At 38.2% G+C, this 144,179-nt stretch overlaps 4 protein-coding genes across 9 annotated transcripts; all 4 read left to right on the top strand.

Annotated features, from left to right (window-relative positions):
- The first annotated feature begins 26,526 nt into the window (after positions 1–26,526).
- On the top strand, positions 26,527–36,091 carry LOC127658187 (putative protein TPRXL). 3 transcript variants are annotated; one of them, XM_052147335.1, is made up of 9 exons: positions 26,527–26,600; positions 30,028–30,091; positions 30,291–30,779; positions 30,869–30,906; positions 30,991–31,086; positions 31,221–31,383; positions 32,594–32,661; positions 32,770–32,868; positions 33,291–36,091. In XM_052147335.1, exons 2-9 carry the CDS (start codon positions 30,028–30,030, stop codon positions 33,540–33,542), a joined length of 1,269 nt encoding a protein of 422 aa, XP_052003295.1. In that variant the 5' UTR covers positions 26,527–26,600; the 3' UTR covers positions 33,543–36,091. The 3 variants fall into 3 exon arrangements, with proteins under 3 accessions (XP_052003295.1, XP_052003293.1, XP_052003294.1); XM_052147333.1 differs by having other exon boundaries at positions 30,988–31,086; XM_052147334.1 differs by having other exon boundaries at positions 26,528–26,600; positions 30,988–31,086; positions 31,221–31,380.
- A 1,177-nt stretch (positions 36,092–37,268) lies between these two features.
- Positions 37,269–85,452, top strand: inpp5b (inositol polyphosphate-5-phosphatase B). 3 transcript variants are annotated; one of them, XM_052147117.1, is made up of 23 exons: positions 37,269–37,698; positions 38,435–38,513; positions 39,980–40,077; positions 40,164–40,193; positions 40,310–40,420; positions 51,274–51,420; positions 53,408–53,483; positions 59,590–59,760; positions 64,130–64,231; positions 64,629–64,743; positions 67,884–68,000; positions 68,084–68,271; positions 68,374–68,485; positions 68,570–68,679; positions 68,919–69,054; positions 70,057–70,167; positions 70,464–70,629; positions 75,433–75,668; positions 79,550–79,660; positions 80,057–80,141; positions 84,074–84,201; positions 84,670–84,781; positions 85,051–85,452. In XM_052147117.1, exons 1-23 carry the CDS (start codon positions 37,641–37,643, stop codon positions 85,188–85,190), a joined length of 2,739 nt encoding a protein of 912 aa, XP_052003077.1. In that variant the 5' UTR covers positions 37,269–37,640; the 3' UTR covers positions 85,191–85,452. The 3 variants fall into 3 exon arrangements, with proteins under 3 accessions (XP_052003077.1, XP_052003078.1, XP_052003079.1); XM_052147118.1 differs by lacking the exons at positions 37,269–37,698; positions 38,435–38,513; positions 39,980–40,077; positions 40,164–40,193; positions 40,310–40,420 and adding an exon at positions 47,895–48,204; XM_052147119.1 differs by lacking the exons at positions 37,269–37,698; positions 38,435–38,513; positions 39,980–40,077; positions 40,164–40,193; positions 40,310–40,420 and adding an exon at positions 48,362–48,505.
- A 6,947-nt stretch (positions 85,453–92,399) lies between these two features.
- Positions 92,400–133,787, top strand: mtf1 (metal-regulatory transcription factor 1). 2 transcript variants are annotated; one of them, XM_052147685.1, is made up of 12 exons: positions 92,400–92,464; positions 92,883–92,949; positions 95,675–96,173; positions 114,484–114,722; positions 120,039–120,170; positions 120,444–120,517; positions 121,684–121,790; positions 122,025–122,099; positions 122,802–122,904; positions 125,496–125,980; positions 128,272–128,329; positions 128,449–133,787. In XM_052147685.1, exons 1-12 carry the CDS (start codon positions 92,419–92,421, stop codon positions 128,886–128,888), a joined length of 2,325 nt encoding a protein of 774 aa, XP_052003645.1. In that variant the 5' UTR covers positions 92,400–92,418; the 3' UTR covers positions 128,889–133,787. The 2 variants fall into 2 exon arrangements, with proteins under 2 accessions (XP_052003645.1, XP_052003644.1); XM_052147684.1 differs by having other exon boundaries at positions 121,684–121,811.
- Positions 133,788–135,382: 1,595 nt separating this feature from the next.
- yrdc (yrdC N(6)-threonylcarbamoyltransferase domain containing) lies at positions 135,383–143,237 on the top strand. Its single transcript, XM_052147070.1, has 6 exons — positions 135,383–135,567; positions 136,363–136,558; positions 136,687–136,801; positions 137,096–137,215; positions 137,303–137,433; positions 142,318–143,237. Exons 1-6 carry the CDS (start codon positions 135,495–135,497, stop codon positions 142,385–142,387), a joined length of 705 nt encoding a protein of 234 aa, XP_052003030.1. The 5' UTR covers positions 135,383–135,494; the 3' UTR covers positions 142,388–143,237.
- The last annotated feature ends 942 nt before the right edge of the window (positions 143,238–144,179 follow it).

Genomic DNA, 144,179 nt, shown 5'->3' with positions numbered 1-144,179 from the left:
GGAGAGAGAAAGAGCGGTTATGCCTAACACCTGTTTCTGATTACAGTGAACACGGGGAGAGCGGCATAAAACAGCAACATAGCCAGCAGATCGAGAGTCTGGATCAGAGAGAGAGTTCTGTGAACACTGATTATTTTATAAAGATGAAACCATATGTGTGAAACTGAAGCTGTCATCTAGGGTGAAAGCCCAAATAAAAGACTACTCACTTGAGTTAAAGGAACCTTTTGTCCGCTGTCATTCGTGGAGGCGTTACATACCCATTAACTTAAGACTTCATCTAACAATTAGTCTGACTAGATAAAGACACCATAGAAAGCCTGTTGCATAACCCAAGCTCACAGTTGTCTTTAGTAAGACTAATGTCTAATTCTCATTGCATTTTGGGAAATGTAAGACACTGAAAAGCTTAAAAAAATGTCTAAAAGTGGGCGCTCAGCACCGTTTTCCTTTGCTTAAAATATTTGCCTATTAGAATGCAATGCTCCAAAATTGATTGTAATGAACATATTTAGTGATTTTAACCCAAATAATAAAATAAAACATAAGGAATTGGTTAACACTGAAGAAGTCAAAGTCTTCTACAAAATCTCAACTCAAGCCCCTTTTAGCCCTCAACTGAAGTGCCCACTGGCCCAGCTTACAGTTATTTTCCATGGCAACACAGAATGTTAGCAAAAATTAGCCTAGGTGTCTGCTGTCTTACATTTTGGTCTTAAATTAGACAGATATATGTTTTTATGCAACTGATTGAAAAATTTAAGTTCACAATTTTAGACAACTAACTTGTAAGACTAGTCTAAAACAGTTTATGCAACCAGCCCCATGTCTATTAAAGTTTGTACTGTCACTGATAAAGCAGTGGAAGTGTGTTAGACAGCTGGATGGCTTGCTTTATCACATTGTGAATGATCAACATTGTGGTGAATGTCAAAAGCTGCTCTTACCTTCATGTCTAAAAGAGTGTAAAACCAATGCTTCTGGACAGGCATGTATAATGATGTGGAGCAGTGGCCACAGCCAAGGCCCCTTGAAGTAGTGGCAGTGGAATTTGCTGTGCTTGAACCTGCCTCTGATGTCCAAGAGAATGTGTTAATTGTGACTGCTTTCACAATGTTCACACAGGCCATTCCAAGCAAGGATCAGATGGCTGATACCACTGTCAAGATCCTTCTGAAAGAGTGGTTCATGAAATATGATGTGCCGGAACGATTGCATTATGATCAGGGCAGAAATTTTGAAAGCAAAATGATTGCTGAGCTGTGTAAAATATATGGTGTAAAGAAACCTATTCACACCCTATTGGACTCAAGGTAACGCTCAATCCGAGCGCTTTAACAGAATGCTCCATGATCTATAACAAGCGTTGTCCAATATAATGTAATACCACATGCAACCACTGGATACTCACCACATTACTTGCTGTTTGGAGTCAACCTGCATCTTCCAGTAGATGCAATGCTAGGTCAAGAGCAAATTGTGGACAGAAATTATGATTGATTAGTGATTCACCAAAACAGATGCTCATAAATAAGCCAGTGAATATGCTGATCACAAGGCTGTTGAGAGACTTGCCCCTTTGACCCCTTCTCCCACAACACCACAATCGAGGGGAGAACTTTACTTGTGATCACCATTTTTTACTAATAATACCACAGTTACACTCTGTATACTATGCAAGAAATGTGGTAAATTATCATAAGGGCAAGTATTGTAACGTCTAGATGTGTTTTTTTTTTTCATGTTTTGTTAATGTTCTTTATTTTGAAAAGTTTGTTCATGTTCCATGCCGTTTTGTTCCTGTTTCCTTTTCATATGACCTTCCTGTTTCCCTCCATGTTCATGTGTATTGTTTTCATTGGTTCATTGTTTGATTACTTTGCTATCAGTTCTAGTTTGTCATTGGTTTTAATTTATTGTCTTGTTATCGTGTTTAGAGTTCTGTTTGTTCATGTTTCCTCATATCCATGTATTTAAGCCCTCATGTTTGCCATTGTCTCTAGTCTAGTATTGATGTTTGTGTAAATGCTCACGCCATGTTCATAGTCAAATGAAGTTTATTTTTTAAGTTCATGGTTATGTTTTGATTCACATTTTTAGTCAGGGTTTTTGGATATTACATTTTGGAATAAACTGCACTTAGGTTCTTCAATTCATCGTGTCATCGTCATTGCCATTACCAGCTACATCGTTACAGGATACTAGACCGCCCATTATGGACCCTGCAGTTCGGCTCCTGCATCTTCGTCAAGGGAATCAACCCCTGGAGAATTACGTGGAGGATTTTTGTGCTCTGGCAGACCAAGTGGACTTTAATGAGGTTGCCCTCAAAGATATTTTGAGCCAATCTCCACATTGATGCCTGGCGGTATTATATATTAAGCCAGTCCCCTCAACCTGTCTTAATATATCGACCTCGCCCTATAGATCACTGGTTCCACGTTCACTGTAGGGGAGGCGGACGCCAAGACACAGTCATGGACACCGCCGAGCCAGAGTTTCACATCATGGCTGCCAAGCCAGCCTCCCACGTCATTACCAATGAGCCCATGCCTGCCGTGGCCAACGAGTCAACACCCATGTCTGCCACGGCCAACGAGCCAACGTTGCCAGCCTCGTCTGTCCCAGAGCCTGCACCGCCAACTTCGTCCTCATGGAGGAGGAGGAGGAAGAAAAGGGATTTCATCTCTGAGACTCAGTCCATGCCAGCGACCACAGAGGTCGCTCCCGAGACTCAGTCCATGCCCACGACCACAAAGGTCCCTCCCGAGACTCTACCCATGTTCACGACCATGGAGGTCGTTTCCCAGTTATCCACGGCTCCACCTTCCACGAACTTGCCCCACGTCGCAGCCAAGCCAGAGTCAGCTCCATGCCACGTCGCAGCCAAGCCAGAGTCAGCTCCAGGCCACGTCGCAGCCAAGCCAGAGTCTGCTCCAGGCCAAGTCGCAGCGAAGCCAGAGTCAGCTCAGTCTGCTCCATGCCACGTCACAACTGAAACTCAGTCTGCTCCACGCCATGTCTTTGCCGAACCCCAGACTGCTCCACGCCATGTCTTAGCCGAACCACGGACTGCTCCACACCATGTCACAACTGAACCTCAGTCTGCCCCAAGCCATGTCTTAGCCGAACCCCGGACTGCTAAAGCCATGTTTCAGCCGAACCTTGGACGGCTCCATATCATTTTACAAACAAGCCTCTGCTACACAGTCCAGGCCTGCCTCTGCTCCATGGTCCAGCACCCCCCTCCCCTCAGCTCCTTCACAGTGAAGTTTATGTTTTGGGGCATTAGGGTTAGGGTTACATAGGGTTAGGGTTACATATAGGGTTAGGGTTACATATATCCCTAGAGGGGGGGATATGTAACATCTAGATGTGTTTTTGTTCATGTTTTTTTTGTCCTTTATTTTGAAAAATTTATTTTGTTCCTGTTTCCTTGTCATGTGACCTTCCTGTTTCCCTCCATGTTCATGTGTCTTGTTTTCATTGGTTCATTGTTTGATTTACTTTGTCATTGGTTTTAATTTATTGTCTTGTTATCTTATTTAGAGTTATGTTTGTTCATTGGCCTATGTTTCCCCATATCCATGTATTTAAGCCCTCATGTTTGCCATTGTCTCTGGTCTAGTATTGATGTTTGTGTAAATGTTCATACCATGTTCATAGTCAAGTCAAGTTCATGGTTATGTTTTGTTTTGATTCACATTTTTAGTCAGCGTTTTTGGATTAGAGGTCGACCGATATTGTTTTTTTCAGGCCGATGCCGATCTTTTGAAATCCGGGTCGGCCGATGGCCGATTAATGCTGCCGATTTATTGTGGCCGATATGTGCTTATTTTTAACCTCTTATTTGAACCTTTTATTTGAAAGATAAAATGTAACACAAATAATTACTTAAGATAGACAAAATTTCTCAACAAATACATTTATTGAACACTTGACCAATCTGCACTTGTACACTTAAATTAAAAATGTATAATGTAAAAACATATTGTATATATAATGTATAACAAATATATTAAATAAACGAAGCAGGTGTTACGAACTGCTCCGAGACACCAAGGTTGAGATCCAAATTCAGCTTTAATTAAGGGGCAATCCAGACACGTAATCCAATATTCAGAGCATCCAAGAGAAGCACAGGCATAACTAGGGATGGCTATCGTTAAGGTTTTAATGGTACTACTATCTTATCGATCCTGCTTATCGATCCGGTACTTTAACGGTATTCTTAACAGTTCTTTTTGTTATATATATATATATATATATATATATATATATATATATATATATATATATATATATTAAACAAAGATAAACATTATATAGGCACAGTGATTTAATTTCAGGAAGGTCCACTAACATTACTGTTCAGGTGTGGTCTAAAAAGAAATCTAATAAAGTTATCAATTGTAAAATAACACTGCATAGTTTATCATAGATAGATTAATGCTTATTAAAGCAGAAGTTATTCATTCAAGAGCTGTAAGTGATTTTCTCTTTGCCTTTTGTTGTTTGATTCGCAGTAATGGCTCAATCGTCAGCATGTTCATTAGACTGCTTCCCCTTTAAGACCGAGTCTAATAGGCTCCTGATGCTCCATATTTTCTCCCCAACTATTTCCATAACTACGTCCATTTAAGACATAAACTGTGTTTAAGTGAATCTCCAAGCCGGTCGTTTTGACATATTTTTGTGTATATTTGATCGTTTAGACGCATGAAACCCAAAGTAGCCTATACTTTGCTTGTCTCTTTGCGGTGTGTTTCGGAGCGTGCGCCGCCTTGGGAACGGTATCTCTTGCGCTCTTTTTATTATTAAACGCGTCCCGCAATTTAGCAACAGTAGCTAGACTGCATTTTACAACAATCACCGATCGTGCTGATTCTGACGTTAAGTTTGAGTTTTAGGGAGAAATGTCAGTGCACCGCTGTGAAGGGAAGGAAGTTGTGCTAGACAGAATGCGGCTTATGTATAAATATTATTTTTATAATCTTTGGAAGGCGAAATCTAAAATAAAATCAGACTAATATCACAGATCTAAACCAGGCAACGTTTGAATGTTTAGTTCTGTCACTCATTTAGCAGGGCTGTGTTGTGCTCGGTGGCACCGCGTGAGCGAGATCTCTCTCTCTCTCTCTCTCTCTCTCTCACTGCGAATAGCTAAATTGCATCACAGACAAATGGTTTCATATTATTATACATAGAAATGGCTGGCGAGATAAAATAACTTTCTCTTTATAGCAATAATAAATGTATTTTCTTAATTTCTCCAGTACCGACAGCAGAACCGGTAACGTCCGAGCTTACCAAAGCCAGTCCTTCAATAGCCTATAGCGCGTTGGTATCTTTTTTATTACTTATTTCTCTGCATTGAGTGACAACCCTCTCAAATATAAGACACACAAACAGAACAAATAAAAGTCTCAGATTCACTGTCTGTAATTGCACAATTCTTGCTTAATTATTGTGACATGATAGCAACCCTTCTGCTGTGATAATGCAACTTCAACTACGCTATCAATATCCAAAGTAGCCGAACGTCATGTCGCGTTTTTTCTCGAAGTTGGCAGTAACATATCAAAAGTTTTTAATTAAATACAAAGAAGTTATACAAATTTAATCCTTACCATTTCTCAAAGGAACTTAGCACTGGATGAGGTCTGCTCACTCTGCTGGAAAATGACTCTAGGGGCAGTGTGCGTCGAACACGTGTTCCACAACAACACTAGGCTGCGCACAGATGCGCCTGCCTAATAATCGGCTTGATATACTTGGATATTGGCCGATGCCGATTATGTTAAAAAATGCAAAAAATCGGCCGATTAATCGGTCGACCTCTATTTTGGATATTAAAATTTTGAATAAATTGCACTTGGGTTTTTCAATTCATCGTGTCATTTTCATTACCAGCTACATCATTACAGGTACAAAGGAGAATTTAAAAAGAGCATTACATCCATGGTCACCATGAATTAAGGATGAAGCTATGAGTTTTTCCTCTGTAAATATGTTCAGTTCTAATTAAAAAAAAGTAAATAATTAAGAAATATAGCGTTACATAGATTACTGTTTACCGATTTTATTGTTGTTAATTTCAGTAAATTCACATCTACCTCCCAATCTGATTATGCCGTAATAATAATGATATCTGTATTAGCAATTTAATAATAATATCACTATATACAATATTATCAACATTATCAACAAAATTAACATGTGAAAACATGTTTAATGAGAATTATATTGTTTTAAACTGTTATATATGTGCTTAAAGCTTTTTTTTTTAATGCATGGAATGCTTTGAGTGATTTAAACGTGTTAAATGCACAATATGCTTTGAGTGATTTAAGGAAGTCCTTAAATGCATAAATTGCTGTGAATTATAAAAGCCCTCGATGTTTTTTTTCCTGATTAAAATTGGACACTATAACAATATCAATTAACATTTTCATTATTTTGAAATGTATTTATTTATTAAAAGTTTGTTGCATCAAGGCAACATTATACCTCAATGAACAAATTAAAACGTTTGACATTTTCATGCAGAAAAAATAAATATATTTATTGAAAACATCAATTTCTTTAACACAAACAGATTTATCTAGTTTTTAATGTATTACACATTTCATATTTAATAAAAAGTAACATTTCATATCCAGCTGTTGCTCTCAGGCAACATTGTACCGTCATGGAACACAAGTATTACCAAACCATCATATCATCAAGTTATAATTTCAAAACTTTACAATCAGTTTTGTTTCAAGGTAAAACATTAAAAATCACCATAACCTTACCGGAAGGATTGTCCTTCATTTTTTCCACTCTAAATTCTTAGCTCAGTGTGTATTGCTGCTGGCAAGCCTCTGAAAAAAAAAACTATTTGAGTTGCAAATTACTTGCATTGTAATGAATTTACCAATCATCCTACTCTAATCAAGCCTGCTACTGTACCTCCATTTTCACCATCACCAGGTTCCTCATTCTCACTCTGAACTTCTTCCTGTTGATTTTCTACCAATATGGTACTTATGTCTTCATCCTCATTTCCATCCTCGCTCTAACTCTCTCATTTTTGAATCACCATAGAAAACATGCAGATTCATCTCCTGCATTAAATCATAATATGTATGTATGTGCAGATATAGTATGTGAATGACAATTCTTATAAATGCATTACAAAATCATGCAAAAATGCAAATACATTTAGATAATTCTAACTCTTTTGCTTACAAATAAAATATAATTTTATTCCAACCTAGTATGCCTGGTATGGCCTTATGCGATTCCATTACAGCCCAATGTTGCCTCGAGGCAACATACAGTTTTTTGTTATGTCCTATGATACATTTGATGATATATAATGTAAAGTTTTTGAAAATATTCTTTACTTACCAATGAAGGTGATTCAGATTTTTTTGTAGGCGATTATCTGGATGAAAATTCGTGAAAAATGCACTTTTCATTAGAGAAAATATGGAGCCATGTGACGTGCACATGTGCTGAAAGAGGAAATAAAATGGACCCAAGTCCATCACTACCCATGGAGAGGAGGAGGGAGAAAAAAAAACTATTATGGCCTAGCTATATTCTTTCAATTAACCGTGTTCTATTCAGAAATTGTATTAATAGACAATCCCCTCTTTCTGGATTTAAAAGCTTCTTTAAGGTTAATTGTTGTTCTCCTTTCTTCTGTAATTCATCTGTTAGTTTATTTCTTTCCTCTTTATATCTGTTACACTGTATTAATATATGTTCCACTGTTTCTCTAAGTCCACACCAATCACACAATCCTGTAAGATGTTTTCCTATTATATACATTGTTGAGTTAAATCCTGTATGTCCCAGTCTGAGTCTAGACAAAATACATTCTTCTTTCCTCCTCCCGCCTGAATTCCTTCCTTTTCCTACTAATGGTTGTATTAAATGTAGATGTCTACCCTTTTGTTCATTATCCCAATAAAATTGCCATATTTGATTTAACTCCGTTTTTATTATTGATTTGATTTCTGATTTACTATACATCATATGCATATCTATATTTTCCTTTGCCATTACTTGTTTTGCTAATTTATCTGCTTCCTCATTCCCTGATACTCCATTATGTGCTGGAACCCATAAAAACTGAACTGTCTTATTTGTCTGCTGCATTATATATAATATCTGAAGAATCTCTATCAATATATCTTGTCTAGTTTCAGACTGTTGAGCTTCCAGACATAACAGGGTGGAGCTTGAATCTGAACATATGAGAGTTTTGTTTAATCCCATATCTTTTATTTTGTTAATTGCTAGCAATATTGCTAGTAATTCTCCTGTAAACACCGAAACGTTATCTGATACCCTTTTTCCTTCTGCCACTTTCAATCTTGGGATGATGTATGCTACCCCCACCTGACCGTTCCCTGGCTCTTTAGATGCATCTGTAAAAACCTTTCATACTTAGTCTTATATACTCCCTTGTTGATTCTGCCTCTAATGTATTTTGACCCCTGTCTTGTCTTGCTTCCAATAGGAATAAATCAACATTTGGCTGTGGTAAGATCCATAGAGGTATTGATGGTAATATTACCACTGGGGAACCATCGTACTCGTTTAATTTCATATCCTGCACTAAATCCTTAATAATCCAGCCAAAACTATTAATTTTCACTTTCCCATGTTCCCAACATGCTTCTAGTACCTTTTTTGAAGGGTGATTATCCTTCTGACCTTTTAAGTTTGCCCAGTATGTCAATATCAGTTGCTTCCTTCTTAAGTGGATTGGCATCGCTCCCATCTCCACCTGTAATGCCTCTACTGGAGAAGAAGGATAAGCTCCTCAACAGATTTGTAATACTTGTAACTGGACTCTGGTTTTCCTAATTGTAGTCTATTATTGCTCTTATCATTGCAGAATAAATGGTTTTCAGTGCCATTCTATCAGCCCCCCATTCACGACCTGAAACACACCTCATTACATTTAAAATCTTCTTCCATCTCTCTTCCATCTTATTTATGTGAGTACTCCATGTCATTTTCGAGTCAAACCACATCCCTAGAAATCTTATCACTTTAACTTTTTGTAATTCTTTATTATATAATTTTAGATTTATATCTCTACTTAACTTTTTATTTGTAAATAAAATACATTTAGTTTTCTCCACAGAGAATTTAAATCCCCATTTATAAGACCATTTCCCAACATTATTTGAAGCTGATTGCATTTTATCCACAATATAATCCACATTTCTTCCTCTAAACCAAAGAGCTCCATCATCCGCAAACAACGATTTTCCTATATTAATATCTATTGTTGCAAATACCTCATTAATCATAATAGTAAATAACAATGGACTTATGACACTAACCTGTGGGGTCCCATTCTCAATCAGACCTTTTCCTGATACATATTCTCCAATCTTCACTATTACATTTCTTCCTATTAAAAAATATATAATCTCCCACCTATTCCAATCTGATCTAATTTTATCAGCAAATCTTCTTTCCATAACATATCATAAGCTTTTTCAATATCAAAGAAAACTGCTACTTCTGTTTCTTTATTTATCAAGGCTCTCCTTAAATCTGATTCCAAACTCACTATTGAATCCATTGTTACCCTTCCGCATCTAAATCCACTTTGATATAGAGAAAAGAACATAATTTTTTCCAAATGATACATTAACCGGTCAGTAATCATTTTTTTCCATTAATTTGCATAAATGTGTGGTAAAAGCTATTGGTCAGTCATTTAGAGGTACATTTGGATCTTTACCTGGTTTCTTTATAGGGATAATTAAAGCTTCCTTCCAACTCTGAGGTAAAATCCCTTCTTCCCATATTCTATTATAAAACTTTAATATTACTCCAAGTGATTCTTCACTTAACTTTTTAACATAATATAACTTATTTAATCTTGTCTTGGAGTTGTTACCTTGTTACCTACTAATTCAGGAAATGAAAACGGAACGTCCAATAAACCATCCATTGCCCTCCTCCTTTCCAATATATGTGGATGTTTTCTAAGCAGCTTCTCCCTCATTTCCTTACTCTCCTTTGTCAAGTTATCTAAACTATTTATTTTGAAAAACTCTTTCAGGAACATTTCTGCTTTTTCTTTGTCACTTATTGCATTTTCCTCATTCATACTTAATACTGGATATTCATATTCTTTCCTAATTCCTCTCATCTTTTTAATCATGTTCCACACTTCTTCAACTGGAGTATTTTTACCAATTTCATCACAATATGATCTCCAATACTCTCTCTTTACTTCCCTTATAATTGTCCTGGTTTCTGCTTGAGTTTTCTTATATATAATCATGTTCCCAATTATGTGTTTTCTACAATATTTTAAATGCTTTCCTTTTCTTTCCAACTGCTATTGTACACTTCTCATTCCACCATGGAACTATTTTCTCCACCCTCTTGATAACTTTCATTCCTTCCTCACTCATTATTTTATATTTTCCACAGTTAGCTATCTCAAACTTCCATTTTCCTGTATTTCCTCATTTTTCCCTCCTGATCTCATTATTTAATAATGTACTTATTATGGGAAAATGATCACTACCAACTTTACATTTATTTAATACCTCCCAATGTATTATCCCTCCTAATGTATATGAAACAATTGTTAGATCTATTGCTGATTCCCTTCCTAAATTCACATCCATTTGTGTGGATTTTCCATCATTTAAGCAAACTAAATTTTTCCTTTCCATCAGCTCTTCAATAACCTGACCATTTGTGCCTGTCATTGTTCCTCCCCATTAAGTAGTATGGGCATTCAGATCCCCACACCATATTACCCTTTCACCACTTAGACCTTTTATTTCTTCCATATTTTCCTGTGTTAACCTATTACATGGATTATAAAAGTTTATTATGACATAATTCTTCTTTTTAATCCATATTTCTACTACTATATATTCCATTGTGACCCCTTTCTCCAAAATTCTATAAGACATTCCCTTTTTTTTTAAATGTGACACACCCTCCACCTTTACCTTCCTTCCTATCTCTTCTCACACTTATATATACTTTTAAAACAAAATCTAATCTAGATTTCAACCATGACTCTTGAATGCATATTATGTCTGGCTTTCATTTGGTTTATGTAACCTTTAAATTCTTGACCATTGGCGCAAAGACTTCTGGCATTCCATTGTAAGATGATTAACATAAACAAAACTAACCAACCCAAGTCTCCTGACTTGACTGAGATTCTGTATGAAGACTTTCCCTTATATCTTCCCATTTCAATCCTTTTATCTCTAGAAATCTCTCAGCTGCTTTAACAATTATTTGGATTTTTTCTGATCTTCTTCCATCTGTGCAGTACAGTTGATCACCTCTACCATAAAGAGCACAAAGTTTTTCTTGTATACATCATTGTGTCTTCTGCTAATCTACCCTCTCCATTTACCCTACCTGTTCCTTCAGTTCCTTTACCATACTCCATTCTTTCTTTTCCACTCTGCTTATTCCTAGAATTTACTACTTTCACTGCTTCAGCATACGTTAGGTTATTTTTTTTTTCCTGTTTTACTTCTATTGCCTTTTCCTCACCTCACAACCCCGTATGCCACATTATGACTACCTCCGCAATTGCAACATTTCAATCCTACTCCTTCCTCACACTTCCCAACTCATGCTCCCCTCCACATCTTGCACATCTTATTTTTGATTTACATACTGCTGCAGTATGACCATACCTCTGGCAATTGTAACACCTCAGAGGAGGAGCTACATACCTCCTAATCGGGTAGCTTATAAAACCCATATTGATTCGATCTGGTATTTCTTTCCCTTCCAATTTAAGACGGACAGACAGACTGTCTGGTCTCCTCCCTTCTCTGTTCATTTGTAAACGAACTGCATCCATGATATTTCCTCCCTCTACATTCTTTTTTAATTCCTCCATAGTAACTCCTAATGGAACTCCATTTATCACTCCATAGACCCATGACTTCTGTCCTACAATCTTATAATTCATTACCATCTGTTTGCCCACCATTTTAAGTTTTACTGCTCTATTTTTTTGCTCTTGGTTCCAGCATGCTATCAACAAAGCACCATCTTGTAATACTTTTGCAAATGTAATCTCACCCACTTGTTTCCTTAATTCAAATGTCAACACCACTGGATTTACTCCTGATACTCCATCTCCCTTAAAGTTCAATATTACCCTATTCTCATTCTTATTTTTATCCGTCTCATCCCCTTCTTCCTCACTTGTTATCAAAGTACTTTCCGATCTATCCTCCTTACCTTTTTCCTCTTTTTAGTTACTTTTTTTCCTGTTTTTCCCTCTACCTGTGTCCATCCTACCTCCATCTCATCCTCCTCTTCAACTTCTTCCATTTTTTTAGTCTCTGATCCATTCACAGTTCGATTACCTCGGGATCTTGTCATCGCACTAAAACCAAAACGCGCTCTCCTTTGGGATCCGACCGAGCCGCAACGTGTTGACAACTTGTGATCCTGTTGGTCATGTGACCACTTTTTTGCAATTTCATTGTTAAGTATTTGAGTTCCCTTTCTGTCACTCACTCGATGTTGTGTCAATGTAGTGACACTAGGGGTCACTCTTGAGAACCCCAAAACACCTCAGATCTTTGAGAAAATGCCAATGAGAATTGGCAAGTGGAATTTGCATTCCACTCCCCCGGACATACGCGTATAAAAGGAGCTGGAATGCCCACTCTCATTCAGATTTTTTCTTGAGCCGGTGTGTATCAGCAAGCTGAATCCCACTGCTGTTCCATTCACCTATGAGAGAAGCGTATGCTGTAGGATGTACGGTGCATTCCAGTGGCTTTATCTCCTTCTGCACGATGACTGCAGCTTACGCCCCTAGGCGCTTCGACAGCACTACTAAAAGAGTACATATTCCTCTATTAGAGCAGCACATTGACGTGAACATCTTTTTATTGACGCTTATTTTTAAAGATGCCTATCCGTCTATGTGTGATTCCTAGATGCGGTCATAATCTCTCTGCCTCCGACGGCCATGGGCGCTGCCTCACGTGTCTGGGCCACGATCACAATAATGCAGCATTCATGGAAGGTTCGTGTTCTCATTGCAAGAATTATTTGCCAATTCTCGTTGGCCTTTTCTCAAAGATACAGAAGATACTCTCATAACCTCTGTTCCCTGATGGAGTGTAGTGAGACTGTAACAGAGATTTTCTCCTCCCCAGAGATAGCATTGACCAATTAAATGTATGTCTCATTTTATATAAAAAAAACTATAATAGGCTATGTTGGCAATACAGTGCCATAGAGGGTGATGTATACTGAAGCATTGTAATGATTTTGTGAGGGTAGCAGGACAAGGCAGACAGGGGTGTGGATCCAAATGCGGCTTTTATTGCTGAGAACATAAAGTAAACAAACACTGGAACAAAAGAAAGGTCCACGATGGGAAAAACTAAACTAACACACAGATGAACATAGGTAGGAGAACATCCACGAAGGGCTGGGATAACATGAACGGGTTAACAGGCAGGGAACACGAAGAGCAGGGTAACCTCCAAAGAACAGGGAACAACAGGCAGGGAACATAAACCGAGAGAGAGTGGTCAGAGAAATAGCGCAAACATGAAACGTCACCATGAGACACGAAACGTTCACACACGACAGCGGGAAGGGAAAACAGCGGGGTTTAAATAAAGAGACACGGTAATGACAAAATGACAGACAGGTGCGGACAATAACACACAGACAGGGCCGGAAACAACAGGAAGAAGGGAAGTGTAGTTTTCACAGAGACAGTGAAACACGGGCGGACAACAAGGAAGACATGACAGGGAGCGTGAACGGTAAAACAGAAAACACGGGCGGACGACAAGGGAGCGTGACATGGAAAGTGACTAGTGAGGGGTGAAACAGAAAACACGGTAGGCCTACAGACAACAAGGGATCGTGACACGGAACGTGATAAGTGAAAACGGAAAACACGGGATCGTAACATAGCCCCCCCTCAAAAGGACCGGATTCCAGACGGTCTAAAGAAACCTAAAAACAACAAACACAAAATGTTCCAGGCGAAGGGGGCTAGAAGAGGGGGAGAAAAGACAGACCAAAAGGGGCACAAGGGACACAGAGACAGACCAAGGAGGCACAAGGGGCAATTAGGCAGTCCATGGAGGCACGAGGGACGGACAGGCAGACCAGGGAGGCCGAGAGGGCAGACTGGCAGTCCACGGAGGCGCAAGGGGCCGACAGGCAGACCAGGAAGGCCGAGGGGACAAGCAGGCAGTCCACGGGGGAGTGAGACGGGGCCAGGGTCAGGTGGTCTGGGGAGCGTCCACCGGGCAGGGAGAGGTTTAGGAGGCCAGGGAGGTGGCCACAAGACAAAGACTGGTTCAGGAGGTCTGGGAGGCGGCCACAGGACAGGGATGGGTTTAGGTGGTCTAGGTGGCAGCCACTGGGCAAGGGCCGGTTCGGGTGGCCTGGGAGGAGGAGTGGCAACTGGGGAAGCTGGCGGAGCCAAGGTGGACTTCTGAGGCGGAGCAGTCGTGGCCTTTGGTGGCGGCGCCGAAGGAGGCATAGGCAAGGACGCCGGAGCCCCTGGGGGCGAAGCAGAGACAGGCAGAGCCGTGGCAGACTCAGGCGGTAAGGCCTTGGGCGGGTCAGGAGGCGGAACATTGGTGGGAGTGGAGCCAAGGGAGGTGATGGCATAGAAGGCGGAGCTGGGGAGCCACTGGAGGCGGAGCCGGGGGGGAACAGGAGGTGGAGCTGAAGGAAACTCCGGAGGCGGAACCGAGGGAGGTTCAGGAGGCGGAGCCGAACGTGGCGAGGGCGAAGAAGGCTCTGAAGACGGAGCCGATGGAGGCCTCGGAGGCGGAGCCGGGAGGGGAGCAGAGGGAGGCTCAGTAGGTGGAACCGAGGGAGGTTCAGGAGGCAGGTCCGAAGGGGGCGAGGGTGAAGAAGGCTCTGAAGGCGGAGCCAAGGGAAGTTCAGGAGGCGCAGCAAAGGGTACCTCAGGAGGCAGAGCCGAGGAAGGCCTAGGAGATGGGGTTGAGGAAGGCGGAGCCGAGGATGGCTCGGGAGGCCCAGGAGGCGGAGCTGTGGGAGGCTCTGGAGGCTGATCCGAGGAAGGCTCAGGAGGCGGGGCAGAGGAAGGTGGCGCCGTAGGAGGCTTAAGAGGCAGAGACCTGGAAGGCTTTGGAGGCGGAGCCGAGGGAGGTGGCGCCGTAGGACATTTCAGAGGCGGAGACCTGGAAGGCTCTGAAGGCAGAGCCGAGGGAGGGGGTGCCCTAGAAGGCTCTGGAGTCTCTGGGAGCAGAGCCGTAGGAGGCTCGGGAGGTGGAGCCGTAGGAGGCTCGAGAGGCGGAGCCCTGGAAGGCTCGAGAGACTTGGGAGGCGGAGCCCTGGGAGGCTCGGGAGGAGGAGCCCTGGAAGACTCGAGGGGCAGAGCCCTGGGAGGCTCAGGAGACTTGAGAGGCAGAGCCCTGGGAGGCTCGGGAGGAGGAGCCCTGGAAGACTCGAGAGACTGGAGAGGGGGAGCCCTAGGAGGCTCAGGAGGAGGAGCCCTGGAAGACTCGAGAGACTGGAGAGGCGGAGCCCTGGAAGACTCGAGAGACTTGAGAGGTGGAGCCCTGGAAGGCTCGGGAGGAGGAGCCCTGGGAGGCGCTGGCTGTAGGACGGTCGAGGCTACAGGCGCTGGCTCAGGGACGGTCGAGGCTACAGGCGCTGGCTCAGGGACGGTCGAGGCTACAGGCGCTGGCTCACTGACGGCCGAGGCGACCGGCTCCAGGAAGTCGCGGAGAGTCCAGCCGCACGATGCCGGCGGCAGCCGCTCCTTCAGCCAGCCACTCAGGTTGTCCCTGAAGAAGACCACCAACGCTGAGTCCGGGAAGTCTGTGATGTTCGCCAGACGGCAGAGCCGAGGGAGGGGGCGCCCTAGAAGGCTCTGGAGTCTCTGGGAGCAGAGCCGTAGGAGGCTCGGGAGGTGGAGCCGTAGGAGGCTCGAGAGGCGGAGCCCTGGAAGGCTCGAGAGACTTGAGAGGTGGAGCCCTGGGAGGCTCGGGAGGAGGAGCCCTGGAAGACTCGAGAGACTGGAGAGGGGGAGCCCTAGGAGGCTCGGGAGGAGGAGCCCTGGAAGACTCGAGAGACTGGAGAGGCGGAGCCCTAGGAGGCTCGAGAGACTTGAGAGGCGGAGCCCTGGGAGGCTCGGGAGGAGGAGCCCTGGAAGACTCGAGAGACTGGAGAGGGGGAGCCTTAGGAGGCTCGGGAGGAGGAACCCTGGAAGACTCGAGAGACTGGAGAGGAGGAGCCCTGGGAGGCTCGAGAGACTTGAGAGGCGGAGCCCTGTAAGGCTCGGGAGGAGGAGCCCTGGGAGGCTCGAGAGACTTGAGAGGCGGAGTCCTGGAAGGCTCGAAGAAGGGAAGTGTAGTTTTCACAGAGACAGTGAAACACGGGCAGACAACAAGGAAGACATGACAGGGAGCGTGAACGGTAAAACAGAAAACACAGGCGGACGACAAGGGAGCGTGACATGGAAAGTGACTAGTGAGGGGTGAAACAGAAAACACGGTAGGCCTACAGACAACAAGGGTTCGTGACACGGAACGTGATAAGTGAAAACGGAAAACACGGGACGGACAACACGGGATCGTAACAAGCATATGGGTAGGCTAATACCCTTATTGTGTTTTCATTTGACATTGGCCTCAGCCAGATTTCATAAGTGTCTGTATTGTCTTTATTTAAAAAAATACAATGCAGCCCTATTGACCTCTGATTTGTTTGTTTTTTATAAACAGCCGTCAAAATAAAACCACAAAAAATATTTTTGTATCCTGTGTTGTTTCTTTACAACCCACCAGCTACACTTATAAATATCAATATATATGCCATGTTTTCTCCTAATACTTTATATTAAAAAGATTGGTCAGAAGGAACACAGTCAGTAGAGATGACATAAAAGCAAACAATATTTTGAATTTGATTAATATTTTAAAATGTTTGGGGTCATTTGGTCATTAATGTTGTTGCCCAAATTTAAACACAACAGGAGGCTTAAGTGTGATAAATGTGTACTTGATACAACACTGGTTTGAATGTTTTTATTGGACAACAAGACAAAAACTGGGTAAGAATGTGATTTATTGCAGTGTAATCATTCAAAATCTGGCTGGTGTGTGGATGTGTGTGTATATGAATAAAGTCTCATGTTAAAGTGCTTTTAGCTGTTGACCAGCATTCTCTCTCTCATAGGTTATCACGCTCTCCGAGCATCTGTTCACAGGAACACAAGAGGCCATACAGCCTTCTGAACTCAGATAAAAGTATCTTAATGAGACATACTCATAGGTCACGTGTCCTCATTCACTTCAGTTATGAATTACCTGCATTGTTATGGCAGAGCATTATTTGAAAAAGCAAATAATTATTAAAACACTTTATGGCGTGTATACAGCAGTGCAATAATTATGTTGTGCCTGCCCTGCTGCCATGCTACAGAGATAATACCATTGTACTTTAAAACCATGGTACTGAATGATTACAATATTCATATACCATGTTATTTACATGGTATTCCAAGGTACTTGAAAGAATACTATGGTACCACCCTCTCTGTAAAAAGTGAATACAGGGAGTTGTTATCTTGAGGAGCTATTTTTACCTGATCTGACTCTTGAAAGAATAAAGCTCATTTGTTTAGCAGGTGGTAAATATCTAAAAACTTTTCAAGACAGATGATCTTTGAGGATGTTAATGTGTTCAGGATGATTCTGTCATATTCATATTTTTGACTTGACCATTTTTAGGTTGGCTACTTGACTTTTTTTTTTTACTGTGCATGCTAGCTTTGCTAAGTTTGCATTAGTTATTGATTGATTGATTTATTGAGCAATATTCTGTATTATTAAGTAATATGCCTGTGTCACAGTCATGACCATCTGATTTCATTAGAGCTTTACTGCAGTTCAACAACATACATCTGTCTAGAGTGAAATAGAGTAATTATGAAAATTACTGATGTAATGCAAATGTCCCCTGGCTGTTAAATGGAAATGTAAGCCACATATTTGAGAGTAAAATTATTCAGATTAGAGAGAATTTCTTTATTTCGCTATGTCATCTTGAAATGGAGGGCTTGTATCTGATCACTTCCTCCTATTTTAAATAGTTTTTCTAAATGTTGCTATTTTCATGTTTAATGTTTAATAGATTTTGCCCTTTCTGTAGTCAAGAAAGAGATTTAATTTTATCACTGCTGATGAATAAATCATATTACATAATGTAGAACAGGTGGAAACCAATGTAAAAAACATCCTAAACAAGTTTAAATTATATCTAATGTGAGGAGAGCATGTCATTGTATGGTCACATGGGTTGGGTGCCATATACAGTAATATATTGTTTTGAAAACAAACTGAATTGGGCTGTGCCACACTTTAGTTATTTTGTCCTCTAGTCAAGGTGAAATGAGACAGAAGTTAAATGAATAAGACATGCTAATAATATTTCAGGATGTCTGTTGTCAACTAAAACTAGAAGAAAGCCCCAATAACATAGGGCACTGGAAATGTGACTCCAAAAATGGGATCATTGACATAACAAGCTTTGCTGAAATTAACACGTGTACTTAAAGTATGCAACCAAAATTTTAATGCAGTGAAACAATTTCAAGATGTTGGTATGCAATGATTTGAAACAATAATAATGTTTGTTTTTTTTATGCTGGGTCTGCCTTTGTCAGCGCTTCCTCAGTTTCTTCAAAAACTTTGTCAACCGATAAAATTTCTCAAGTTGACCAATGTTATAGTATTTCCTGTATTTTCTTGCAAAGTTCAAAATCTCTATTAAGAAAAACGTTACATGGTTTTATTCATTGACAGTTCACCAACATGCATAATATACAGTATTTTATGACCTACTCATTGGCTATGCAAATTTTCCTAGAATAAGGGATGGCACAGCATACCAAATGACACATCCTACTCCACCCTCCACTATAAAAATGTGTGTATAAAACATATATGAAAAAATCTCTCATGTAGTTCATGTATTAAGAGCTCAGAGTTCAATGGTTCGTGAACCCTGTTACAGGCCTTCCCAAAATTTGCTTCTCGCAAATTTGCCGCTCATTATTTTTACATGCAAATGAGCTTGTGATTGGCAGCAAATGTTTACATTATCAGCTCTTCACTGGTAGTGGTGAACTCTAGCAAACCTTTAATAACAATAACATGGTGTATTTATAATATGGACAATTTTCTGCAAGTTTTCAGCAAAGCTAGTTTGCATGTGAAAATGATCTGTGGTGCATTTGCTGCAAATTTGCAGTGAATTCTCAATTTTTGTAAGGGTTCTGTATCTTGTTTCATAAATGTCACCAAGTGTTGACGCTCTTAAAAAAATTAAGACTTGTTTGTTTTCTACACTAAATGATAAGGCTTTGGCCAAAATGCACTAGTAGTACACTAGCAGTGTTTGGCTGACTGCTGATCCCTAGGTAATCCCCAACATTGCATTTTAAATTTTATACTCTGTTTTAAGTCCATACCATCTCAATTCATTGTATGCATTCCAGCTAGTTTGCTAACTGGTTTCATAGAAAAACAAATGTTTGCAAGATTATTTGCTCGTTGTACAAATCGTGGCATTTCCTGGCTAAAGCAACAATCACTAATTATCTTTCACACAAATTGTGTTTAAAAGGGCAGATTAACAGTTCATAAAGACTTTTTTTCACCCTGTTCCGCAAACAATCCTATCTTATGGCATCTAAAGAATTTTACTAGTGCATGATTTGTTAGGTGATACCAGAGGTTGTTTCTATGGGGAAGCCTTCAAGGTTAGTAAACCAGAGTGTTATGTGGCGGAACTCACTTAAGGAATTGAGCACCTGTCCACTAATTTTCAACATGCTTTACACTAAACAATTCTTTTGAAATAACCTATGTGCAGAGATTGCTACGATAATGTTGCTGTTTTATAAGAGAAGCCACTGACAATTTTGCGACAGGAAGGTGTCAATTTACAGCTCTCCCCATTCAATTGTATGGTAACCGTAAATGGTTATGTACCGTCATTACTCTCTGAACGCATTTCACTGTTTGTCAGGGCGATTATATGATTGGCTTAGAAGAATCACGTGATCCAAGTTGATCATAATGCTGTCACCAATGGTAGAGTTGCAGAGGTACATTAGCGGCCAAAAGTTTGGAATAATATACAGATTTTGCTCTTATGGAAAGAAATTGTTACTTTTATTCACTAAAGTTGCATTCAACTGATCACAATGTATAGTCAGAACATTAATAAGACAAATTACTATTACAATTTCAAAACATTTTTTAGAACTTATTTAACTACTTCAAAGAGTTCTCAACAAAAAATCCTCCACGTGAAGCAATGGCAGCTTTGCAGATCCTTGGCATTCTAGCTTTCAGTTTGTCAAAATACACAGGTGACATTTCACTCCACGCTTTCTGTAGCACTTACCATAGATGCGGTTGTCTTGTCGGAAACTTCTCGCACACCTTACAGTCTAGCTGATCCCACAAAAGCTCAATGGAGTTCAGATCCATAACACTCTTTTCCAATTATCTGTTTTCCAATGTCTGTGTTTCCTTGCCCACTCTATATTTTTCTTTTTGTTTTTCTGTTTCAAAAGTGTCTTTTTCTTTGCAATTCTTCCCATAAGGCCTGCACACCTGAGTCTTCTCTTTACTGTTGTACATGAAACTGGTGTTGAGTGGGTAGAATTAAATTAAGCTGTCAGCTGAGGACATGTGAGTCAAAAATGACTTTTTCAAATAGTGTTGGTGGTGTTTTTTACATCAGTAATGTTCTGACTATACTTTGTGATCAGTTGAATGCCACTTTGGTGAATTAAAGTAACAATATTCTTCCGAAACAGGAAAATCTGTACATTATTCCAAACTTTTGGCCGCCAGTGTTGGTATCTACAGAGGCAAGCACTCTTCTCTTTCTGGAAGCCTTCATGCAGGGGGTCGGCCGAAATAGCAATGCTCCCTCTCCAGAAAAGTGTGTGTGTGGGGGTTAGTGACAGGCCAGATGGTTCCCAGATGGTTCCTGAGTCGGGGCGTGGCCGAGCAATAAGGATGGATGGCTGGGGAAGAATCATTGCAATCAACCATGAGAGAGATAAAGAGGAGCCAGAGCTGCAATTTAAGAGAGAGAGATGCACAAAGCTGTCTCTGTGTGTGTCTATGTTGAGGGGGTGCTGAAAAACACACCGTTATGTGTGACACTGAAAAGTGTGTGCGTTATTAAAGGTCTTGCATTTGGATGTTTAACAGGCTCTTGCTTCCTCCTCCATAAGAAAGGCAGTGGTCTGCCACAATAACCAACTACATTTACAAGCTTATTCTAGTGCAATAAAACAGTATAGTAGCTTAACTGATAGAGTGTTACATTTGTGATGTAATAACCTGAAGTCCTGAAGAGCATATGCAAGTCCATCTGTGAACCAAGAGTGTCATAGAATAACCACAAAATTATGTAGTAGCTTTAGCAATTGCAAACCTCATCTGTTTAGTAGAAAATGTTGCTCGCTTTTAGACATTTCAACTCTGAATTGTAGAGTAAGTAGCCACACAAGATAATTTATGAAAAATATTGCCAGAGTGTGCCGGTGTTTAGCACTGTCGTCTCACAGTGTGAAGTTTGCATGTTCTACCCATGTTGCCAGGAGTTCAGGAGGTGTGAGTGAGAGTGTAAATATGGTTGTTTGTCTACATGCGTAAGCCCTATGATGGAGTGGCCATTTGTTCAGGGTGTTTCCTTGCCTCTGTTCCAACTCCCGTCATGAGATCAGGATCCTAGTTTGTGTTTGTATATATGCTGCTGATTTTAATTGGGTTTCATGAGCAACTGGATCCCTGGAACATTTATTAACTTGCAGTTTCATTCTAGGTAGGCCTATATGCATGCCAGATTGCATCTTTATGTTACCAGGGCTACATGCCTGAACCATGTAATTCCTGATAATTTTGGAAAACACTGTCATTTTTACCTTTCAGTTGGTTTTTCCGAATGGTAAGGGGTAGTGTAAGACTTCTGAAACATTTAAACAGTGCAGTAAGGTTGAATCCGAGAAGATTCAAAGCTCCAACCCTGACTGGAATGGAGGCAGGTCGGAACCTTCAAACTTGTAACTATTATACAAAAAGGATATTTGACATTGTCTCGGCCCATTGACCAGTATGGGCACAGCCAGTGTGTATTTACTGAAAATGTATGTGCTTCCTAGAAAAAATTTTTAAAGCCCTGAAAAGGAAGGTTTAACCAAGGTCAAATCTATGGTCAGGACCTTATTCTGCCTTGAATGCCAACAATGACCAACCCCGGAACTTGGTGGACTGGCACCTCTCATATTCTTGAAACATGTTCCACCTCAGATGACATGCCTGGCTAATAAAATGCTGCCATACCAACTTATTAGTATGTTCTAGACCTTACTCAGTGCTGCTCGGTAATGCAAAACATTTCAAAAATCCCAATTATTTCTCAGTTATGGTCCACTTGTTAGCAAGAAACTCCAGCTTCATGGAGGAATAATCGGACATGTGGTCAGTTTGGCCGAAGACTGCAGTTTGCATATTCAATTGGTTGCACCTTCCCTACTTGCTCATGGGAAAGCATAGCTAGCATTCACCTCCTGGCAGAGGATGGTTAGCATTCACCTGACAAAACACTAGGATCCTGATCAACCTTCTTCACATCCTGCATGTCTCCAGGAAGAGGGACTGAGTGCTCTGCATTCCTAAACAAGCCACTGGTCAGTCTCCATATTACTAATGTTCAGCCAAGAAACTGAACTGAACATTGGAGCCAGTTGCAGGATGTGTGCATGAAATGGTCCTAGAGCACTAAACCTTCAGGTGGTCTTTGAAGGGACGAAAGTGCCTAAGGGCTGTTGCGCAAAGTGCAACATGACTAGAATGATGTAGTTGGCTGATTCTTTTTATTGGGTAAAGTATTGATGGTTATTAGCATCTTCTGTGGATGCTAATACCTGAGGATGGATTATATGCGTCACGGCCAGGCACAGGGGAGAAGGCTACTAACGTTACATTAGGTAAGACAAAGTTTTGTTTTTACAACTTGCAAATAAACTTGTTAATAGCAATCCGTTGTGAAATCGGTGCTGATCATGTCTGTGCTCCTGGCTGGGTCTGGGTCCCAGCTTTCAAATAATAGATGGGTCCGGTTTGGGTGCGGCATTTCTCGGTTCTGCATGGGTACGGGTCAAAGCTTTCAAATAATAGACGGGTCAGGTTCAGTCTCGTTAGTTCGAGCACACATTTTTGGACCCGTGAAGACCTCTAATTTGCACTGTAATAATAATATTAGTACCAATTAGCGTTAGCCAACACATGTAACCCAGGAGCGAGTGGTGACTTTTTCAACTGCGTATGCTGTGTAACATCCCAATTCAAACCCAGGTTATGTTATGATACATGACATGCCTAGCTATGTTTTGTTTTTGTTTTTTTATTTCCAGATAATGTGTACTTTAAATAAAAAAAAATAAATAAAAATGTGGGTGAATATGTATTCAGTGAATTTTCACAAATTGATTGGTTTGAAGACAACATGAAAATATACAGTTATGGTTTACTTTTTGTTAATTTGATTTAGTTTAGTTAGTTTGGCAACAGCTGCATTTAAGTGATTTGCGGAAATGCGGCAACAGTACCTTGATTTTCAGCTTGGGTGAGCAATTTGGTTACAGCTTTTCTAGCGTATTAAACCTTCTACATGCAAACCAACCAATGAGAATGCGGAAAAATGATGCCGATTCATAGCAACAGAACATAGGCATAAAAGCTACTGTGGATCAGCTGAATCCCTCTTGAACTGAAACAGAGTGCCGAAAACTACCTTTGTTTGGCAGTGGAATAATTTGAGGACAGAGAAATACATATTTTCAACTATTTATTATGTAAATAAGATTTATGTTACACCTTAAATGAAAATGAAATTTATATTAATGTTAATAGTAATAAGCAAATCCTCTCATTTGTTCTCTCGAAGCTTATATAGACCATATATATAGTTTTTATTACATATACACCACCATTTTCACATTGTCTTAAAAACCAAGTAGAAATAATAAAATAGCAGCCAGCCTTTTTATTATTTATTATTATTAGGTTTTTAAAATCAAACAGAAGGGGACATCTTGACAAACATGACTAACAGCTTCACCTAGCGAACTTATCTCATAGCGTTAATAGAGAGTTGAATAAATCATTAAAGCACGCAATCAGCAGACCAATATCATCAGAGTTTCCACTAATTAGGAAACCTTTCCTGTGATGTCACCAGAGTGGAAGGTTAAATAGCAAGAGAGAGAGAGAGAGAGTGAAAAAACATTTAATTAAATCTGGCACAATGGATTATATTACAAACTTAATGAAAGTGGCATAGGAGGTAAAAATATGACCTCATTAAATGTACAATGTACATTGAAAGCAAATGTGGTATCAAAATCAATGGCGTAGCAGCTGCGGGTGACACGTCACCGAACTCTTTAAAAAGGTGATTTTTGTCCCCCGCACTTTTCCAAGCTAAACCCATACCGAGTCCAAATGGTGGATTTGTATACTGCATTCTCTGTGTTTTGTTACTTTGGGCTGATTGGGCGACCATCCAACCAATCACAGGCGATGAGCATAAACACCCCTTACGTAATAGACTGTCAGTCAGACAGTCTAATCAATGTGGCTCCATTCATTTCTACAAAGTAACTTTCAATAATACTAATTTATCCATGTTTATATTGACATTGATGTTGGTCTAAATGAATAATCTAGAGATGAGGAACACACAAACGAGAGTTATTTATCAGCATATCGGTCTTGATTGGCAGCATTACGTGAAATTCACTGCAGATAAAAACAAAAGACAATCCTTCTTTAAATCGCACATTTTAAGTGGAGTTTATATCAGCGCATGAGTCTTTATTAAGTTATTCTTTTTACATTATGTTTGTGAGGTAATAGTGTGATCGGTTGTTTTTGCATATTTAAGCAGATTACTTCATCTGTGTTAAATATGTAAAGCTATTTTTAATATCAGTTTCTGTTTATTACCTCTGTGTCGGTGTGCAAACTGTAGGGAAATGATAGATGCTGTGTTCTTATAATGCTTGAAACCTCTACTGAAGTCTTTTTGTAGGTCTGTAGACATACAGATTGTAAAGGATTACATTTTTCTTTTGATTGTTAATTCAGTTACTAACTCATTTCACACAAGACACTTATTTGTCACAAGCTTCCGGCATCACCAGAAATGGTCACTGAATCATTAAATGGATCTGAACGAATTTTGGTGAACATATTCAAAAACTCGAGCCACTTGGATACATTTAAATCCCACAATGCACAAGCACAGAGTAAAAAAATTAAATTGTGCACATGCAAAATTATCATTATTGTAATTGATTAAATAATTTATTCAAGGCCAGCTTGTGTTCAGTCTTTTAATGTCATGTGTGAAATTGAAGAAATTGCTCCACAAGATACCCTTTATTTTTGCAACATTTTGCAGTTATTTTGCAATATTTGATTCTTTAAAATACTACAAATATTAAAAGTAAATAATATGTATATATTAATATAATACTTGTAACATAAATATATTCATATATACAGTAAGTGTTTGGTCTGTGTGAGCCACCTACTGAATGCATCAACGAACTAGGAAACAGGCTTGAGGGATCTACAGCCCCTGTTCCCACGCTATATGACTCAAATGCCTGCTGTATGCCGATGACCTAGTACTGTTGTATCCCGCTGAACAAGGTTTACAGCTGAACCTGGAACTGCTACAGCAATACTGTCATCCCTGTGCCCTGACAATAAACCTCAATAAAAATAAAATCATGACCTTCCAGAAAAGATCCAGATCCCAGGGAACACAACGAACATTCACATTAGGAACTAACCAAATAACACACTCATCACACTACAATTATCTAGAAATAAAAATAGCTTCCACTGGAAACCATAACCCTGAAATGAATGAACTGAGAGCTTGCAGGGCCTAAAACAACATGTCCTATAGAGATACAAATTTGAATCAGTGATTGAGCCGATTGATATCCGGGAAATTTTTGCCACAAAATGAAACCTATTCGCAGCACATTTGACCACTTAACAAACAATAAAAAAACTGCCCTTCTTATTAAGAGAACACAGGGAGTGCTGTGTGATAGCAGCACAATATGTGTCTGTCTGCCACAGAATGAGAGACAGTGAATGAACTGACCCGAGTCTGTGTCTCCATCATATTTTATTACGTCTCTTCCTTATAGTTTTCAAGTAATATATTTAATTTATTTTATTTAATGTGTAACTTAATTTGTATTATTTAACATTATCATTTTGTATTAATTTGTCAAGTATACATTGCATATTTAGTCTTTTTTTCTTATAATATTTACATTGTTTGCACTGTTTTGTTTGTATGCAACTGAAAGAGAGAGAGAGAGAGAGAGAGAGAGAGAGAGAGAGAGAGAGAGAGAGAGAGAGAGAGAGAGTGAGTCATATAGGCACTCTTAACACCATCAACTGCTGTTTACAACTCCAGTCTAATCCGTGCCTCCCCACCCTGCACTGAAGGTAAGCAGTTGTTCCAGATCAATACACATTTAGATGCTGTAAATGTATAAAATGTATTTTTAGATACATGTACCACTGTGGGCTTTAGGTGTATCTGGCAAATTCTCAATAGAGCAGGTTGCCATGTTTTCAAACCAGTGTTACCACAAGTAAATCATGAAGATTCAAGGTACTGCATATGATAGATATGGAAAATTGGAATGTTACATGTTTGTATTTAGTCCGAAAATACTCACTTAAATGTCTTTTGATATTTGCACGTGTATTATTTTTTTGGGAACTACAACTGTGCGAAAGATAATTGATTTCTTATATGTCAGCAGTTTAACAAAATGATAAAAATATATTTAGTCTGCTAAATGACTAGATGTAAATGTACACAGAATTTTTTATTATATTTAATAAATAAAAAGGTTTGTGATGTGCCGCATAGATGCTTTCAAACAAAGCTGGAACAGATCATTATAAATTCATCATCAGTTCTTTACATATTTAAGCATATTAACTATCATCACAGGCCGGATTCACAAAAATGTTCTTAAGAAAAAAAATAAGAAAGTTCTTAAGATATATTATAAGACGTTTGTAAGAACGTTCCTAAGTGCAATTCCTGAAAAATTCTTAAGAAATATAAAATATAACATATAATTTTCTTAAGAGCATCTTAACAAGCTTTGAGATTGTCTGATAAGCCTTGTCTAATAGCTTACAACAAATTCAACACTTCATCACTGGTAAATCGTAACAACATATGTATCTTTTAACTTTTTTTTAAATAGCAAGCACATCATGGTCATTTTTTTTAATGTGAAGTGCGTGAGATGTGTTAGTTTAGAATTTTCTTGCTGCTAACCATTTGATAACTTTTAATTTGACATGGAGGAAAAGAAAAGAAACAAAAAATTTAGAAGTCAAGAGGTTCTTGTTGAGGAAATTACTGAAAGGAAAAAGTTCTCCTTGGGAAGCTTGATAATTACGCTGCCTGCATGTGCTATCAGAAATTATCGTAAATACGAGTTTCACATGAACGACACCTCTAGATGTAATTACGTCTGGGAAATGGAGATAATTTTGATACCCGAGTTTCCGAGATGGGAGGAGTCGTAACCTTTCAACATTGTGGAGAAGTCTACAGTTTCTGTAGTTAATGACAGGTTTAATTCATTTGTCTAAATATTAATATCAAATTCCTGGCAACAAAACACTTTACATGTGACATACTCGTAATTACCACTTCAGAAGTGGAAAGTAGGATAATTCCGATAACACATGAAGGCAGCATTATATCACGATGTAAATTAGGAGGCGGGTAAATGGGAAAGGGTGGCGTAGGCTGCCTCTGCTGTGCCCAACCAGAGATTATTTAGCAGAGATGGGCCACTTCTGTTGAAATGAATGGGAGAAATTGGAATGCTCAACCAAAATGCCCCAGCGCCCAACTGTCAACAGATGTACATAGGAAGTCCTGCTTTAAAGATAAAAGAGCCAGTCACCTTTTAGATGCAGACATTACCTGTCAATCAACTTTGAAACGTGCATGTGCATTAGCTATACATGCTGGGAAAATTGCGTTTTTTTTGTGTAATATGAAGTAAAGAATCACAATTTATGATTCCAGTATTGTCAGATTTTATTGCTCATCTGAAATATGTTCTTTGATCATAATCTTGACCAGCTGAGATTTGGTCTTGCTCCATTCAAGTAGATAGAAGCTGCACTGGCATGACAGTAAATAGACACCTGATAGCTTTCCAAAGATAGCTGACAGTGAACTGACTTGCTAGAACGACATTGGCCCAACTGCAGTAGGGATGTAGATGGGGTGAAAAAGAAAGTCTCAACTTTCTAATGTTATAATTATTATGTTTATATGAACGTTAAAGATCATGGAGAAAGAGGGCTCTATGCAGCGCATCCATTTGAATTAGCATGATTGGTCACAACATTAAGAAGCTTCAAAACAACATTTATTGTTTGAATTGTGAGACCAAATGGTTTGAAAGCTGAAAATAAAAATAGCAATAATCACAAAACAGATATTAAGAAGGAAATAGTTGTTATGAAGAATTTTCTTCTTAAGAATGTTTTGTGAATCTGGCCCCAGATTTTAATTCATGAACAACGTATGTGTGTATGTGGGTTGACATGAAATACTTTTCAAAAGTAAAAACAGTTGACGTGCTGCAGTGTGGTGTTTCTAAAAAATGTGGTCAGTTATTTTAATCATTTTTGTGTATGCAGCTTTAATTACCTCACATTAATTGAGTGACTACATGAAAATTGTTTTTTAATTATTTTCACCACAGGACCATATAAACAACAAAAGTCAAGGCAAAAAGGTGACTTTAATTGGTGAAAAACTTGGCCAGTCATGGAATGTTCACTTTCCCTTATACATTTGTATACATTTGAATATTTATTTCAAATGAAATGAAATATTCAAAGTCTTGATATTCATTTAACAAAATAAAACAAAGTCCATGGACATGTTATGTTCCAATTGCTCAAATGATCAGTTTCAGCTTAAGACAATCAAAGTGCTCAAGTCAGAAAACAAAAACTGATCCTATCCAATACAGGATATGAGTACAGTGGAAAAAACAGTGGGAGAAAGACAATTTGGGAGAAACAATGTTTTCATACAGGACGTGGTTTCCATGGTAGTTTCCTAAAGGGGTTTTGCACTGCCTCACGGGGAAAGCGTGCTTTGCACTTATGCCCGTGGGACTCGCAGAGAACAAACAAGTTAATTGTGTGAGTGGGCAAGTGAGCATTTATGGTAACCATGGACCTGGTGTGTCTGCCAGTGAAATTGAACCAATGAACCAAGGATTGCGACTTCTGTGATGTAACTTTGATGTTTCAGTGTAATGCTTTCTGTTTCAAATTCAAATAATGTGGTAAAAAGAACCCATGTCAGCATAGTACTATTGCCTATTCTTTACTCTAACCAATTTAGGTGTGCTGCAGCTAAACAATTGGCACCTGTGCTCAGAGGTCATGGGAGGTTATATAAGTTCTGCTATGGCAATTATCAACAGGGCAGGGAAAAATTTACATTTTTCGGTGTTGCATTGCTTTCGGTGAAAATCTGTTCCCAATTTCATGGATGCAAACAGCATCATCATTAATCAACAGGAAAATGGAGTTTGCTGTATATGAGAGTAGAAACTAATGCTTGGCGTTGTCCTTTTCGCTGGTTTATGGAGCCATTAAACATGATAAATGAATTGGACTGATTGCTTGTTTGACTAAGTCATATGTATGCACAAAACCAAACCCTTTTGTGAAACCAACACCTTTAAACATTTATCATCATGACCTCTGAATGAATCATAGCGTGTTATATGTTTATACAGCCGGTGACATTCCTACTTTGTGAAAAACAAATGTACAGTGTGAGATAAACTAAATTTTGTTCTTTCAGATGGTGTCAGGAGATGTTTTTAGCACTTTCAGGAAAAGCAAGACTCTGAGATCTTGCATAAAAGGTTAGTTTTTAAACTGTTTCACGTGGTGGTACTGCATTAATGTCTGATGTGATTTTATTTGTTGTCCACAAATTTACAGATAGAAATCAGTAAGGCTTGCCAACACATTGATTCTGAGGCTTTTGTTCATGTATTTCTCCGCAGGGCATGATACACATGTAAATACAGTAAAACATTTTCTTTATCTTTTTTCCAACAGTCTTCCTGTTTTCTATATTACTGCAAATGAGTCTGCTCTCTAATGTGTTGGGGGACACATCGGATAACACAACTACTTCTTACAGCTCAATACTGACATCTATTTTAGTTCAAACCTCAACATCTCCAACCATGGGTCCAGACAGCTCAAGCACCTCCACTATAACAGGACAGGCCACACCAGCCTCTGAAATCACTGATACTAGCATGACTTCTGAAGCTTCCAGTTATACACTGAACACTTCACCAAACCCCTCACCGAACATCTCACCGAACCCCTCACTGAACACCTCACCGAACCCCTCACTGAACCCCTCACTGAACACCTCACCAAACACCTCACCGAACCCCTCACTGAACACCTCACCGAACCCCTCACTGAACACCTCACCGAACCCCTCATCAAACACCTCACCGAACCCCTCATCAAACACCTCACCAAACAGCAATACACCTACTGTTCCTTCAGATAGCACCAGTATGATCACAGGTATCCATCCATCCATCCAGTCAGTCAGTCAGTATTTATTTTATGTTAACAATGCCTAAATTGATCCCTGCATTGTATTTTGTCTATAGCTTCAAGCAATAGCTCATTAATGGGAAATGACACAGTGGTGAGTGCCGAGCAATTCATGTTTGCATAAAAACAATCTTAAAAGCATAAGGCTCTGTATTGCAACTTTGTTTATTTTTAGCAGCTCTCCTGTCCAGAATTTACTTGCACTACAAATTGTTACACCCAGTTCATGAATGAGATGGCAAATCTTTGCCCATCCAATGCTTACTCCTGCGAGGTCAGTCTACTGCACCGTCATTGCTCATTTAAATTTTTTTCCGAAGGGAACCTTGAGTGGTAAATAATCCAAGCAAATCAATTGTTGCAACTCATGATGATTAAATAGTTGCTTCTTGCTCTGTTGTCCTTCAGTTAACAAAACAGGACACAAGTTATTCTGTAAACTGCAGTGCCTCCTGTGGATTGTCCTGTGGGAATGCGACTCTCAATAATTGCTCTGTGGACTGTTGCAACACAACAAACTGCCTCAATACCACTCTGTTTGCCATGACTAATTCAGCCACTACAACAGGTAGTAGTATATGCAAGTAGTAGCATGTTATAATTTTACATTTAGTTTGCAGTCCTATTCTTATTCCGTTTGTCTTTTCAATTAAGTTTAATTTTTGGTAGTTTTCTCTAAGGCTGGGCAATAAAATGATCTTGATAAAAAAATAAAATCCTTGATAACAAAGAGAAACTTTTGAGTAATTTTCGATATTTAGCCTATGTTCTACAACTAGACGATCAGATTTGTGTCACTAAACATGCAAACATTTTGGCAAAGTGATACACACAATTAGCTAACTGAATCAGTCAGGATATCAGCCGGTTAGGAAGTACTAGCAGGCTACCGGCTACCTAGCCCTGCCGTCATCTGATCGTCATCTAAACCGGTAATGAGGCTAGTAGCCGCTAGCCAGTTATCCCAGTTTTCTACTGCAGTTTTAGTATTTTAGGACTGTCAAAGTTAATGCATTAACTGATATAATTTTAATTTCCAAATGCTGCCAAGTGTTATCACGATCTAGGGCCAATTTCGGGTTAATGAGGGTAAAAGTTAAACATTTTAGAATATTCTGTGTGTGTGTATGTATATATATATATATATATATATATATATATATATATATATATATATAAACCAATAATTAAATGTTAAAATATATTACAATTTACCATATTTCTTTATTTGACTTAAGTTAAAAAATATATTTTAGTTTCATTAAAAAAAAAATCTAATTATGCCTGTTTTATATTTATTTCAGTTAACATTTTTTTCCATTTGTTATTTGTGAGCAATAATAGCTCATTGCGTCTCACCCACTACTGCATACATTGCATGGATTCACACAATTGTTCTACCTTCACTCTAATCTTGACAAATCCAGATTATTCTAAATAATGGAGCATGTGCCAGTAGTAAGTATTTTGCATAAAACATGGAAAATTATCTTGATTATATATATATAAATCTTTTCTGTGCAACTTCACTCTCGTCTGAGCTCACGCACAGCAAGGCTTTTGAGGAAAGTCAAGTGTGCCATTCTCAAAACCAGCTGAAACACAGTCAACACCTTTTATACGGGCCTAGACTACATGCGATATGCTGAATTTTCATGCAGAACCAATGCCAGATCAAGCTATATTGTACATTATTTTTGTTAATCTGAAATAAGCAAGATTTAGTTCAACGTTGTGATGTTTGAATCTTGACTTGTTTTCTGTTTTCTTGCTATGAACAGCTACAACACAAGCCACTACTACAACCACAACCATTAAAGTCACAGTTGCAACAACTCAAGCAAATAACGTAAGGACGCATGCTGCAAATCTTCCCCCTGTATGGCAGAAATTTTCAGAGTATTCTGCCAGCTTTTGACTTATGTTGGTTTTCTTTGGTTTCTTAACTCCTGAAAAGGGCAAGAAGTGTCATAATTTCACTTGTAATGGGGTATCGTGTTTCACCGGCTTTACCAACACCATCATGATGTGTCCAATTACTCAAGATTACTGCATGGTAAGGTTTTTTTTATCTATACTATATAGTTTTGAAATCCATTAGTTAGGTTTAATGGCCCTAATGAGACTCTAGACAACATGATGTTATTGGTTAATATTATTTTTTCAACAGCCTTGATATCACCACAAAAGTTGTTTTTTATTGAACAATTTATGAAAAAAGAAGTCCATGTGATGTGGTTGTAACAAATGTGGGGGCTCGTCCGGGAGAATATTGCTGCAATATCCTGCAATGGTTTTTATACAGTGGATGTCACTACATGAGGTGTTGTGTGTGTATTAAGAGAATGAATAGGGTCAATATTGATTTCATGTTGTCTTTTAATCATCAGTACATTCAGTGATATTTAGAAGACAGAATAATATTATTTAATGCACAGTAATTTAAAGCTCAGCAACATATTTGCTTTCTTTTTGTAGCTAAAAAAGACAACTTCCACAAATGGAGAAACTTGGCAGGGCAGCTGCAGTACAGATTGCAGATTGCAGCAACCTTGCACAGCCTCAGTCATTCCCTGCTACTTGGAGTGCTGCAATGCCTCAACTACCAACTCCTGCCTCAAACTATCAGGTCAACTGAACATGCCCAGCTCCGCCACCAGGGGTACTCACTCTTCTGAACTGCTCATGGCCTCTTTACTGCTCCTTTTGATACTGAGAGGCCTTATTTGAGGGTAACAGTCACATTTATGAAGCAATTAAGGGAAGAGCCATTTTCAGTTTAGGAGTGTATCTGAGTGTGAATGTGTTTCAAAGCTGATTGTACTTCTTTTACTGTCATTTTTACATTATTTTTGATACAAGCAAATTAAAATGTGCATGTGTGATTCTAAATGTGTGAGGTAGAATGAGCATGCGTGTACACTGATCAGCCACAACATTAAAACCACATGCCTAATATTGTGCATTCTGAGATGCTAACAGAGGGGTTATCTGAGTTACCATGTACTTTGTCAGTTCGAGCCAGTCTGGTCATTCTCTGTTGACTTCTCTCATCAACAAGGCATTTCCGTTCACAGAACTGCCACTAACTGTTTTTTGTTTTTGGCACCATTCTGAGTAAATTCTAGAAACAGTTGTGTGTGAAAATCCCAGGAGATCAGCAGTTACAGAAATACTCAAACCAGCCCACGTGGAATCAACAATCATCCATGTGATTATCTAATCAGCCAATCATATGACAGCAGTACATTACATAAAATCAAGCAGATACGGGTCAGGAGCTTCAGTTAATGTTCACATTAACCATCAGAATGGGGATAAAATTTGATCTTAGTGATTTGGAGTGTGGCATGAATGTTGGTGCCAGATGGGCTGGTTTGAGTATTTCTGTAACTGCTGATCTCCTGGGATTCTTGTTGATAAGTTGTACCAGAGATCTGGTTCGAACTGATGAAGTCTATGGTAACTCAGATAACCAGTCTGTACAATTGTGGGAGAAGAATATCATCTCAAAATGCTATTCTGAGATGCGGGGTTGGCACTGTTTTGGCGGCACGAGGGGGACCTACATAATATAAGGCAGGTGGTTTTAATGTTGTGGCTGATCAGTGTACATGTTTATAGATGCCAAATTAGCTTCACCTCGTGCATCCTTAGAGAGTTATATAAAGTGAGAACATGCCTGTTGTTGGATTCCATATATCACAGAGTTGGACAGAACAAAGGAATATATTAACACTGTACCGACAAATAGGAGATTTGTAGTGAGTTGTGTATCTCTTTTAGCATTTGACTTTGAACTTTGATCAACTAGTTATCTGAAGCCTCTTTTCTTGCTCTCATTTTGTTTGGTGTCCTGATGTGCAATCAAAGGTTTTGTGCATTCTCAAAAACAAGACACTTTTCATTGTGGCACGCAAATTTATCATCTCTAATAAATGATTCAGAGCAGTCCAAAAGTCTGAGACCACATTAAAATGTTGTGATTGAAAATCTAATTTACACCTGGAAATAAAAAAAAGCTTAGGATTTAAAACAATGCAATGTTATGACATACAATTAATAATTAAGATTCTGCACTTTTTTTTTACAGGCTACTAATCAAATAAGCACATTTGTGGAAAAGTGATTTTTGTTTTATTAAATTAGAAAAATGCAAAATATGTATTTTTTGTTTACTATGGTCTCAAACTCTAGTGGCTATATACTTAAAATACTTCTGAGATTTCCCATGAGTCTTGGAATCCAAATTCTGATATTTCATAATTTTATGACAGCAATAACAAATTGGTTGTCCAATCAGGCAGATTTGTGTCAAGTGTGTCACCCTGTGTACACTCAAAATAATATGTACAAAGAAGTTAATGCCAATTAAATAAAGGAGTATGCGCTTTATGCATCTAAATAGATATTTGACAATTTTAATATTTTTAATACATTTATAAATGACATAGACATTTATAATACTGGACACACGGAAGCGTATAAATAGCTAGACTCAAAAACAAAAGCTTTATTTTTGCAGAGAACCATGTTTATTGAAATATAAGTGTACAGATATGTGAGAATTATCGAATTTTATTAAAGAACTAGTGATCTGTCTATTGCATGTTCAGATACTAATTTCCATTGAAACTAGAAGCTATTTTCAAAATATTATCATTGATCATATAATAAAGGTTGTTATTAGGTTTACAGAATGTGTATTGCTCTGCAATGCTTTAATCTGTAAATAATGAAATAATAATATATAGTCACATGAGATGGTAATCAGCTTCAACTTTATAAATGCAACAGATGTGAATAATTGCTTTTAAATTATTAAATAAATGCTTTATCTTCTCAGGAACCAGTCTAGCATTTATTTGAATGTGCGCTTGTATATTTTGTTGTGTTTTACAGTCTCCTACAAAATGTACTACATACGTTGAACTTGAACTACTGTATGAGCTTTCCTTGGATATGGAGACTCAGGAATTTAGTATTCAGATGGGTGAAACAATACGTTTTAAGAACATGGAGGAATCATTCATATTTTTTAAAATGTAGTATATAATTCAGGAATTCAATGAATATGTTAAGAAATATCATACTATCCCTAACCCTAAATATATGCAGTATACATTTTTCAGCAGTTTAAAACACCCCTTTTAGGGCAGAAGAAAATCTGGATGTTTTTTACTGCATGTGAACTACAATGTTCAGAATGGAATACTAGCATTCTGCTCTGTGAACTGTATACAGTCTACCATTTGTTTTTAAATATGATGTGAAACAGTATGCCACGATAAACATATCACACATTAAAAGCTGCAATGTTGTCATATGACCTAATCACATTTCATATGACTGGTGTCGTTATCATCTGGAGGGAAAAAGTCATTATTTTACATGTTTACTTACATTTTGTGTAAAGATGTCTTAAAGGAATAGTTCACCCAAAAATGACAATTATCTCACCCTCATGCCATCCCAGAAGTTTAAGAATTTTTTTCTTTTTTTTATAGGTCCATAAAATGCAAGTGAATATGGTGATCAAAACTTTGAAAATGCAAAAAGCACATAAAGGCAGCATAAAAGTAATCAATGCAACATTATTCCATATTCTTCTAAAAATCTTAATTTGTGTTGACAAGAAAGAAAGTTATAAACATCTGGGATGGCATGAGGGTGAACTATTCCTTTACCATTTGGCAGTCTGATTTAATAATGAGTCAAGAATGAGATGTTAAAAATTGTGTCTGATATTACTTTGAGTTCATTCGTCACTCTGGATTTGGACTGTATCTCACGCAGTGTGCACTTTGGTACTGTATACTTCAAATGTGGTAGTAAATTTCCAAATGTGGTAAATCATCAGGGTATTTAATTTATATGAAAATATTATATACAATGCCCATTGCATAGGTTACTATACACTACATAAATATTAATAGTATAATTAACAATTAATTATATAATCATGATAATTAATCAGAATTCATAGTAATTTCATTTGCATTGATTCATTTGGCCGACATTTTTATCCAAAGAAACTTACAGTGCATATAATTATCTTTTTTTTTTATTTTCTTTTTTTAGCAGTTGTTAGTTTGTCAAATATGGTAATATATTATATATATAATATACAGTTCCATTATGGAGATAGATACTGAGATTAAGTGAATTGTATTCAGATGGTCATGTGATCCAAACATGGCAGTCTCCATGAGGGGACCTCATAAAACATATTTTACAACAGTATAAAACAGCTTTAATATGATTACTGAGTCTACATCTCAAGTGAGTTTTCATTCATGATTTTATATATATATGTTTCGAAATCTTTATTCGTTTATTTCGTACTTGTTGTAATGACGACTGAGTGCACATTTAAGTGAAAACGTGAATTCACTTGTATTGCGCCATCTAGTGTCGAGCAGATCTGAGTGCGCATGTCTGAGTTGTGGGTGGGATTTAAGACCATCCAAATTTACTTCTGCTTGTAACAGTCTCTGACGCCTGGGGAAAAATAACTCTTCTGAAGAAGAACATTAGAACAAACACGTATCTGACCGGATCACAATGAACTTAGCTGCTGGTGTAATAACAAATGATTTGAGTTTGTACACGGTACTGTAGACGAACTTCTAAGTGAACGAACTCTTGACTCTGCTGCGTGGCATTGAGGACGGTGATTCGGGAAGTGTCACGTGGACCTGGACGGCGCAACCAGGGCAGGAAGACACTTCAGACCGTTATTCAGGACACTTTAAACGACTGCTGGGGAATGCAGATGAAAAGTAATCACATGAGAAAGCATCGGCTACAGATTAACTCAGAATAATAATGGATCAGTCCGTGGCAATTCAAGAGACTTTGACTGAAGGGGAAAACTGCATCATAGTATCCTTTCAACAATCTTCTGAAACCACTATTGCATGGCAAACATGTCAGTCTATTCAAATCAACTGCGTTTTTGTTGTAAAGTTTAAGTTTAAGACTTACGAATGTTTGCACGTCTCTGAATATAGACTGAGCCATGCAGACCAGTAAGCAACTGTTATGAGCAACACACAGTCTGTTGTGCACATTTGACTAAGCATATGCTTGTTTTTTCCTGTCATTTTAGTGCATGCCCAGTTTTATTGGAAAAAGAAAATTTCAGAGCGTCATTCGGCAGATGTCCACTAGATGTCTCCAGATGTTTCAAATGGCTGTTCTTGTGTAAAGTAAACACGAGAGATCTGAATTATGATTATTATTTCAAATATACAAACCAATTCAGACTTTCAACATAGGCATTACGAATACAAACTAAAACACATAAATTAAAGTTGATTTAACAAAAACAGTTTTTCTGTCTTTTATAGAACATTTTATAGACTAAAAAAAAAATGACAAGGGCTGTTTAGAAATGGGCACATTGGGTTTTAAATCATCCCACTTTTACTCTGATGAATATAATATTTTCCTAATAAAAACAAATACAGTTTACTCTTTGAAATGTCATGTTTATTTGAGTGAAGTAAAACTGTTGAGATATTGAGGGCAAAATTATTTTTCAAACTCAGAAATAATATTGGTAGATTTTATTAATTGTTGCAATAGAAATGTAGATTTCCTTAACATCTGTAAACATGCTGTGGATTGTGTCTCACTGCGGGATGATGTGAGGGAGAACAGACTGATGGGACTGGTGGAGCAAAACAAGGAACATGCGTGAGTTTATAGACTTTTAATAACTTAATATCGCTAACAAATGTTACTACATTCCCCATTCACATCCATTGTAAGTGCCTCACTGTAACCCAGAATTATTATTATTATTTGTTTTAAATATTTTTTTGTGGTAATCTATATTATGCCGTAAATGCTGACGATTGACTTGAACTTGTACTGAACCCAGAATATTCCTTTAGTGATTATTATTGTTAATGTTATTTGAAAGTGTTACTAAGTTTTAAAAATAGCATATGTTATAAAGTACATAGTATATTATATTATTCTTCCTCAATCGAGTCTATGGTAGCCCATAGAACCATACATAGGAATGTTATGAAACATGGCACACTGACAGAGAAGACTCTCAAATGTATTTATACTCATACTCTCTAGCTCCACCAACAGTTCAAAGTTTTACTTAAGTTTCGATCAGTAACTTTTGTCAGTAAGTCCTAGAAACAAAATGCTTTTTTTTTCTGTCCGATTCCTTGGGTCATGAGAAATATCGCATAGATTTTCAGCTCTGCGGACTCGATTTTCCGCCATTACGCATTTTCAGAAAAACATACTTTTTCAAACTCCTCCTAGTCCGAATGTCCAATACTCTCAAAATTTAGCACGTAACGTCTAGAGACACTCATGATCAAAAGTTAGGTGATTTTTATATAATTCTCGTATAAATCTTCAACGAAAAGTTGCGAACATGCCAAAATGGACGTGAGACTGTATCTTCGCAACGCTTTAGCGTATTGACAGGAAACTTGGTTTATATCATCACGAGCATGACTTGAGGGTAACTGCAACATTTCTACACAATGCCACCTGGTGGTCTGGAGATATGAAAAATATATATTTTTGCTTAAAAGTTCTGAATAATTTGGCCTAAAATTTCTTTAGATGCCGATTATTTGGCATACTTCCTGTTCGATATTTAGAGTTTTACAACAAAACATACTTTCCCAAACTCCTCCTCGACTGTTTTTTCAATTCGCTCAAAAAATTTTGTGTATCATTTAGGGACACTGCTGACAAAAGTTTATTAAAAGCTTTTTGATAAACCACACCGTTCATGAAAAACACTTCAACAAATTAGACTGCACGCACACCCAAATTGATACAAGGCTGTAACTAGGCAATGCTTTAGCATATTGAAATGAAACTTACAATATGTCATCACAATTTTTGCTTATAACCTCTGAAGAGTTTGGCCTAAAATCATGAGAGATTCCTTTCGACATATAGAGTCAAGTGATACCCAATTTTCCTATGTCGGCCATATTGAAAAATTGGCCATTTTGAATTTTGTCTTAATTTGTCATTCTGTCTTGCATCTTATTTGTGTTCAACAGAAGAAAGATATGAAGGTGAGTACGATGACAAAATTGATTCAGGCAGTTTCATTGAATCTGCTTCATGATTTTGTACACTGATGTAGTCCTTCATCTTGTTCTGTTCTCCTCCAGGTTATTCATGTACTCCCACAGAAGAATGGCCATCACTGGTGATGATGTCACACTGGATGAAATCATTCCCATTTCTTATGACTTTTCAGTTGTTGAAGGTGAGACTTTAGCAAATACACACTGGAAGATTGTTTTCCTTCATTCCACAATGCTTTCATGAAGATTGTATCTGGTATCTTCACAGTTTCATCTCCGGATGAGCTTGCTGTAGTCGGTGAGTGTTGATGGTGTTTCCTGCCTCGTGTGTGAAGAGCTAAAATCACTGCATAAACTTTCAAAAACTTTTTTTATTGGCTGATTTTTAATTTTATTTTATTTGCTACCACATAGGTGCAGATACTCGGGTGCGAGTTACATTTTTTGATGAGGAGTTGGAGCTAAGTTTACCTTTTGGCTCTCACACACGTCTGTTCCTCAGTGAAGTCACTAAAGCATGGAGTGGTAAGACACACCCTCTCATTTCATTTGTTTTTCATTAAACAGTTAAGGCCATACTATAGGTATGTTTTCACAACACCATGTTCTGTCACTCATATTCTAAGATGATCATGTTCAGTGTGTATGGTAAACAACATGCCCACTGTCATGCCGGTTTAGTGAAGCAGAAATGGTGGGTTGGTTGAACAACATTGGTTTATGGAGACCCAAACCGGCAAAGATAATAAATAAATAAATAAATAAATTTATAAGAAAATAAATAATGTCTTGATAAAACAAATATAATTAGTTATTAATTAAATTGATTCCTGAATTTATTATCGTATGACTTTTTTTCTTTATTATTTTCTGTATTTATTTTTATTTTTTATTTTAAATTTTATTTATGTATTTATTTGTTTTGCATTGTTTTTATTTATGTGTTAATTTATTTTTATATTTATTTATTCCCACATATATTTATTTCCATATTTATATATTCCCATATATATTTATTTATTTATACATGTATTTATTTTTACTTCTCTGTGTGCAACATGGAAATGAGGGAGGCGGTCCTTGCGGAGCTCCAGTGCATCATTGGTTGAGAGCTCAGTAGTACTTATCGGAAGCAAATAAGATGGACATCCTACCTTAACACCCTCTGACTCGCACAGATTTTGGGACACATTTTGCAACGAGTCTTACAATTCAGGATGTGCTTCGACATTCATACCGGCATACAGCTCTCCTAAAACATCAATAAGCACCTCTACTCTAAATGAAACATAGTCATTTGATGCATGTTTGCTTCGCTAAGTTGCGCAACTATCTAAATATACAGGTGAAACTCGAAAAATTAGAATATCGTGCAAAAGTTCATTAATTTCAGTAATTCAACTTAAAAGGTGAAACTAATATATTATATAGACTCATTACAAGCAAAGTAAGATATTTCAAGCCTTTATTTGATATAATTTTTATGATTATGGCTTACTGCTTATGAAAACGCCAAATTCAGAATCTCAGAAAATTAGAATATTGTGAAAAGGTTCAGTATTGTAGGCTCAAAGTGTCACTCTCTAATCAGCTAAACACCTGCAAAGGGTTCCTGAGCCTTTAAATGGTCTCTCAGTCTGGTTCAGTTGAATTCACAATCATGGGGAAGACTGCTGACCTGACAGTTGTGCAGAAAACCATCATTGACACCCTCCACAAGGAGGGAAAGCCTCAAAAGGTAATTGCAAAAGAAGTTGGATGTTCTCAAAGTGCTGTATCAAAGCACATTAATAGAAAGTTAAGTGGAAGGGAAAAGTGTGGAAGAAAAAGGTGCACAAGCAGCAGGGATGACCGTAGCCTGGAGAGGATTGTCAGGAAAAGGCCATTCAAATGTGTGGGGGAGCTTCACAAGGAGTGGACTGAGGCTGGAGTTACTGCATCAAGAGCCACCACACACAGACGGGTCCTGGACATGGGCTTCAAATGTCAAACGTCTTACCTGGGCTAAAGAAAAAAAGAACTGGTCTGTTGCTCAGTGGTCCAAAGTCCTCTTTTCTGATGAGAGCAAATTTTGCATCTCATTTGGAAACCAAGGTCCCAGAGTCTGGAGGAAGAATGGAGAGGCACACAATCCAAGATGCTTGAAGTCCAGTGTGAAGTTTCCACAGTCTGTGTTGGTTTGGGGAGCCATGTCATCGGCTGGTGTTGGTCCACTGTGCTTTATTAAGTCCAGAGTTAAAGCAGCCGTCTACCGGGACATTTTAGAGCACTTCATGCTTCCTTCAGCAGACAAGCTTTATGGAGATGCTGACTTCATTTTCCAGTAGGACTTGGCACCTGCCCACATTGCCAAAAGTACCAAAACCTGGTTCAGTGACCATGGTATTACTGTGCTTGATTGGCCAGCAAACTCGCCTGACCTGAACCCCATAGAGGATCTATGGGGCATTGCCAAGAGAAAGATGAGAGTCATGAGACCAAACAATGCAGAAGAGCTGAAGGCCGCTATTGAAGCATCTTGGTCTTCCATAACACCTCAGCAGTGCCACAGGCTGATAGCATCCATGCCACGCCGCATTGAGGCAGTAATTAATGCAAAAGGGGCCCAAACCAAGTACTGAGTACATATGCATGATTATACTTTTCAGAGGGCCGACATTTCTGTATTTAAAATCCTTTTTTTTATTGATTTCATGTAATATTCTAATTTTCTGAGATTCTGAATTTGGGGTTTTCATAAGCTGTAAGCCATAATCATAAAAATTATATCAAATAAAGGCTTGAAATATCTTACTTTGCTTGTAATGAGTCTATATAATATATTAGTTTCACCTTTTAAGTTGAATTACTGAAATTAATGAACTTTTGCACAATATTCTAATTTTTCGAGTTTCACCTGTATGTGAAGCGTGAGCTACATTTTAATTTTTAATTTTTACTAATGCTACACGAGATTTGGCTATGACCTGACATCACATCAAAACAAGTCAAGAGTAATCGAGCACACGCTTCAGCCTACATAATTATCATACAAGAGACAGAAATGTAAGAATAAATACAAAAATAAATAAATGTGGGAATATTTAAATATGGAAATAAATACATGTGGGAATAAATAAATATACAAATAATATTTATTTAATATTAAAATACATTTATTCCTTTATTTATTTTCTTATTATTACATTTATATATTTATTATTTTTGTAGGTTTCGTCCTCCTACTGAAATTAATGAGCGAAATTAAAATTCTCTGGTCAAAAAGTAAGGAGTAATGGACATTCAGCTGGTCATTATAGCAAAATAAACATATAGTGGCAAATTATTTTAAGAGTTTTATGATAATGACCAGCTGACATCATGTGGCAATTAGCAAAATAAATAAAAAATGGACTTGAAATATTGATTTGAGTTGAAATAATTTTATTAGTGAGCAGGAGAGTGTGGAGTGATACAAGAGACATGCAATTAGCACAGCTTTGTAGGAAATTGGTTGTCTAGGACAACGGTCAATTATAAAGATATAGCGGTCATTATAGGAAATATTTGATGATTGACCAATCAGAATTACGAGCGGTGCAAAAGAGTGCCAGAAAATTTTTTATTCAGCTGTCTTGGTTCCGGACATGTTTTTCCCACATAATAATTTCTTCAGAAAGGACTCCTTCATTAAAGAGGTGTAAGCCATGAACCAAACAAATCAGCTCTGAGGGGAATCGCAATATCACAAACTTTTTTCTTGATTTTAAGCAAATCAGTTATTTAATAGAAATTAATATGGATGTATATATGAACACTTGCAGCCAAAAGTTTGGAATAATATACAGATTTTGCTCTTATGGAAATAAATTGGTACTTTTATTCACCAAAGTGGCCTTCAACTGATCACAATGTATATTCAGGACATTAATAACATGAAAAATTACTATTACAATATGACTTCAACTACTTCAGAGTTCTCATCAAAAAATCCTCCATGTGCAGCAATGACAGCTTTGTAGATCCTTGTTATTCTAGCTGTCAGTTTGTCAAAGACAATGTTCAGCTTAATTTAATGAACCAAATAGTTTTCAACTGTGTTTGATATAATGGCAAGTGATTTGCTAGTACCAAATGATCAGTTTAGCATGATTACTCAAGGATAAGGTGTTGGAGTGATGGCTGTCTAGATTTGATCAAAAATGACTTTTTTCAAATAGTGATGGTGCTGATTTTTACATCAGTAATGTCCTGACTATACTCTGTGATCAGTTGAATGCCACTTGGTTAATTAAAGTACCAATTTCTTTCCATAAGAGCAAAATCTGTACAATATTCCAAACTTTTGGCTGCCAGTGTATATACACTCACCTAAAGGATTATTAGGAACACATACTAATACTGTGTTTGACCCCCTTTCGCCTTCAGAACTGCCTTAATTCTACGTGGCATTGATTCAACAAGGTGCTGAAAGCATTCTTTAGAAATGTTAGCCCATATTGATAGGATAGCATCTTGCAGTTGATGGAGATTTGTGGGATGCACATTCAGGGCACGAAGCTCCCGTTCCACCACATCCCAAAGATGCTCTATTGGGTTGAGATCTGGTGACTGTGGGGGCCATTTTAGTACAGTGAACTCATTGTCATGTTCAAGAAACCAATTTGAAATGATTCGAGCTTTGTGACATGGTGCATTATCCTGCTGGAAGTAGCCATCAGAGGATGGGTACATGGTGGCCAAAAAGGGATGGACATGGTCAGAAACAATGCTCAGGTAGGCCGTGGCATTTAAACGATGCCCAATTGGCACTAAGGGGCCTAGAGTGTGCCAAGAAAACATCCCCCACACCATTACACCACCACCACCAGCCTGCACAGTGGTAACAAGGCATGATGGATCCATGTTCTCATCCTGTTTACGCCAAATTCTGACTCTACCATCTGAATGTCTCAACAGAAATCGAGACTCATCAGACCAGGCAACATTTTTCCAGTCTTCAACTGTCCAATTTTGGTGAGCTCTTGCAAATTGTAGCCTCTTTTTCCTATTTGTAGTGGAGATAAGTGGTACCCGGTGGGGTCTTCTGCTGTTGTAGCCCATTCGCCTCAAGGTTGTGCGTGTTGTGTGTTCACAAATGCTTTGCTGCATACCTCGGTTGTAATGACTGGTTATTTCAGGCAAAGTTGCTCTTCTATCAGCTTGAATCAGTCGGCCCATTCTCCTCTGACCTCTAGCATCAACAAGGCATTTTCGCCCACAGGACTGCCGCATACTGGATGTTTTTCCCTTTTCACACCATTCTTTGTAAACCCTAGAAATGGTTGTGCGTGAAAATCCCAGTAACTGAGCAGATTGTGAAATACTCAGACCAGCCCGTCTGGCACCAACAACCATGCCACGCTCAAAATTGCTTAAATCACCTTTCTTTCCCATTCTGACATTCAGTTTGGAGTTCAGGAGATTGTCTTGACCAGGACCACACCCCTAAATGCATTGAAGCAACTGCCATGTGATTGGTTGATTAGATAATTGCATTAATGAGAAATTGAACAGGTGTTGCTAATAATCCTTTAGGTGAGCGTATTCAAAGGCCTGTATAGTATACTGTAAAATTGAACTTTTATATAATGAGATATATAATTAGAATGAAGTTGATTAAACTAAGAAAGTCAAGTTTACTTAATTTCTTATTATAAATATTTACATAAAATTATAAAAGAGTTTAAAATAGAATCATTCGCACTAGTGAATCCCACTGTATATTTTCAAGAAAACATAAAAACTTTCCCCATAAGAAAAACACAAACACACAAGATAATGCTGAATTAAAAAAATTCACTTATATGAGTACACATATAAAGACAATTTAAAGCGTGTTAGTCAAGTGGTCTTTTGATCTTGAGTGTTAGGTCTATGATATATCGATCCTATGATGTTGCTTTTGATGCAAATGGTGTGGTTGTACAGCTTTGTAATAAACTAAGAACAATTGCTACTGCATATCAGTGGATTTGGGAAATGGGTGTGCAGTGGATTCCATGTTTTGCATTTTCTATGCATCAGAGATCGGACCGCGGAGCACAGAACTGGAATGAGTGTCTGTATGCAGGGCGTGCAGTCTCGTGCCACTCTGGAATATCTTGCCTTTACCAGCGTCTGCAACTGACTAGAGCTAAACATAATGAACTTGAAAGGTTAAGCAAGTAGCTAAATGGAGCTGGAATGTTTGAAATGGATCAAACAAAATGTGTGAAATGGGCACGTGATAAGATGCGCAGATTGATGGTCTCAGACACGGAGGCAACTGAGATTGTCTAAACTGAGAGTGTCTAAACACCTGGAGGGCTGAAGCAATGCAGAGTTTAGTTCCAGCCCTGCTCCAAAATGCCTCCTTGTAATCTACAAGCACTCCTGAAGACCTTGATTAGCTGCTTCAGGTGTGTTTAATTAGGGTTGGAGCTAAACTCTGCTGGACTGTGGCCCTCCAGGAACAGAGTTTGTCACCCCTGCATTAAAGTAGGGCACGGCGAGAAGACGCTCGTAACAGTCAACGAAAAGTACAACTTAAGCCAAGAAATGCTCGCGCTGGTCCGGTTATGGACTGCGGTGGGTTTTGTGGAGTTATTTCGATCTGACCGCTGTTTAGTGTAATAGTCCTCATGTCTATTTCCCGAGTGCTGTTGAAGTCTCGCGTCTGCGGAACAGCTGTTTCATCCATGAAGAGTTTGAATTCTCCGCTGTAATGCCAGCTCATGCGTGAGGCAGCACTGCGATTAGATGGAAGCGTTCCTTCTCATGAATAACGTGAGAAAACTCTCAGAATCCAGTGACTTAGATACGCGCTATCCTACTAATAATAGCTCAAGAGTTTACGCATTTACTTCATTTTTGTGACGTTCCTTCAACTTTCGTTTTCAAACCGGAAGAACGAAATGGCTCAATAAAACGCTTTCCCTTAACAACAAACATAGTAAGTGCTATCGTTGTTTTCAGTGGTGTGCAACCTGTACTTATGTGTTCACAACCCAGAAAATATGTTTTGGGGTTTCATGACACGTTATAGGTGAATTAGCCACGCCCCCTCATTCCATAATCCCGCCCTCCAAATATATTTTTAACCTAAACTGAGCACAACAGCAGCGTTTGTTCCTGTGGGTCAAATTCAACAGTGGCACTGTAGCGTCCTCATCTGACAAACATTATGAATGAGGATTATATATATGCACACACACACACTGTATATAGTGGAACCAAGAAGTACAGTATTTGGACATTTAAATTGCCATTGCATTTGCCTTGAAAATTTTATTTTAAAGAAATGTTGAAAATTGAAAGATTTGCTTGCAGATGACACCTGGTTTAATATTTTTGCATCAAATGCATTAAAAAAACTAGCAGAACGTATTTAACTTTAATTTGAAGCTTAATTTAAGTTTTAAGTTTCCACATACTATTTGAGCCACTGTTTATGTGCTTCTGAGAAGGAAAACACTTCCTAAAACTCACAAGCTGATCTTAACAAGGGGGCTGAGAATGTGTATTTTCTTTCATGCTAAATGACCTATTACTTAGCAGGAGATTCACATGGGAGTGATGCAAAAGAAAACTAAAAGAAAACTTTTCAATGACCTCATCCATAACAGACCTGCCAAACACGTTTTACTGTGGGTTTTCGCATCTAGTGATGAGAACATGTTAACAAATGCTGAAACTCATTCACAGATCTGCTTGAAAGTGAAAGATAGATGTCGATTGATCTGCTCTGTCATTCATTTACCTTAGATTTATGATGGTACTTTGGAAATCGTTATGTAAAGTATTTGCATGGAAGCCATGCAGCCTCCATTTTTCTTGGTGAACTAAACTGAAATAGTCTTTTGGTTTTTCAGACTGGAAACAAAAGGTAATGCCAGTGAGCTCAACACTCAGACAACAGTCAGATTTAGCATGTAAACGTAAAGGAAGGAGAGATTGTAAACAGGATTGCAGAATTGAAGCGTGTATGAGGCGGAGTTTGGGAGGAAGTAAGTCTTAGGTTGTCTTCTGCGGTTGTCAGTTTGTGGTTACTAGCAGTGCAGAATGAGAAGTTAACTTTTTTCAACTGATTGAGGATCTACAGTACTTTATTTTTATTTGAAATAATTTCATTTGAAGGATCAAACCAAAGTCAAACACATCAATATTTAGCGTTTGGGAATCTGAGAGGAAATATGTTTTTACTAAGAAGTATTTGACACACGCTGTGAGGGCCCATCATTGAGTGATGGCGAATATCAGGCTCCCGGCAGATATGATAATTAACAAGAAAAAATGGAGGAGTATTCAAGGTAAGCAGCACCATGGTCATATTGACACCATTTAAACAAAGGGAAGTTACATTATGAATGATGAGTGTATTCAGCGGTGGGTGTTCTTGTGGTTGTTGTGAGAGAGATAAAATACCAGTGAAGAAAAGAAGAACTGATACACTTCCCCTTTACTCTTCTCAGAACATGCAGAATATAATTGATGCGACAGCACTAAGCTATTGTAGATGTTCATAGAAATGTGTTTTATTCTGAAACTGGAGCTATCTGTCTGCAGGAGTGATTTAAAGTGAGTCATGTACATGCCTGCTGGAGATGAGAGGTACAGTATACACTTAAATAAACACTGAAATTATTTTAATTGAATAATGGTTTATGCCCAGGGTTCTTTTAACCATGGACACCTGATGTGAATTTTGCAGAGGGTCTGTGGACAGAAACATAAAACATGCAGGGTTTTATTTAAAAATTATATATTTCTTAATGTAAAATATTTGTTTATTTATAAATGGTTCATTATTGATATGCTAAGCAGTAAAAAAGTAATGTTGAGTGTTTCTTCAACTTTGGGCACTTTTAGCACTGTGGACTTGTAAAGTCTCGTAAAAAAATAATAATAATAAATTACACTTTAAAAGTGTTTGTCCATTCATCACAGGAGGTTTATGTCATTTTTATCTCTTTCTTTTTTTTTCCTAGTGAAAAAAGACATTAAAATTCCCACCATAGTGTCATTTCCAGCACATCTCAAATTCTGTATTGTGTTTACATTTACATTTATGCATTTGGCAGACGCTTTTATCCAAAGCGACTTACAGTGCACTTATTACAGGGACAATCCCCCCGGAGCAACCTGGAGTTAAGTGACTTGCTCAAGGACACAATGGTGGTGGCTGTGGGGCTCGAACCAGTGACCTTCTGATTAACAGATATGTGCTTTAGCCCACAACACCACCACCACTCACGTTTAATAGAATTCTGTGCTGGAAATGATGCTGTTGGATATTTATTTATTTTTTTAAATAAAATGACTTGCTCCTCTGCTTCACTAAGGCTTATTTCAACATTTTATGCATCCTAAATACACTCAATTAAATAATATTTTTGCCTAATTTGGCAAAATTGCAGCTTGATCAGAATTCGAAAATTATGCTTAATCAAATTATTCTGTTCACAGGTAATAGTTACCTTGATTTTTCTTTGTTTTTCTCAAACATCACTTGTGTAATATTTCATATCAAGCATGCTCTTCATTGACAACTAACATTTGGAAAAACTTTATTAGGGGCAAAATTGATTGCCATGGTGGAAATGACGGCGCAACTGTGGGACAGTCATACTTTTTGAAAAATGTGTAGAAATATTTTCCACTCAATAATAATTTGGTGTTTATTTTATGAGTTTGTTTATTTCACTTTATAAAGTTTTTAGTATGCAATTTTTGTATTATTCATGAATTAAACAAAGAAAAGCAAAACATATATAAACAGAATCAATACTTAACCCCCACTCTTACCCACAAATGTCTGAGACCAAATGCATAATAATAAAACACAATCTTGGGTAGCCCTAGCCCACCTTTGTCAATCAGCCTATGCAACTTACTGAAATGTAATCTTGGACGCTTACCATTCCAAATAAAGGACTTCGCTATGCTATCAAATTGCTTGAAAAACGAGAGGGGGACATCTACAGAGAGAGCTTGTAGCAGGTAGTTGAATTTTGGAATACAATTAATTTTAATAACATTAACCTTCCCAATCATAGATAAATGTAATGAAGCCCACCTGCCCACATCACTCAAAAACATTTTTATTAAACGGTCAAAATTAACTAACTAAATCACACAAATTTGCTAGAAATAAAATGCCCAAATACTTAATGCCCTGTTTGGGCCACTGGAAGACACCCGGCTGGAAAGTCGTTACTGGGCAAGTACACTGTCAGAGCCAAAGCTTATGATTTAGACCAATTGACTCTGTATCCTGAGAATTTAGAAAAGGAATTAATTATTCTGTGGAGGCCAGGCATAGATCTAATGGGGTCGGAAACAAATAATAAAATATAATCTGCGTAAAGCAAAAGCTTATGCGCCACACCTCCCACCATCACCCCATGTCATCTTCCCTTCTTATCGTGGCTGCTAATGGTTCCAGGGTAAGACATAACAATAATGGGGAAAGAGGACAACCCTGTTGAGTGCCCCTATCCAGAGTGAGATAATCTGAAATGTATCCATTTGTTTGTGCCGCCACTACCGGGTGTCTATAAAGTAACTTAATCCATCCAATAAAAGTATTCCTGAACCCTTACATTTCCAAAATCTTAAAAAGATAATCCCATTCTACCATATCAAACGCCTTTTCAGAGTGACCAGTGTCTGATCAGTAAATACATAAAAATAAATAAAAACGAATAAACCCCACCTAATCTATATGTATAAGAGATGTCATAAATTAATCTGTTAGCCAACATTTTTTACAATATTTTTTAAGTCCAGCTGGATCAGGGAAATTGGCCAGTAACTCTTGCACTCACATACAACTGGCTGACTGTACATTATCCAGCTTATTACATGGCTACAAACCAAAGAAATAATTAAAAGGACATTAAATATTGATTTGCATTGAAATTATGTAATTATGTGAGAAGAAATAAATCGCTGAACAGCTGAAATCCACCTTCGTTTTGCATCTGAGTTGTGTTGGTGCTTTTTGTAAAAAAATTAAATAAAAAAACATTTACCGTCTGACTCATTATCCAGCCTATGCCAAGACTACTTGCCAAGTAAAGAAATAAATGCACATGAAACATCGAATTGAGTTTAAATTATTTTATCAACTTACTTTTAGAGAACGCACAGTGATCCGAGAAGTAGCAAAGATGACCTGCAATACCCAGATGAGTGTTCTGAAACGTGGATGTGCGGTTGTCACTGAGAAATATCAGACAGCTAGATGGCGCCATTGACCATTCAGAATCGATTATTCCAGAGACCCATGGATTAACAGTATATAATGGTGCTATTTAAATGGATTGGTTTATGCTCATTATGACCTTACGGTATGTACTTGTCTTTTGAACTTTCAGATGTCTGTGAGCAATATCCAAAGGAAGAACCAAAATTTGACTGGCTCACCAAATATCATAAGGTGTCTAAAGGGGCTCGATCCCTAAGGAAGTCTTTACCATCAATTGTTTCAACAACTTCCAGGATGAGTCAGATTAAGAAATCAGGTAAGCTTTGTTTTTTCCTGCATCCCATATAAAAAGATTACAAATCAACATGACTGTTTTACAAACAAGGCTTCAAGGAACCTTTCCAAATTCACATCGGCGTGTCAGATCACATACCCCTCCCCTCTTCGTGCTCCTGTGACATGTCTCTGCTCTATGTTAATTGGTGATATAAAACCAAAAGAGAGTTGGTTTTAATGTGCACCCTCAGTGAAGTGAACTTTATCAGTTTTGCTCATAATCCAAACACTGACAGCCTTACAAAGGAACTGGCCATTTGCTCTTTCAAATTTGCATAAGCTTTCTTTAGTAAACAAACCAGTACAGCCACATGCCAGCACTGTGTCTGTATTATAGTGCATTTTTTCTAAACTTAGTGTAACCTGGAGCTCGTTAGATAATTAGTTTGACTACTAATAGTAGTAGTAAGTCAAAGACTTACTGTTCTACTATTTTAACTTATTATTATTATTCTGAGACCAAATTTCTCAACACTACTCCTCGTACAGCTTTCAAGCTACAGACTCCAAACTCGGGGCATACCTCCAGGCTGTTCTTACTTAAATTCCTAAATCGGATTGGAATTCCCGTAGCAGACTTCCAAAAGTGTTTTGTAGGCCTTGTAAGGCTTAATATAAGACTTAAAATAAGTCTAATATATTGACAGTGTTTTCTTTTTCTCTTTTTTTTCCTGGACTAGAAAATCAAATAATTAAGGCTATAGCAATGCAAATATAAGTCAACAGGTGTGTGGAGAGTTCAAACACACTGAAAACACTGCAAATATTTACTCTGAATCGATTGTTCCCTGTTTGGCACTTCAGGTCTATAAACTTACTTTCAAAAAGAAACCAAAGTCTCGAAACGTACTATAGCAAAGGCTGAGCTCATGAATATTAAAATTAAACGTGATGCTCACCAGTACGCTGTAGTAAACTGATCGGCTAAAGAAGTACATGAACGCTAGTGAAGTCATGACTTCTCATGAATATTAACAAGCATAGGTGACCGGAGTCACCATATCCATATTAATATTTATGAGCCAAGGCTTCACCAATGTAGGACTTGGTGCCGGAGCTACAAGCCCTTTGAGTCGAATAAACTCGAGTTGATCCACGAGTGTCTACAGTCATGATGCAAATTCAGGGAAATGTCTAATGCAACTAGATTAAATGGTAAGAAAAGTACTTTCATTTTTCGTCACTTTAGCTCCAACAGTATTGTCAAACAACAATAATTTCAATGCCCCCATAAGTACCCTTTGACCAAGGACACATAGTTAAATCGTTCAAGCTCAAGGCGTTGTTGGTATACCCCCTAGCCTTAATTTTGAGTTAATAACGCCTATAATAACAAGTCTATATATTTGTAAGAAAAATAAGTTCAAGGGCCTTACATATTTGAGTTATGAGTCCAAAACTTCACATTTCAAGAAACTTTTAATTCAGACTACTTATTTTTTCCAGTAATGATGACATTAGGGTTTACAGTGATGTTCTGAAGCTTTAGCACTCAGAGTTGCCAAACCATTGCTTTGACATTTCCTGTGTTCGTGAAGGAAGCTTGTTTGTTTTGGCCCCTCCCAAATTCCTCATTTCCACACCCTGATGATGTCATCACCAGATGAGATATTCTGGAGGCCTCTTCCCAACTGAGGAGGGATTCTTTCAATGTATTGGCACTTTGACCTGCTCTGGCGTGCTTGTTATCAGAAGAGATAATTTTCCTACTTTTAACAAACTCAATTTTAAAGTGATTGAAATGCTTGTAAACTGAAAGGGTATAGTCACTTTTGAGTAGTCTGGTGCTTTGCACCTCACCATTTCTGAAAAACAGTCACTTTCTGTAATTATGAGATCACATGGGTTTACCAGCAGTGCTTGAGCTGTCTCATTTACAGCATTAATGACTGACTGGAGTCTTAACTGATGTTTATGAAGTGATCTTTGATAAGCACTGTCTCTGAAAACTGTCTCCACCTTTGCAGAGACACCACACGCAACTGACAATAGCAGACCGCACAAAGACAACGAACAGAATAGAGGAGACGGTGGCAATGAAAGGTAGGCCTGAAGTAGTTATTTGGCACTATCACTTTTACCTAGTTTTAGTTTTGTTCCTTTTCTTTTTGCCAAGAGGGCAGCTTAAGTGAAAACAGGCTCATCTAATTATCCTCAACATAAAATGGTCCAAACAACATATTCTTTTCAAGCTAATACAATGTAGGTAGTCTGTAACCTCTTCAACAGCATGTGCATCTATTTGTAGGCTAGTCAATGCTTTGAGTAGACTTTGTGAAATCGGTTTTGGTCCTGGTATCCCATTCACAGGGCATTTGTGACACTTGCATAGAAATATTCATAGTTCTCTATTGGTTCCCAAAATACAGAATCGTGTTAGACACACATGCTTGCACTCTGTTGCTGGTAACACACTATACATTATAAATGGTTTAAGTTAATATTGTCAATTTAAAATAGTATTGTCACTGATTATATTCATTTGTACCATGGGTTTGTTGAATGCTTGATTCTGATTGGTTGACAGACGTTCTAAGGTGAGCAATAAAGCTCAACAGTGACCGCCCGCTTATTCAGTCGTCTAGATTCTAGAAATGTTTTTCTTGTTCCAGGTCTTGGCGGCATAACGCTTTCATATCACTTCGTCAAATTATTTCAGTAATTTCAAAGAGCTGTACAGGATTTGACAACAAAATAACCAACTAAAACAAAGACAGTGGTTAAGTTCATTGGATAAGAATGACAGTGTCTATAATATACAAATGTATTTACATTTTGTTTGAAAAGCACCTAATCAGCCTCCCTAGTGGAAAGCACCCTCTCTCTCTTTTTCGCTCTTACTCACACGCACACAAACACACACGAGCAAAACAAACAGAGCTGACATGTCAGCACACACCTGCACCACAGTGGGGTGGTAAACAGTTGTTTAGCAATGAAAATGCTTTATGCAAAATGGTGACACTCACTGCTGCTGAGAAGTATACTTCAACTTACATTTTAGCAATTTAAAGCAATGTTACTGCTGATGCAAGCTGCATTAAACAGATAAACAGGCTTGGGCTGTATCAAAGCTAGATGCTGAATCTGTGGCGGAAGAAAGTAATTCTACTCAAGAGCGTTTTAGGGATGAAAACCAGAAAACATCTTTAGATAAAACCCTGAACATTATGTTAAGGTGTGGGTATCATGGTATAAGTGGAATAATTGACTCTCTGCTGTGCGTCGTGACCGCATTACCACCTTAAGTTGTGCATTATTTTTCAATAATTCAATGAGCCGGAGTCAATTATTCCTTAAGGCCTTTTCACACCAAACACTGGTTTTCCTGGTTTTCAGAATCAATGGAATCGATTCCATGAGCCGTGTTAGCACACTGAAACAGCAATGTGATAGATTGTGAGCAGACATATAAAGCAACAGCTTACATGCGATTGGCTGGGAATTACCCAGCTAATAGTGCGATGATGTACAGCTGCTAGTCTTCCCGCTAGAACTACTCTGCGCTTCCATATCTCATTATAAACAGCTCATTTTAAAGCATCCTTTGCACTATTTATGATGGAATGAATGGCATTTACAATTTATAGGTCTATTCTAGTATTAATTTGGTCCTAGATGCACATCCCAAAGTGCAACACTTCAGTCGGCATACATTTTAGGGAACTTTTATCTACATTGACATTTTATCTACATTGACATTTTATCTACATTGCCTGTTACCACCCGTCAGTTGATCTTGTTATAAAGAGGTTTATATTAGTATGCAGTTGTCCACTACCTTTTGTACACGAAATAAATGTGTCCAAATATACACTCGATTTGTTAAAAAAATCCATGTTTTTGTGCTGGTTTATTTCAAATAATATTACAACATTTTTCATAATGTGTATTTGAATTTTTTTATTTCATCGTATAATTTTAATGTACAAATTTTGTAAAAACATTGAAAAACAAATTTGTTTTCATTTCATCACAAATTTGCCATTTTATTGGATTATTAGTTTGATCCAAAGTAAAATACTGGCAGATTAAAGTATAGGTCTGGAAAGCAGCTGTATGATGTGTTGAAGGGGTTTGTGCAATTGCGTCACACAGATTTAAACAAACAGAGCACATTTTAGCATTTCAAAAGATTCAGAATAAGATTGATGACAGAGGTGGGTAGAGTAGCCAAAAACTGTACTCAAGTAAAAGTACAATTTAAAAAAATAATTACTCAATTAAAAGTTCTAACAAAAATAATTACTTGAGTAAGAGTAAAAAGTATCCAATTAAAAGGGTACTCAAGTAGTGAGTAACTCTTTACTTTGACAAATGACATAACAGACGTTTACTCCCATGTATTCCATTACATAATACACATTTAACATGTATTACAGAATTATTATTTGTATAAATTTACATTCTGTCATCATTCACCATCATGTCGTTCCAAACCCGTATGACTTTCTTTCTTCCATGCAACACAAAACTGAGATATTAGACAGAATGTTTGCCTGAGTCACTATTTATTTTAAGTGAATGTGTATATATATAACATTCACTTAAAATAAATAGTGACTCAGGCAAACATTCTGTCTAATATCTCCGTATATATAGTCCCTAACATTCTGTCTAGCATATTTTGTGTTCCACATAATGCAAAGTGTCACACTGGTTTTGAACAACATGAGGGTAGAGAAATTATGACAGAATATTAACTTATGGCTGAGCTATCACTTTAAAGAGATAGTTTACCGAAAAATGAAAATTCTCTCATAATTTACTCATGCCATCCCAGATGTGTATGACTTCTTTCTTCTGCAGAACACAAATTCAGATTTTTTGTAGAATATTTTAGCTCTGTAGGCCAAACTTTTGATGGTCCAAAAAGCACAATAAGGCAGCAAAAAAGTAATCCATAAGACTCCAGTGGTTAAATCCATGTCTTCAGAAGTGAAATGATAGGTGTGTGTGAGAAACAGATCAACATTGTTCATTTTTTTGCTAGACAGCAGGGGGAGATATGTAGAGAAGAATGTGAATCACCAAAAACACAAGAAGAATGTGAAAGTGATCTGTTTCTCTGTTTCTCATCCACACCTATCACATCACTTCTGAAGATACTGATTTAACCACTAGAGTCTTCTGGATTACTTTTTTGGTGACTTATGTTTGTTTATTTAGCTTCAAAATGTTGCCACACATTCACTTGCATTGTATGGACCTACAGAGCTGAGAAATTCTTCTAAAAATCTCCATTCTAGTTTAGCAGATGAAAGAAACTCATACACATCTGGGGTGGCAAGAGGGTGAGTAAATAATGAGAATTGTAATTTTTGGGTGAACTATCCCTTTAAGGGCTCTTGTCAGATCTGGATGAATTTGTCAATAAGAAGAGAGGTTTGGAAACATTTCTAGTAATTATTACAGTGAAAACTTGAAGATGTCCCACAAGGACATTATATATAATGCTGAAACGTAAAACAAAGAAAGATCATGCTTTATTAATGCATTCTTTCGCTATTTAATAGCTTTTAAAGTCCTGTGTGGATTCTTATTTCAGTGTAGTTACAGTTTTCAGTCTCATAAGTATTTAGATCATTAGTTCTGAACAGCAGTACCACCGCTTTCTAAATGCAGAGTACACAACCTATGTAGGGCACCAACTCTGGTCGTGGAACACTCACTGTGTCTGAAACTATCCCCTATCCACCATATAGTGCACTATTTCGAGTGTCCGCTATTTTGTTGGAGTGTCTGAATTCTGAGTGAGCCACTCGTTCCCTACTTTTGTTCACTCATTCTTACCCACAATGCACTCAATGCATTTCAAGTGTACATTTGATGTACACCCAACAATGGTTAATTTCCCACAATCCACAACTGGGAAGACGTATGAGCTGGGAGTTTACTGCTTCATTCACTCCTGCAAAGGTTTTTGGAATCGATTCATAGCCAAAGTTTTGACCACCGACTTTAAACGCTGAATGACCTCCTGTGGAAATCCTGAGTAGTTAATTTGCATTAATGCCAATGGGTTCTCTTAACATGTAAATTATATTGCAACATCACTGCATTGCATCTTGCACCTTTAAAGAACTCTCTGACCATACCTCCATAATCTTTATGATTATCATTATTTTCCACCCTCATTCAGTCAAAAATGCCCTGTTTTGGTGCTGCCTCTCCTTTAAGACTTGACAGTAAATGCCCACTGTTCTGATTTGCTTTCTACTCTTTCCTTTTGTCATCTCACTGCTCACAGCTCCTGGGCGGGGCTACAAAAGTGATAAAGTAAAGTATGCATTGATGTGTTGTTGTGGAGGTGGTCAGAGGCAAATGTCTACCGCAGTGTGACATCACAATGTGGAGGAATTAGAGAACTAATCATTTTAGCAGCTTGATTTCAACACATGCTCCTTTTGCAGTGAGGAGGAAGTTTTGAGTTCTGAAACTTACAGTATGTTTTTATATTGCAATGAGGCTGTTAAAAGATCAAGGACAATTTTGTTCCTCATGTCATGACCCCTTTAAATCTGCATATTGTTTGAAGGAGAGCACTGGGCAAAATTCGGAATAACTTGATTTTTCAATGAAATGGTTAAAATCCAATTTTATTCTTTTAATCCAATTTAATGGAAGAAAAAAAAAATATTTCAGAATATCATGAGTATGATTATCAGAATAGATGTTAGTATAGGCCTATACTGTTTCCTTTTAGTAATTTTGAAAAAAAGAGAGCTTTACCGTAATTTCTGGACTATAAGCCGCAACTTTTTTCCCACGCTTTGAACCTCGCGGCTTATACAATGACGCGGCTAATATATGGATTTTTCCCGCTTTCAAATTTTATAAAAAAAAAAAAAAAAGAAAAACATTCTGTGACGTGCTCAGTTTTTTGCCGGCGTGAAGCTTTCATTAGACCAATGAAATTGCCAAACGGGTTAAGGTCAAAACAACTTTTTTTGTTTACTGTTTAGATTAAATCGAGCGCGCTCAAACTTCCCATCATTCTGATTACGGTAGTACCGGTAATTTTGTCACCCTCACCATGACAAAGACATGGAGAAACGCATATGATGCTGCTTTCAAGTTGAAGGCGATTGATCTGGCTGTTGGAGAAGGAAATAGAGCTGCTGCACGGGAGCTTGGTCTTAATGAGTCGATGATAAGACGTTGGAAACAGCAGCGTGAGGAATTGACTCTAAACTAAAGCTGAGGCTATTCTGAGGCTATTCAACTCCGACACCGAAGGAGATGACTTCAGTGGTTTCAGTGCACAGGACGAGGAAGATAGTGACCAATTACTTTCTTGGTAGGCTACTGTTTACCGCAAATGTTTTATTACAAGCCGTGTGTGGCAGCGGGGGCGTGGTCAAGCGCCCGTCCAGGAGAGAAAAGCTGTAAGGGCGCTTACACCTGCGCTAAATTATGTCTGACACCGGTGTCTAATTTCAAGTGCCCTGCTTCACGTGTCCTTCTTGGGAAAACTGTCACGTGGGCACCAGTGTGACAGTTTTCAGCAGGGCACTTGACGTTCCAGGTAAGGCTTTTAATGGCCACAGCAATGTTTACAATCAATTTTATAAAGTTTCTCAATTCTTCTATGCGCCAACACAACGCTCTGTGGCTGCTGCCTTTTTATGCCGCTCTCTCCATGCTTACTGAAATTAGACACCGGTGTTAGACATAATTTAGCTCAGGTTTAAGCGCCCTTACCGCTTTTCTCTCCCGGACGGGCGCTTGACTACGCCCCCGCTGCCACACCGTGTTTCGTTAAAGCCTATTTATTTTTGTTACAAGCCGTGTTTCGTTAAAGCCTGAGTAAAGTTCATTTGTTTCAATAATATTGTTGGCTTATTTATGTTCAAAATAATATTTTATTTAAAAATCAGTGGGTGCGGCTTATATTCAGGTGCGCTCAGTAGTCCGGAAATTACGGTACTGTAGTTTCTTCATGAAGAAATGTATTGAAGTCAAACATGTTTTTTCTATACAAGCAGTGAGCAATCTTTGCTCTGTACAATTATAATTGTACTACTCATCACTGCTCTTAATGGAAATTTGAATCTGTTGTCTTTCTAACAGAAAGTGAGATTAAAGTCAGATTTAGTTTTGTCAGTCTTTGTTTGATTATAAAGCATTGCACCTGGTTTTGTTTCAGTCAGGAGCGAGTGCGGGGCGAGATGAGAGATGACCTGATCCGATCATCGCAGCCCATCCTGTCAAACAAATCTCAGATGCTCGGGATGCCTCAGTTCGGTTTGCGTGATAACCTCATCAGATGTGAGCTTCTCAAGAATGAGGACTCCTACACTTACATCCAGAACTACAGGTGTGCCACCTGCTCAGCATCACATGTGACATGCCTGATGGTTATACGTGTCTTTTAAACTGTTTTAACTGCTGACAACTTCGCATTTTTTGCACTGATTTGAAGGAACAGTCTGCATAATTCTGCAGAATGGATTTAAATGGATATGATACAATTTCTTAAACCGAGCTTAAGGACACTACATTCTTATTGAAAGCTGAAAGCATTATCAAATTTGTCCAAATGTTGAAAAAATCCTCCATGTGCATCAGTGACATCTTTGCAGATCCTTGGCATTGTAGCTGTCAGTTTATCCAGATACTCAGGTGACATTTCACCTCACGCTTCCTGTTGCATTTGACATAGATGTGGCTGTCTTGTCGGGCACTTCTCATGCACCTTACAGTCTAGGTGATCCCACAAAAGCTCAATGGGTTTAAGATCCATAATACTCTTTTCCAATTATCTGTTGTCCAATGTCTGTGTTTCTTTGCCCACTATTTTCTGTTACAAAAGTGACTTTTTCTTTGCAATTCTTCCCGTAAGGCCTGCACCCTTGAGTCTTCTCTTTACTGTTGTACATGAAACTGGTGTTGAGCGGGTAATTTCAAGCATTGTATAGCCTTCATTCCTCAAAGCAATGATTGACTGATGAATTTCTGGAGAAAGCTAGAATTTCTTTTTTATCCCCTTTTTCTCCCAATTTGAAATGCCCAATTCTTAGTAGGTCCTCGTGGTGGCATGGTCCCTCACCTCAATCTGGGTGGTGGAGGACAAGTCTCAAGTTGCCTCCGCTTCTTATACTGTCAATCCACGCATCTTATCATGTTGTTCGTTGTGCATGACAACGCAGAGACTCCGCATATGGAGGCTCATGCTACTCTCTGCGATCCATGCACAAATTACCATGCTCCCCATTGAGAGTAAGAACCACTAATCGTGACCACGAGGAGGTTACCCCATGTGACTCTACCCTCCCTAGCAACCGGGCCAATTTGGTTGCTTAGGAACCCTGGCTGGAGTCACTCAGCACACAATGGATTCGAACTTGCGACTCCAGAGGTGGTAGTCAGCGTCAATACTCACTGAGATACCCAGGCCCCCCTTTTTTACAATGTTTTACCTAATATTGACCTTAAAGCCCAAAGTATACACTCACCTAAAGGATTATTAGAAACACCATACTAATACTGTGTTTGACCCCCTTTCGCCTTCAGAACTGCCTTAATTCTACATGGCATTGATTCAACAAGGTGCTGAAAGCATTCTTTAGAAATGTTGGCCCATATTGATAGGATAGCATCTTGCAGTTGATGGAGATTTGTGGGATGCACATCCAGGGCACGAAACTCCCGTTCCATCACATCCCAAAGATGCTCTATTGGGTTGAGATCTGGTGACTGTGGGGGCCATTTTAGTACAGTGAACTCATTGTCATGTTCAAGAAACCAGTTTGAAATGATTCAAGCTTTGTGACATGGTGCATTATCCTGCTGGAAGTAGCATCAGAGGATGGGTACATGGTGGCCATAAAGGGATGGACATGGTCTGAAACAATGCTCAGGTAGGCCGTGGCATTTAAACGATGCCCAATTGGCACTAAGGGGCCTAAAGTGTGCCAAGAAAACATCCCCCACACCATTACACCACCACCACCAGCCTGCACAGTGGGAACAAGGCATGATGGATCCATGTTCTCATTCTGTTTATGCCAAATTCTGACTCTACCATCTGAATGTCTCAACAGAAATCGAGATTCATCAGACCAGGCAAAATTTTTCCAGTCTTCAACTGTCCAATTTTGGTGAGCTCTTGCAAATTGTAGCCTCTTTTTCCTATTTGTAGTGGAGATGAGTGGTACCCGGTGGGGTCTTCTGCTGTTGTAGCCCATCCGCCTCAAGGTTGTGCGTGTTGTGTCTTCACAAATGCTTTGCTGCATACCTCGGTTGTAATGACTGGTTATTTCAGGCAAAGTTGCTCTTCTATCAGCTTGAATCAGTCGGCCCATTCTCCTCTGACCTCTAGCATCAACAAGGCATTTTCGCCCACAGGACTGCTGCATACTGGATGTTTTTCCCTTTTCACACCATTCTTTGTAAACCCTAGAAATGGTTGTGCGTGAAAATCCCAGTAACTGAGCAGATTGTGAAATACTCAGACCGGCCCGTCTGGCACCAACAACCATGCCACGCTCAAAATTGCTTAAATCACCTTTCTTTCCCATTCAGTTTGGAGTTCAGGAGATTGTCTTGACCAGGACCACACCCCTAAATGCATTGAAGCAACTGCCATGTGATTGGTTGATTAGATAATTGCATTAATGAGAAATTGAACAGGTGTTCCTAATAATCCTTTAGGTGAGTGTACTTCGCCTGTCTGCATTCCACGACGGTCCGTGCACAGTACGTGTGATGCAGTTTTCGTCATCAGGAGTGTCCACGCACAGTGTCTGCATGGACTGTGCACAGACAAACGTGCCTATGCAAGGTTGACTGTTGAGATGGAAGAGTCCACTAGGTGGCAATATGCACAGTTGGGCTGTACTGTCAAGCAGTATTTGAAGAACGTAGTCTTCTCCATCGTTTTGTTGTTGTTGTTCTTGCTTCCTCTAATGTCATATCCTCTGTTTTTCTTCTAATTTATCCTTCAGAGTGAATGTCCTGGAATTGACATTACTCAGCATGTAAAAAAAGCAATTGTACTGCGCATGCGTTGAACTGTCCATTCGCGCTCATCCACGTAAGGTATACTTTCAAAGCTGTGCGCACACAACTGTCTGTGAGACGGAATGCACAAAGTGAAGTACACCTGGGCCTTAAGACATGCCAGTCTATTGCGTACTGTTGCAACTCAAAAACAAACACAAACACAAAGACAATGTTAAGCTTCATTTAACAAACCAAATAGCTGAAAAGGGGCCTGGGTAGCTCAGTGGAAAAATATGCTGGCTACCACCCCTGGAGTTCGCAAGTTCGAATCTAAGGGCATGCTGAGTGACTCCAGCCAGGTCTCCTAAGCAACCAAATTGGCCTGTTGGGTAGAGAGGGTAGACGCCACCATGAGGACTTAGAGCAAATTGGGAATTGGACATTCCAAATTGGGGGAAATGGGGAGGAAAAAACAAATAAACAAACCAAATAGCTTTGTTTGATATAATGGGAAGTGATTTTCTAGTACCAAATGATCAGTTTAGCATGATTCCTCAAGGATAAGGTGTTGGAGTGATGGCTGCTGTCTAGATTTGATCAAAAATGACTTTTTCAAATAGTGATGGTGCTGATTTTTACATCAGTAATGTCCAGACTATACTTTGTGATCATTTGAATGCCACTTTGGTGAATTAAAGTAACATTTTCCTTCCGAAACAGCAAAACCTGTACATTATTCCAAAATTTAGGCCGCAAGTGTATATACATGATGAGGTAAAACCTCTCTTTGAAATCAGCAAACTTTAACTTCTGAGACATCAGTATGGAATGTAATAAAGCTCCTCAATTCCTTGAGTAAGATTGGAATCGCAATATGGTCTTGCATGGTTGCTAAACCTTGAAAGCTTAAAAATAGTCTGCATTTAGTGATTCAGGCAGTGCTTCAGTCAGAATTATTAGAGCAAGTGGAACCCTCTAGCGGTGTGTATGGCATTAGTCATTACACCATGATAGAACTTAAAAGGGTGTTTTATTAAAAATGTCTTTAATAGTGCTTACAGTAATTCAGACCTCCATTTTCGTTTTCTAAAAGAAAAGAAACAATATTGCATAGCCTGAATGAAAACATGAATGAAACATGATTTTTTTTTTTTTTTGCAAAATGATCCATTTTTTGAAAACAAACCCAGAGATTTGGTCTTCGGTCTAGTCTTACAATGCAGAAATAGTTTATAAACACCACGTTAAAAGCGGAACAATGAGACAGATGTTAAACAGGGACGATACTGTTACTGAAACACGCTTATTAATAGGCTTCGGCTGTAACTCATACACTTCTTTGCGGAAGTGTCTGAAGTGAAGCAATTTTCAGTTCAGTGTTTTTTTCTTAGAAGTTGACAGTCACACCACTTGTTGAGTGAACAATAACAGTACAAGTATTGACATTTGTGTAAACACTGCCCCCTTTTGGATGAATACCTGTACTGCAGCTGCACAGACATGAAGAACATTCAAAGACACAAGAACAAACAGATGTTTACTTACAGAGTTTCCATCTGTAATCATGTGTGTGATAATTTAATGGGGGCTTTAATAAATCCAGTATTAGTCATATTTAAACATAACATTTAAAATGTGCTGATTTACTTGTTTCTTAATTTGGCAGCTTCTCTCTTGGCTTGTGTTCTGTGGTCATGTGGGTGAGTTGAATACCTCTCTCTGTTGTCATTGTGTGTTGACAGCTTTTTCATGGGCACCTACAATGTGAATGGCCAGAATCCAAAGGAAAGTCTCAGTCCGTGGCTGAGATTCACGCCAAAGCCTCCGGATTTTTACCTAGTGGGGTAAGACTGAAAATTAATGTCATTTTCCTATCATTTAAAAATAATAGTTCACCCAAAAATGAAAATTCAGTCTTCATTTATTCGTCATCCTCATGTGCTTCCAAGCCTGTGTGAGTCTCTTACCTCTGTGGAACACAAAAGAAGGTATTTTAACGAAACCTCATGCTGCTCTTTTCCATACAATTAAAGTGAATTGGGACTGAGGTTGTAAAGCTCCAAAAGCAAAAAAAAATACCATAAAGAAATTCAGACGTGTTTGGAACAGCATATAGGTGAGCAAATGGCTCATATTTGGGCAAGCTGTTGCTTTAAGGTCAAAAATGACACTTTGCTCAATAATAGAGAAAACAGACTTTAAATAGGAATAGAGATAATTAAATAAATGTTCTTTGTATAGCTTCCAGGAGCTGGACCTCAGTAAGGAGGCTTTTCTCTTCAATGATACTCCTAAAGAGCCGGAGTGGATGTTGGCAGTCTACCAGGGTCTCCATCCAGATGCCAAGTACGCTTTTGTAAGGACTTCCTCTGGCCTCTCACCCATGAGCTTCTGTTTGTGCTAAAGCCCATAATCCAGATCTATAACAGTCTTTTACATATCGAAAAGGTTTTATTAAAATTGGCTGCTGATAAAAACAGCATTTCATTAACTTTGTTCATTAATAAATAAATCAATCTTGTGATTTCTTTTGAATGTGATTTTTTCCTTTTCCCTTTTTTTCCTTTTACTCTTTATATACTGTATTTATATTTCTTTAAATGGGTGTTTTTTCAACTTCTGGCATTTTTATCACTGTGAACTTCTAGAAAGTAAAGTCTTGAGAAAATGTTATTATTATTAATTTATTTAATTTGTCTACTTATGTACTATTTTACACTTGATTGATTTGAAAAGAAGCCCGATTAAATATTATGTTCACAAGTGATATTTTCACAAGCATGGATCTTTGCTACCATGATTAGATGTAACATGATTTCTATTAAACAAACTATGGCATTTTGTAATTATAAACAGTAGATCTACTCTAAACACATGTAAAAACAATAAATACAAAATATAAATATTATAAGTTGTAATAAAAATTCATGATATTCCCTCACTCCCCTAATGTAGCCTATGCCAAATTTAATATAGCTGATGTAGTGATATGACAATCTTTATTATCAATCGATTTCTCCCTAAAGTACAGTTAGTGTTACTATAGTAAATTCAAGGGTGGTGATGTAGAATTCTGTGCTGAATTCAAAAGGTTTCCACTTCTCGCACCTTGCTTCTCACTGATTCTTGCAGAGTTGCGAGTTTAAGAGCTCAAAACCGGTCTGCGAGTAAAAACGCACCTGTTCTGCGCTCGCTCCGCTCTGTCTATTTAGCCGTATCCAACTACAGATCCATGCAGGTGCATTAGCCGAGGTGGTGCCTCTGCCTGTGTGTTTGATGCTGCTAAACCAGGTACTTCAGATGCGTCTCTAGACTTCAAAATCAGATGAACCGCGATACAAATGCGCACCAACCAGTGTAGCTGAGAACCATTGGATAAACTCCAAGTCTAGATAAAAGTTTTAATGCAAAGAAAGATTGAATTAATATGAACGATATATGCCCCTCATTTGTAACCTAATGCCCCCTCTCTACTAATATGCTCTCAGTGCCCCCTGGCATCTTTTGAACACCCCCTGGGGGGGGGCTGCCTTATCACTTCTCAGTCTTCTCAGTTGTGGTGAGCAGTGAGATGGCAAGAAGAGAGAGAGAGAGAGAGAGAGTAGGCCAATCAAGAGCAGAGAGCCAATCAGAATGGTGGGCATTTACTGTCAAGTCTTAAAGGAGAAGCAACAGCTAAATGGCTAAAACATTAACTCATTTTATAAGTGAACTTCAAGGAACGTATTACATTTTTTATATATAAAAAGTATATGCGCAAGGATGAGGTGGATTTTCTTGAGTTTATCATAATTAAAACATTTATATTCAGGTGATGGAATCCATTTATTCACATAAACAACGACATGACTCAAAATGACACATCTGGACATAATTAAGAATATATTTTGCATAAATAAATTTAGATTTAATAGTTTAGTAATGTATTAATTACGGTAACTTGGCAGACCTACTAACTAGCATTTCTTTCGTTATTGTTTTGCGTATTTTATGATTTCGCTAATACTGATTTTAACAAAAAAGGATAGGCCGATACCGAAATTTGCCACTCACCTTATTTTGTCATCAGAGCACTGTTTTACTTAAAGGAATATTCCAGGTTCAATGCAAGTTAAGTTCAATCGACAGCATTTGTGATATAATGTTGATTATCACAAAAATGATTTCAGTCTCGTCCCTCCTTTTCTTTAAAACAAAAAGCAAAAATCTGGGTTACAGTGAGGCACTTACTGTGGAAGTGAATGGGGCCAATTTTTTTACATAAAAATACTCCGTTTCAAAAGTATAAACACAAGATATAAAGGATATGCTTGTAAACATTATTTCAGTTTGATTAAATCACTTACTAGCGTTTTCTGTGTAAAGTTATACCCGATTTTACAACTTTGTTGGAATGATGATGTCAACAAACCATAAAACCCTAAAATGACTGTAAAAATTATATAATAATACACAAGTTTTAACAGAAGAATTCATGTAAGCTTCACATATTTGTGTTTAAACCCTCCAACAATTGGCAACATTCACTTCCATTGTAAGTAATAATTGTAAAAAAAAGGTACAAAATCTTATTCCCATTAAAAATAGATTGAATCTGTTAAACACATGACTGGCCAAAATTTTAAAGAGAGCGACTGTAAAAGATAAATAGAAGATAAACATATTTATAAAGATACAAAAATAACTAAATATTATTACATGGTGATTGATAAGAAAAAAAGCTATTTTGTTCTCCTAAAACATTGCTTTTTTTTCCTTTTTTTTTTTGCAGTTCAAAACAACAGAACTCACTTTTTACACATACTTTATGTACTGTATATGATAAAACATTACAAATTCATACTATTCATATGCTGAGTAATTCCATGGAAATGTCAACCACATCATGGACAAATAAAAAGATACTAGAGAAACTAAACCCCCTTTTAAATTTAGTTTCATTGGTTATAATGGATAACGCAGTCCAGACCACTAGAGGGCGCCACTTGCTCACACAGCACTGACAATATTTTGAAACAGCCTTTTAGTAATCGCGCAAGCCCGTATTACGATTATTCAGTCAATTGTGCAACATTAATAGATATTATACCGATGTCTCCGAAGTCAAAGTCTGCTCATTTCAAAGCGTTCTGGATGTTTTCCCCTCATCATGCAGCCTATTGCTAAGTGCCGCTTTCACAACTGTCCGTTTATGGTGGTTTTTCCACATTAACGTAAGAATGAGAAAGAATACAAATTTAATATTACATGTACTTAGGAGTGCCAACCCTACTACATATTGTGTATTATTATTTCTATGTGCTGATGGATTTAATTTGGTCAATAATTGGCCAATAAATATTGATACGTCGGTGCAACCCCATAAATTTGATTTATTCAGTTATTTGTTTTTTGGCCGTACTCTTGTCTTTGGATAAGGGGTTAAGCTTTGAAATTGACGTCCTGTCATTCTTCAGCTCTTACAATTGTAAGAATCCTGTCATTTGTGGGTTTCAGGTAAAGCTGGTGCGGTTGGTGGGCATCATGCTGTTGTTCTATGTGAAGGCGGAGCATGCAGCGCATATCTCTGAGGTGGAGGCGGAGTCTGTGGGCACTGGTGTCATGGGACGAATGGTGAGAGACGTTTTATTTGATGATTTGTTTTGATTCAATCAAATGATCATTGGTGCATTCAGAAAGCTTTCCCTGTCATTCAGGGTAATAAAGGTGCAGTGGCCGTTCGCTTCCGATTCCATAATTCAGAAATCTGTGTGGTGAACTGCCACCTCGCCGCACACACCGAAGACTACGAAAGACGCAATCAGGACTTCAAGGACATTTGCCGCAGGATGCAGTTCAGACAGCAGGACCCCACACTACCACCCATCACTATCATGAAACACAAGTATGACTTTTACCAAACAGATAAGAGTGAGAGGTTTCTGTTTGTCACTCTCTAGAAAAGCTGCTGTCGGTCTATTCTCACAGCTTGTCGGTTTTCTCTCAGTGTTGTGTTATGGCTGGGAGATCTAAACTACAGGATAAGTGACCTTGAAGCTGATCATGTGAAGGACTTGATAGCTAAAAAGGATTTTGAGAGCCTGTATAATCATGACCAGGTAAAGCCTTCACACTGCTGGGGTTTTTGTGGATGGTGTTGAGTTGGACAGCAGTATGAATGACTGTGGCTTCATGTGTTTCAGCTGAAGAGGCAGATGGATGAAGATGCTGTGTTTGTAGGCTTCATCGAGGGAGAGATTGATTTCCAACCCACTTATAAATATGACACTGGATCCGATCACTGGGATACAAGGTTAAAGGACCCAGAAGAGTTTATGTTCTTATGTTTATATTTGATGAAAACTACAGGATAACATTAAAGCCAATCCCATATGCAGGAAGTGAGAATTGATTTGTGGGCCAAATTTAAGGATGATTTAAAGACTATTAACATTTGAGTGTTAAAAACTATTTTCAAAACAGGATTTTTGCTCCAAACTTTATTATTTTCAGCCTGATTGTTTCATCTTAGCAAAGTTTGTGTTTCTGCAGTGAGAAGTGTCGAGTGCCGGCATGGTGTGACCGCATCCTGTGGAGGGGCAAGAACATTAAACAGCTTCATTATCAGAGTCACATGACCCTGAAGACCAGTGACCACAAACCTGTCAGCACTCTGCTGGAGATCGGGGTGAGAACACCTCATACTCATCCTCAGTTTAGAGCTGTCATTCACTAGAAATATAACCAAAACGATTATTTATATATATTCAGCCTTTGGATAATTTTCAGTATATACCTTGATATTTATGCATTTTCTCTGACATTGTTTAAAGGTGTTAACTTATTGACTCCATTCACTTCCATTGGAATTGCCTCACTGTAAACCTTTTTTATTTATTTATTAATGGAGGGGCCGTCATTATGCAACTCGATTCAGCTTAATTTGTTTGAACCCGAAATATTCCTTTAAAATTATTGTGATATTCACAATGTAGCTTAAAGGAACAGTTCACCCAAAAATGAAAATTCTCTCATCATTTACTCACCCTCATGTCATCCCAGATGTCTATGACTTTCTTTCTTCAACAGAACACAAATAAAGATTTTTAGAAGAATATTTCAGCTCTGTAGGTCTATACAATGCAAGTGAATTGTGACCAGAACTTTGAATCTCCAAAAAGCACATAAAGGCATCATAAAAGTAATCCAGATGACTCCAGTGGTTTAATCCATGTCTTCAGAAGAGATATGATAAGTGTGGATGAGAAACAGATGAAAGTGAAAGTGGAGATTGATTGTAAAAGGACATTAATATTGATCTGTTTCTCACCCACATTTGTCATATCACTTATGAAGACATGGATTAAACCACTGGAGTCATATGGATTACTTTTATGATGCCTTTATGTGCTTTTTGGAGATTCAAAGTTCTGGTCACCATTCACTTGCATTTTATAGCCCTACAGAGCTGAAATATTCTTCTAAAAATCTTAATTTGTGTTCTGCTGAAGAAAGAAAGTCATACACATCTGGGATGACATGAGGGTGAGTAAATGATGAGAGAATTCTCATTTTTGTGTGAACTATTCCTTTAATTTTATTTATATTGCCATTAAAACATTGTGAATATTGTAACATTGCACAGACCTAAGTTATTCTCCTTATTGATGTGTCATTTTACTTCGAACAGATTAAGGTGGTGAATGAAGAGTCCTACAAGAGGAAATTTGAAGAGATCGTGAGACACATTGACAGACTGGAGAATGATTGTATTCCTTCAGTGTCTCTGTCTCAGACAGAGGTGAGCAGCCATGTTTATGATTAAGTCTCTCATTCCAGGCTTCCTACATTCAATTAGAAAACCTGGAAATGTCAGGAAATGTTAAAGCTGATTTGCTGATTTACTCATGGTCATTTCTACTGTAACTATAATTAGTTCTAGTTTTGCACTGTTAGAAATGACACAAAGACTCACAGAAATGCATTAGTCATGAGCCGATGGAACCCCGTTAAATTCTATAATGCCCATTTAACCTTGAAATGGATGCTTTAGACTTCTAATCATTTATTTTCATTTTATGAATGATCTGTCTGTAGTTCCACTTCAAGGATGTGAAGTTCATGCAGTATCAGGCGGAGACTGTGAGCGTTCACAATGACGGACAGGTGCCGTGTCAGTTTGAGTTCATTCCGAAGCTGGATGAGCCCACCTATTGCAAGCCCTGGTTAACAGCAAACCCAGCCAAAGGCTTCCTGGCTCAGGGTGAGATGAAATTACCATAATACCCAAACATCAACATTCATCTGTATGCTAACATTTTATTTTTGAAAGTTGATGGAATGATATCCTGCGAATCTTTCCGAAACAACCAGCTGTTGGTGTTTTATTGAGATTTCTATGTCCTCAGTGAACATGAAATGCTGCTTGAAGTGAGAAAATAACAACCAATCAGATTCTATGCTTGGTGTTTTATATACAGTTATGAACTAACAAGATTTCACTGTCGGCGGAGTTTGCAACATGGTGAAAACAGAAACCAAGCGACTAACAAAATGTCTCTTCGCACTTCACTTGTGGTCGCAGCTGGTTAGGACAAAAACTCATTCTGCCTTCAAGTTCTTCTGGCAGGTGTCACATATGAGATATTAATATTATTAAAATAGTAGCATAATAATATTATTAAAACAACAAAAACAAGATCATTTATTTATGATTATTACCCTTAAAAAGTAATCAGATTCTAATCAATACCCATTGAAAAAATACAGATAACTTTTAACTAAACATTGTTTACATAAAAACTATGCTCACTTTCTTCTGACATTGTTTATTACAATCAAAATGGATTATTAATTTGCGGTTTATTTGTTGTTAGCTTTCTAGTACTTTTTATATTTTTGCTATTTCCTGTAAAAACAAATGTTAGTACTGAACAAATTAAACCAAATTGTTATTGGTAGTACTGTTGTGGTGCACATAAATGCATGAACAAACTGTTTGTCTTCATGCCGTATCGTTTCATATAAGCTCTAAAATCCGTTTGTTGCGAATGTGACAAAGCAGAAATATAATAAACTTAATGAGGCTTGGGATGCACTGTTCCGAAACGTGGATTGGTATCGGCTCCGAGACTGACGTTTTTAACCAGATCCTGTATCAGTTCGACGAGCCCCATCCAAATCTGATACTGTGTGTTATTGTGTGTCATAGTTGTTACTGTCAAGCTCTAAAAATTACATTAGAAAACCATAAAAGCACCGTTAAAATTGTCATATGACTTGTGCATTTTATTTAAAGTCTTTTGAAGACACGTGAATAGCAAAAGGCTGCATTTATATTTATACGAAATATACAGTCTGCATGAGCTGCGCATTTCAGTGAACGTACGCTGCTCTTGTGCTGCTGTTTTTAGGTGTCTCACAATATGTGAGCGCTACCAGTGTTGGTGCTACAAAGGGGCCCCAGGGGAACACTTCGACCACATTTCAACTTCCGACGCTTAAGTGCAGTGGGTGGACTTTTCAAACGGCCCCTTACTCACCGAAGGCACATATGCAACAAGCTTCAAACATAAAACTACCCTGCTTAGAATTAAATTCTGCCCATGAAAAAGTCTCTTTAATAAAAGCAAAATGTATGATAATAGCACAGCACAGTACAAAGGGTGAAGATAATCAAATCACAAAATAAGATGTGCCCATGTGCAAACAGTCTTCATACATTGACATGCAGTTTCTTTTCCCTAAAAACAAGAAAGAAACAGTGTGTGTTTGAACTTGTGCTCTTTATCACTCTGTATCGGAAGTTCACACTGATTTTTAGTTTAAGTTTGTTTATCTCATTTTATTTTAACAGAAGGGGAAACAAAAGAATATTAAAATACGTAAAATGGCAAATAGCCTTTTAACTGCTCGTCTTCATTACGAGGGAAAAGAGGTAGTATTCATTTCAGAGCTAAAAGGGAATTGTTGTCCAAAGGCCGCCCAAATATGATTTAAAAGACCTTCTCTCTCAGAAAGGAAAGATCATGATGCTGTTATCCATGGCAAATGTTTGTTTTCAGTAGATAAGTGGCGAACGTAATGACTTTTACAACATATTTGTGGAGATTCTTAAGGTGGGACACATGGAATTCGTGTTCAAGTGACGGTGCATGTTAATACATTGAAAAATATGTGTTAAGGACTATAGGTCATAGCAGTTGCATAGCATTATGTCTGGTTAGTCTGATATGTGGGTTTGATTTGGTGAACTGAATTGACTGCTGTGAAGGATTAGATAGGCTAGTCAGATGGTGCGGTCTGAATTTCAAACTGTACTGCAAAAGGCTCTGGAGTGATCGTGGCCCCCAATAACTAAATCTTAATCTTTGCAGTTAAGAGTGTTTTCTACTAGCAATTTCACAAACATTTGTTATTTTTTACACACGTTTCCCAAAACTGCACTTAACATAAATGCGCGAGGATGCACTTTAAGTGCTTCTTGAGTTGCTGTCCGTGTGCGAGGTTCTGAAATGTGACAGTAGTGCTGCTCGTCAAACTTAATTTTATTTGTGCGTATAACATTTGTAATGTACCTCTCTGGAAATATTCATACACATTTAACCTAAATAATTACACAATTACATATTGTTTTGCAATAAGTTTGAGTAGAACAATCTATTTATTTGACACAATCGCCCCTTCGTTAATCAGGTGTGCGTTTTTTATATTTCGATTTCACAAATTGCTCTTTTTTGTCGAGATGAAAGTTTCCAGGATCAGTGAAGACAGCGGAGGTCCTGTGTTTGGTCCTGCCAATGACAAGCATTAATTGAATATAAAGAGGCTCGCAGTTATTGCACTGCGCAAAATGAGGACATGCGTGGAAGCTGTGCTTTAGGGACATTCACCAACAGGAGATGAGGATGAGGAGCCAGTATATAGATTAATTTAATGCATGGCAGCAAGTTAATGACATTTTTCCTTTTAATTTATATTATTTGATCATAAAGTTTAGCTATCACAGAGTCTGCTTAAAGTATATAATTAAGGGGTGCGGAGTATCAGATAGGGATATCCTACTGTATATTTATATGCATTTATATGCACTTTGTTCGCACATTTAAAAGCATTGTGCATTATCTGATATTGATGGGGGTGGGTTATTATTCTCAAAATGTGTCCCCCTCTGAAATTCCACATGCCCACCAACGTATTTCATCCTGGCGCCGACTCTGAGCCCTACACACAAACATCTCAGATAGATGCTCAATAGTTCGTTTCGCTTACAACATGCATTGAGAATGGCACCGGATGAGCATTTTGTTTTAAACGTTAATTTAGAAAAAACTGCTTTGTATTCATGCAGTACCATGAATTAAAATGTCAACGGTAAGAAATATGTCGTCTTCTGTGAAAGCATTACATCCCTAAGTGCAGGTTTTATAATCATGATCTGATCAATCAAGTGATTTTGGTCAGAGTATAATGAGTGCATTTCAGAATGTGCTTTTCCTTTCTCTCTTTTTCACTTCTGGACAATCACATGAAACTTTAGTGCTAGTGCAACAAAATGAAAAGCAACAGATGCCGCATTACCGCAAACTTCAAAATGGGCACAAGCTAACAGTCGACATTAACAACTTATTTTAAAAGATTAATACCAATTTTCCGGCCAAGATACTTTAATCGACTAGTCCCCAGCTTTCCACTGGTGATTACCACATTGTGGTTGTATGATTTCATGTGTGCTTATCTCGTAAATACAAACATTCTGACATGACTTAAAGGTAGAATCAGAATAACATGAAAGAGATTGAAATTATCTCTAAACACTTGTGGTACACATTAAGCAAAATTTGATAGATTCCAAACTGTTTTAAATAAACTGTCATATTTTCTGTATCCATAACAGCGATCATTGTTATTTGTACAGATCACAGTGTACAGATCACAGCACAGTTTTAACACACCTCAGCAGCAGACCGTAAAGTGAGCTTCATTTTGGCATTGTGTTGTGTGTGTGTGTGTGTGTGTGTGTGTGTGTGTGTGTGTGTGTGTGTGTGAGCGTGTATTTATCACTTTGTGGGGACCAAATTTCCCCATAAGGATAGTAAAACCCGAAATTTTTGACCTTGTGGGGACATTTTGTCGGTCCCCATGAGGAAAACAGCTTATAAATCATACTAAATTATGTTTTTTGAAAATGTAAAAATGCAGAAAGTTTTCTGTGAGGGTTAGGTTTAGGGGTAGGGTTAGGTTTAGGGATAGAATATAAAGTTTGTACAGTATAAAAACCATTATGTCTATGGAAAGTCCCCATAAAACATGGAAACACAACATGTGTGTGAGTGTGAGTGTGTGTGTGTGTGTGTGTGTGTGTGTGTGTGTGTGTGTGTGTGTGTGTGTGTGTGTGTGTGTGTGTGTGTGTGCGTGTATTTATCACTTTGTGGGGACCAAATGTCCACATAAGGATAGTAAAACCCGAAATTTTTGACCTTGTGGGGACATTTTGTCGGTCCCCATGAGGAAAACAGCTTATAAATCATACTAAATTATGTTTTTTGAAAATGTAAAAATGCAGAAAGTTTTCTGTGAGGGTTAGGTTTAGGGGTAGGGTTAGGTTTAGGGGATAGAATATAAAGTTTGTACAGTATAAAAACCATTATGTCTATGGAAAGTCCCCATAAAACATGGAAACACAACGTGTGTGTGTGTGTGTGTGTGTGTGTGTGTGTGTGTGTGTGTGTGTGTGTGTGTGTGTGTGTGTGTGTGTGTGTGTGTGTGAGCGTGTATTTATCACTTTGTGGGTACCAAATGTCCCCATAAGGATAGTAAAATCCGAAATGTTTGACCTTGTGGGGACATTTTGTCGGTCCCCATGAGGAAAACAGCTTATAAATCATACTAAATTATGTTTTTTGAAAATGTAAAAATGCAGAATGTTTTCTGTGAGGGTTAGGTTTAGGGGTAGAGTTAGGTTTAGGGGATAGAATATAAAGTTTGTACAGTATAAAAACCATTATGTTTATGGAAAGTCCCCATAAAACATGGAAACACAACATGTGTGTGTGTGTGTGTGTAGGTGCCAGTGTAGACATTGTTCTGGAGGTGTTTGTGAACTGCTCTACTGCTCCAGGGCTGAACTCAGGCCAGCAGCAGCTTGAAGACATCATGGTTCTTCATCTGGAGCGAGGCAAAGACTACTTCATCTCCATCACAGGCTCTTACCTGCCTAGCTGCTTCGGCTCTTCTCTCAGTACACTGTGTCTGCTGAGAGAACCCATCCAGGACATGCCACCTCAGACCATAAAAGAGATGGTGAGATGCAGTGTGTGAAATTATGTGTATCATTGTTTCAGTGTAGAAATACTTTCTCCTATGCCAGCTTAATTTGCAGAGGCAACTGTGTAAGCCATACATAGGCTACTAAATTAAAATGTATTATGCTCTGCCCTAAAATATATAATCGGGTGTTACATTGCACTGGATTAAAAACACACAGTGAAGAGTTTAAAATATATCATGTTATTTAGAAAACCAGTCCAATTAGAGACAGCTGTTACTGTCTGCTACTCCTCGCCCATTTTAGGAATTTGTTCGTATGGGTTCAATTTAAAATTAAATGTTTTCAGTTGAACTTTTATCAAACAATGGTGTGTTTTTTTTTTTTTTTTTTACAAATTAGCAATTATGTGATTTCGGTGCATTTTTCATAATGAAAGGCTAAATGTTTTGCCATGGAAATTAGCTTTCAAGTCATGGAAATTCATTGGCTGAAAAGAGCGGGAACCCTGTTATTTATTTAGTTATTCATTTTTGCAGTGTATACAGGGTTACCATGGTCATTTAAACCCCTGAAAATGTAATGGCATTTTTAAAATTGTGTTTTGTAGACCTGAAAAAATAATGGGGGAAAAAATGAATTTTCTTCCTTTCAATTCATGAATTGGAATTGGAATTGGAATGATAGGAAGTGGAATTTACTGACGGGATATTTACATTTGTAATCCAATCAGTAAAAACGCATGTGACCATCTACATTTACATTTTGTGATTTAGCAGATGCTTTTATCCAAAGTGACTTACAAATGAGGGACATAACCAGCAGTTTGCCAAAAAAAAGTCAACAATATCTTAAGTATTGCACTGCCAAGTACTCACAGTGGCTGGAATAGTAAAGATTCTAGTGCAGAAGTTTTTTTGTAATTATTAAATAGTAAGTTCATTTAGTGTGGATTGGTTAAATGCTCGTGGAACATGTGTTTTTTTAACTGGTTCTTGTACGTTGAGTTGGCTTCAGCAGATCAGGTGGAGGTTGGAAAATCATTTCCAACCTCTGTTCCAGGAACAGAGAAAGTGAATGATCATGAAATAGACTTTGTGCCTTTTTGCGACGGGACCTCCAGGCGCCACTTGTTCATTGATTGAGAGCTAGTTGAGATGTAGACCTGGAGGAGTGAAGTGAAGTAAGAGGGTGCTGTTCCATCGGCTGTCCTGAAAGCCAGAGTCAAATCCTTGAAATTGATCTGGGCAGATACTGGTTGCCAGTAGAGTAAAATCAAGAGTGGGGTGACGTGAGCCCTCTTTGGTTGATTGAAGACCAGACGCTCAACAATGTTCTGGACCATCTGCAGTGGCTTAATCATGCTAGCAGACCGGACAACAGAGCCTTAGAGTAGTCCAATCTTGAAATGATCAGAGCTTGGATCTGATTTTCCTGATGTTGTAAAGCGCGAACCTGCAAGATCGGATGGTTGAAAGATGTGGGTGGTGAAGCTGGTCATCTACCACCAATCCCAGGTTCTGCGCTCTCCTGGTTGCCGTTAGCGTAGTTCAACCAAGATGAATAGAGAAGTTGTGGTCAACAGACGGTTGGCTGGGATCACAAGGAGTTCTGTCTTGGCAAGGTTAAGCTGAAGGTGGCATTTCTTCTTCCAGGTCGAAATCTCAGAGAGACAGGCAGAGATATGAGCTGAGACGTGGGGTCATCAGGCTGGAACAAGAGGTAGCACAACAGGTAGAGGTAGATACATCTGCGTAGCAGTGGTATGTGCCTTAATGATTTGTCCAAGTGATGATGTGTAGTTCAAGAAGAGAAGGGGTCCAAGCACTGATCCCTAAGGAACACCACTCCTCTCCAAGAGACCTTGAAGGATCTGCCTGTGAAGTACAATTTGAACTATCCAAGAGCAGATCATGTGGTGCCCAGTTTGTAGAGGGTGGACAGGAGGATCTGATGGTGTACCATGTCAAAAGAAGCAGACAAGTCAAGAAGGATGAGGACAGATGAATTGGAGTTAGTTCACGCCAGTTGCAGGGTTTCAGCAACTGACAAGAAGGCAGGCTCCATTGAGTGTCCTTTTTTGAAGCCAGACTGATGTCTGTCGTGTAGGTTGAAGGTTCTGTGAAAGAAAAGCAGAGAACTGGTTGAAAACAACCCTCTCAAGAGTTTTAGCCTGGAAAGGTAGGAGAGAGACTGTAGGGTCTGTAGTTATTGACTGCTGTGGGGTTATGTGTTGATTTCCTTTAGCATTGGGGTTACTCAAGCCTGCTTGAATGTGTTGGGGAAATTTCCAGTTGTAAGAGACATGTTGATGATGTGTGAGAGTGCAGGTACAATTTATGAAGCTGCATCTAAATCCACCTCTGTTTGGATTTATGTCTCCAAGATGGATCTCGAATCCATCTTGGAGGGCATTTATACTTTGTCTTTTCATGATCGGATAGCAATCTGATCAGTAGAAACACATGAAGTGACCAAATATAAATACCCCCTGAATTGCAATTCAAAGAAATTTAACACAGTCACACTACATAATTTCATTAGTCCAAGACACATTTTGTGACAAATACATTTTAATAAAATTCTTCATAAGTTGTGAGCCATGAACAAAACCAACCAGCTTCGAGGTGAATCGCATCACAAACTTTGTTTTGAGGCAAAAAAGTATTTGAAAATCGGACATAAAGACAAAGGTACAAGGATTTGTACTTATCTTGTTTCATGAGGGCACGGACTACAATCCCATGAAGCATTGCGAATGATGTAATTGAATAAAAAATTATGGGAATATATAAAACTATTGATTTTAGGTTGTCTATTATAAGTATAGAAACAATATATTTTACTTTATTGCAAAATATCCTGATATGTACAAATATATAAGTAGTTTAAGGGTGAAGGGGACCATCTCAATTATGTCATTCACAGTGCATCATGGGAGCGCGTGTTCGTTTTGAGCCAAGTTTCGGGGGTTTCGTTGATTGGTGGATCATTCTCTGCTGTGCCATGGGTAATGTAGTTGTTTACCATGAATTCTGCTATCAAACATGATATTTAAACAATGAAGCTGAGATAACACAGACAACTTCGGAGCTCACGGTAGGTCTATCTTTAAAGGTTTATAAGTTATAGTTGAAAATCTATTTGTCTATAGGATAAATTAATGGGATTTTTACTTGCGGAACCAGACTGTTGCGCTCAATAGTTCACTCTACTTACTCTGTAATGTTATGTTGCTATGGTAACAAACAGTGCATTCATATCGAACGGTGATTAAAATGACCGTAATTACTTGTGCATTAAATGGTTTGAACCGCACGCATTCCAGCCAATCAAAAACAAGTATTAGGACAGACTATTTGGTTTAAGCCTATTTATTCCCTAATAGGTAGAATTTAATTTTTTAACTTGTAGAAATAATATTTCCCACCCTAATTCTTTTTATAATAAATAAAATCAAACCCCACCACATTGGTCCACTACATGGTTTTCAGATAACATAATCCAAATTAATTATATTGATTGTTTATATATTTATATATATATAGTTTAAAATAGAATTAGGCTATGTCTACGTTAATCCAGATACTTTTGAAAACGGCGTTTTCATTTCAAAGTGCTCTCCGTCCACACTAGCGTTTTCAAGTGTTTTCGAAAAATTGCTCGTCCTCACTGAAACTTATGAAAATGCTTACATGTTAATGCACATGTGGAAAATACTCATGCATGTATTGTCTGAAATGCAATTCCGTCGCCGGACTCCAATTCAGAGTAAACTTCCCTTCGCCTTTGAAGGAACGCAATGTGATGTTTGTACAAAGTGACATTTATTTTTTAACAACGCTATCAATGTGAGTATCAAGTACAACAGCTCAACAGAAGTACAACAGATGTCTTGTTTTCTGTTTTCTATCAGAGTATGAAGTCAAATAATCAAATGAGCGACCCAGAGGCTGACAAACCTCAAGAAATCCCGAAGGAGATTTGGATGATGGTGGACCATCTCTTCCGTTATGCTAAAAAACAGGTCAGGACAGGTCTTTCTCGTTTGTTCATGCATTACTTTGTTTTTGAACTTGTTCTGTCTGTGCTTGTCTTTTAAACTCTGCTGTTGCAACTTTAGTCCTTACAGACTGTTTGTCTTATTTATGGCTCCCATTGAGCTCTCTTCCATAGCAACACCAGCACTAAAGCAGGAATCTGTCGAGGTTATTAACTACCGGTTGCCTTAGAAGGCGTTTCTGTAACCAGAAACAAAAAATAGCTTCCCCAAATCATTCTTTGTTGTTCGGGCTTGTCAAAACTACTTTACTATTCTTAATGTGTTTCAATGCATTGAGGCTAAATTGACATTCTGAACTATAATGTCTGGAGTTCATCCAAAGTAGCAGTGATGAAATTGCATTTTGTCATTGTATCACAGGAAGATCTCTTTCAGCAGCCTGGCTTACGCAGTGAGTTTGAGGAGATTCGGGATTGTCTGGACACAGGCAGCTTAGACACTCTCCGTATCCTTTCACGCAGTCACTTTGTAATAATTACATTAAAGATCAGTGTGTCACTGGTATGACCTGATTCAGTGGCCCCAGAAAGACCTGGTATTAACATCAGATTTGGGTGATCTGATCAATCAAACCACATTCTGAGGTGCAGGTGTCAGAAATGCATGTGAACTTACTACATTAGTAGTGTAAATGCCAATGCATCCCTGACAACTGAAAGACTGGTTAAAGACTGGCAACTTGCCTGCCAGTGAAGCATTGGACCTAATCAACTTTGCTGTTCTCTCTTAAGGCTGTACATTCGGGGGGTCTGGGTAGCTCAGCGAGTAAAGATGCTGACTACCACCCCAGGAGTCATGAGTTTGAATCCAGGGCATACTGAGTGTCTCCAGCCAGGTCTCCTAAGCAACCAAATTTCCCCGGTTACTAGGGACGGCTGAAACACACATGCAGAAAAAAATCACACCATAAGATATATGACAATTAAACGTGAAATCCCTGAAAGACACAATTAATCATCATAGCCCTAAAACAGACAATTATTCATCATAATCATAATTATTTGTTTGGCAATTAATCGTCAGACAAATTTCATAATTGTGACAGCCCTAATAAATATAAATCCTGATTATATGGTTATACATCTGCATATATAACTATACATATGAATATGCATACTCATAAATCTTTTATACCAGTAGTTAGAAATCCTGAATATATACTTATGAATCTGAATATATAAATGTAACTGTGAATATATAGTTATAAATCTGAATATATAAATATGAATCCTTAATATATAGTTATAAATCTGAATATATAAATATGAATCCTTAATATATAGTTCTAAATCTGAATATATAAATATGAATCATGAATATATAGTTATATGTATATATATATATCTTAATTCTAAATGTAACTCTGAATATTTAGTTGTAGATCCTGAATATATGAATGGAACTTTGATTATAGTTCTAAATCTGAATATATAAATATGAATCATGAATATATAGTTATATGTATATATATATATCTTAATTCTAAATGTAACTCTGAATATTTAGTTGTAGATCCTGAATATATGAATGGAACTTTGATTATAGTTCTAAATCTGAATATATAAATATAAATCCTAAAAATATTGTTATAGTTATAAATTGTGTATATTTAGCCAAAAATCTGATTATATAATGTAAAACTAAATGTATAAATATAATATTCAGTATATAAATGTGAATCCTAACTATACAAATCCTAAATACTGTGTGTGTGTGTGTGTGTGTGTGTGTGTGTGTGTGTGTGTGTGTGTGTGTGTGTGTATGTATATATATATATATATATATATATATATATATATATATATATATATATCGTACAATGCATTGAGAAATTATTAAGACCCTCCATTTTTTTCAATTTAAAAATGCTTTTAAATAATTATTTTTTTCATATCATTCTACACTCCATACCCCATATATATATATATATATATATATATATATATTGCCCCGCCTTTCTGTGTGGAGTTTGCATGTTCTCCCCGTGTCTGCGTGGGTTCTCTCCGTGTACTCCGGCTTCCTCCCACCATCCAAAAGACATGCAGGCTAGGTTAATTGGTGTCTCCAAAAATTGCCCTAGGTGTGGATGTGGATGTGGAGGTGAGTGTGAGTGTATGTCTGTCTATGTGTGGCCCTCACGATGGACTGGCGACCTGTCCAGGGTGTCCCCCGCCTTTCGCCCAATATTAGCTGGGATAGGCTCCAGCCCCCCGCGACCCTGTACACAGGATAAGCGGTTGACGATGGATGGATGGATGGATGGATGGATATATATATATATATATCACATTGACATAAGTATTCAGACCCTCATGTATTTTATGACACTTGAAATTTAGCTCAGGTGCAACCCATTTCTCTGGATCATCGTTGAGATGTTTCTACACTTTGATTGGAGTCCACCTCTGGCAAATTCAGTTGATTGGACATGATCTGGAAAGGCACACACCTGTCTATATAAGGTCTCGCCGATTTAAATGCATATCAGAGCAAAAATCAAGCCATGATGTCAAAGGAACTGCCCGCAGAGCTCAGAGACTGGATTGTGTCGAGACACTGTTCTGGCAAAGGCTACAAAAAAAACAAAACAATTGGCTGCATTGAAGGTTCCCAAGAGCACAGCGGCCTCCATAATTCTTAAATGGAAGAAGTTTGGAACAACCTGGACTCTTCCTAGAGCTAGCCACCCGGCCAAACTGAGCAATCAGGTGAGAAGGGCATTGGTAAGAGAGGTGACCAAGAACCTGATGGTCACTCTGGTTGAGCTCCAGAGATGATGTGTGGAGATGGGAGAAACTTACAGAATGACAACCATCACAGCAACACTCCACCGATCTGGCTTTATGGCAGAGTGGCCAGAAGGAAGTCTCTCCTCAGTGAAAGACACATACAAAAATCACCTAAAGGACTGTGAGAAACGAGATTCTCTGGTCTGATGAAATGAAGATTGGCCTCAATTACAAGCATCATATCTGGAGGAAACAAGGTTCCGCTCATCCCCTGCGCAATACCATCTCAACGGTGAAGCATGGTGGTGGCAGCATCATGCTGTGGGGGTGTTTTTCAGTGGCAGCGGCAGGGACTGGGGGACTGGTCAGGGTTTAAGGAAAGCTGAACATAGCAAAATACATAGATACCCTAATAAAAACCTGGTCCAGAGTGCTCAGGACCTCAGACTTGGCGGAGGGTTCACCTTGCAAAAGGACAATGACCCTAAGCACACAACCTAGACAACACAAGAGTGGCTTAGGAACAACTCTGTGAATGTCCTTGAGTGGCCCAGCCAGTGCCCGGGACTTGATCCCAATAGAACATCTCTGGAGAGACATGAAAATGGCTGTCCACTGACTGTCCCCAACCAATCTGACAGAGCTTGAGAGGATCTACAGAGAAGAATGGCAGAAAACCTCCAAATCCAGGTGTGTAAAGCTTGTCGCATCTGTAAGGAATATTTCGGATCTATTCGCGATCTCCAATTCCCTGGTCCCGTCTTTCTATGTTCGTGCCCAGTGAGGTGCAGTCATGAGTCTGAGTCTCTGGAAACTTCGTGAAGGAAGTAGAAAAAACAACACAGTCATGTTTATTAGAGCAGGCATGTCATTTATATTTTCATGAGACAATAAGCAGCCAATGGGAATGCGGTAACAAGGGTGTAGAGGCCATATACAGATGTTCCAGCCGTGATGCCTTACGGTTGACCTTGTGGACGGGTGTGACCTTAATCAGATCACAGAAATAATTATGCGGAACATGATAAAGAGGAAAAATGGTCAGCAGTTGCTAAATATATTGCCTCACTATCGTGCGCACGTTTTTTTGCTTTGTCATTATGAGGTATGGAGTGTAGATTGATGTGAAAAAAAAATTATAAATTATTGAAAGCATTTTTGCATAAGGCTGCAACATTACAAAATGTGAAAAAAAATAGGGGTCTGAATACTTTATAATTGTAAATATAAATCTGAATTCATAGATATAAATCCTAATATGCAATTACAAATCCTGAATATATATATATATATATATATAGGTCAAAATTTTAATATATAGTTATTAATCTGAATCTAAATGTAAGTCCTGAATGTATAAATGCAATTCTTAATCTATCTCTCTTTCTGACATATCGTGACACACATCATATTAAGTACTGGGAAATATCACGTTTGTAATGATGTGCCAACTCATTATGCAGTAAACACACTGATGGAGTAAGTGATCGATGATGAAATCCAATCACGTTTGAGACACACCAGGTGTAAATGGTGATCTGTTTCATCCCGATCACCTGAGAAAGATGTTTATACCAGATGTGACCAGTGCCTGTGTGTCTGCTGTGACCTGACGGTTATGAGTGTCCTTAACCCAGAGAAATATTAGCTGGTAGTAGCAACTCAGTGGCTGAAGCTCTGCTGCTGTTCCTGGATGCTCTTCCTGAGCCGGTGATCCCCTTCTCTTTCTACCAGCAGTGCTTGGACTGTTCCTCTGACAGCAGCCAGTGCAGACAGGTTTGTGCCCTCAGATTTCAACTTCTCTCCTAGAACTTCTCCCATGCATGACTTATGGCTCTGTTCCAAAACCTAGTGAGCTGCCATGCTGTCAACTGCCTGCATACCTTCAAAGGCAGCATCTTAACTGAACTAAAACCTCATAAGTGACTGATTTAGGGCACTCCACAAACAGTAGGCTGCTTTAGATTTAGTCTAAAATCGGGTGTTTGGAACAGCGTGCGTGTCGAGAGCGCGGCTATGATGCCTTAAAATGCTGCCTACAGAGGCGCCTTAACAATATCTGGTAGTCATGTTTGGTCGTGTGAGTACGTTATATTCTGAACATGTGTTTGTGTAGTCATAGTCATGTGTCGTGTTGGACATGAGATCCTGATTGCAAAATACGCCTGGACTTTTGGAAACTGTTACTCTTCTTACAAAATAATCACAATATTTTTAATGAAATGTTTTTTTTTTCATCCACAGATCATTTCTATGCTACCTCAGTGCCATAAAAATGTTTTTAACTATTTAATGGCCTTTCTGCACGAGTTGTTGAAGCACTCTGCACATAATCGGCTGGATGTCAATATTTTAGGTAGGATGACGACGCACTTTCACTACTTGTTTTGGAGGATTTTTGTCAGCAGATTCTGAAAGCACAGGCCTGTTTCAATGGAAAGCAGAACTCACAAGAGCTTATTTTACTCATAACTCATTCAGTACTGAAGATGAAGAAAATGTGGTTTGATTCTAGGTGTTTGAAGGTGTCATCTTAAAAACAATGTTTTTTTTTTTGCTTGTTTGTTTTTTCATTTTCAACGCGTATATATTGATAGATTTAATTGATTTTTCTTTTGTTTACAGCCTCCGTTTTCGCTGGCCTCTTGCTCCGGTCGCCCACAAAGCAAGATATTACAAAGAAAAGGAAGGAGAAGGAGTTTTTCCATCATTTCTTGGTCCAGAGCCCCTCTGACAGAGGCATTCATGACAAATTACCTGAATAATGGACTGTATCATGCTGCCTACCATTCCTAGTTTTTTTCATGCCTAGGATCAACAGAATTATGTGTATAAACTTTGTAGTAGTTGCCATTTAATTCAAAGCATTTTAAACCGCTATTAAAACTATTTGTTTTATTATAAAACTGAAGGGAGACTGATTGTTTTTATTTGCAAAATAGTGGTTATTTCATGAAATATATTTGTATTTTGATGTTTGTAAATACACCCCAGCTGTTTTTATAATAAAAAATAAACTGAAGTATAACAATCAATAACCTAGTTTCCATCCACTTTTCACGCTATTTTGTTATCGACAAAGTGAAAATGCATTAAAAAAAAATCCATTCAAATGACCTTTTATCGATAAAAATGGTGTGGGTGATATATATATATATATTTTTGAATATTTAAAGATAACTATGTATAATTATTTCATCATTATATATTTAATTATTGTTATATGAGGGACTTTCTCAGCAAATATTTGTATATGAGATTAAATGCGATTAATTAATCGGGACACCATGTAATTCATTCGATTACAAATTTTAATCGATTGACAGCCCTAATATATATATATATATATATATATAATACAAATATTCAGATAATTAAAATGCATTACATTCTTGTGGCAGAAGAGTTAATCATTAATAAGACAATACAAAAAGCAGCTTTTGAATACAATGTATTGTTTACTACCATATTATTGATCATAAGTCAATCATTGTCATACAGTTCACAGCAATCCATTTCACAAGTGAATTTGTCAATCAGTTCGAGATTTATAATGAGGGCTTGTTTAAGGACCCGTCAATGTACACCTGCGTCAGACATTTTTTTATAATTTCTTTTTTATTAATGCTTACAAAACTTTTACATCTAGAGCCAAGAGGTATATTAAAACAAACAACAACAAAAAGGAAAATAAATAAATAAACAAACAGTTTAAATACAAATATCAAATTGTTTATATATTTCAATACACTTTACAGCTTTTTTGTTACTCAAATTGGAAATTGTTCTTAGGTATTGCTGAACCTCTGAATTAAAAATGAAAACGAATGGTTTATAACCACCATACTTACATTTATGAATACTAAACTTTGCCAACAAAAGCAGAAAATGTATCAAATAATATTCCTTATGAAGAGACTAAAAAAGTAATAAAACATTTTCAAAACAAAGTTGAAAGCTGGGAATAATATGATCTCTAACAATCTTGCAGAAATCAGACCAAAAATAAGTTGAGTAGGGGCAACTCCAAAATAAATGAAAAAACAATTTCCACCTGCAGACCATAAAATGTACAGAATATATTGACATCACAATTAAATCTCTCTACAAGAAAATAATTAGTGGGGTAGTACTTAGAAATAAGTTTTAAGTAAATTTCTTTGATTTTATTCGTGATTAAATGTTTATGGTTTAATTTCCAAAAATCTCAATCCAGCCACACCCTGCATCAGACATGCTTGTGTAGTGTTTCGGGTGAGTTGCATCATAAACATAAAATGTTTAGGTCACTGTGTCAAGTTAAATATATTTATACTCAATACTCAATCTTTAAACACATCTTGAGATCCCTTAGATCGCATTTGCGCTCCTTCAAGTGTTTTTGAACGCAAGAACGTAACACATGTTTGTGTTGTTCTGCCTACTGAAGTGTTATCTTCACTGTATAAACTGCACATTGCTCATACAGCTGAAATTTTACTTACTGCCCTCTGGAGTAAACAGGTGGTACTACAAGCTTGCATTTCTCAGGAATCTTCCTTATTACAATCCGGGGGCCAGGGCCGTCCATAAGGGGGGATAAAGGGGAACGTTTTCTGGGGCCCAGCCGCTAGGGGGGGGCCCATGCAGTCCAGCAATAATTATGTTCATCCTAAATATCAGGTTACCATATTTTATGTTGAACCAAAAAAGCACCATTAATTGTTGAAAATGCATTTTATTTAATGCTGCTTGAGTAAAATGTAGCCAGTGTCATAATGAAACACCCCTCTCCTGAAAATGGTCTGAGCAGGCTATTTTTTTTTTTAAAACGTAACGTAACGTCAAATCCGCCAGTGCTTCAGCGCCAGTTTGCGGTCAGCAGAAAAGTGACAAGAACAAAATAATTAACTTAATATTGTAGTACATTTAGTTGGTATGCCAGGGCCAGCTAATAAATCAGGGTGCCAGAAGAGAAAGGAGAAGAAGAAGAGGGAGCTGGCAAGGGCTTTAGACCCAAACAAAATTCGACTGACCAACTTTTTTCAGTCAGCTCAGAAACCTGTCAGTGCTCCCAGTCAGGCTAACGATAGCCAGGAGGCTATTAGCGAGAGAGCCACCACCAATTGCGAAGATGTTCTGCATTTAACCAGAGGTGGGTAGTAACAAAGTAGGCCTACATTTACTTGAGGATTTTTTTGGGGAAAATTTTAATGAGTTTATTCCAAGCGAGCTGTATTTTTTTTCTGGGCATGAGCGACTCTCAATTCACAAATGAATCACTCTTTTGAGTCGATTCTGTTCAAAGACTTCATCAAACAAGTTGGCAGATCTGTCTAAATCGGTTCGTGAATCAGTTTGAATGATCTGTTCAGTTCCTCGCGCACTGAATCGTCTGAAGCGCTTTCAATTCACACTCGACTCAAGTCGTCTAACAGGAAGATTTGAGAACATGCGTTGGATGAATTGGCCGTGGACCTAACGTTACAGTACAGTCAAGTGAGAGCAAATTTTCAAGATGTTGTTTATGCTCAAACAGCAACATTACACACTAATCATAACTAAAGTTAGAAAAGTGAAATCATATTCAACAACCCCTTTAAATGTTTTGAGTTTTGCCAACTTATTCGGGTTTACAGTGCAGATCGTTTGAGAGTCAAGTCTCTCTGTTAAATGTATGTTAGTGTGTGTATGTGTGTGAGAGAGAGAGAGACCAGCATGATATGAGTAGCTTAGCAGATTTGGGGAGGGCCCATTCACTGGACCTTTTCAGGGGCCCAGTCATTTCTGTGGGCGGGCCTGCCGGGGGCACTGCGATTAATTGCATAGTTATCTTTAAATATTATATATATATATATATATATATAATTTTTAAATATTTAAAGATAACTATGTATAATTTTATATTGATATAAATATGTATAATCATTATATATTGAATTATGGTTATAGGAGGGGCTTTCTCAGCAAATATTTGTATATGCGATTAATCATGATTAATTAATCGGGGCACCATGTAATTAATTCGATTACAATTTTTAATCGATTGACAGCCCTAATATATATAATATGGAAAAAATTGCAACATTACAGTTCAAAGTTATTATTATCTGTTTGTTATGTTATAATATATATGGATTTTATTTTTTACTTTTAACATTTGGAGGTGGGGAAATTGTGTCAAGAAAGCAAGGGTTCAATTGAGCACGTTTTCTTTAAATTCTTCCTCTAATTGAAAATCACCCAGAAATGGAATGCTGTTGTGAATCAGGAGTATGGAGATGGAGTTGTTTCATATTAACATACAAATGGAAAGAGACTCACAAATACAAAGTTGATTCACAAATAAATTGAACGAGATCCACAAATAAATTTAAGGAGTTTCACAAAAATAAAGTGAATTCACAAATAAAAAGAATGAGATTTGTAAATATATGTAATGAATTTCACAAAAACTAAAGTGAATTCTCAAATAAATAAAATGAGATTTGCAAATAAATATGTATTTACATAAAAAAAAAAAACACACAACTCTGTCCAGCATTCATTTGTGAATTGCACGCATGCATTTGTGGATCATTCCTGTGCGCTTGTGGATTGCTACATGAATTTGTCGATTTTGAAACAAATCTAGCATCAAGACATGCACCAAAATCTACAAATTGGTGGATTCCACCCATCGTCTACTCAAGCCAGTCAGATAATGGCCACATTACTTGGACCAGTTGTAGCACATTCTATCTTCAACCAATCATGCTTCGTTTTACTATCAGGGTGGGATGTCTGTTTGGATCTGCCATGTAACATTAAGAGTAAAGGTTTTGATGACACATTTCAGTCAAGAAATTTGGTTATAATTAAAATAGCAGACTCATACATTCAGCCAGGTTAGCTATAAATCTCATGATCAGGACACTCTGCAAATGTGCAATTTTCAGCTTTTGACATTTAACAAGACATTACACATGTTTATAACCAAGAGAAAATTAACCTTAAATCACAGTATTCCTCTGGTGTCATTTTCTTAGAGTTTGCAGCCTTGGAGCTTATCTGTATGTGCTTGATTCCATGCTCATGAGAGCTGTGACTCTGATAGTAAAATTAAGGTTGATTGGTTGAAGCTAAAATATGCTACGATTGCTCTGAGTAATGTGGCCGTTATCTGATTGCTTGAGTAGACGATGGGTGGAGTCCACCTATTTGTAGATTTGTGTGCAGATCTTGATGCTAGATTTATTTCAAAATCGACAAATGCGTGTAGCGATCCGCAAATGCACAGAAACTTGATCCAATATGGCGGCGCTGTAGCACGCAGCGGCCACTCCGGATCCAAAATAGTTCTATTTTTGTCACTTAGCCCGACTTTTGGGTGTCCATGCTAGGCTAAAAACAAACCCTAGCCGGCCGGCTCTCCCATCTATCCTGCTCTCAAATGTTTGCTCCCTGGACAATAAACTGGACTAAATCAGACTCCAGCAGACTACGCAGCGTGAGCTTAGAGACTGCTGCTTCTTTGTTTTCACGGAGACGTGGGTCAGCAACAGAGTTCCGGACACCGCCATTCAGCTAGATGGGCTCGCCTCGTTTCATACCGACAGAAATGCAGCTCTGTGCGGTAAGACTCGCGGTGGTTGCTTGTGTGTTTACATCAACACGGAATGGTGCAATAACTCCATGCTTGTCTCTAGTTACTGCTCATCGCTGGTGGAGCTTGTGACTGTTAGATGCAGACCTTTTTATTTACCATGGGAATTCACCACTGTTATTATAACCAGAGTTTACATTCCCCCCAGCGCTAACGCTAAGGAAGCGCTCTGTGAACTGTATGGGGCTATGAGCGAACTGTAGAATGCTCACCCTGTCGCCGGAGATTTCAACCATGCGAATCTCAAGACAGTGCTCCCTAAATTCCATCAGTATGTGGACTTTGCAACGAGAGGGGCGAACATGCTTGATTTGTTTACACAAACATCCCAGGCGTGTACCGGGCAGAGCCCCGCCCCCACCTTGGCTACTCAGACCACATCTCTGTTATGCTAATTCCAGGATACAGACCGCTCGTCAGACGCACAAACCGCTCCAGAAGCAGGTGAAAACCTGGCCAGCAGGAGCCATCTCTGCTCTTCAGGACTGTTTTTAGTGTACTGACTGGCACATGTTCAGGGAGGCTGCAACATATGGCGATTCTACCAACTTGGAGGAATACACAGCATCAGTGACCAGCTACATCAACAAGTGCATTGATGATTTCATCTTCTCTAAAACCATCACCACACGCTCCAACCAGAAGCCGTGGATGACTGCAGAGGTGTGTGCGCTACTGAGGACCCGAGTCTCCGCCTTCAGAGTAGGCGACAAGGCCAGAACAGCGATGGCCATACTGTCCCGGGCCATCAGAGAGGCAAAGCGCGCACACGCCCAGAGAATCCACAGTCACTTCCAGGATGGCGGTGACATGTGGTGCATGTGGCAGGGCATCCAGGACATCACCAACTACAGGACAACATCAGTTGCCTGTGACAAAGATGCCTCCCTTCCAAATGCGTTGAACGATTTCTACGCTAGGTTTGAAGCACAGAACAACGTGGTGGCGTGGAAGACCACCCCTCCTCTGAACGACCAGGTGCTCTGTCTTACCACGGCTGATTTGAGGAAAACTCAATGTAGAGTCAACCCACGGAAGGCTGCTGGACCAGACAACATTCCTGGCAGAGTGCTCAGAGGATGTGCAGACCAGCTAGCAGATGTTCTTACCAACATCTTCAACATCTCTCTGAGCAGCGCCATCGTTCCAACGTACTTCAAGGCCACCACCATCGTCTTCAGTGTCCTGCATCAACGACTACCATCACTTTGCACTCACACCCATCATCATGAAGTGCTTCGAGAGGCTTTTCATGAGGCACATTAAGACCCAGCTGCTCCCCTCACTAGACCCACTGCAGTTCGCGTATCGTCCAGACCTTTCAACAGACGACGCCATCGCCACCACCCTCCATCTGGTCCTCACCCAGCTAGATAAAAAGGACTCATACGTTTGAATGCTGTTCATAGACTTCAGCTCAGAATTCAACACAATAATTCCTCAGCACCTGATTGGAAAGCTGAATTTGCTGGGCCTGGACACCTCCCTCTTCAACTGGATCCTGGACTTCCTGACTGGGAGACCTCAGTCACTCTGGATCGGGAACAGCATCTCCACCACCACCACCACACTGAGCACTGGGGCCCCCCAGGGCTGTGTGCTCAGTACACTACTGGACAGACACACACACACACACGTGTCCTGAGTTGCACTTTAATTATTGTCACTTTATACCTGGCTGCTACCTCAATAACTGCTATGTCCATAGAATACTATCTCATAGTATGTTATTTTTACATTTGGCAATTTTAGAAACTTTCATCTTTTTGCACTACTGTGTACTGGTCGGCGATGCACTATTTCTCACTGTGCCTATTGTCCTGTTCATTTTTAGTAATTTATTGTACTGTCCTGTACTTTTTGCACACATTTGTACGTGTACTTTATGTAGAAATGTTATTTAGTTGTGTAGTCTCATGTGGTTCTGTGTTTGTCCTATGTTGTTTTATGTAGCACCATGGTCCTGGAGGAACGTTGTCTCGTTTCACCGTATACTGTACTAACTGTATATGGTTTAACGACAATAAAAACCACTTAACTTGACTTGATGAAGTGATCCACAAATGAATGCTGGACAGAGTTGTATTTGTGAGTTCAAAAATATATTTGTAAATATTTTTTTATTGTAAAAAAATATATATTTTTTTACATTCGTGAATTCACTTATTTTTTTGGGAAACTCCTAACATTTATTTGTGGATCTCGTTCAATTTATTTGCGAAACAACTTTCTATTTGTTAATCTCTTTTCATTTATAAGTTAATATGACACAATTCTGTCTCCATACGAGAGCTAGAGGAACTGAACACTGAAGTCAACTGATCTGGAGTCAGTCTGCGCTGATCTCACGATGGTGCCGCTGGAGAGCAATGAACACACAATGTACACAACATTACACAGGCCATTATAACACAGGTAAATACATGAAGTTATTTTTATCGTATTGATATGATGGTATAAGAGCGTGTTGTTGTCGTTTGTGTGTTTTAATGGCTTGTCTTGATTTGATTGGTTTCTGTTCAGTGCTAACTAGTTAAATCTGTTAGCACACATCCACCCTACATTACATTACACTACTTTAGCATCTCAAATTCACCCTGAACAGTGGATTTTACACATTAACGGAATAAAACGACAAATATACTGCACTTTTGTCCCACAACAGTGTGTATTATAGTTTATAAACGGATGTTAATGGTGTGCATGTGAAGCTAACGCTTTTCATTGATGTGAATGGAGACTAGCACTTTAGCCTGTTAGCGTCTATATGTACTCGTATCTTAGACAAAATACTACTGTTTTAATTGATTACATGAAATTTATTTTATTTCAGTGTCTTTGTCTATTAATGCTGAAATGACGGAAGCACTTGAACTGATGACTGGAGCGTCAATACTCAGGTGAGCTAAGCAGTTAGCATTAGAGACATGACAGTCCTTTTTTTTAATTAATAATTGAATCACTTCGAACTCAGTATATCATATAATATAGACAGTATGTCAGACTCGCATGTGTTTGAAGTCCTGTGATGATTTTGATGGATGACATGTGACTGTCACTAATGTCAAAGTGAACATGGAAACTTCTAGAAAGTGTCCATAATGACAGAAGGCACGAGAGTCCGATAACAGCCTATGCTTTTTGATCTGAAGGGTTCTTTGTTGTCACAACATGTCCATCACTTTGGGGCATAATATCTGCTTTATAACTAGTCCAGTATACTAGAGAAATCTATTCAATGTTGACTGTGTTTGTGTCCCTAAACCTAGTAGTGAGCTGACTACCAAGACAGCATTTTTGGGCGTCATGTTATGGAAACAGACATCCAGGAAAATAAATATAATAATAATAAATGTTTTTCTTACTATTCTAACTGCAAATCATGTTTATTTATACATTTCAAAAATAAACCCCTAATTTTATAAAATACATAAACTTTTCCCTTTAAAACACAAGCAGGCTGACAATTATCAGGGCGAGAGATGTTTTTCCAGTACATGGAAATTAATAATTTAGCATTTAACATACATAGACCTACCAACTTAGCTGGATTCTTCAGTTTCAGATTTATGTGAAATATGCCTAATATACAAAGCTTACGTCTTTCCAAAAATGCTGTATTACTTCACATTACCAGATACAATGATTTAAGTTACCTTTTTATGAATTACACGCTTAAATCAATACAATATAATTGGATAATGAGAACATGTATTACTCCAGAAAAAATAAATAAGTTAAACTCTGACATATCTGATATTTGTTTCAAGCTTTCATTATATTAATCTCCAACAGCTGAAGGTGCAGACAGGAGAACTTTATGGAATAACAACAGCACCGCAACAGCGCCACCTGCTGTACAGGAGTGAAATACTATGGTTTAGGTTCATCTTTTTACAGTCTCGGTGTGAATTGGCCTTCCATCATAGGTTCGTCTTGCGAAATTGTCACAGATTTGGTGTGAACAGGCCGTTAGACAACATATTTGGGCATCATAAGCTAGTAAATTGTCAGCATTTTTGGGCAACACAGTCTCAACTTAGTGACTAGCCTGTCTAGGCAGCATTTTTGTGCATCAATGGCTGTGTCAAAAAACAGGAAAATGCTGCCTTCGGAGGCTGTATATGGAGGCAGGATGAAAATATGGTGCTTTTCAAACTGTTTGGAGACCAGTTTCCTTAAGAGTTCCATTCATTCAAAACAGCTGTCAGTTAAGATATTAACTGATTAGGCAGCAAATCAGCTGCTTTTGTTTTCAGATGCAGCCATTGTCTCAACTTAGTGAGTTGCCTATTTAGACAGCAGTTTTGGGCGTCTTAACCTAGTGAGGTGTCAACCTAGAAAGCATTTTTGGCAACAGAGTTTCAAAGCCTAGTAAGCTACCTACTGAGACAGCATTTTTGGCAGCAGAGTCTCAAAGCCTAGTAAGCTACCTACTGAGACAGCATTTTTGGCAACAGAGTCTCAAAGCCTATTAAACTGCTTACTTAACATTTTTGGGCATCTCAAAACCTTTTGAGTCTCAACCTGGCAGGCTGCTATTAGACAGCATTTTTGGACATTGCATTTTCAAATCTTAATGAGTAGCCTATCTAGACAGCACTTTTGGGCATCATATTGTCAAAATCCAGTGAACTGCCTGTCTGGACAGTTATTTGGGCATCAAAGCCTTTAAACATAATGAGCTGCCTACCTCCTAGACAGCATTTTTGGTTATCCTAGTCTCAAATCCTTGTGAGTTCTTATTTAAACAGCATTGTTAGCCATCATACCCTAGTAAGCTGCCTGTCCAGGCAGCATTCTTGGGCAACTCATTGTCAAATCCTAGTGAATGGCCTATCTAGACAACATTTTGGGCAATACAGTCTCAAAACCTAGTGAGTTACCTAGTGAGTTATCTATCTAGACAGCTTTTTTGAGCATCATAATCTAGTGAGCTCCCTACCTAGATGGCTTTTTGGGCAGCATATTATCAAAATCTAATGAACTTCCTATCTGAACAGAATTATTGGCCATCACAATCTCAAAACCAAGTGAGTTGCTTATCTAGACTGCATTTTTTGACATCAACCTAGAGAGATGCCTATCTGGACAGCATTTTTGGGCATCAGAGTCTCAACCTAGTGGGTTCCCTACCTAAACAGCATTTTTGGGCATCGTAATCTAGAGGGCTGCCTATCTAGACAGCATTTTTGGGCATCAAAGGCAAACATTTTCAGTTCACACTTATTATGTCAAAAAATACTGTCTATATTGACTGCTCACTGCGTATTTAAGGTCAGTTTTTGAAAGATCATTGTGGTTGTTTTTGTGATAGTTGCATGTCAACAGTGGTTTCAGATTACACATACACATTCATCCTGATTGTTTTGGAACAACAAGTTACAGGAACACCAGTTAAAAATAGTTTCCCTGCATTGTCCTAGTTTCTTGTCATGAAAGTGGTTGTTATTATACAGTAATGTCATGCTTTATAGTTACTTGTGTCAAGTTGTACTTCTTGATACATAATGTACTAATTCTGTTTACTAAATCAATAATGAATGAATCCACAGTCTCAAGTTTTGATATAAACTACAAATGGCTGTTTTCTTTACATTGACCAACTCTTTAAACCTCTTGTAGCTGCACTAAAAGCAAGCACATTGACACAAACCCAGGACTGAGCTCCTCTGTCAGGATCATGGGAGAGAATGGTCCTTTCACAGAGACCGACATGCTCTTTGAAGATGAAGAAGAGGACATAGACAAACTGGCCAGAGAGGAGGAAGATGAAGACAAGTTGGCCAATTTTGACAAAGATGACTGCATCATTTCGGGACCCTCATCCTCCTCAAGAAGGATTTATGATCGCACCACCGTGCTCATCGAGCAAGACCCCATCCGATTGGATGAGGAAGGAGAGGAGGATGGGATGACCTTCTTGCAGGATGGCGAGGGGGATGAGGGTTCCATGGCCTTCATGGCTGACCCGGATGGCATGTCGCAGGGCTACATTCACCACACCATCTCTCCAGACCAGATCCAGTTCATCATTAACCCGGGCTCCACGCCTATGCCACGAAACATTGAGGGGGCCACACTGACGCTACACTCCGAGTGCCCAGAGACCAAGCAGAGAGAGGTGAGGAATATATTTTTTTAACAGTTCATGCTGGACTTTATGAAACAGAGAATTGATCTTTTGTGAAGCTCCACCCCAGGGTCCGAAAATAAGGTGGCTGGTGGATGAAAAAATTAACCAGCAGTCAGATTTCTTACTTAAGTGTACAAATAAACAATACTGTATGCATGTTTAAAAATGAACTGCATTTTTAAACAGTTGTATTGTTTTATTATTTATGAAATATTGAATTGCCAGATAGTCCATTTAGAATGTTTTTCTTTTTGTTATCTTCAGAATTATCTTCAGATTATTCACTTAAATTTGTATTTTAAAGTACATGTTGTTAGATGAATGACCAGTAACTCTCATGAGCCTAAAGTACACAACACAATAGCAATTCTTGGTTTACTTGAAGTGAGTTAATTAATTAATTCAATCAGCTGCAATGGATTCGTCAGTCTTTTTTGATTCACTAATAAGAGCCGGCTCAAAATAGTCATTTGTTTGTGAATCAGATTACACTGTCGCTTGTTATGCACGTGCTGTAGATTCAAAAGAACTGGCTCAATAGAGTAATTTCTTTGGGAAACGGTGTACTGGTAGTGCATCAGTAGCATTGCTGTGTACAGGAGACACTGTGTTATTTTATTCCAGTTTTCTGTCCACATCACCGGAATAATGCACGTGCAAGAACCATGTAATAATAATGAAACAGAACATCATGAAAATAATTTGGTTTATATTATAATGCAATCATTACCATATGGGATTGTGGGTAATTAAAACTTACTCGGACATCCACTGTAAATCCATGGTCTTCCCTTCATCCCAATGGCACGAACACTCCTGTACATTACTTTCATCTTGCATCGAGATGAACTGCTTTGGTCTGTGCCCACTGGCGTGGGAGAAATCGGCTCAGCCCCACTCACCATGCCGAGTTTGTAATATACAAAGCCAGTGTGTAATTTCTACTATTTGCTTTCAGTACACTAGCAATGATGTCATCTTAAATGTGCATGATTATGGTTCAAAAGGTTTTAACTTATTTTTCAAATGCCCAAAGTATAGAAAGAAACAGTGTTGATATATTAAACTTTTGCATACCCAGCTACAGAAAGAATGGGCCTCATTCATGAAAAGTTCGTAAATATATGATTATATTCGGAGCAATTTGCATGTAAAATGGACCTTCTCGAAGGTCTATCTAGACTCAAAACCTAGTGAGCTGTCTATCTAGACAGCACTTTTGGCCATCATAATGTCAAAACACAGTGAGCTGTCTATCTAGACTGCATTTTTGGCCATCAACCAAGTGAGTTTCCAATCTAGTCGGCACTATTTAGCCATCACAGTCTCAACCCAGTGAGCTGTCTATCTAGACAGCATTTTTGGCCATCACAGTCTTGAAACCTAGTGAGCGTTTGTCTAGACAGCATGCTTTGGCCATTACAGTCTCAAAACCTAGTGAGCTGTCTTTCTAGACAGCATTCTTTGGCCATCACCGTGTCAAAACCCTTTGAGCTGTGTATCTAGACTGCATTTTGGGCATTACAGCCTCAAAACCAAGTGTGTTTCTTATCTAGATGGCTCTTATGACCATTATAGCCTCAACTTACCATTTTACGATATTTTTTAAATTATTTCCACAAAATTAAACACAGGACTTCCATAGACTTGCATTTGAAAGACGTAAAAACTTGTGTGTGTGTGTGTGTGTATAATAACTAGGAATGCCACGGTGTGAGATTTTGACAGTTGTTATAAAAAAACAATAAACATATTTAACCATGTAAAGGGATTAATTTAAATGGGAGGCAAGAACCGGCTTGACAATATAAATAATATTTTAATAAGGAACTAAAAAAAAAAAAAGACAAACACACAAATGTGTTGGACAGCTGCCTGAAAATCTCTGTCTCTGTCCCACTGCAGTCTCCAGTCGACCCTTGTCCCTCTCTGAGGCTTGATTAGCCTGATTAGGGGCCGGGTGTGTAGAATCACGACCCTGCCCCGCCTTCCGCCCTGTCACAAATCAGTTTTACAATTATTTGCAAATTATCTTTTTATATAAGAGCACTGAGGCAAAACAGTCTTTTCATATCAAAATTGAATGTGTTAGTTGATGAGTTTTGTCAGAGATATATGGACATACATATGGAAAACAGATAAATGCACGATAAGTAAATAGGAGGTATATAATTAGTGATGCTCCAACATAGGGCACAACACTGCTTATGTGCATGCCGAGTTTATGTGCTTCAATGTAACAAGCGTGCTAGAAGAAATTAACAAATGTAACTGGAAGATGCATAATATTGGGAACATTGCAATTAAAGTCTGATAATGACTCAAATAAAATGTATTGTTGAATGCTGTGAATTTGTGCACTAGCAATGCTAAGTAATGAGGGCAGTTTAAAAAATTACTTCTTAAAGACCATGTACACACTGCAGCTAAATACGGTGGTCAGTTCACCATTTAGTGCTTAATCCTGTTCTATACTCACGCAGTTCGGTAATTTACAAGAGTGACAACCGCATTCTACAACCATATTTACTCTAAAAAAAATTTAGGTAATGACAACTAGGGCTGGGTATCGTTCAAAAATATTTGATATCAATACCAATATATTGACTTCGTTACCAGTTCCGATACTTCGGTCAGAAAAAAAAAAACTCCACAGGAAAACGATGAACACTGGTATTACCGCTGGTTGGACGCTAGGTGGTACTATGGGATAATTTTTGGTAAACATGGTTAGGGTTAAGCTTACAATAAATAAAGACACCTTGATTTCAAACTTTTAACTTCATTTTTTTATTTATTTTAACTAAAAGTTCAAATGAAACTGGAAAAAAATAAGTGCATTTAATATGTGTTGTTCAACTTTTGAAAGATGGTTTTACAACCAGAAACCATGGGTTACCGGCGAGGTTCGCGCGGCACTCAATGTGCGGTCCTCCGCTTTTAATTCTCCTAACGCGGAGGAGCGTAAACAAGCCAGTTATGCCCTCCGTAACACCATCACTGCAGCCAAACGCCAGTACAGGCACAAGCTTGAAGGTCAGTTCAACACCACTGACTCCAGAAGCATGTGGCAGGGAATTAATACATCACGGACTACAAACGGAATAAAGACTCCGCCATGAACATCGCTGCATCTCTCCCGGACGAACTTAATACATTTTATGCCCGTTTTGAGGACAATAACACCGCCCTCGCGGAGAGAGCACTCGCTGCTGACGCTACAGAGGTTGGTTCACTCTCCGTCTCTGTTGTGGATGTAACCCGATCCTTCCGACGGGTGAACATCCGTAAAGCCACGGGCCCAGATGGCATTCCGGGCCGCGTCATCAGAGCGTGCGCGAATCAACTGGCTGGTGTTTTTACGGACATTTTCAATCTGTCCCTCTCCCTGTCTGTAGTCCCCACATGCTTCAAAACATCAACCATTGTGCCTGTACCAAAGCAAGCCACAATCACTTGCTTAAATGACTGGCGTCCTGTTGCTCTGACCCCCATCATCAGCAAATGCTTTGAGAGGTTAATCAGAGATTACATCTGCTCTGTTCTGCCCCCCTCTTTGGACCCATTGCAGTTTGCCTACCGCAACAACCGCTCCACTGATGATGCCATTGCATCTACACTACACACTGCTCTCTCCCATCTGGAAAAAAGGAACACATATTTGAGAATGCTGTTTGTAGACTACAGCTCAGCATTCAACACCATAGTGCCCTCCAAGCTTGATGAGAAACTCCGGGCTCTGGGCTTAAACAGCTCGCTGTGCAGCTGGATCCTGGATTTCCTGTCAGGCAGACGTCAGGTGTTTAGAATGGGCAGCAACATCTCCTCATCACTGACCCTCAACACTGGAGCCCCGCAGGGCTGTGTTCTCAGCCCCCTACTGTATTCCCTATACACACATGATTGTGTGGCAACACATAGCTCCAATACCATCATTAAGTTTGCTGACGATACGACGGTGGTAGGTCTGATCACTGACAATGATGAAAGAGCCTACAGAGAGGAGGTGCACACTCTGACACGCTGGTGTCAGGAGCACAACCTCTCCCTCAACGTCAGTAAAACCATGGAGCTTGTGGTGGATTTCAGGAAGAAAGACAGAGAACACAGCCCCATCACCATTAATGGAGCACCGGTAGAGAGAGTCAGCAGTTTCAAGTTCCTCGGTGTCCACATCACTGAAGAACTCACATGGTCCGTCCACACTGAGGCCGTTGTGAAGAAGGCTCACCAGCGCCTCTTCTTCCTGAGACGGCTGAGGAAGTTTGGAATGAACCACCACATCCTCACACGGTTCTACACCAGCACTGTAGAGAGCATCCTGACTGGCTGCATCACCGCCTGGTACGGCAATAGCACCGCGCACAACTGCAAAGCCCTGCAAAGGGTGGTGCGAACTGCCAGAAACATCATCGGAGGTGAGCTTCCCTCCCTCCAGGACATATACACTAGGCGGTGTGTGAAAAAAGCTCGGAGGATCATCAGAGACTCCAGTCACCCGAGTCATGGTCTGTTCTCACTGCTACCATCAGGCAGGCGGTATCGCAGCATCAGGACCCGCACCAGCTGACTACATGACAGCTTCTTCCCCCAAGCAGTCAGACTGTTGAACACTTGATCTATCAGGATCAATAATTAGCACTGCACTTTATTCATCTATAATCTCACACTGGACTGTCAACATATTCTCCTCAATTCAACTACTTATATATATTTCATATACTCCCACTTATTGTATATTGTGTATTCTATATTGTGTGTATTATCTACTGTACATTGTATATAATTATTGTGTTGTGTAAGTATGTGTACATTTGATATGTAAATTGTGTTGTGTAAGTATGTTGTTTATTGTAATTGGTATATGTCTCGTCACTGTCATAACTGCTATGTTGCTCGGAACTGCACACAAGAATTTCACCTACTGTTGCACTTGTGTACATGGTAGTGTGACAATAAAGTGATTTGATTTGATTGATTTGAACAGTTGTGAACATCTCTCTGGCAAATAAGCTTCATCCGTGCATTCTCTACCTGTTGGGTATTTCGTTATCCAGGAAAATATATAATGTGTGTGAATAAATTCGTTTTGTTCCCTCCTTCATGATATATATATATATATATATCCAATTATATTGGAAACCTCAGGGCTCAGGGCTGAGGGATTCTTGCTTTATTGATTTGGCATTGAAAATGAAATAATTTATTTAAAAAATGAAAAACTTAAATCAAATACATTTCTAAATTCAAATTGTAAACCAAACTAAACAAAAAAACGAATAAATAAATAATAAAGTGATAAAATAATATATATATACATGTACATAACCACTTTTCCATTTACCGTCAGGCAAGAATCCGTCTAAACATGCTGATGGAAAATTACTTACACAAATGAAGACATAAAAACAATTATAAATGTAAAATAATAATTATAATGATGATAATAATCAGTGAAATATAAATCATGGTTCGAGGTGAATGTGTTTTGTATTATTTTACAGGCTGCAGATTTGCGTTCACATATGGAACTCAAACCATTTCCTGATACTAGTGTTTTTCCTTGATGCCTAAACACAGCCAATTAGATTTGGGCACATCTATCATGCTACATGCTTATCACTGATGTTGACGAGATAAACCCCGTAGGTATCGAAATTTGGTATGAACAACAAGACATTTTTCAATACTCGATTGTTTAGGGGCAATTCGGATACATTTTGGCTTACACCGAAAACTCTTTATATAATAATATTATATTAATAATATATATATATATATATATATATATATATATATATATATATATATATATATATATATATAAAATGTTGCCACGTGTAGCCTAAATAAAACATTTCACTTTAAATTAACCATGACATTTTTAACGGTTAATAGTGAAACCATACAAATCGCAACATCCCTAATGGAAACAGTTTCTTTTAAAAGCTTAGTGAAGTGTCAGTTGAGTTAAAATGCTGATTCACTGAAGGCAGAGTTTGTGTTGGTTCACATGTAAAGCGAGTGTACTTTGACATTTATTGTCAAACTGGATGTTAAATGAGCATTAAATTAGTATTTTTCTTAACCTGATAAGCCCATTTGTGTCTGTGTCATTCACACATGTTTGAGAGATTTGCTTGTTCGTTGAATCCATCAGACAAGCTGAAAAAGAGGCTTTGTTGAATTCCTGGCCTTTGTTTGCAAGGGGTGTCTCGTCGCCACAGGATCTTCCACATGACTTCACATCAGAGCTCTGGATCCAGCCTTGCTCTGCTTTTACAGCTGCTTAATGGTCCATTTGTAATCTTTCTGCAATGCTCTAAAGAGTGTTAAAGAAGAGGATTGACTTTGGTTACCTGATCATATAGGCCTAGGCCGTGTTTGATCACTTGTGTTAGTAAATGTGGTCAACCTGGTCTCGTAGTTTTACGTTAGTATACCTACATTTTTGCAAAATGATCTTCACATGGCTTGTTGTGCATATTAGAGCAGTTTCCTGTTGAAATTAACACTTAGAGGCTCTACAACATCAATGACTTTTAATAACATTCACACACAATCCTGAGGAAAACAGCAGATTTGTACTTTTTTTTTTTTTTTTAAACCATGTTCCTCACACAATGCTATATTATGACATCCAAACACTTTTACTTTAGCGCATGACATGACTTTGTGAAGTGATACATTTGCGTTACATAACCAACAACATTTACAAGCTTGTTCAGCTGTGATTAGGGCTGCACGATTCGGGAAAAAAGTCATATTACGTTTATTGAGGTTCATATTGTGATATGCGATTGCGATATAATAAACAAATGGTATCATGAGTTAACTTGCTTGGTTATCAAGGAAAATGCACAAATAGATTACTGATAATGCTGAAATGTGTATTTTTCAACTCAAACATACAAACATGCAACAACTATATATTGTTTTCAAATTAAAATATTTTTACAAAATTAAATAATATCTTTGCATTACTGCAAACTTGTTATTTTCTCAATATTACACCTAAATAAAATAGAACAATAAATAAGAACATACACATTTTCACGAAAATAAGATTGTCCAAACAAACAGGGACATTTAGGCAGGATGCCACATGTACTTTTTATAAATTCTTTTGAAAAGGAAACTGGATATAAAAGTGTGGTTCACTCAAACCACTAAAACTGTTGTTGTTGTGCGTTTAAATATATATATATACACACATACATTTTATTGTTTTAATTTTAATGTTATTTTTCACATAAGATTGATCTTATGATTATCTCAACAATGATGCAACATGTTGCAAGTTGCAGTCAGTGGGGATGAGAGACGAGCGTCTCCGTGTTAGAGTGCGCATCAGCCGGCGGAACTTTAAATCTCTCCCACTCAGATTGGGTCTCTTCCGCGACTGGTTGAAGCGGCTCTGACCACACCGAGAATGACAGTTTTGGAGTTTGTGGCACACTCCCGTACATGGCACGCTCCTGTATTATATGAACTTTAATTAAGGATAAAATTAAGACATATCGCAAAACTGTGATCTATGTTTCTATCAGACACTCGAGCTGCAGACAGCGGGGGTGAGAGATGAGCGTCTCCGTGTTAGAGGGTGCATCAGCCGGTGGAACTTTAAATCTCTCCAGGTCTCGACTCCCGCTCAGATTTTGTCTCTTCCAGAACTGTTTGAAGCAGCTCTGACCGCACAGAGAATGACAGTTTTGGAGTTTGAGCTTATTTACATGTCACGTTCCCGTATTATATTAACTTTAATTATTGATGAAATAAAGACTTATCGTCAAGCCGTGATCTGTGTTTCTGTGTTATTTTTTCTGGCCACCAGTTCAGTGTCTGCTCGGCATTCATCTTCCCCTGATTTCCACTCTGAACACCGGAAACTCACATGACATGACCACACTTGCCACTCCCTAAACTGAGACTGACTGGTCATCTTTTTATTAGCAGTGTAGAAAATGGGCAAACAGCTAACAGAGAGAATGGGCTGTCATGTCCACACATGCACTTATTTATTTAATAAAATCGCAGCATTTGCCGTCATATAATCGCACAGGCTGACATCGCGATAGCGATCTGATTAATCGTCCAGTACTAGCTGTGATTAAATTATGCAGTAGCTCAACTGATAGGGCATTGCACTTACAATGCAAAGAATCGGGGTACGAGTCCTGAAGAGCATGCAAGCCCAAAGTGTCATAGAAACACGTGTTTCCATGTCAAATTTGCCTTTATAACACTATCGGTTATGTTTAGGGTAGAGAGGTCGGTGTGGCAGGGTGGAGGGCGGGGCCGGGTCGTGATTCCGAACACCTGCACCCTAATCAGGCTAATTAACCCTCAAGAGGGATAGAGGGCGACCGAAGACGGCAGTGCGATAGAGAGAGAGATTTATGGGCAGCTGTCCGACACCTGTGTGTGTGTTTGTCTTTTTGATTTGAGTTTTATATTAAACTATTATTTATATTGTCAAGCCGGTTCTCGACCTCCTCCTTTCCATTAATCCCTTTACACTGGTGCCGAAACCCGGGAAGGGATGCACCTTAGTAGATTCCTCGCAACTACCATCCACCCCAATGGAGCAGCCGCAGCCATCTGCTGGGGGACGGAGGAGCCCGGCTGCCTGAGAGTGGGCAAACTGCCGCTGACCACGAAGGGAGAAGGGCTCCTAGCTGACCGCCTGGAGCGGTCAGGGGTGGGGGGAGACCCCTACCAGCTGCTAAACACGGCGAGGTCATGATGACCGCCGACCGCGAGAGGGGAGGTGCTCCCGGCCGCCCGCCTGGAGCGGGAGAACTGCTGCCAGGGGCGGTGGAGACCCCTTCTGTTTCCCGAGAATGCAGCGGGGCGTTTTGTCCTCCAGGGGCCGGAAGACTGCCTCCGATCCACCTGGGGAGGCGCGGCTGTCGTCCATTAGAGGGTGGAGGAGTGGGTGGAGGAGTGGCTGAATACCAAGCTATGGAGTATCTGAGAACCGGCAAGTAAGTGGTTTTTTTTTCCCCACTGCCACTCCGTGTTGGCATTTCCCTTGCTTTTTTTAAAAATGTTTGTTAATTTGGCACGATCGCTGTTACAGCGTGTTGGTGCCACATTTGTTTTGTTTCCCTCCACTTGTCCCTGCCCCTGATCCAGGTAGACTGGGATGACCTGCTAAATTTATCAGCAAATTTTAATTTTTAGGTGAACTATTCCTTTAACTCCCCTATATTCCATTACATAATACACATTTATCATGTATTACAGAATTATTGTTATTATTCATGGAAATTCTGTCATTCACCATCATGTTGTTCCAAACCGTATGACTTACTTTCTTCCATGCAACACGAAGTAGATATTAGACAGAATGTTTGCCTGAGTCACTTTCAGTGAATATGTTTTTCTCCATATTTTGAAAGTGAATGTTGATCGAGACTGTCAGTCAAGTCTAGTATTTTTTTATTTGTATAGCGCCTTTCACAACACACATATTATATCACACAGCTATACAGAAGATCATGCATTAACACAAAACTCCATAAGATGTTGGTTAATGGAGAAAAATAACCATGGGACAAACCAGACTCACTGTGGGGGCCAGTTCCCCTCTGGATAACATCATGAATACAATGCCAATATTACTTATGTATAGTGCAAGTCGTGGTTTAAAATTGTTACACTAAGTGTTAAGGGTCAGTGTTTAAAACAGTAGTCATTATTGTTATGAACTAACAATAATGACTAATGTCTTTGAAGTCCATCCTGGATTAACTGCAGAAGATCACATATGCAATTGTCCTTGTTAGTTGGCTGAAGGGGTTTGTTGGCAATTAATTGATAGTCTAGGTATTTCATTATAAGAGTGTAGTCCATCATTAGGCTGAGGTGATGCAGGCAGAGATCAGTTAGGTGCATTGCAGTTCAACCTGGCTGGTAATTTCTGTGAGGTCTATCCTAAATCCAAGGTTCAGGCAATGGCATATGAAGTATTCCATCTTATGGTTGGAGTCGGCATCAGTTCATCCTAATATCGTAATAGACTGAGGTGATGTTTGGCTGGCACCGGCTGCTATTAGTCATCATCACACAGCGACACGTAGCAGTGGAGTTCTCCTATTCAATAGAATGTTGTTATCTGTCGTGTCCAATGTAGCACTAAGATCTAAAAGGACTAGAAGTGAAATGCAGCCACGATCAGATGATAAGAGCAAGTCATTTGTAACTGATAAGTGCAGTCTCTGTACTGTGAGGCCTAAATCCTGACTGAAATTGATCATATATATATATACTATTTTTCTGTAGAAATGAACATATTGGGGAGGATACTACCTTTTCTAGTATTTTTTGACATAAACAGGAGATTTGAAAGCGGTCTATAATTAGCCAGTTCTCCAGGATCAAGTTGTGGCTTCTTAATAAGCTATTTGTAAACACTGTTTTCTGAGGTACTGTGACATGATTTCATAATTCCAATTTAATTTCTGATTATTTCAATTTTATCAGTAAAGAAATTCATGAAGTCATTACTTTTGTGCTGCGATTGAATATCTGGTTCTGTTGAGGCTTCATTACTAACTAATATAGCCACAGTACTGAATAAACATCTAGGATTGTTGTGGTTATTTTCTATGAGTTTGCTAAATGTTGCTGACCTGGCAGCTTTTAGTGAGCTACAGAAACTATACTTCCATGCACCACAAAATACCTCTAATCTTGTATTCTTACACTTGCGCTCCATTTTCCGAACTTCTCTCTTGAGAGCATGAGTGTGATCATTGTACCATGCAGCATGGCTTTTTTCTTACATTTTCTTTAATCGAAGTGGGGTGACACTATCAAGAGTGTTAGAGATGACTGTATTTATATTTTCTGTTATCTCATCAAGTTTTTCTAGGCTTTGGGGTTTAGATGGGTCTGGAAGATTATTAGTGAAGCTATCTTTAGTGGTCGAAAGAATAGTTCTACCTGAATGATAGCATGGTGTAGATTGAGTAACATTAGCTGATCGCAGCATACAAGAGACAAGGTAATAATCCGAGATGTCATCGCTCTGTGGCAAAATTTCTATATTATCAACATCAACTCCATATGACAGAATTAAATCTAGCATATGATTATGGCGATGATTTAGTCCTGTTTCATTTTGTCTGACGCCAAGCCAGTTGAGAATATCGATAAAAGTATCCCAATGTGTCTTTTTCATTATCTACTTGAATGTTGAAGTCACCAACAATTTAAGCTCCATCTACAGTAACTACTAGATCTGATAAAAAAATTATCAAAATCCCCAAGGAAATCAGAATGTGACCTAGGTGATCTATATACTGTAGCAAGGGCAAAAGATGACCGTTTTTTATTTATATCTGACGGTGTCACATTAAACATTATTAGTTCAAAAGACTTAAATGTATATCCTGTCCGGTGAGTAACACCGAAAACTTCACTGTACATTGTAGCAACACTTCCTCCTTGACCCATCAGACAAGGCACATGTTTATAACAATAACATGGGGGAGTAGATTAATTTAAACTAATATATTTATCCGGTTTAAGCCAGGTTTCAGTCAAACAGAGCACATCCAAAATATGATCTGTAATAATTTAATTTACAAATAGTGCTTTGGTAGAAAGAGATCTAATGTTTAGTAGCCCTATCTTTAAATTATGTTTATCTTTAATTTGTTTGTTTTGTTCAAGTTTGACCTTAATCAAATTTATTCTAAATGATTTAGTGAGTGTTTTTGTGATTGGTATTGGTAGTTTGGGAACAGACACAGTCTCTATGTGATATCTAGGTGATACAGTCTCTATGTGTTGTAGTTTATGTGACCTGTGTGTCATCTAAAGGCAGCTAGCAGATGTTCGGATTAACCAGTTTGTCTGCTTCCTGATCTGGGCCCCAGTTAGTCAAATTCTATCATTATTAAGACTATGAGCCAAATTACTAGAGAGCAGAGCGGCACCTTCCCTGGAGGGATGGAGTCTGTCTCTCTTTAGCAGGTCAGGTCTACCCCAAAAACGCTCAAAATTGTCTATGAATTCTATTCTATTCTACAGTCCCTATCTTTCTGTCTAAGATACAGTGCATCCAGAAAGTATTCACAGCGCTTAACTTTTTCCACATTTTGTTAACTTACAGCCTTATTCCAAAATTGATTAAATTCATTATTTTCCTCAATGGTTATTTGCGCATCACAAGTCTATCAATTATTTAGCCCTTTTCGGTTAATCACTTGCAAAATCCTAAAACTTTACTTCCAGGTTTAATTTATATTTTGAATAGACTCAGATTTTTATGTTTTCTCTTTTAATTGCTTAATGTAATTTTGAATGTCCATGGTTTAAGGAGGGTGTACCTGTATGCTGGTTTCGAAATCTGAAGGATTAATAGTGGCCGTTTTCTTATTGCATTATGTGATGTTCTGAATGCAAAAAGAAACAAATGAAACACGGAATGTGGGCTGTCATCCGCGTAGTCTGACTGAAGCAAAGTGGGTGCGTTACTTCGTGTGATTAACAGAAAGTGAAGTACTACCTGCTCGTGATGCAGTGTATATATAAGTCATGCAATAACAAGTGATAATTAATAGTTTAATGATGGAATGGAATTGCCATGTGGAAGGAGGTACGCACTAAAAACTGTGGCAGTTTGTCATCTCTACAACAGCCAAGCAAGTCCTTCAATTAAAAATACTTAAAAAAAGATTATGTGTTTTCCGTGTTTTTTCTTGGCTACATTTTCCACGGTTGTATTGAAAGTTTGTTGCAGTTTACAGCGCTAAATGTTAGTAAGGGTGTTGATGTGAAAAGTCTTGTAATTGATTTTGGTATTGCAGGGCAGGCGTTTTCTCTCTCCCTATTCTGCGCTGTTCAGAATATTGTTGCTGTTTAGCCATTTGACATGGTTGAATTGCTTCACAGCACTTTAAAAGCGAAAATTCTCATGTAGAATTTAAATACGTCGCATGCGCCGCAATATTGAGGGAAGCCCGCAGCCCTGTTGACGTGCACGAATGAATATTGAAGAGCACAACATCAATCACACCACGCACATCTGTGTCCAACATGAGAAGCATATTTAGTGCTTATAAAGCGAAATTAATATTATAAGTAGAGATGCACCGATCGACTGGCCAGGGACCGGAATTAGCCGATTTTCCGCATGCTCGGCTGGACTGGTAACCGGCCAGTCAGCCTCACGTCTTTCCGATTCCAAGCCGGTCCGTTTTGTTGCCAGCGGCGCAGGCAATAACGTTACAGCCACACGTAAACATGTCATTGGCGTGGAAGATCATCACTGTGAGTGAAGAATACATAAAGTTCGAAATGTGTAATAATTGTAAGGCCAAAGTAAACTGTGGGGGAACCACCGGAACAACAAACCTAATTAGCCATTTACAACACCATCACCCAGCTGAAAATGCCCATTTTAAAAATGAAGCTAAAAAGGGAAAGCGGCTAAAGCAAGCCAGAGCTCAGAGCCAGCCACAAGTCAGCAGCCTCTCCTATCATTCCTTGGTATGAGCAGCGAAAATACCAAAGCAATTACGAGGAAAATTATGGAATTCATGGCCTTGGATGACCAGCTGTTCTCCATAGTTGAGGACAGAGGGATCAGAAATCTGATAAATTTCCTCGATACAGAGTAGGAGGTACTTTCCGACGTCGCGTTGCCCGAGTTGTTTAATCTCGTGTCATGTCACACACGCAGCCTGTTATCTGTCAACATTTGGGTACACAAATCCGGGAGAGGGTAGTGGGGTGCTAGATGGCAAAGGCAGGCTAAATACTACAGAAATGTTGCCGTTGTGATTTAATGTGCTGAGTAACGTAATTTTTCCCACCGTGTCCGATATTAAAATCAGTGCGACACACATTGCAAAAGGCGTGGGCATTGTCGATATGGCTTCGGGATATGAAATTAAATTCTTCCATCCAGCTGTTGTTAAAAGTACATGTATATTTTGTTTTTTTTTCACCGGAGTACCAGCTGAGTCTTCTCCTCCCATCTACCAGTGATGCTTGATTTAACATCCCGCGTCTACTACCTGCGCAGATATCAACAGCGCAAATGGGTTTTGGTTGCCAGGTTGAGGTCATAAATAATTTGTAATATGTATGATGTGTCGATTGTGTGAGTAGGATGCGTTTCATTCAAGATCTGGCAACTGGACCACCTTGGAATAATATATTGATGTGATTATTCATATAACGTGGTTTGGGCCATACAAATTACGGGAGTTTTTTTGGGAGAAATAACAAAACGGGAGACTCCCGGGAAAAACAGGAGTGTTGACGGGTATGGTTTCAAGCCGTTCCCGAAGCAGTGCTCAGTTTTACAACTGATATTTGGACATCTAACGTAAGTTGAGCGTATTGAACACTTCAGTTTTTCAGATCTTTGGAATTGTTTTGTTAGACGAGTAATAAAGAGAAAAAGGTCAATTTATAAAAATAGTGGAAAATGACATCTGTTATATAAAGCAACTCATTTGCAGTTAATTGTTATTTGTACCTCTTTCCAGTCACAGAGCACTTTATTTTGAGAGTTGTTTAAGTGAGAGAAGATCCTGTAATTTAGTGCAGTTTGGGGGAAATTGTAATGTTTAATCATTTATTTTATTATGAAAATAAAATGTTGCATTGAAGAAAGGTAGATTTTGTTTGTATATGCGGTCAATAATAGTTCTTAGAAAGAAAATCGGAATGGGAAAAAATCGGTATCGGCAGGTCACACTTGCAAAAAATCGGAAATCGGAATTGGCCAAGAAAATTGCAATCGGTGCATCTCTAATTATAAGGTTGCTACATCGCATGAGTGTCAAAAATAAAGGTGCATCTTAAAAGAATAAACATCGTTCTTTACGCATTGCATCGATGACTCGCATCGTTGGTTAATTAATCAATGCATCAATCCAGATTGATGGATCATTACACCCCGAGTATGGGCATGTATGAGCTCCATTTTCTGGGTAAAATGTCCACAGAGGGGTGTCAAAATCGAGCTGTTAATAGTGATCAACTGATATGGGTTTTTTAATAGCCAATGCCAATATCTTGAGAGCAGGGAGGCCGATAGGCTGATGTAATGCAGATAAATGTGATATCCATGGAAGGCCAGTGTGTCCTTGGTCTTGTTTTCTCGTGATCACGATTAATTTTCTCATGATCTCAACATAATGAAAGTTGTTTTCTTGTGATCATGACTTAATTTTCTCTTGTGATCTTGTGATTTCGACTTTCAGTTCTCACAAGAAAACACCTTGCAGCACCTTATCACAGGCACAGCATCTTCATATTCATTTTATCGCAGCAGTAGGCTTCTTTAGGTCAAGGAGATGGATATTATCTTGGCTTTATAAAGACTAACAGGTCTGCTGACCTGCATCTCTCAGTCATCAGCCGATATCCATGGAGTAATGATGGGAAAATGAAGCTTTCTGAAGCAATGTGGCTTTCATAACAAACTTTATGAAATTGGGTTCTTTACTCAAAGCTTCTGAACAAGTTTCAATTTACTGCCATCTGGAAATGAAGCACAACAAGTAATACCATTTTTACTAATTCTATTTAACTAACAAAAGCTTGTTTTCATCTTTTTTTTTTTTCCTAAAGTTTTTATAAATAAATAAATATATAAAAACAAAGAGAAGGCTTCATATATGATTTAAGAAGTTACTGTGTTCTGTTTAAAAATAAAACTATGTCTGAAAGTAAATGAATAACTGATTATTAACTTCTAGATTGGAAAATAAATATGCTTGTGGGATGGACTGTACCATTTTATTCAAATGGGAGTGAAATGTGCTTATGTGACTGTATTGGGTTCAAACTTGTACTTTGCACTTCTTTTGAACCACATACTGAAGCAGTCACTTGATTTTCAGATGAATGAAGCTTAGGACGTCACAGATCATGTTTTTTCCCCCCAAAATGATTTAAGCTCCTATAGAGTGCTTCAATGTATACAGTGCTTCATGGCACAAAGCTATTTCAGCTGCCTGCTCATGCTCCTCTGACTTTGCAATAACGAATTACGTCTCTGGAATGATTCTGCAGTGATTTACACTTAAGTCGTGATCACGAAAATTTTGTTGATTTATATAATAACTTGTAGAGGTTACTAATATTGAGAATTGTGTAAATGCTTGAAAATGCAGCACTTTTCTTTCACAATGCATGTGAACTACTCTAAAAGCATTTAAACCGTGAGCCCTTGAGCCCCTAATGTGCACAGAGCAGCACGTCAACCATTTATTCTGAAGTCACAGACCATATTTATCTGTCTGTAAATATCAGTTTTATAATCACATATGACAATCTATCGATTTTGGTGTTATTTTGATTAATTATGCAGCCTTGAGGGATTTTGAAATTAGTCTACTGATGACTGATCTGCTCTTTATGAAACTTAATGGCCAAATAAAAGCACATTAAAATCATTGCAATTATGATGTGAATATTCAATATTGTGCTTATTGGGCAGATTTCCATGTAGTCGCACAGTCCTTTGTATGCCCTTGCTTTAATTTAGAATACTTGATTATCTTATCAAAATAACATAATATGCATTGAAGTGAGGATAAAATATGGATGAGTATTAGAGGTGTGAACCTTCACTGGCCTCATGATTCGATTTATCTCGATGTATCTTATCCTCCATTTTGTTTTTTTAATTATTAAAATATTGATTTAGAATTAATCAATCCCTTGCGTATAACTATAACCACAACAATCAACTGCTGGTCCAGGGTGGCTACATGGGATATTATGAGATATCTGCTTCTGTAAGAGTGCAGATGTTAGCTTCTCCGTTCCTCATAACAGGTGATAGTAAAGTGACACAAATAGCAGGGTTGCTGCTTAAGTAATCAATCAAGCAATCTGTTCTGACAAACGAAAGTGCAGCAATGAGAAACAGCCAATGAAACAGGCCAGAGAGCGCTAGAGGAAAGGCATTGGAAAGCAGGAGCCAAACAAATTATTAGAAAAGAAAAACATCACCCACTTCTCCTGAACCGCTGTCCTGTCATTATTTTCAGCAGTTTTTCCCTTTCTGTGCAACTTAGTGCAATAATGGTCACAAGCTTGTCTTTCATGTTGTTTGTTGACATGTAATCATAAACTGACCTGTTGCTTTGTTCTTGAGTTTGTTAATGAATTTCGGGATCATAGTTTTAGTCAGGGACCATGGTCGTGTGGTTGATATATCCAGTTTGCAATTGATTCTGTAGTGTGTGCTTGGCTTTATTATATGCATGTCTGGCAAATGTCTCTAGTACGCACAAAACATTTTCCCAGTAGCGCTGTGGAGGGTCAAGGTGGTCTCTGGCAAACTACAGACGCGAAGCAATGTTTTTGTTGGAAACAGCAGCTTCCTTTGTGGTGTCCTACCATGGACACCATGCCAGTTTAATTTTTTCCATATAGTACACTCATGAACAGAGATGTTAACCAGTTCCAATGATTCCTTCAAGTATTAAGCTGTCACTATAGGGTTCTTTTTCTTTTTTTTTTACCTCATTGAGCATTCTGCAGTGTGCCCTTAGAGTCATCTTGGCTGGATGGCCAATTTTAGGGAGAGTAGCCACAGTACTGAGTTGTCTCCATTTATAGACAGTTTGTCTAACTGTGGACAGAATATCTAAGCTCTTTGAGATAAATTTAAAACCATCTCCAGCTTAATGCCAAGCAACAATTCTTGATCATATGTCTTCTGAGATCTTTTTTGCAAGGCATGGTCCATGTCAGCATATGCTTCTTGTGAAGAACAATCTCAAAACTTTTGAGTGCTTTTTATAAGTCAAAGTAGCTCTATCCCACACCTCCAACCTCATTTCATTAATTGGATGGCAGGTTTGCTAGCTCCTGACTCTAGTAAGTGAAAACTAGAGAGAGAAAAATGAAATTGCAAGACAGGTCCATTCCATCAGATTAAGTTCACTTGAATGCACATTGCATCGTATTTACGATTTACGACTTCATAAGTTTGAACTTCCCAGGAGGACGAATGCACCATATGTTGCAGGCAGTGACAGTTTTATAATGTTTGCTAGACTTTAATGTGAGTGATTTTATCATTGAAAGATTTATGTATTATGCTGTTTAGGCTCATAAGTCAATGTGGACTTTATTCTCTGCTATTTTGAGAAGTGTCCTTGTGCAGCATCTGTGAGAGAATGTTGTGGGAGGTTGATGTAGTAGGTTATATAAGAAGAAATAAGCAAACAGAAAAATTACTGACTCTGAGGACAAGAATATTTTGTCTAGTAATTTCTCTTTGTAACTGTTGGTCCTTCTCTGTTTATCTCAGGTGAAGCGCTACCAATGCATGTTCGAGGGCTGTACGCGCACATACAGCACGGCTGGCAACCTGCGCACGCATCAGAAGACGCACCGCGGTGAATACACATTTGTGTGCAATCAGCAGGGGTGCGGCAAAGCCTTTCTTACATCCTACAGCCTGAAGATCCATGTTCGCGTCCACACGAAAGAGAAACCCTTTGAGTGTGATGTTCAGGGCTGCGAGAAAGCCTTCAACACACTCTACAGGTGAACTTTAATTAATTTAGGTGAACTAAATGTGCATTTAGTTTGTGTTTGTTTGCTCATTGTGTTGCACATTTTACTGTGGGAGCTTTGCTATGGCAGAGGACAGCAAGATTTTAGTTGAAACAGTTGGTAGGTCTGACACCCGGACCAAATTTTTTTGTTATTTCTAGAGCTGGGCATTGATAAAGATTTCCCAATTCGATTCACAAGCTCTTGATTCAATTCGATTTCTATTCGATATCGATTAGAGCCGATATGGGATATTTGAGACCGATGCCAATTTTAAGTGGGGAACATTCACCGATTACCAATATGGTGGCCGATATATTTAATTTTTTAGCTGGAATGAAAACAGACCATTTCTATATGAATTGTGCAGCGATATGACTATGCAAATGTACTCAGAAGGCTGCTTTCTTAAATATTTTTGGCAAAGAATATTATTATTATACATTGTCTACAAATTCTAGAAATGAACACTGAGAAAATAAAGAATAAATAAAAATACAATAAATAACTTAAGCATCAGTACTATATGGCTGATCATTAAAATAAGGAATACATTAAAATAAATAAATAGCTAAATAAACATCAGTACAGTATCAGTCAAATGCTGACTATTTTAATACTGCCAGTCAATTAGGGGCAGGATGTAAAACAAGAAGCATTTTACACCTGTCGAAACAAGAGATAAACAGTGGCAGCGGTGTTACACCATATTCTGCTATACATATTCAGGGGAAACATTTAATGGTGGATAACCAGACTTTTAAATATTACATTTTATAAATGCAATGACTGGAATTGTTCGGTTGAAGGGGTACCATACTGTGAATCCTGAATAAAACTGTTTGGTGAATACATGTTTACACATTAGCTTCCAATTAGCTGAAAAGTAATGAAAGTAGATACGTAATTAAGCTAGTTAACCCTCTGGGGTCTGAGGGTGTTTTGGGCCCTGGAGAAGTTGCTTCAGTTGCTTAAAAACACATTAATGGCTTAAGTCTGATAATACTATTCAGCATAAACTGGGCTACAATAATATGTGAGCAAAATGTGTGTACATGTTTGTATTTTTGAGAAAATAAGTCTTTTGAAAATTTAAGTCATTTAAATAAGGCCATATAACACATACTAAACATTTGTTAACAAGACTTTTGAGAACTGGATCTTGTAGCCTAGAGTTTTTGCTACAAAATTATGTGAAAACCATCATGATCACTTATACAAAACAATATAGTAATTGAACTTTTGTAAGACACTTTTAGTGTTAGAAAGGTCATTTGCGAGGAGGCGTGAACTATAATGAATATTGATTGTAATTCACACCTGAGGAGACAAAAGACCCCTCCCCTGGGCCTATCAATGAGGAATGTGACAGAGAGAGAATGAATGTGAGGAAACTTAATGATCAAAATCAAGTTTTAAGTTAAAAGTAATCTGACTATATATTTTCTTTACATAATGACTTTACTTAATTTTAGACCTACACTACCGTTTAAAAGAAGTCTCTTCTGCTCACCAAGGCTGCATTTATTTGATCCAAAATACAGTAAAAGCATTGTGTGAACTCTTTTTACAATTTAAAAGAACCGTTTTCTATTTGAATATATTGTAAAATGCAATTTGTGAACAAAGCTGAATTTTCAGCATCATTACTGCAGTCTTCAGTGTCACATGATCCTTCAGAAATCATTATAAGATGGTGATTTTCTAATATGGGCATATTTAAAGTGCATTTTACTCATTTAACCTGAACACATATTTGCAAGCACGAGCATTGATGATAATGAAGCAGCATAAACACTAGTTAAAATACACCCACCTAAAGGATTATTAGAAACACCATACTAATACTGTGTTTGACCCCCTTTCGCCTTCAGAACTGCCTTAATTCTACGTGGCATTGATTCAACAAGGTGCTGAAAGCATTCTTTAGAAATGTTGGCCCATATTGATAGGATAGCATCTTGCAGTTGATGGAGATTTGTGGGATGCACATCCAGGGGACGAAGCTCCTGTTCCACCACATCCCAAAGATGCTCTATTGGGTTGAGATCTGGTGACTGTGGGGGCCATTTTAGTACAGTGAACTCATTGTCATGTTCAAGAAACCAATTTGAAATGATTCGAGCTTTGTGACATGGTGCATTATCCTGCTGGAAGTAGCCATCAGAGGATGGGTACATGGTGGCCATAAAGGGATGGACATGGTCAGAAACAATGCTCAGGTAGGCCGTGGCATTTAAACGATGCCTAATTGGAACTAAGGGGCCTAAAGTGTGCCAAGAAATCATCCCCCACACCATTACACCACCACCACCAGCCTGCACAGTGGTAACAAGGCATGATGGATCCATGTTCTCATTCTGTTTATGCCAAATTCTGACTCTACCATCTGAATGTCTCAACAGAAATCGAGACTCATCAGACCAGGCAACATTTTTCCAGTCTTCAACTGTCCAATTTTGATGAGCTCTTGCAAATTGTAGCCTCTTTTTCCTATTTGTAGTGGAGATGAGTGGTACCAGGTGGGGTCTTCTGCTGTTGTAGCCCATTCGCCTCAAGGTTGTGCGTGTTGTGGCTTCACAAATGCTTTGCTGCATACCTCGGTTGTAACGAGTGGTTATTTCAGTCAAAGTTGCTCTTCTATCAGCTTGAATCAGTCGGCCCATTCTCCTCTGACCTCTAGCATCAACAAGGCATTTTCGCCCACAGGACTGCTGCATACTGGATGTTTTTCCTTTTCACACCATTCTTTGTAAACCCTAGAAATGGTTGTGCGTGAAAATCCCAGTAACTGAGCAGATTGTGAAATACTCAGACCGGCCCGTCTGGCACCAAAAACCATGCCACGCTCAAAATTGCTTAAATCACCTTTCTTTCCCATTCTGACATTCAGTTTGGAGTTCAGGAGATTGTCTTGACCAGGACCACACCCCTAAATGCATTGAAGCAACTGCCATGTGATTGGTTGATTAGATAATTGCATTAATGAGAAATTGAACAGGTGTTCCTAATAATCCTTTAGGTGAGTGTATAATCTAAACATTCATATTATTTTTATATCATATTACATTTATATAATACAGCATACAATTTAAATACAATGATATTAGAACACAACATTGACCAAAGACGTCTAAACAGACCAAAAACAGGAAATAATTAGCCTTTACTGACCTCAAGCATACCTGATTCTTCTCATCATAGGAGCTATGTTGCCCATTACAGTTCGGTACAGGCGTCGGAACTGCCATCAGCTGTCGTGCAGCATATCTTCGTTTGTGTGTACAATGGACGAATTCCTTTGCAAACATTTTATTTGCTCTTCGTTTGTTATCAGCTGGTAAAAAAACCACCATATATATATATATATATATGAGTGCATTTCTCCCAGCAGCCAGCATTGTTTTGGATGATCGGCAAGTTCTGTCAAAATATATACGTCATAAAAGCTGTCCAATCAGGTTGTGACTTTTTCCTGATGCTTTTGGTACTACACTACTAATGACCTTTTTAGTTTTTATCATATTTGGTAATCCTTATACTATTTTTTTTTTTAAACATTTTTTAGACTACTTTTAGTTAACAAAGTCTGGGCTTTTTAATGTAGTTTTAGTCAATGAAAACTGTTGACATTTTAGTCATATTTTAGTAACATTTAGTCATATTGACATTTTAGTCACTGAACACTGTAAACATTTTAGCCATAAGAGTATTATTGATAAGCATTTGTCAATCTTGTCTATCCAAAACCAATATATGTATATATACACACATTTTATTGTTGTTGTCAGTTTAGTGTTATTTTTCACATAACATTGATCTTATCATGATGATCTCATGATGATGACGCTGCGAGCTGCAGACAGCGGGGGTGAGAGACGAACGTCTCCGTGTTAGAGTACATATCAGCCGGCGGAACTTTAAATCTCTCCAGGTCTCGACTCCCGCTCAGATTGGTCTCTTCCGCGACTGGTTGAAGCAGCTCTTGACCGCTCAGAGAATGACAGTTTTGGAGTTTGTGCTTATTTACATGGCACGCTCCCATATTATTTGAACTTTAATTAAGGATGAAATAACGATATATCGCCAAGCTGTGATCTGTGTTTCTATCAGACTCTCGAGCTGCTGCGCTCCTCTCGTCTCGCGTGTCATCATTATAGGTTTATATGACCTCAAATTACGTTAAATGACATCAAGCGACTATTCGACAATGGAATTATTTTATTATTATTGCCGAGATTTGTAGTTTTCCACGAAGACACTCACCAGAGTTTTGTAGACAGCCGGAGGCGGCACGAAATTTGACGGAGGTGGCCACCTAGTAATTTTCTATGCAGGAAAAACCATAGTATCATTTTCTTTTTTGGTCTAGACCAAGAGAACCGAACTACAAGTGTAAACTTGTAAGTTTATTCTTCAGTTGTTTTTGATCAAAGACTGACTGTAAAGAACAGAAAGAGTGATTTCCTCTCATTGTAGTGGAAGGTAAATTATCGATCTTGGGATTTCAAAATGTATATCTAGATCATTCATATGAAGGTCGCGATGCATCAGAATTTTTTTTTTTATATCTCTATAGGCAACTGCCTTCTAAGGCCTGACACTAACTGATAGGATAAAATTTCACAATTCTCAATACCACAACAACAAATAATATGCTATTCAGCACATACCTTTATTTCATAAAGTTATATATTAATATACTCTATTAAGGAATTAAATTACAGCAATGGCACTTAGTCTTCAGGTATTTCTCAATCAAGTAAACATTGCTTTATCTATTTTTTCAAGCAATAATCAGGCCCATACAGAATTTGCTTGCAAAGTATTCCGCAAAAAACGCAACAGATTTCTGCAGATTTGGGATACAGATCATTCATAAACTCCCACAAATTCCCTGCCGCTTGCTTGTTTGCAATCTGCGCATCTTATCACGTAGCGAGCAGTGGATTCTCCACGATCCACGCACAACTTACAATGAGCCCCATTGAGAGCAAGGATCCCTAATCGTTACCCCATGTGACTCTACCCTCCCTAGCAACCGGGCCAAATTGGTTGCTTAGGAGACCTGGCTGGAGTCACTCTGCACACCCTGGATTTGAAATCGTGACTCCAGGGGTGGTAGTCAGCGTCAGTACTCCCTGAGCTACCCATGCCTCACACTTTGCATTATTGTTGAATATAAATGTATTTCATTCATTTTTCGCAACTTGTCTGCCATCTTTTCCACTGAGCTCATGGCATAAAAGCACCTGCTGAATGATTTATACTGCTGAGTGCATGATTTCTGAGGTTCTCTGTTTTTAGACTGAAAGCACACCAGAGGCTGCACACTGGGAAGACCTTTAATTGTGAATCAGAGGGATGCACTAAATACTTTACCACACTCAGTGACCTGAGGAAGCACATCCGCACACACACAGGAGAAAAACCATTCCGGTGAGTAGCACATAATAGTAATGATTGCTTTTAGTTAAATAGCACCTTAGAGTACTCAAAACATTTTTGAGAAAGCAGATATAATTCACATAATGCAAGTAAATCTAATGGCACCGTATGGAATTACAAATTGAACTTTGTTCTCAACAGCTCTCAGTATACCGTGACCCCATATCTTACCAGATAATTTACTCTTAAGCTGGTTTGCTTGTTGTGTAGTAAAGACATGTTTTACTGGTCAGATTGACAGTTAAGTTGTGTCTGTGTCTGTAGGTGTGATCATGATGGCTGTGGTAAGGCTTTCGCTGCTAGTCACCACCTGAAAACACATGTACGGACACACACTGGTGAGTTAGTGAGTTATTATTTCATTTTTCATGACCTTGTCCCACCATCTCACTGAATCTTACAATTAAACCGACTGTTTTTGCTACTCTACTTTTAAAGATGCACTTAGCATTTTTGTCTTTTTGCTAAGCCTGACTTATACACCTAGCGGAGTGGATGCACCATCACCCAGAAGCAAAAGTGCTCCGTTATGGATGTCGTGGTAGAAATGCTCTGTTTGCAGCCATTATGAATTTATTCCACCCATGAAAGTTGCTGAGATAAAGTGAGGAGTTTGGCTGGTCATGTGATATCCCACAAATAAAACAGCTTTTATTAGGCTACTTACATGACTAGAGACTTCTTCTCATGTTAGTGTAGATGCATTCAAACATTATGTCTGAGTGGGCCTGGGCAGCTCAGCAAGTAAAAACGCTGACTACACACTTAGTGTCGCAAGTTCGAATCCAGGGTGTGCTGAGTGACTCCAGTCAGGCTTCTTAAGCAACCAATTGGCCCGGTTGCTAGGGAGGGTAGAGTCACATGGGGTAACCTCCTCATGGTCGCTATAATGTGGTTCTCGCTCTCGGTGGGGCACGTGGTGAGTTATGCGTGGATGCCGCGGAGAATAGCGTGAAACCTCCACACGCGCCATGTCTCCGTGGTAACGCAACTCAACAAGCCACGGGATAAGATGCACGGCTTGACAGTCTCAGACGCTGAGGCAAATGAGATTTGTCCTCCACCACCCGGATTGAGGCAAGTCACTACGCCACCACAGGATTTAGAGCACATTTGAATTGGGCATTCCAAATTGGGGAGAAATGAGGAGAAAAAAAAACATTATGTCTGAAGTGCTATTAATATCTGTGTAAAATTTTTTATTGTGGGAATAATTAGCAATTTGCTTTTATATGGAAATAACATCTGCTTTGATCTTTTGCTGTGGTTTCAAGATCTGTCATTCTATCCCAATCACATAACACAAACGATAATCACCATACATCCATAGGACATTTCTGAATATTTTTGACATTTCAAAATCTATCGTCTAATTTAAATTGTCCAAATTATGCTTTATAAATTCTAAGCTATATTTCATGTTTTCCTTTTTCAGGAGACAAGAGTTTGCATGTATATGATGGAAGCACCTTCTCTTCAGCTCATCTCTCGCTCTCTGTTCCAGGAGAGAAGCCGTTCTTCTGTCCGAGTGGCGGCTGTGAGAAGACCTTCAGCTCTCAGTACAGTCTGAAGAGTCACGTTCGTGGTCACGATAAAGGCGCACCCTTCACAGTGAGTCACGCACTCTCAGAGGTACACGGCCCATCACCGTACAAACAATCACACACTCTCATTTCCATTTCCACAGGCCTCATGTGGTTATTTTATCATATTGCAACTAATACATTGTGAATATTGAGTATTGCGACTCTGTCCATGTCATGGAAATCACAGGGTCTAATTGTGTCGCAGGCCTCTCGTGGTAGGGCATTCAATTGATGCCGTTTTATTTTCTTTACATTGCAGGATGCGAGCCACTCGCTGTGCCTCAGTGATTTGAGTCTCATTTCCACAGACTCTGAACTCCAGGAGAACTACAACGTGAGTTTCATCCTCATTCACACAGATCTGTGTTCATCCTAACATTTACTTACTTTACTAATTTAAAGCTACACCATATAACTTTTGGTCCTCTAGTGGTTGGAGGAACAATTTATGTCAGTTGTGATTCGGCAGTGCTCTAGTGGCAGATGAATCTCATGGTTTGATGACCAGCTATTTTCATGTTTTTCACTTTAAAATGTATAAACGATATATTACTTACTTTGAAGAAGATAAACAACACTCTTAATTAATTATTTAAATATGATTATTAAAGTGTTTTATTCACTACACAATACACATTAATGTTTGTATTGCACCACACATATCATTTTAATTTATATTACATTCTACAGTGCAAGTGAACTGTAACTTTGCACTGCAAACAATAACAAACTGTCAAATAAAAATGCAAATCGAGGATGTAATAATGATTAAATAATTAATTGAACGTGAAAATAATTAACAGGATCTGTTAACGGGAAAAAATGGCAAGTATCTGTACACTGGTTTATTGCTGCAAAAATACTACACACAATGAAGATTGATGCCTAAATCATTACTGCTTTGTTTTCTGTTATAGCATATGTTCCTGTAAAGCTGCTTTGAAACCAAGTCTCTTGTTAAAAGCACTATAAAAATAAAAATGACTTTACTTGTGTCTCATAAACGAGTAAAGCTTAACACACTGTCATGTGTCAGTCTCAGAAATTGGATCTGAACAGCGTCACTCCCATACGGATCTTTGAGCTGATGTTCCAGAGTCCAGAAAACAGTGTCAGCCAAGATGACCCAGAACCTACTGGTGAGTACTTTTAAATGCCAATACTGAAATACTGAATATCAGGGTCGTCACTGCTAAATACAAAATGTATATGCTTGAGTTTTAAAGAAGTATATCTGTAGATTTTCAGAAATATAGTCTGGTCAAACTCAGGCACTTAAATTTGATCAGTTAAAACATAATGATAAGAATACTAACAGGATGATTAACAGGCTAAATTTATCCATTGCTCAGATGACAGTTAGCTTAAATAAGGGTACATATCATGTTAACTTGAATTTTAAAAATGTACCTTCTTTTGAAACTGTGATACTGTATAATCACACCGGTTGCTGTAAATTCATCAAGCAGGATGAAATGTTTTAGTGAAGAAAACCAATAGCACAAAACATCACAAAAAACGTACTGATGTTCATGGTTGTTTTTCCACCAAAAATGATGTCATGTCCTGGAGAATGATGTCATTAAGGAACTGGCTTTTGTTGATTGAATGGATATACGAAAGACTGACAGCATGTGAAGTGATAATGAAACAATTCTACTTGAAAATAATATTTCCAAGGAAACATGTATTGTTTGAAATATTTCTACAAGTAAAAAAGTAAAAAATTAAATACTCTCTACATTTTGAATAAATCAATCACAAATGCGAGAACATTTTGTGCTATGCAACCACAAAAAGAAACTGTAACCTGCAGACTTCGACCTGTGAAACATCATTATGATTTCCATTATTACTGCAATATAAGATTGAAATCGCCATATGGTCTTGTGTTATTACTTAACCACAAAAGTCTGCGTTTTAAATGTTCTTCATGGACCGTTTCGGCCAGTGATGCGTGAGGGAGTGGCGCGCCCCCCCCAGCGGGTGGGTGGCACATGCTGAGTAGCGCAGCAATTTTAGATGAAGTTTATCTTGTTACAAATCAAATCGCCTTGCCAGACAGTGAAAGACTCATTTAATAGGTCCCAGTTTTCTTTCCCTCTCCATGCAAGCTTGACGTGCACCATAGTTTCTCTCTAAACATCATATGGCAGTACAGAGAATATATCAGCTAATCCAGAAAAAGAAACAGCAGTGAAGTGCTTTGCTGAACTTTACAATTACCTAGCCAGGTATTATAATAATAGTTCATGTTTGCTACTCATATCAAAGAGGTGAACAAAGCAAAAAACACTGTACCATTAGTAGGATGTTTATACAGTCTGTTTGTAACTAAAAATATAAAATATTTGTATTTGTTAACAGTTCAGATACTAGTTTTATATTTTAGAGCCTAGTTAAGATGATGACTTTCAAGAGCACTGCCTCAAAAGCACAGGCACATTTGCCCTCATGAGCCCGTGAGTCAGTCTCCTTCAAGGGATTTTCAATGGACTTATTCGTTCTACTGTACTTTTCAAAAACAAATTTATAATAGTTTTTGGTAATATTCTCTATACACTCTAGAGACTGTTGTGCATGAAAATCCCAGGAGATCAGCAGTTACAGAAATACTTAAACCAGCCCATGTGGCACCAACAATCATGCCACGCTCCAAATCACTGAGATAAAATTTTTGGCCCATTCTGATGGTTGATGTGAACATTAACTAAAGCTCCTGTGGATCTGCATGCACAGTATTGTGGGATTTCATAGGCAGTGAAGGATACATGTAGATGAAGGTATCACAGTAGACAGGATGTGACATGAACACTGGATTCGGACATAACTTGATCCCTTCCTGCCTCTGTATGCAGCCTCCAAAGACAGCATTTCCCTGGTTTTGGATGCAGACATTATGTGAAGATATCCTCTCCAAGTTTGCTAATATTTTTTTCAGGTTTTTGTTGCATTACGCTTTCATGTCATGTCAAAAATCTGAAGAGTAAAAGCAAATATGTAATTGCCAATGGTGATTCTTTCTCTAGTGTTTTCGTAGAGGGTTGAAAGGAATTGCAGAGTCCAACGCATAAATTGCTTGTCAGAATGAGCTTTCACTTACAGTTTTGCAATGATGGAAATCTGCAAACCGTATATGGCTGGTATAGTCTACTTTTTAAAGCCACCTGACATTGTGTGTGCTTGAATGGCTTTGGTTGTCAGGGAAATCACAGAGCCAGCGTGATTCAGTTGGACAGCTGAGGTAAATTATTTGACGCTCTTCAAAACATAATGGTGGGACATACGTGGTTTTGATGGATACTTCTCAAGGCCAGTGGAGATACTTGTTAAACATATTTCCATTGGTCATTTCTATGCACAATTCAAACAGTAGGAACAGGTAATGTTAAAAACTTCAAAATTGCCAAAAGTGGAGATACGTATTTTTCATTGAATTTACATTTATGCATTTGGCAGACACTTTTATCCAAAGCGACATACAGTACACTTATTACAGGGACAATCCCCCCGGAGCAACCTGGAGTTAAGTGCCTTGCTCAAGGACACAATGGTGGTGGCTGTGGGGATCGAACGAGCGACCTTCTGATTACCAGTTATGTGCTTTAGTCCACTACGCCACCACCACTCATTGGACAGCGACGATATGATGTCTGCAATTGAAAATGTACTGCATAGTTGAAATTATTTGTCTGTGAATCAGTTTCAATTCAAGCTTCTGTTCCTCCAGATAACCTTGTGGAGTCGTTTGGCCTTGAACCGTCACCTCAGCCCCCTCCATCTACCTCTTCCTCCTCCTGCTCCATCACAACACCTGTTTTGGAGGCTCCGGGTCTGCCTACAACAATCCCCTCACAGCCAGCTCTGCCTTCCGCTGTCAGCAGCTCATTACTGACCCCGCCTTTCCCCTCGGACCCACCCACCTCTTCACACTCATCAGACGTACCCGCTTCATCTGCACCCACAGTTGCCCAGCGCTATGTGGCTTTGTCCCCCTCGACTCGGTTGGTGCCCCCGCCAAGTGCGCCTAGTGTCTCTTGCACGGCGGCCACGTCGACAGAAGTGATGGCGGCAGAAACGCACACAGTGCCTTTGGCTGCTCCTCCCACCATCGCACAAACGCTTGGCCTGCAGCCCAGCATCGTCATGTCTGATCACAACCTGCAGTGGATCCTCAGCAGTGCCGCAAACGCACAGCAGAACCCTGAACAACAGGTCCAGAACTCCACCATATCACCTCATAAGAGTAACGAACTTAAAGTAGTAACACTACTAACATATCTACTTTTTGTTGTAGTGTAACAGTAGTTCAGGTGTTTTCGAATTATTGTAGGTTTTTTTTGTAACAAGCTACTTTATAAAATTAGCTGTCTAGTGCGACATAACGCTACATGTGTCTAACAACTAACCTATGTTCTAGGAACAAAAACAGCACTTCTCAAACCAACTAATATTCTTTGTTCATCAGTATGTTTTTGACTCGCTAATGTACATTTAAATTGTAAATGTAAATGTATATGTTCAAGTATTTAAAATATACAGAAAAACTGAAAAATATAGCTCTGATTAAACTATAAATTATCACATTTAATAGTTATATTGCCCCCTGCTAGTAGCTTTTATTGTAGCTAATTACTTTTTCAAGTTTACTGTATTTTCCATAATATAAGCCAAGTTTTTTTTTTCAACATCTGAAAGGTCCTGTGACATCTTTTATACGTTTAATGTTGGCCTGTTAAACAAACACATACCAAAACACACATTCCAGTTTGAGCGGTTGAAGGGAAGTTGAACAGCTGCTCCCGGGTCCTAATGCTTGCCGCATGCAACCTTTGTCAGTCCGACTTTTTTTCTCTCTCAGTGCAATTTTCACCAGCTGCAACTTATATTCAGGTGCAATTTTATTTCCAGAAAATAAGACAGCTTGACTGATTTAACACGTTCATTTGGTGCGATTTATTGTATAAAAAAGTATGCGTTAAAATAAATTACTGACACGTACATAAATTCTGTTTTAAAAGCACAGAATTTCCTACTATGCGAGCAATTCAAGTACATCTGTTTTTATGTGTCACGTCAATAGGTGGTAGCACATCTCAACAAAACTCACAAGCAGCAAAGTTACAGAATGAGAACCACTTGCTGAGAAGTACAGAATACAGGAATCTTAAGATGCAATCTTCAAGTTTGCACTACTTTTAACTTGACACAGGATCCTAAAGATTTGGCGTTTATGATGCTGTATACCAGTTAGATGCTCCAAACGCATCCGTCTGAGGCATGCACGTGTAAGTACACCGACAAGAAAGATAGCGTAGACGGAACACAAGAATGTGCATATAGTTTTTAGGTTGCTGTGTCAAGTTTAACGTAGGTTGAACTTTATAAAAACACGTCTTGATCCCTGCATTTTGGTTTGCACTCCATCAAGCTGTTTGAATGCAAGAACGAGACTCGTCTGGGGGCCTGGGTATCTCAGCGAGTATTGACGCTGACTACCACCCCTGGAGTCATGAGTTCAAATCCAGGATCTGCTGAGTGACTCCTTAGCAACAAAATTGGCCTGGTTGCTAGGGAGGGTAGAGTCACATGGGGTAACCTCCTGGTGGTCGCGATTAGTGGTTCTCGCTCTCAATGGGGCGTGTGGTAAGTTGTGTGTGGATCGCAGAGAATAGCATGAGCCTCCACGTGTTGTATCCACGGTGTCATGCACAACGAGTCACGTGATAAGATTTGCAGATTGACTCTGAAGCGGAGGCAACTGAAACTTGTCCTCCACCACCTGGATTGGGGTGAGTAACCACCCCCCACGAGGACTTATTAAGTAGTGGAAATTGGGCATTCCAAATTGGGAGAAAATAAAACTTAAAAACTCAACTTGTTCTGTCTGCTGCCGGTAAGTGTGGTTTGATCTCTGTATAAGATGCATGTTGCCTATACAGCTGAAGTTTCGATTACTGCCCCTTGCTGAAAAGAGGTGGTACTTCAAGCTTGAATTGCTCCAATGGTGGGAGAATGTTCATTTTGTAAATTAAATATAAAAAATATTAACACTTTTTTTTTTATATATATATATAATTAATCTCACTGAATTAACTTGTTAAATCAACAGCCCTAGAATACTTTTAATTATCTGAAAATATATTTTGTTTATAATTATTTCTTTTTAACTATTTATAATTATTTAATCATCATACATTAAATTATTGTTATTTTAGGGGCTTTCTCAGCAAATATTTATGTATACAATTAATTGCGATTAATTTGATTAATCGGCATACCAAGTAATTAATTTGATTACATTTTTTTAAAACGATTGAAAGCCCTACTTAACACATGTTGCTATGAAAAGTGAAATTCAAAGAGTTAAATGGATAACCAGTCTGATAAAACATAATTTCAAAGTTACATCTTACAGTCGCTCTTTGCTGTTTGAACTCAGATTCTGATGTTTTTACCTGTATTAATTTGCTCTTTTCCTTATTGACTTTGGCTCTCATTTCCAGGGTCCAAAAGTCGAAAAGGTTTTTTTTACAACAGCTATACCAGTCGGCGGACATTCAGGTATGATCAAACACATATTGCATGTGTTTGAAACTACTTGCAGCATGCTGTTTTCTCTGCGCAGTTTCTGTTCATTGCAATGTGTCATTTATCATGTCGTTTTTCTCATTGTCTTTCAGGGAACTCAGTGCAGCAGATCGGTCTTAGTCTGCCAGTTATCATCATAAAGCAGGAGGAGTCGTGCCAGTGTCATTGTGCATGCAGAGACTCGGCGAAAGACAAGAGTGCTGCCGCCTCAATCCCAGAGTCAAAGAACGCATCGCCGCCTCCTGCTCCCCCACCTCCTCCTCCTCCTCCTCCTCCCCAAATCTTCCCCGAACCCACTATCTCCTGCTGCCCATCAGAAAAAAAGAGCCCCGTTATACCCCATGCAGAGCCCCAGCAGGACAACCTGTCTGCTCTGGTCACCCCCATTCCCACCACCGATGGCCTGGCCAACATGGATGTGACAGATCTGCTCAGCCCAGACACCACGGCCAACATAGAAGCCCTGCTTATGGTCGCAAACGAGTTCTCCTTGGCTGATGGGGAAGGAACAACACCCCCTAGATTATGCTGAGATTTAGGTAGTGTAAGGATGTGCAGATCACACTTGTAACCCTGCTAAAGACCAATGCATCTTCCTAGGTGTGTCTTTAAGAGGCTTATTCTGCCATACAAAGGCAAAATGCAGTAACAACTGCAACACTAAAACTGAAAATAAGGAATTTTAAGTTTTTTGATTGTCCACTCTCTCTGTTTTCTCTGAAAATGAATCAGTTTTGACAAAATGTGTAGTTACTGTGTTTTACCTTTGCAGGACAGTTTTGTGAGGCATATGTCCTTGATCCAAGTTTGCAGTGGATTTGCATCCTTGATCACAGAGCACAGAATTTGCAGGCAGGGCAGTTTAGGGTGAACTAGTGGAGTGGGATTACACCCAAGTTGCTTCCCATTCTGCATTGCACGGAGCCCCTTAGAGGACAGGGAGGAAATTATTTAAATGTAAACGATTTTGAAAGGAATAAACCACAGGTGTGCACTGGTCACTGTGAAATGGATTCACATTTGCTTATAGAGATTTATCAGAAAACAGGAAGAGATTTTGCCCGGTCGCTTGCTGTACTTGAGTTTATAACTTGAATTCCAAGAGATTGATGGGAATGTACTGCATTCTTTCAACACAGTTTGTGGGCAATTAAGTAATCTACGCATTAAAAAGTATTTTATGTGTAATTTATTAGAAAGGCTGCAATAGTCATGATAATGTGATTTATGATTTATGATAGAGGTTTGTTTGGCTGCCTAAGACTTAGTATTTAGTATTATATATGTTAATTTATTAAAATACTTAATTGTTTGATAAATGTAGATCTTTTTCACAAATTTTCAAAAAACATTTTCTTCTTTTATTTTTTCTCTGCGACCTAAGTAAGATTGAGACTAACTTTATCTTTGAATCTCACAAAGTCTGCCAATATTGGTCTTATTTCACCCCAAAATAATAATAACAATAAAACAATACAAATATATTGTTTGCTTAAACAAATTTAAACCTTTGTTTTTGTGAATTAAGCACATTTTTCAATTGCATTCTCAATATTATTCTCAATTCTGTAATACAAAAAAATATATATATTATATAGTACTTAAATCATAAATTATTTATAGATCATAGAAGTATTTACTGCTTGGGAAAGCTTAATATATACAAAAGTGTCACAATTTTGAAACTCTTAATAATTATTTAAAAAGACTTATGTTTATGAAAAATATTTGTACCCTTTTTGATTTAATGGTTATGATTTAAGATATTTTTCTTGGGATTCACCCTTGTATACTCTCTGATGGAATCAGCCAATCAAACACTGACACCTTCCTTTTGCCTTTGTGATGGGCATGTGGTTGGGCTTCTTTTCCTGCCTCTTATTTTTTGTTACAGATCTGTATGTTTCTTGCCTTTATTTTCCATCTCCTGCACTTTTTCTTAACGGAACCCACGTGAGCCTCTGTGTTGTGACCCACTCAGGGATAAAAGAACCAAGGAGTGGTTCGTTCTTAAGATGGTTTGTGTGTGTGTGTGTGTGTGTGTGTGTGTCTGTGCTTATATGGGTTCTTGACTACACAACTAAACCAGAGCTTTTAATATGCTTGTAGTGCACTACCCAGCCATGATTCAGCCAACCCAGCGAATGCATAATTACCTGCGTTCGTTAGCCCCTCATTTGTATACCACTGCTGTATAGAGGCTTTAAGGAGCTAACCATAATGTAAATATAGAGTACATTTGAAATGATAAATGTTTAAGCCTTTAGATTGTATTTGAATTTGTATTTTTGTATAGAACAATGAAAAATCTGACTTTGCATGTAAGATAAGAGATGTGACTCTGAACAGCCTTTTACTGACACTAGTGTATCTCTTATTCAGTACTGTTCACATGTATGTAGTTCTTCACACATAAGGGTAGATGTTGAATCTCAAGAAAACCGTGTGAGTCATATTTTACCTAAAATGTGACGAAAAAATCTCTTACTATAATGCAAAAGTGATTTTATTTAAATTGTGAAGTATTTGTTCATCATGGTAGTATTTATTGAGCTAAATTGAATTTAGGATGATTTTTCTATTTTATTTAATGTATGATTACTTTAATTGTAATGTTAAAAGTAATGTCGCAGGCATAAAATATTGCCATAACTTTCAAATAATAATGTTGCAATGCATTCGGTTTTGCCGCAATTATTGAGTAATGTCGAAGGTAATTTCGCGATGTATTAAATATTGCCACAATTATTAAGTAATGTGTCAATGCATTAAATATTACTTAAATTGAGTAATGTTGAAAATAATGTAGCAATGTGTAAAATATTACTGTAATTATTGAATAATGTGGAAAATATGGCATTGCATAAAATATTACCGTAATTGAGTAATGTGGCAATTAATAAAATATTACCATAATTCTTGAGTAATGTGGCAATGAATAAAACATTGCCGTAATTATTGAGTAATGTGGCAATTAATAAAACATTGTCGTAATTTTTGAGTAATGTGGCAATGAATAAATCATTACCGTAATTATTGAGTAATGTGGCAATGAATAAAACATTGCCGTAATTATTGAGTAATGTGGCAATGAATAAAACATTACCGTAATTATTGAGTAATGTGGCAATTAATAAAATATTATTGTAATTTTTGAGTAATGTGGCAATGCATAAAATATTACCGTAATTATTGAATAATGTGGCAATGCATAAAATATTACCGTAATTATTGAGTAATGTGGCAATGCATAAAATATTACCGTAATTATTGTGTAACGTGGCAATGCATAAAATATTACCGTAATTATTGAGTAATGTGGCAATTAATAATATATTACCGTAATTATTGAGTAATGTGGCAATTAATAAAATATTACCATAATTATTTAATAATGTGGAAAGTAATATGGCAATGCATAAAATATTACCATAATTATTGTGTAATGTGGCATGAATAAAATATTATTGTAATTCTTGAGTAATGTGGACAATAATTTGGCAATGCATAAAATATTACCGTAAATATTGAATAATGTTGAAAGTAATATGGTAATGCATAAAATATTACTGTAATTATCAAGCAGTGTCGCAATGCATTAAATATTGTTTATAATTATGAAGTAATGTCAAAAGCAATTACACAATGCTTAACAAATTACTGTAATAATCTAATAACGACGAAAACAATGATACAATGCATACAATATACATTTCTCTAAATTAGGCATTATTTTTAATAAGCAGAATGTTTCTATTAATTATGTCAATAGCTATTTTATTTATTTTATTATTATCATTTTGGGGTAAAATATGACCCAGACATTCTTCATGAGGTTCACTGAAATTGACTCGTGTAGGACAGAAATTGCCTTACAACCATTCAGAGTTCTTTCATCTCAGATATGTATTGTATTTGATTTTCCACATCATTTCATGTTCCTCACTGTTTCAGATATCTCTTACAATGGACTAGAAAATAATATTTTATTTGGTTAGATAGAGAGCGTTTGTCCTGTCTGGTGCCAAGTAAAACATGACTTGTCTTTGTTGTTTAGTGAAGCCCTCACTCATGGTACGTTACTTCTGTAGGTCATCATATAATCTGTGTATCTCTCTCCCTCAAAATTCATACATTTTGTTTAATAATTACAGCTGAATGTATGTTGATCACTTGTGTGCAGTACCTTTGATATTCATCCACTACATTTGTGTGTGTGTGTGTGTGCCCCCCCATGAATGGGAACTGGAGCATAGTAATCCTTATAGTTTGAACAATGCGGTAGTTTTTCCATAAACTAATGAACTGTTCATTTTTAATGAGATGGCACTTACTGTGGGGTCCAGATGATATATATAATCAAAACATATCTTAATAATTTACCTCCCACCCCCCCACACTTTTCATGTAGTTTGGACATGCTCCATGATGTAAAATTAGTTTAGAAGCCAGTTTTTATTCAACCCCTAAAACAAGTAACTATGCAATGTGGCGTAGAGCATTGAGAATACTGCAGAAAAAAACTTCCAATCAGCCAAGCTTTACCTCCCTCCGTTCATGTTCACAGGCAAATTATCAAGTGTCAGGATTCAGTACTTAGATATTTATCATATGCAAGTCATTAGAGCAAAAGAGTTGTGTCCTACTGCAATGAATATTTCATGTAAACTTTACAAGCCTTTTTTACTTTAAACATGTGTTTTTATGCTCGCCCATTATTTTGTTGCATGTACAGTTATGTTTGATGTGATTTAATAATGTATTGTGTTTCACTATGTATCTGGGCATTGCAATGTGTATTTTCCTGTTGAAAATGAATACGGCCTCAACTTTTTAATTGAGCCCATTTAGGTGGTGTCTGCTTATGTCATGCACAGGCTTAAATCTTGCGTTTGTTATAACATTGGTAAAAGTCGCTTGAAAGAGGTGTTTGCTTAGACCTGCACAGGTTTTTATTCTTGCTCAAAATCAACTTTGGGTCTTTCCACATTTATTTCCAGTCATTCCACCTTTGTCAGGTGCCAACTTCATCATTCTATCAAGTTTGTAATTCACAGGTGGGTGTTTTGAAGGCATTCTAACAAAACTCCTGATTTGGTATTTGAAATTAACAAATGTGGGTCCTTTTCGAGACACGTGTTTGCTTTACATTAATGATATTTATTCTGAAAGTCTGATTCTGGCAGCATTTAAGGACACTGGGCATTTGGAGTGGAAAAGTTCAACTGGCCTGTCAGATGAGTCCTAAAAGCTGATGTCGTAGAGGAAACAAAATGCTTCCATAAGGACTGCTTTTGATACCCAAAGTGTGAGGAAACTGTAAAGAGCTGTATTTTTAAAGAATGTATAATGTGAAAAATTCTCATATGCTTGTTTTGTATAAAGTATTATGGCAAAGTAATAACTTTTTGAATCAAAAAGCAATACAATACCAGTGAAATTGTCTGATTTGTTGCATTTAATTTGTTGAAATAATCACATGGTCCAACACTTTCATGGCAAGATTTATAAGTATTCACTTAAAAGCATTATGGAAGTGGAACAGCTCAGTTATCCAGTCCTTGTAATGACTTATTCCCAATGCCTTGTTCCTGGCAAATGAAGACATGATTTAGTAGTGTTTCAAACATGCATGTTTAAAATCAGTCAACAATTCATAGATGCAACCCTGTAAACCTACCGCAACTATGTTCTGGATTTGCAGTAGATCTTGGAGGATCATAGAGCACAGCTCGATCTGATCCTGTCGGTCAGAGATTCTGCCATCAAGAGCCTCAAGATCACTTAGAGAAGGGCTGGAAAGAGGCTGTTTTTAAATGAAATTAATTAAGGTTACTGAATCAATATGACAGAACATCAAAATTAAACAAAATATACCTGATCTCCAGGTGGGTCTTTTATCTGGCGCTTATCGTCTGTGGGTTCTATCGAAGTATGGATATCAACACAGTAAATAAATCTTTAAATATGGAAAACATTTACCTCTTTTAATATCTTACCTACATGCAACTCCATTTTTTGCGGCGTTTGTTATATAATGCATCTGGAAGAATTTAGTTATATGTTGGACTTAATTATATTAATTATTCTTTGGCCCTAATTAATTATATTAGCATATTAAATGTGTTTGTCGCTCTAATTAGATGCACCTGGTTTATGTGCAATGAATTTGACGGTTCTTAAAGTAACATTCCAGGTTCAAAACAAGTTCAGCACAAAATCAGTTGTGGCGTAATGTTGAGTTACACAAAAATACATTTAGACTCGTTCCGACTTTTCTTAAAAAAAGCAAAAATATGTGAGACTCTTACAATGGAAGTGAATGTGGCCAATTTTTGAACGTTAAAATACTCACTGTTTCAAAAGTATAGCCACAAGACATAAACGTGTCTTAACGTGGTTTTGATGTGATAAAAGCTCTTGCTAAACTTTTCTGTGTATAGTTAAAGCCAATTTTACAACTTTGTTGCCATGAAGATGTAAACAAACCACAAAATGACAAATGACAAAATTACCATTTAAACAATTTTACAGCTCAAATAATACATGAGTTTTAACTGTAAAATTAATGTAAGTGTTTTTTTAATATCATAAGCTTCACATTTCTGCCTTTAAAAATAGGCCCCATTCACTCCCAAGTGTCTTACTGTAATCTTTTATTTTTAAGAAAAGGATGGACAAACCAAAATTATTAATTTAAATGACTGAAATGACTAATAACTCATAAATAAAATTATTAAAAAAGTAAGCCTTATTGATAATCCATTGAATTAACCGTAACTGGACTTTTATTTTGAAATGTTGTTGAACATTCACTCCCATTGTAAGTGTCTCACTGTAATCTTTTATTTTTAAGAAAAGGATGGACAAACCAAAATTATTAATTTAAATGACTGAAATGACTAATAACTCATAAATAAAATTATTTAAAAAGTAAGCCTTATTGATAATCCATTGAATTAACCGTAACTGGGCTTTTATTTTGAAATGTTGTTGAGATTGCTTCTTCACCTCCTGTATGAAGAAGCATGCGTCTGCGCATCATTGAGCTGTACAGTTTATCCTCGTGTTTACATTTGCCTGCACACTGTTAAATCCTCGCTACTATAGGCTAAAGAGGTCGTGTAAGAGTGTCAGCATGTGTCAGGAGCAGAAGACGCGCGTCCTGCGACTGCCCGCGCTGAACTCCGATGAGCTGATGTCCCAGCAGGGTGAGACACGTGCTGTTCAAAGCGGAGCAGCGCTGTTTGTTTACCATTTAAAAGCAAAGCCTCTGTGATCTGCTCTTATTTTATAGTCCAGTCGCTCTGTTCTGGGCTCTTACATATTTGTCATCGGGTACCGTGATCTTTCGTTTGTGTCTTTCACTTTTTATTCAGGGTCTTTTTTCTACTTTGAGCACTTTTCAGGAAATAAACCCCCTTAAACAGTTTTCTTACTCACTAGTTTATGTAACAGTGGATATACTTGCATCACATGAGAATTATTCCATCTCAAATTTGTATTCATTCTGTGATGCACAAAGCGAGATGGGAATGACATTTAAACGTATTTGGAAATGTTTGCTAATTGGTAATGAAGCACGATAGAAATATTATTTAGATTTGTCTTCATCTAACCAAATTCACAGACTTTTGATAACTTTATTATTGTCAAAATTGTTGTTGGTGATGGAAATGACACCACAACTGAGGGACTGTCTTCATTTATGTCAAAAGTCATAGTTTTTAAAATGTCATTATTTAAATAGTGGATTGTCATCTTTATTAGATTAAAAATCATGTCATTGACACGTGATTATAATATGTTAAGATGGGCCTGAGACAAGGTTAAGACTATAAAATCGACATGTGTTTAAAATGTAGCAAAAATTAATGAAGGCATGGTTAAAAAGTTACCAAGATGGTTTTAAAATGACCTTAAAAAAAAGTTGAAATCAGCCCAGAAACATCCTTTCCATTCATCTGTGAGGTTTGCTCTTGTAACTTTGTGTCATGTTAACACAGTGTGGGCAGATATCCTGAACTCCACTGCACAGGCATTGAAGGCTGGTCAGGTAGTGGCTGTGCCCACTGACACAATCTACGGTCTCTCCTGTGTGGCTCAAAACTCTAACGCCATCAGGAGAGTTTATGAGATCAAAGGCAGGAATGGAGACAGACCTTTAGCCATCTGTGTTGGTGAAATACAGGACATCTACAGGTTTGTTCACAGAATCTACACATGCATTTGTTTTGATGTATCTGTTAGGTCTTAAAGTAGGCCTAATAAAACCGTCACTGTTCCCTCCACAGCTGTGTTTCATAAGGGCGTGTTTGCTGTTGTTTTAGGTTTTGTAAGGTGTCCGTGAAGGAGGAACTGCTACGAGATCTGCTGCCTGGACCCGTCACACTGGTTCTGGAGAGATCAGTCACACTCAACAGTGATCTCAATCCTTTTACTAAGGTTGGTGTTTCACTTTTACTTATACAGTAGACCGGAGCTAGTTGTCGCACTTTTTACTCGAGTGAATATTTCTCCAGGAATGGTTATTTTTGAAAGAAATATTTTGAATAAGCACCTTGCACCTTAAAGTATTGGCTACTGAAATGCTATTGAAAGACAACAGCCTATTAAAAGGCCTATAACCGCTAAAAGCCTGTGTATATACTGTATATGTATGTATATGTGCAGTTCTAAATCACTTCATCAGTTAGTGTATTTGAGGGGAGGTGTCGTCATTAATTATTTGTCCAGTAGCTCATAGGGGTCCGTATTCCAGACCACCCGTTCATGCGTCGCCTCTGTCAGATGTGCGGCGAGCCGCTAGCTCTCACCAGTGCTAATGTCAGCGCACACTCCAGTACAATTGCTGTTCATGTAAGTACAGAATTCATAACTGGGACTTCTGCAGCGTAATTCATTTCAAACAGGCTTTTATTAATTTTGACTGTTTACTTTCTGAAGGAGTTTGAGGATTTGTGGCCCAGTCTGTCTGTTGTGGTGGACGGTGGCCCGATTGGTGACAAAAGTTGTCTGGGTTCTACAGTAGTAGATCTGTCTGTGTGCGGCAGATACCGAATAATCAGACCTGGATGGTGAGTAATTTCTCTGAGAACCAGATACAAACCACACTAATGTGCTGTGGCGGGGAGAGCAAGAGATAAGCACAGTGGGTGTGACGTCATAAACGCTCATCAGAGGAGTTTATTTAAAATAATAATCAACATGAAATGTCCAAAAATGGGAATTTAGGTGTTAAAGGAAAAAGTGTTCAAAATGAAGGGTGATCTGTTGCGGTGAAGAAAGTGGGCTCTGTGTGAAAGGGGTAGTGTCCTTGAGGTGGTCCGGGTCCGACGGCGCACGCGCTCCCCTACTAAGGTTCTGGGGGGTGAGGGGCGGTGTCTTCTGTGGTGGCTTGTCTTCCCAAGGGCCACGCTGAGGAGAAGGTGGCCCGGCATCCTAGCTCTTTGGCCGCGACGCATGCTGTGTGGGTTCCAGGGGGGTGTGGATTCGGTAGCTCATCTAATTTTATTTATTTAAAATAATAAAATAAAAGCAAGCAGAGTACAATTCCAGAACTTTTTTGCACACAAATCCTACACACTTAAGGAACTGCAAGATGGAGACATGCCTTCGCAAAGACTTTGGAATAAAAAAAAGCGAGCTCTGAATGAATTTGACATGCCAGGTACCAGGACGTTGAACTTTTCACTGTAGGGTAGGCATTGGTTTCTATCTTTAATCAGAAATGTTGACCGTTGCTTTGTTAGTAATGTATATTGTGATGACAGGACAATTGACCGATCTTGCACATACATTGTGCAAATAAACTGCCATTTTAAGAGGTTTAAATACAAGTTCAACAAAAAATAATTTTAATTAAAATATTCAAATTTAAACATTGGAATTAAGAAAGCATAATCTGAACTAATAACTGCTGGGGCTCAAATCCGAGTAATGATTACATATTAATGAATTTATTTATTTTCTTCTGTGTATCATGGATCAGAATCCTGTGTGAGGGTTGAGCAGCGACTTCAACCAGAGACACTTGAGTTTTCATTGAATCTGTACTGTGTAACTATAGAAATATTGATTTTGTGGATTTTGTTTTCTGGGATGACACACACAATACGATGTTTATCGAGATTATGTAAATAAAATCTATTTTAAAGTAAAACATCATGAAGTCTTATTTACATGAGGAAAGTGTTGCATACTTGTTACTGCAGTTGTAACCTGAGTTGTTCAGGTTCAGGTTCCTTTTATTTGTACCCGTAGGTAGATTTGTTTTGCAGTGTCAGAGTTATCCACACAATTTTTATGACAAACACAGACAATACACATTTGACAACAAAAAAAATAAAATGGATAAAATACATCAAAATAAATAAACATAGCTTCTGTGTCATCTGTGCATTTTGTTCCTCTGATTGATGGCTGCTGGAACAAAGCTGTTTTTATACCGCTTTGTTCTGCACTTTGGGACTATATATAAAAGCACGATAGAATAAGCAAACCATCATGGTTTTGTCAGTGTTAAAAACAGACAGTTTCCTCAAACAAAACAACCGCTGGTGCCCCTTTTTGCACACAGCTTCACAATTTGCTTCAAAGTTCATTTTTGAGTCTATAATTGTCCCAAGGTATTTGTAGGATTGGGTACATTCCACAGTCTGACCTTTGATGGATGTGACTTCATTCATATGGGCATTTCTTCTAAAATCAATAATCACATCTTTTGTCTTAGATATGTTTAATTGAAGGTAGGACTCCTCACACCACGTGACAAAGTCATCAATGACCGGGCCGTGACAGGTCTCATTGCCCTGAAGCCTACTAACAATAACAGAATCATCTGCATATTTTAAAATAGTCCTATTTTCATACCTACTCTGACACATATTTGTGTAGAGGATAAACAATAGGGGTGAAAGCACACATCCTTGAGGGGATCCAGTTGAGCAGGAGACTTAGTCTGACAGTGTTCCATTTACCCTAACTCTTTGTGTCCTGTCAGTTAAAAAGTCGAAAACCCAACCCACGAGATTGTTACTCAGGTTGAATTGATCTACTAATCTACTGATTAAAATATGTGGTTGGATTGTATTAAAAGCAGACGAGAAATCAACAAACAAAAGTCTAGCGTGAGACCCAATTCCTTCCAAATGTTTAACAAGTATGTTAAGCAAGGTAACTGTGGCATCTTCTACTCCTCTATGTGGCCTATAAGTAAACTGCATGGGATCAGGTGTTTGCTCAGTTTTCAGTAGGATTTCTGACCTTACCAATTTCTGTAAAATTTTCATTAAAATCGACGTGAGAGCAATCGGTCTTAAATCATTACAGTTTTGGGGCAACTGGTTTTGGGGACCGGAACTACCACAGCATCCTTCCAGACCTTGGGTACATGCTGTGTCTGTAAGGACTTATTAAAAATGAAGTGGAACACAGGACTCAGTTCTTTTGCACAGGATTTAAGTAAGCGACCACATATTTTGTCAGGTCCATGACTCTTATTTACTTTTACTGAGCGGAATGCTTTTTTGGTCTATTACAAAGTGCTGGTTATCTTCAAGTTTATTTCTCAGTTGCTGAGTTTCATTACTAAAATCAAATGTATCAAAGCGGTTATAAAATTGGTTGAGAGCATTGGCAAGCTCAGTATCAGAGTTAAAACCATCTAGGTTGACCCGACTGCTGGTCTTTGGATTCCGTAGGCCTGCTATAGTTTTCATACTAGACCAGACTGAGCCAAGATTATTTGCAGCCATCTTGCTCTCTAATTCGGATTTATAATTCTGCTTCGCTTTTAATATTTCTATTTTCAGTTCTTTGGTAGCTATATGCATGTCTAAGGCTATTCCCTGTTTAAAAGCAAGTTTCTTTTTCTGTATGCTGAGCTTAACAGATTTGGTCACCCATGGTTTATTATTAGGGTAGATTTTAACTTGCTTGCAGGGAATGATCATATCCCTACAAAAGGCAGCATATGAGCATGTTACATCAGCGAGTTTATCCAAGTCATCACCACATGACTGTTTAAACATATCCCAATTAGTGCTGTCATAACATTCCTGCAGGCAGAGCACAGATTCATCATTCCAGTCCTTTATGTCCTTTGTCTTTGCTTTCTTTCTCTTCAAAACCGTTTTATAAGTAGGGAGTAAATGTACACAGTTATGGTCAGCAGAGCCCAATGGGGGTAGTGGGAGTGATTTATAAGTGTCCTTTACTGACCCATAACATAGATCTAATGTCTTATCCCGCCTGGTTGGACAGGAGACATATGGCCCGGCATCCTGTTGTTGTTCACCCTAAAATGAAAATTCTCATCATTTATTCACTCTCATGCCATCCCAGATGTGTATGACTTTCTTTCTTCTGCAGAACACAAATGAAGATTTTCAGAAGAATTTCTCAGCTCTGTTGGTCCTCACAATGCAAGTGAAAGGGTGCCTAAATTTAAGCTCCAAAATCCACACAAAGGTAACATAAACATACTCCAGTGTCTTCAGATATGATATGATAGGTGTGGGTGAGAAACATAAATATTTAAGTCAAATTTCCAAATTTTGACCCTTTGTCCAGTATTGGGTGATATGCACAAATAATTTGAATCACCAAAAAATGAAAGTGAAGGAAAAATGATATAAATATTGAACAGTGTCTCATCCACACCTATCATATTGCTTCAGAAGACATTGATTAAACCACCAGAGTCATTACTATCCACTTGTATTGTATAGATCTACAGATCTGAAATATTCTTCTTAAAATCTTCATTTGTTTTCTGCTGAAGAAAGAAAGTCATACACATCTGGGATGGGTTGAGAGAGTTTTCATTTCTGGGTGAACTATCCCTTTAACTTGCATCAAGATGTAATATCTTGAAATAAATGAGTAGTTCATCACAGTATTATAATTTGAGTCATGAAAGACTTTATTGTAAAGATTGTGTTGATAAATAGGTTTTAGTGCATTTTTAACTTGTTCAGTGTGTGTTTAAAACAGCTGGGCGCCTCGTCTTTCCTCTCACTGCGGCTTCAGCACCACAAGCACGGCTTGCGCGACCAGTGTAAAGACCTGATGACACAAGCTGCGTACAGTAACTGGAAAATGCTGTCTTTGGAGGCTGTATGAGTTAGGATGAAAATATGGTGCTTTTTTAAGCCATTAACTCATTAGGCGGATGCAGACACAGTTTGTGTAATACATCCCTAACAAAAGTGTAGCTCTGATCCTGGTGTCCTCCGTTGGTGGTGTTGATTTTGTTGTTGCGATTGAATCGCGCGTGTGCAAATAATGTTATAGAAAAATAAAGAAAAACAGTCGATACTAGGTGGTCACTATTAGGGTTAATTTTGTGTGCGAATAGAAGCGGAAAAAGTCTTGTCTGGATTGCCGTTCCTCTTAAGAGTTCTCCTCTATAAAGTTACTGAGGGAAAAGTACCATGACTGTGTGTTGGGAAAGCAGCTCATGTCTTCAGCGATCGAATCGGTTTTTGGTGAGAACAGACCAAAATAAAGCTCCTTTTTCACATCTTGCCATGGAAGTTTCTAGGCACAATCATTATTTCAAGCTTCATTACCATATGGTTGTTTATGGGTATTAACGGCATTACGTATTCATGACAAAGTTGTAAAATTGGACATAACTTTACACATAAAAGGTTGGTTAATAGGTGTTTTTTTGTATCGCATTCAAATGTATAATGTTTACATCTTGTGGCTATACTGTAAGTATGTTAACGTTTACGGATTGGATATCCTGCTCCTTTAGATATGTGAAGAGACAGATTCCAATGAAAGTATATGGGATTCTGCTGCCAAGCAGACATCTATATTCTGGAATAATAATGTTTTGAAATATAAAGTATGATTTTGTATTGGTTTCAAACAGATACAATGTTTAAGTATTGCAGTTATCAGCTTTTTTAATGTTAATCCTATGTGTCTGTTCTCTTTGTTGTTCACAGTGCCCTCTCAGTGACTGTTCAGGTACTGGAGGGCAAGTATGGACTGCTGGAGAATTCTGTCAATCAATGAGTTCAAGCACACTAAACCTGCTGTAGGTCACCATCAGCATGTATGCAGACCAGCAGTTTGGATGACCAAAGGGAAGGTGTCATCAGAAACGTCTTGAAACGTGTTTCTCACTATAGGACCATTGGGTCTTCGTGATGTTTGTGGGTTTGATGATTATGATTTTAATAATTTTTTTGAAACCATAATCTCAAGCCTTTTAAATCCTCAGGCTCAATTTGTCAAGCACGTTGGAGATAAAATACATATTTTATTTCATCTCAAGGTCAAACTTTCAGCTCCTAAGTTAACTTGCAGTCTTGTGTTACCACTTGATGTTGATGTTTTGTTCTGTGAAATACCTCAATGTATGTTGCATTAATGGGATGGTGTGTTATAGTGAGACTATCCATTTGTCAAGATACCGAACACTAAGAAGCTTGATGTGTTGATGGTTTTGTTACAGTAATGATTTAGATTCACTTTTTTTATTATTAATTTTGTTTTATTTATTGCCATTTTAAAGTCAATGTATTGTGCAAGGGTCTGCGGATTGGTTGCTCTCTGGCAGAGCTGCACTTATATTTTTTTTAATAAAAAATACAACCTGAAACTGTTGTGAAGAGGAACTTATTTATTGTTGTACTAAATTGAAGGAGTGGTGGTGGTGTAGTGGTCTAAGGCACATGACTGGTAATCAGACGGTTGCTGGTTCGATCACCACCATTGTGTCCTTGAGCAAGGCACTTAACTCTGGGTTGCTCCGGGGGGATTGTCCCTGTAATAAGTGCACTGTAAGCATCTGCAAAATGCATAAATGTAAATTGAACTATGGACAGAGTAATTAAATCTTTAAATAATAATAAAGCTTAAAATAATCACTAACAATATCCTGCCCATATGTTATTGGAAGTTGTTTAAACATTGTTTCTATCAATTTTGTCAATGTTTTCATTACCTTAATTTATTCTAGCCATTTTGTTATCAAATAATGGCTAATTAAAGCACCAAATTACATTTTATTTCCTGTTAATATCTTACCGCGCAGTCATTTGGATACATCCCTTTTACTATGTAGAAACTGCGTTACGGGGAACTCTTGAGTTTATTTGTTGTACTTGCCCTGAAAAGAAAAGTACAGGTTGGTAAACTCTTTAGTAGTAGTTCATTGGCCTGATTAGGTTTCATTTTGTCTCATGGTGAACTTTGTAATAATTTATTAAAGTTTTTTTTTTTCAGTGAAATGACATGCGTAAAATGTCCATATTACCTGTCATATATCACTAAAATAGGTGCCATTAACACCTGTCTGTGTAATAGTTGTGATGTTTCATTCATGAACAAATTGTTTAATTGAACAAATTGTCCTCGACCACTTCCATCCACTGACTCCAATTTCTTGTTTGCTAAAATCTTTCTTTTTGGAAGCCATTGAGCTCTATCCTGCAATACAAATGGCCTTGCTTTAGGGTCGTTCTGAACAGAATTTCCAGTAAAATTAATTTAAGTGAATTGTGAATGACCATATATTTAAGCCCCACATATTACAGCCCTCCAAAGCTCTACCAATGGATGGCAAAGTCTTCAAAGGAAATGGGGATAATCTCTTCTGAATGGAACACAACCTTAGTTTGTAGCATGAGACCTATCTTGCCTTAAAAGACTGACTAATGCGAGCCAGTTGTAGTGTGCATGTTTCGAAGTAAGCATATGATTAGCTTGATCCACTGAACGAATACACCCTTAACTGATTCAGTTGGTGTGTCGAATCGAGATTAGACTTTTTGTATGTGAAAGAATATACCATTACATTCAG

Source organism: Xyrauchen texanus, chromosome 17 (assembly GCF_025860055.1).
Source record: "Xyrauchen texanus isolate HMW12.3.18 chromosome 17, RBS_HiC_50CHRs, whole genome shotgun sequence".
Lineage (NCBI taxonomy): Eukaryota > Metazoa > Chordata > Actinopteri > Cypriniformes > Catostomidae > Xyrauchen > Xyrauchen texanus.
Note: the sequence above shows the minus strand (reverse complement) of the source record. Positions and strands in the feature narration are given on the sequence as shown.

Coding starts and splice junctions, on each gene's coding strand:
- LOC127658187 (XM_052147333.1), top strand. CDS start 30,028: ATGGTGTCAGGAGATGTTTTTAGCACTTTCAGGAAAAGCAAGACTCTG. Junction 31,087..31,220: donor CCAATGCTTACTCCTGCGAG/GTCAGTCTACTG, acceptor GTTGTCCTTCAG/TTAACAAAACAGGACACAAG. Junction 32,662..32,769: donor CAACAACTCAAGCAAATAAC/GTAAGGACGCAT, acceptor ACTCCTGAAAAG/GGCAAGAAGTGTCATAATTT.
- inpp5b (XM_052147117.1), top strand. CDS start 37,641: ATGGATCAGTCCGTGGCAATTCAAGAGACTTTGACTGAAGGGGAAAAC. Junction 68,001..68,083: donor CTGGTGTCATGGGACGAATG/GTGAGAGACGTT, acceptor CCTGTCATTCAG/GGTAATAAAGGTGCAGTGGC. Junction 75,669..79,549: donor CTCAGACCATAAAAGAGATG/GTGAGATGCAGT, acceptor GTTTTCTATCAG/AGTATGAAGTCAAATAATCA.
- mtf1 (XM_052147684.1), top strand. CDS start 92,419: ATGAACACACAATGTACACAACATTACACAGGCCATTATAACACAG. Junction 96,174..114,483: donor CAGAGACCAAGCAGAGAGAG/GTGAGGAATATA, acceptor TGTTTATCTCAG/GTGAAGCGCTACCAATGCAT. Junction 128,330..128,448: donor ACCAGTCGGCGGACATTCAG/GTATGATCAAAC, acceptor ATTGTCTTTCAG/GGAACTCAGTGCAGCAGATC.
- yrdc (XM_052147070.1), top strand. CDS start 135,495: ATGTGTCAGGAGCAGAAGACGCGCGTCCTGCGACTGCCCGCGCTGAAC. Junction 135,568..136,362: donor TGAGCTGATGTCCCAGCAGG/GTGAGACACGTG, acceptor ATGTTAACACAG/TGTGGGCAGATATCCTGAAC. Junction 137,216..137,302: donor CCAGTACAATTGCTGTTCAT/GTAAGTACAGAA, acceptor TACTTTCTGAAG/GAGTTTGAGGATTTGTGGCC.